The following is a 144,179-nucleotide window of genomic DNA, read 5'->3' as shown; positions in this document are numbered from 1 at the left end:
GGGAGAGAGGGTTGAGAGAGAGAAATGAGAGTGAGATGGGGTAAGAGAGAGAGGGATGAGAAAAGGAGGGAGTGAGAGGGGGTGGGAGTTAGAGGGGGTGAGAGAGAGAAGGGGTGAGAGAGATGGAGTGAGAAGGAGAGGGAGGAGATGAGAAGGAGACAGAGAGGGGGTGGGAGAAAGGGAGGGAGAGAGAGAGAAGGCTATAAGGGAGAGGCGGTGTGAGAAAGACCCGGTGAGGGGGTAAGAGAGAGAGGATGTTTGAGAATGAGAGGCGTTGAGAGAGAGGTGTTGAGAGAGAGAAGAGGGGTGAGAAAGAGAAGGGGTGAGAGAGAGGGATGAGAGAGAGACGGTTGAGAGACAGAGGGGTTGAGAGAGAGGGGTTAGAACAATACAGCACAGAACAGGCCCTTCGGCGCACGATGTTGTGCCGAAAATTTGCCCTAGCTTAAGCACCCATCCATGTACCGATCCAATTGCCGCTTAAAGGTCACCAATGATTCTGAGGGTTGATAGAGGGGGGTGAGAGTGAGGGGTGTGTGGGGGGTGAGAGGGAGAGGGTTCGAGAGAGATGGGGAGAGAGCGAGATGGGGATGGGAGAGAGAGGGGTGAGAGAGAGAAGGGTGAGAGAGAGACGGAGAGAATGAGCTGGGGTAAGAGGGAGTGAGAAGGAGAGAAGGGGATGAGAAAGAGACAGAGAGGGTGGGAGAGAAGGAGTGAGTGAGAGAAAGAGAAGGGTAAGAGAGAGAGGGGGTGTGAGAGAGAGCGGGTGAGAGGTTAAGAGAGAGAGGAGGTTTGAGAGAGAGAGGGGTGAGAGACAGAGCAGGGGAAGGGGCGAGAGGGGGTGAGATATGGAGTTGATAGAGAGAAGGGGGATGCGAGAGTGGGCCTGAGAAAGAGAGAGGGATGAGAGAGAGAGAGGGTGAGAGAGAGAGGGGAGTAAGGGGGTGAGAGAGAGGGTGAGAGAGAGGGGATGAGGGGGGTGGGTGAGAGAGAGGGTGAGAGAGAGGGGATGAGGGGGGGGTGAGAGAGAGGGTGAGAGAGAGAGGGTGAGAGAGAGGATGATAGAGAGAGGGGATGAGGGTGGTGAGATAGAGGGTGAGAGAGAGGGGTGAGAGAGAGGGTGAGAGAGAGAGTGAGAGAGAGAAGGGGGTGAGAGAGAGATTGAGAGGGAGTGTGGCGTGAGAGAGAGCGGGTGAGTGACAGAGAGGGGATGAGGGGGGTGAGAGAGAGGGCGAGAGAGGGAGGGTGAGAGGGAGAGAGAGAAGGGGTGAGAGAGAGGGGGATTGAGAGTGAGAGGAATTGAGAGAGAGGGGGTGAGAGAGAGGGATGTTGAGACAGAGGGTGTGAGAGAGAAAAGAGTTCGAGAGAGACGGGGAGGGGGAGAGATGGGGATGGGAGAGAGAGGGCTGAGAGAGAGAGAGGAGTTGAGAGAGAGGGGTTGAGAGAGGCGGGGTGAGAACGAAGGGTGAGAGAGGGAGAGTTCGAGAGAGAGGGAGAGAGGGGGTTGAGACGTTGAGGGGGTGGGAGAGAGATGGGCATGAGAGACAGAGGGGTGAGAGAGAGAGGGGTGAGAGAGAGAGGGTGAGAGGGAGAGAAAGTGAGAAAGAGAGGGGGTGGAAGAGAGAGGGTTGAGAGAGAGGGTTGAGAGAGAGAGTAGGGTGAGTGAGAGAGAGGGGTAAGAGAGAGAGCGAGGTGATTGGGGTGAGAGAGAAAGTGGAGAGACAAAGGCGGAGTGAGAATGGGCCAAAGAAAGAGTGGAGGTGAGACAGAGAAGGAATGGGAGAGAGGGCGTTGCAGAGAGAGCGGTTGAGAGAGAGATGGTGAGAGTGAGATGGGGTGAGAGAGAGAGGAAGTGAGAAGGAGAGAGAGAGAGGATGAGAAAAAGACAGAGGGAGGGTGGGAGAGAGGGAGGGAGTGAGAGAGATAAGGCTAAGAAAGACAGGGGGTGTGAGAGAGCGGGTGAGAGGGCAAGAGAGAGAGAGGAGGTTTGAGAGAGAGAGTTTGAGAGAGAGAGGTTGAGAGAAAGAAGCGGTTTGAGAAAGGGGTGAAAGAGAGGGGTGGGAGAGAGAGGGGTTGAGAGAGAGAGGGGTTGAAAGAGGGGGGTTGAGAGAGAGGGGGTTGAGAGAGAGGGTGAGAGAGAGAGGGTTCGAGAGAGAGGGGAGAGAGAGCGGTGGGTAGAGAGAGAGAGGTGGTGGGAGAGAGATGGGGATGGGAGAGAGACGGGTGAGAGAAAGAGAAGGGTGAGAGAGAGAGGGGGTGATAAGAGAAGGGTGAGAGAGAGACAGTGAGAGTAAGATGGGATAAGAGAGAGAAGGAGAGAGAGGGGATGAGAAAGAGACAGAGAGAGGGTGGGAGAGAGGGAGGGAGTGAGAGAAAGAGAAGGGTCAGAGAGAGAAGGGTGTGAGAGAGCGAGTGAGGGGGTAAGAGAGAGAGGAGGTTTGAGAGAGAGAGGGGGAGAGACAGAGAGGGTGAGGGGGTGAGGGGGGTGAGAGAGTGGTTTGAGAGAGAGAATGGGTTGAGAGGGAGGTGCTGAGAAAGAGAGAGATGGTGAGAGAAAGGGGGTTTAGAGAGCGAGAGAGAGCGGGCGAGAGAGAGAGAGGAGATGAGGGGGGTGAGAGAGAGAGAGGGCGAGATGAGAGGGAGAGAGAAAGAAGGGGGTGAGAGAGAGGGTGAGAGGGAGAGTGCGGTGAGAGAGCGCGGGTGAGTAAGAGAGAGGGGTGTGGGAGAGAGAGAGACGGGATTGCGGAGGGGTGCAAGACAAAGGTGAAGAGACAAAGGGGGAGGAGAGACAAAGGGGGAGAGACAAAGGGGGAGAGAGAGTGGGTCAGAGAAAGAGTGGAGGTGAGACAGAGGGGGGTGGGAGAGAAGGTGTGGGAGAGAGAGAGAAAGAGGTTGAGAGAGAGAGGGTGAGAGTGACATAGGGTGAGAGCGAGAGGGAGTGAGAAAGAGAGAGAGGGGATGAGAAAGAGACAGAGAGAGGGTGGGAGAGAGGGAGGGAGAGAGACAGAGAGAGGGTAAGAGAGAGGGGGTGTGAGATAGAGTGCGGGTGAGGGGGTAAGAGGGAGAGGAGGTTTCATAGCAAGAGAGGATGAGAGAGAGAGAACGTGTGAGGGGGAGAGTGGGTGAGGGGGTTGAGAGAGAAGTGGGTGAGACAGAGGGGCTGAGAAAGAGAGAGAGGGAGAGAGAGAAGGGTAAAGGGACAGCGGGGTTTGATAGAGCGAGAGAGAGGGGGTAAGAGAGAGGGAGGTTTGAGAGAGCAGGTGAGCGAGAGAAAGGGGATGAGGGGGTGTGAGAGAGAGAGGGTGAGATGAAAGTGTGTTAGAGAGGAGAGGGTGAGAGGGAGAGGGGTTGAGAGAGGGGTTGAGAGAGGGGGTTGAGAGAGATGGGTGAGAGAGTGGGTGAGAGAGAGTGGGGTAAGAAAGGGAGAGAGGGGTAAGAAAGAGAGTGCGGGAAAGAGAGGGCTGAGAAAGAGAGAGTGGGGGAGAAAGAGAGGGGGTCAAAGAAAAAGCGGATGAGAGGGGGGTGAGAGAGGGGGTGTGGGAGAGAGAGAGTGGGGGTGAGAGAGAGGTTGGTGAAAGAGCGGGGATGAGAGAGGGGAGGGTGAGGCAGAGGGGGGCTGAGAGCTAAGACTGTAGAGAGAGGGGTTGAGAGAGAGGGGGGTAGAGAGTGGGTGAGATAGAGGGGAGAGAAAGGGAGAGAGGGGTGAAAAAGGGTGTTGAGGGGTGAGAAAGAGAGAGGGGAGAAAGAGAGGGCGTCAAAGAAAGAGCGGATGAGAGGGGGTGAGAGAGGGGGTGTTGGAGAGGGGGGTGGGAGAGAGAGAGTGGGGGTGAGAGAGAGGTTGGTGAGATAGCGGGGATGAGAGAGCTGACGGTGAGAGAGAAGGGTGATGAGAGAGACAGATGGGAGTGAGATAGAGGGGTTGGGAGAGAGAGAGGGGTGAGAGAGAGGGAGTGAGAAAGAGTGAGGGGGATGAGGAAGAGAGAGGGTGGGGGAGAGGGAGGGTGTGAGGGAGCGAGGGTATGTGTGAGTGTGCGTGAGAGAGAGAGTGAGAGAGGGAAGTGAGAGAGAGGGGAATAAGAGGGGTTGAGAGAGGAGGGTGAGGGAGAGAGGTGGTGAGTTAGAGAGGGTGAGAATGAGAGGGGTGAAAGAAAGAGGGGGTGAGAGAGGGGTAGTGAGAGAGAGGTTTGGGAGAGAGGGGGTGAGAGAGAGAGGGGGGCAGTGAGAGAGGGGGGAGTGGGGGTTTGAGAGAGAGAGGGGGTGGAGAGAGAGGGAATGAGAGAGAAGGGGTGAGAGAGCAGGGTGAGAGAGAGGAGTGAGCGAGAGTGTGAGAGAGTGGGGGTGAGAGAGAGGGGTGTGGGAATGGGATAGAGTGAGAGAGAGGGGTTGAGAGAGAGGGGCGGTGAGAGAGACGTGAGAGAGAAAGGGAATGAAAAAGAGAGAGGGTGGGAGAGAGGGGGAGAAAGAGGGAGGGGGAGAGAGGGGGCATGAGAGAGAGGGGGTGAGAGAGAGGGGTGAGAGAGAGAGGGGGAGAGAGTGTCACGGGTTGAGAGAAAGTGACGGGTTGAGAGAGAGAACTGGGTGAGATTCAGATGGAGTGAGAGAGAGGGGTTGAGATGGAGCTGGGTTGAGAGAGAGGGGGGTGAGAGAGAGGGGGGTTTGAGAGAGAGGGTGTGAGAGAGAAAGATGTTCAAGAGAGACAGGGTGGGAGAGAGATGGGGATGGGAGAGAGGTGTGTGAGAGAGAGAAGGGTGAGAGAGAGTGTGGTGAGAGAAAGGGTGTGAGAGAGGAGGTGAGAGGGAGAGGGGGTGAGGGAGAGAGGGAGTGGGAGAGAGAGGGAGGTGTGGGAGAGAGAGTGGAGTGAGAGAGAAAGAGTGGGGTGAGAGAGACAGCGGGTGAGTGAGAAAGTGGGGTGAGAGAGAGAGGGCGATGTGAGGGGGTTAGAGAGAAAAGGGGAGAGAAAAGGGGAGAGACAAGGGGGAGAGAAAAAGGGGGGAGTGAGAGTGGGTCAGAGAAAGAGTGGAGGTGAGACAGAGAGCAGCTGGGAGAGAGAGAGGGCATGGGTGAGAGAGGGGTTGAGTGAGATACGGTGTGAGTGAGATGGGGTGAGAGAGAGAGAGACATTGAGTGGGAGAGAGGGAGTGAGTGAAAGAGAGAAGGGTAAGAGAAAGAGGAGGTGTGAGAGAAAGTGCGGGTGAGGGGTTGAGAGGGGGTGAGAGAGGGGTTGAGAGAGGGAAGAGGGTAAGAGAAAGAGGTGCTGGGAATGAGAGAGGTGTGAAAGAGAAAGAGAGAGGGGTGAGAGAGAGAGATGGTTTGGGACAGCGAGAGAGAGCAGGTGAGAGAGAGGATGAGGGGTGTGAGAGAGAGGGTGAGATGAGAGGGTGAGAGAGAGAAGGGAGTGAGAGGGAAAGGGTGAGAGAGAGAGTGGGGTGAGAGAGAGCGCGGGTGAATGTGAGAGAGGGGTGGGGGGATGATGTGAGGGGGGTGAGAGAAAGGGGAGAGACAAAGGGGAGAGAAAAAGAGGGACAGAGAGAGAGGGAGAGAGAGGGAGTGAGGTGGGAGAGAGAGGGAGTGAGGGTTTGAGAGATGGGGGTTGAGAGAGGGGGATGAGAGAGAGGAGGGTTGAGAGAGAGAGGGGTGAGAGAGGGGGATTGAAAGAGATGGGGTTTGGGAGAGAGGGGGTGAGAGAGAGATGGGTGAGAGATGGGGAGTGGGGTTTTGAGAGAGGGGGGTGGAGAGAGGGTTTGGAGAGAGGGAGTGAGAAAGAGAGGGGGTGAGAGAGAGGGGATGAGAGGGGGAGAGAGGGGTGTGTGAGAAAGGGGTAGTGAGAGAGGGGATGAGAGAGACGGGGTGAGAGAGAGGGGTGTGAGAAAGGGGTAGTGAGAGAGGGGGTGAGAGAGAGGGGCGGTGAGAGAGCGACGTGAAAGAGGGAGGGTGAGAGAGAGTGGGGGTGAGAGAGGGGGGGGTGAGAGAGAGGGGCGGTGAGAGAGCGGCGTGAGAGAGGGTGGGTGAGAGAGAGTGGGGGTGAGAGAGAGGGGTGTGAGAGAGGGGGCGGTGTGAGAGAGAGGGGTGAGAGAGAGACGGAATGAGAAAGGGAGAGAGGGGGAGAGAGAGGGGGAGAGAGGGGTGTGAGAGAGAGGGGAGAGAGAAAGGGGTGTGAGAGAGAGACGGAGTGAGAAAGAGAGAGGGTGAGACAGAGGGGGTGAGAGAGAGAGGGGGGGAGAGAGTGTCACGGGTTGAGAGAGAGTGACGGGTTAAGAGAGAGAAGAGGGTGAGAGAGAGAAGGAGTGAGAGAGAGAGGGGTTGAGATGGAGAGGGGTTGAGAGGGGCTGAGAGAGAGGGGGTTTGAGAGAGAGGGTGTGAGAGAGAAAGGGGTTCGTGAGAGACAGGGTGGGAGAGAGATGGGGATGGGAGAGAGAGGAGTGTGAGAGAGAGAGAAGGGTGAGAGAGAGAGAGTGGTGAGAGAGAGAGTGGTGAGAGACAGGGGATGAGAGGGTGAGGGGTGAGAGAGAGAGGGGTGGGAGAGACAGCGGGTGAGTGAGAAAGAGGGGTGCGAGAGAGCGGGACGAGAGAGAGAGTGAGAGAGAGAGGGTAGAAAGAGAGCAGGATGAGAGAGAGCAGGATGAGAGAGAGAGAGCGGGTGTGAGAGAGAGAGGGGTGAGAGTGAGAGGAGTGAGAGAGAAAGGGGGCTGAGTGAGAGAGTTGTGAGGGGGGTGAGAAGGAGCGGGGATGAGAGAGAGGTGTGGGGGTGGTGAGAGAGCGATGAGTTGAAAGAGAGGGCCTGAGAGAGAGGGAGTGAGAGAGGAGGGATGAGAGAGAGGGGGTGTTAGAGAGAGAGTGGTGAGAGTGGGAGGGGGTAAGAGAGTGAGACGGCTAAGAAAGAGAGTGTGTGAGAGACTGAGAGAGAGTGAGGGGGTGAGAGAGAGGGGAGAGAGAGAAGGGATCACAGGGAGCGGGTGAGAGAGAGGGGTGAGAGACAGAGAGGAGGGGTGAGAGAGAGGCCGTGAGAGAGAAGGTGTGTGAGAGAGAGAGAGGGGAGCGAGAGAGCGGTGTGAGAGTGAGGGGGATGAGAGAGAGGGGGTGTGAGAAAGACCGGCGAAAGAGAGGGGGGTGACAGAGAGGGGGTGAGAGAGAGAGGGGTGAGAGAAGGCTGGGGAGAGAGGGGACGGTGAGAGACGGGGTGAGAGAGAGGGGGCGAGCGAGACAGAGTGATGAGAGAGAGTTGAGAGAGCGGGTGAGAGAGAGCGGGAGTTGAGAGAGAGGGGTGAGACAGAGAGAGAGAGGGGGCCTGAGAGAGAGGGGGTGAGAGAGAATGGGTAGAGAGAGAGAGGTTGAGAGAGAGGTGTGAGAGAGAGGGGGTGAGAGAGTGAGAGGGGTTGAAAGAGAGTGCCTGAGAGAGAGAGCTGTGAGACAGAGAGGCAGTGAGAGAGAGGGGTGAGAGAGAGGTGTGTGAGACAGAGAGGGGTAATAGAGAGCGGTGAGAGAGAGAGAGGGTGAGAGAGAGAAGCGGTGTGAGAGAGTGGTAAGAGAGTGCGGGATGAGAGAGAGAGGGGTGAGAGGGAGAAGCGGTGTGAGAGAGACGGGTAAGAGAGAGGGTGAGAGAGAGAGGTGTGTGAGACAGAGGGGTAAGAGAGAGAGAGGTGAGAGGGAGGGGTGTGAGAGAGACAGGGGATTGAGAGAGAGAGAGGCGTGTGAGAGAGAGGGAGGTGTGGGGGCGGGTGAGAGAGCGAGGGGTTGAAAGAGAGGGCCTGAGAGAGAGGGGGTGAGAGAGAGGGTGAGAGAGAAGAGGTGAGAGAGTGGGGTGAGAGAGAGGTGAGAGAGAGGGGTAGGAGAGAGAGAAGGGTGTGAGAGAGAGGGGGTGAGAGAGAGGGGGTGAGAGAGAGGATGAGAGAGAGGTGTGTGAGAGAGAGAAGTAAGAGAGAACATAGAACATAGAAAATAGAAGAATACAGCGCAGTACAGGCCCTTCGGCCCTCGATGTTGCGCCGATCCAAGCCCACCTAACCTACTTTAGCCCACTATCCTCCATATGCCTATCCAATGCCTGCTTAAATGCCCTTAATGACGGAGAGTCCACCACTGCTACTGGCAGGGCATTCCATGAATTCACGACTCGCTGAGTAAAGATCCTACCCCTAACATCTGTCCTATACCTACCCCCCCCCCCCCTTAATTTAAAGCTATGCCCCCTTGTAATAGCTGACTCCATACGTGGAAAAAGATTCTCACTGTCGACCCTATCCACACCCGTAATCATCTTGTACACCTCTATCAAGTCACCCCTAAACCTTCTTTTCTCCAATGAAAACAACTCCAAGTGCCTCAGCCTTTCCTCATACGATCTTTCTACCATACCAGGCAACATCCTGGTAAACCTCCTCTGCACCCGTTCCAGTGCCTCCACATCCTTCCTATAGTATGGCGACCAAAAACTGCACACAATACTCCAGATGTGGCCGCACCAGAGTCTTATACAACTGCAACATGACCTCAGGACTCTGGAACTCAATTCCTCTACCAATAAAAGCCAGTACGCCATATGCCTTCCTCACCGCACTATTTACCTGGGTGGCAACTTTCAAAGATCTGTGTATATGGACACCAAGATCCCTCTGCTCATCCACACTACCAAGTATCCGTCCATTAGCCCAGTACCCCATCTTTTTATTACTCTTACCAAAATGAATCACCTCACACTTAGCTACATTGAACTCCATTTGCCACCTTTCTGCCCAGTTCTGCAGCTTATCTATATCCCGCTGTAACCTGCCACATCCTTCCTCACTGTCAACAACAACTCCGACTTTCGTATCATCCGCAAACTTGCTCACCCAACCTTCTAACCCCTCCTCCAGGTCATTTATAAAAATGACAAACAGCAATGGTCCCAAAACAGATCCTTGCGGAACACCGCTAGTGATGGCACTCCAAGATGAACCTTTGCCATCAGCTACTACCCTCTGTCTTCTTCCAGCCAGCCAACTCCTAATCCAAACCTCCAACTCACCCTCAATGCCATACCTCCGTATTTTTTGCAGTAGTCTACCATGGGGAACCTTAGCAAACGCCTTACTGAAATCCATATACACCACATCTACTGCTTTCCCCTCGTCCACCTCGTTAGTCACCTTCTCAAAGAATTCAGTAAGGTTTGTGAGGCACGACCTGCCCTTCACAAAACCATGCTGACTATCCTTGATCACATTATTCCTATCCAGATGTTCATAAATCCTATCCCTTACAATTCTCTCTAAGATTTTGCCCACAACAGAAGTGAGACTCACCGGCCTATAGTTACTAGGGTTATCCCTACTCCCCTCCTTGAACAAGGGAACCACATTTGCTAGCCTCCAATCTTCTGGCACTACTCCTGTAGACAACGAGGACATAAAAATCAAGGCCAATGGCTCTGCAATCTCCTCCCTTGCTTTCCAGAGAATCCTAGGATAAGGCCCAGGGGACTTATCTATTTTCACCCTTTCCAGAATTTCCAACACCTCTTCCCTACATACCTCAAAGCCATCCATTCTACTTAATTGTGACTCAGTACTCACATTGACAACAATGTCCTGTTCCTGATTGAATACTGACGAAAAGTATTCATTCAGTGTCTCCCCAATCTCTTCAGCCTCCACACGCAACTTCCCACGACTATCCTTGACTGGACCTATTCCTACCATAGTCATTCTTTTATTCCTGACATACCTATTGAAAGCCTTAGGGTTTTCCCTAATCTACCAACTAAGGACCTTTCATGTCCCCTCCTTGCTGCTCTTAGCTCTCTCTTCAGGTCCTTCCTGGCTACCTTATAACTCTAAATCGCCCCAATTGAACCTTCACGCCTCATCTTTACATAGACCGCCCTCTTCCATTTAACAAGGGATTCCAATTCCTTATTAAACCACGGCTCCCTCACTCGACCCTTTCCTCCCTGCCTGATGGGTACATACTTATCAAGGACACTCAATAGTTGCTCCTTGAACAAGCTCCAGATATCAATTACGCCCTTGCCTTGAAGCTTACTTTTCCAAGCCACACATCCAAAGTCATGCCTCACCACATCATAATTTCCCTGCCCCCAGCTATAACTCTTGCCCTGCAGTGCACACTTATCCCTCTCCATCACTAGAGTAAAAGTCACCGAATTGTGGTCACTGTCCCCAAAGTGCTCACCTCCCTCTAATTCTAACACCTGGCCTGGTTCATTACCCAGAACCAAATCCTGTATGGCCTCACCTCTTGTTGGCCTATCTACATATTGTGTCAGGAAACCCTCCTGCACACGTTGGACAAACACTGACCCATCTAACGAACTTGAGCTCTAGCTTTCCCAATCAATATCAGGAAAGTTAAAGTCCCCCATAACAACCACCCTATTACTTTCACTCTTCTCTTGAATCAGAGAGGGTTGAGAGAGAGAGGGTGAGAGAGAGGCGTGTGAGAGAGACAGGGGTTTGAGAGAGATGTGTGTGAGAGAGAGGGGGGAGTGAGAGCGCGAGGGGCTGAAAGATAGGGCCTGAGAGATGGGGGTGAGAGAGAAGGGGTGAGAGAGAGAGGGTGAGGGAGAGACAGGGGTGAGAGTGAGAGAGGGGTGTGAGAGAGAAGCGGTGTGAGAGAGAGGGGTAATAGAGAGAGAAGCGGTGTGTGAGAGAGAGAGAGGGCCTGAGAGAGAGAGGGTGAGTGAGAGGGTGTGAGAGAGAAGAGGTGAGAGAGAGAGGGTGAGAGAGAGGGCTGAGAGAGAGCGGGATGAGAGAGAGGGATGAGAGAGAGGGTGAAAGAGAGGGGCTGTGAGAGCGATCAGGGTGGGACAGACTGGGGAGAGAGAGGGCCTGAGAGAGAAAGAGGTTCCGAAGGAGATTGTGAGAGAGAAGGGGTGAGAGAGAGAGGTTGAGAGAGAGAAAGTTGTGTGAGAGAGAGGGAGACAGGTAAGAGAGAGAGGGTGAGAGAGACAGGGGGTCAGAGAGAGAGGGTCTGAGAGCGCGGGGGTGAGAGTGGGATTGACAGAGAAGGGGTGAGAGAGAGGGTGCGTGAGAGAGAGGTGTGAGAGAGAGGGGTAAGAGAGAGAAAGGGTGAGAGAGAGAGAGGGCGAGAGAGAGAGAGGGGTGAGGGAGAGAGAGGGGTGGAAGAGAGAGCGGGTGAGAAAGAGACAGGTGGTGACAGAGAGACAGGTAGAGAGAGAGAGGGGAAGGCAAGAGGGGTTGAGAGAGAGGGGGTGAGAGAGAGGTAAGAGAGGGGTGAAACAGAGAGAGGGGTTGAGAGAGAGGGCTTGAGAGGGGGGTGCGAGAGAAGGGGTAACAGAGAAGGGGTGAGAGAGAGAGGGTGAGAGAGTGAGAGGTGTGAGAGAGAGGGGTCAGAAAGACAGGGGTGAGAGAGAGAGAGGGGTGAGGGAGAGAGGTGAGAGGGAGAGAGAGGGGTGGAAGAGAGAGCAGATGAGAAAGAGACAGGAGGTGACAGAGAGACAGGCTGAGAGAGTGAAAGGATGTGAGAGACAGAGAGGGCCTGAGGGGAGGGGGTGAGAGAGAGGGGGTGACAGAGAAGGGGTGAGAGAGAGATGGTGAGAGAGAGAGAGGTGAGGCGCGGGTAAGAGAGAGGGGTGAGAGAGAGAGAGAGGGGTGAGAGCAAGGGCGTGTGAGTGAGATCAGGGTGAGAGCGAGGGCGTGTGAGTGAGATCAGGGTGGGAGAGACTGGGGAGTGAGTAGTGGGGTTGAGAGACAGAGAGGGCTGAGAGTGAGGGGGTGAGAGAGGGTTTGAGAGAGAAGGGGTGAGAGAGAGAGATGTGATGGAGAGAGGGATAAGAGAGAGAGGGATGAGAGAGTGAGAGAGAGAGTGAGGGGGGTGAGAGAGAGAGATGGTGAGAGAGGTGTGTGAAAGAGAAAGGGGTGTGAGAGAGAGAGGGATCAGAGAGAGAGGGATGAGAGAGAGAGGGGTGAGAGAGAGAGGGGTGTGAGAGACAGCAGGGTGGGAGAGATTGGGGACAGAGAGGGACTGAGAGAGAGGGGTTCGGCGAAAGAGAGGGTGAGAGAGAAGGGGTGAGAGAGTGAGGTTGAGAGAGAGAGTGTGTGAGAGAGACGGAGACGGGTAAGATAAAGAGGAGTGTGAGAGAGAGGGGTCAGAGAGAGAGGGGGGTGAATTAGAGAGGGGTGAGTTAGAGAGGGGGGTGAGAGAGATCGGGGTGAAAGAGAGCGCGGGTGTGAAAGAGACAGGGGTGAGAGAGAAACAGGCTGAGAGAGAGAGGGTGAGAGAGTGAGAGGTGTGAGAGAGAGGGGTCAGAAAGACAGGGGTGAGAGAGAGAGGGCGTGAGGGAGAGATGTGAGAGGGAGAGAGAGGGGTGGAAGAGAGAGCAGATGAGAAAGAGACAGGAGGTGACAGAGAGACAGGCTGAGAGAGTGAAAGGATGTGAGAAACAGAGAGAGCCTGAGGTGAGGGGGTGAGAGAGAGGGGGTGACAGAGAAGGGGTGAGAGAGAGAGATGGTGAGAGAGAGAGAGAGAGGTGGGGGGGGGTTAAGAGAGAAGGGTGAGAGAGAGAGAGAGGGGTGAGAGCGAGGGCGTGTGAGTGAGATCAGGGTGAGAGCGAGGGCGTGTGAGTGAGATCAGGGTGGGAGAGACTGGGGACTGAGTAGTGGGGTTGAGAGACAGAGAGGGCTGAGAGTGAGGGGGTGAGAGAGGGTTTGAGAGAGAAGGGGTGAGAGAGAGAGATGTGATGGAGAGAGGGATAAGAGAGAGAGGGGTGAGAGAGTGAGAGAGAGGGTGTGAGATAGAGTGAGGGGGGGTGAGAGAGAGATGGTGAGAGAGGTGTGTGAAAGAGAAAGGGGTGAGAGAGAGAGGGATCAGAGAGAGAGGGATGAGAGAGAGGCGGGTGAGAGAGAGAGAGGGTGTAAGAGACATCAGGGTGGGAGAGATTGGGGAGAGAGAGATTGGGGAGAGAGAGGGACTGAGAGAGAGGGGTTCTGCGAAAGAGAGGGTGAGAGAGAAGGGGTGAGAGAGTGAGGTTGAGAGAGAGAGTGTGTGAGAGACGGAGACGGGTAAGATAAAGAGGAGTGTGAGAGAGAGGGGTCAGAGAGAGAGAGGGTGAATTAGAGAGGGGTGAGTTAGAGAGGGGGGTGAGAGAGATCGGGGTGGAAGAGTGCGCGGGTGTGAAAGAGACGGGGTGAGAGAGAAACAGGCTGAGAGAGAGAGGGTGAGAGAGGGCTAAGAGAGAGGGGGTGAGAGAGAGTTAAGAGAGAGTGAGGGGTGAAATAGAGAGAGGGGGTGAGAGAGAGAAGGCCTGAGAGAGAGGGGGAGAGAGAGACGGGGTGACAGAGAAATGATGAGAGAGAGAGGGAGAGAGAGAGAGAGTTGTGTGAGAGAGGGGGTAAGAGAGAGAGGGGTGAGAGAGAGGGGTGAGGTAGAGAGAGGGGTGGAAGTGAAAGCGGGTGAGAAAGAGACGGGGGTGACAGAGAGACAGGCTGAGAGAGAGAGAGGAGGTGAGAGAGAGAGAGGGCCTGAGGGAGTGGGGGTGAGTGAGAGGGGGTGACAGAGAAGGGGTGAGAGAGAGAGGGTGAGAGAGAGAGGGGTGTGAGAGAGGGGTGAGAGAGAAGGGGTGAGAGAGAGGGGTGAGAGAGAGAGGAGTGTGAGAGAGATCAGAGTGGAAGAGAGCGGGTGAGAAAGGGGGGTGAGAGAGAGACAGACTGAGAGAGGGTGAGAGAGAAGGTGAAAGAGAGGCGTGAGAGAGAGGGAATGAAAGAGAGGGGTAAGAGAGACTGAGTGGAAAGAGAGTGAGGGGTGAGAGGGTGAGAGCGAGAGGGGCGATGAGAGATATCGGGTGGTCGAGAGCGCGGGTGAGAAAGAGAGCGGGGGTGACAGAGAGACAGGCTGAGAGAGAGAGAGTGTGTGTGAGGGAGATCAGGGTGGGAGAGGGAGAGGGGTGAGAGAGAGGGTGTGTGAGAGAGATCAGGGTGGGAGAGGGAGAGGAGTGAGAGAGAGGGTGTGTGAGAGGGGTGAGAGTGAAGGGGTGAGAGCGAGGGGTAAGAGAGAGAGGAGTGTGAGAGAGATCGGAGTGGAAGAGAGCGGGTGAGAAAGGGGGGTGAAAGTGAGACAGACTGAGAGAGGGTGAGAGAGAAGGTGAAAGAGAGGCGTGAGAGAGAGGGAATGAAAGAGAGGGGTAAGAGAGACTGAGTGGAAAGAGAGTGAGGGGTGAGAGGGTGAGAGCGAGAGGGGCGATGAGAGAGATCGGGTGGTCGAGAGCGCGGGTGAGAAAGAGAGCGGGGGTGAGAGAGAGTGGGTGAGTGAGAGTGGGTGAGAGAGGAATGTAGAGAGTGGGGGAGTGGTGGAGAGAGGGGGAGGGGTTGGAAAGGGGTGAGAGAGAGGGGTGTGAGAGAGGGGTGAGAGATGGGTGAGAGAGAGGGGGTACAGAGGGGGAGAGAAAGGGGGTGAGAGAGGCGGGAGAGAGAGGGGGAGAGATAGGGAGAGACAGAGGTGGGGAGGGGAATGAGAGAGGAGGAGAGAGGGATGTGAGAGAGGGGTGAGAGAGAGGGGGAGAGAGAGAGGGGAGAAGGGGGAGAGAGAAAGAGGGTGAGAGAGGGGGGAGAGAAAGGGGAGAGGGTGAGAGGGGGAATGTGAGCGAGGGGGTGAGAGAAAGGGGGTGAGAGGTGGGTAGAGAGAATGGGAGAGGGGAGAGAGGGGGTATGGGGAGAGAGAGAGAGAGGAGGGAGAGAAAGGGGAGAGGTTGAAAGTGGGAATGAGAGCGAGGAGGTGAGAGAAAAGGGGTGAGAGAGGGGGAAGAAAGAAGGGGAGAGGGGAGAGAGGGGGTGTGGGGAGAGAGAGGGAGAGGGGAGAGTGAGAGAGGTGGAGTGAGAGAGGAGGAAGAGAGCACGAGAGAGGCAGAAAGAGTAGGTAAGAGAGTGAGAGACAGGGTGAGAGAAAGATGGGTTGAGAGTGCGAGGGGGTGTGAGCGAGAGGGGTTGAGAGTGAAAGGGGGAGAGCGAGAGAGAGAGGGGGCAAGAAAGAGAGGGGGGCAAGAGAGAGAGAGGTGCAAATGAGCGGAAGGGAAGGGACGGAAATGAGACAGAGAGTCTGCGAGAGAGAGAGCCCATGAGATGGGGACAAGAGAGAGAGAGAGAGAAAAAGATAGATAGAGAGGGGGCAGAGCGTGATAGGGAGAGATAGTGGGCAATCCAGTGACAGAGGGATGAGAGAGAGAGGGACCCGAGGGAGAGAGAAGTCGGGTGAGAGAGAGTTTGGGTGGAGAGTGAGTGAGGGGGTGAGAGAGAAAGAGAGGGTGAGAAAGAGAGAATGAGCGTGAGGGGGTGAGAGAGAGGAGAGAGAGAGAGTCAGAGAGAGATGTCTCAGGGAGGACCAGTACAGCGGATATGAAAGCAGGACCCTCATAAGATGGTGGGAATGACGCCTAGAATGTAGCTGTTCCTTACCCAGCTCTGTATCTATGTTTTGTCTTCCAGGTCTGAATACAGATGGCCACTATCTCCATCCTGTGCTGTTTACTGTGAGTGATCTTACCGGCTTCAGGATTTACTGAAGGCTCCAGATCTCCCTCTCCATCTCTCTCTGGCTGACCAACCGTCTTTGATGCGGTTATGGACGAGACAGGAGTTAGGAATTCGGCTGAGACAGGAACATCCTGATGACCTACAGGAGACAGGGAAGCAGACAGAATGGGAAATTAGACTGATGCAGTCAGGGTTACACATGGAGGATGGCATTGAGTCCCACAGAGATCTGGAAAATCCCAGTCTCCATCCCTGGCCTGTGCTGCTGCGTCTCTCTGGAATGGAGAATTCCATTGGCTCGGGATCTGGAGTAGCTGCAAGAGCGAGAGAAGTTGACAGAGGCAGCAATTAGACCCACACAGTCAGGGATATCACATGGAGAGAGACTGAGTGATACCAAAAGAGTGCAGGAAGGTATCAGGATCACACAATGGTCATGGTGAAAGGGTTGTGATTCATGGTGCACGGGGATCAGTACTCACTGACAGTTGAGCTACGAGTGGGACAGGTGATGGCCTCGTGCTATTCTCACCCAGACTTTAATGCCAGAGTTCAAATTACCCATCTAACTGCCTAATATCCTTTCAGGAAGGAAATCTGTCATAGCAGCCCGTCTGGCCTACATATGAATCCAGACCCAGAGCAATGAGGTTGACTCTCAACTGCACCCTGAAATGATCCAGCAAGGCACTCAGCTCAAGGGCAGCTTGGGGTAGGAAATACACACTGGCCAGCCAGAGACAGCAACATCCCATTAGTGAATTAAACATAACATTACTGGGACCAGTGTCCTGGTCAATCATGACGGTAGACTTATGGACAGGACTTTACACTGACAGAGAGGATGCAGGGCCAGGATTCAGGTGAAAGGAGCTTTCCAACTCCAAAGAGAAAATGGCGATGTAGCTGAAGACAAGCAGAAAGGAACAGGGAGAGACAGAGTTTAACTGAAACTGTACATCAGTGAATTGGACTGTGACAAGAAATTGTGGAAAGAGTCAAACGTAATGTTCTTTTTTGAACTGGATAAAGTCTCTGCAATAAGGTGGATGGACTGTCGCACAGAAATAAATTAGATTTAGTGGTGAAACTGTGAACAAAAGGTGGAACATGAATATTCTATTGTACACCTTATTGAGGGGTCTCAGGGAGTGCAGGATGGGTAACCCTGACAGTAATGGGGAACAAAGGCAGTACAGAGAAAGCATTTGGCCTCAGATGATGCAGCTGAATCAGCCTGAATGCAGATTCTGGATAACATGTGTCAAAAACACAAGCAGGAGAACAGTGTTTAGGCTGCCTAACAGCATTTCATTGCTCAGCCCTGTTACACATTCGAATGAATTCCTGTGTAATGCAAAGGCAGTGTGATAGTTTTGGGAGACTTCAGTCTTTGTATAATCTGGGACGGTCACATTGGCAAAAGTGATGTTCTCCGAATTCTTCTTTGAATGTTTCTGTCAGTGTTTCTTTGAATAACACATTGTGCAAATGGCCAGGGACATGGCTATCTCAGATCGACCGTTGGGTGATGAAGCTGAGTGAAGGAGTAATGTCACACTGAGATATCCTCTGGGAAATTGTAGTGAAGTGGAATTCAGTGAGATGATGGATTTTTAAAATGAACATAAAGCACACCCTACAATCACAACCAAAGCCATTGACATGTGTTTGAGGGGAGAACTGACCAAGGTAAACAGGGGAAACAGTGAATTGTATAGTTGGTAATGGACAGTGGTAAACATTTACAGTCACAGAGTCGTACAACACAGAAACAGACCCATCGGTCCAACTCATCCACGCCACCCACATATCATAATATAATCTTGTCACATTTGCCAACACTTGGTCCAAATCCCTTTCAACCCTTCCTGTTTGTATACCCATCCAGATGCCTTTTAAATTGACAGGGGAGAGGCCATTCCAGACTTGGTGCTCAGAAACGAGCCGGGGCAGGTATGAGATCTTGTGGTGGGAGAGCATTTTGGTGATAGTGACCACAACTGCCTCACATTCTACATAGCTATGGAGAACGAGAGGATTATGCAAAATGGGAGGATATTTAATTGGGGAAGAGGAAACTGTGATGCGATTAGACATGAGTTAGGAAGCATAGATTGGGAGCAATTGTTCCATGGTAAAGGCACTATAGACATTTGGAGACTGCTTAAGGAACAGTTGTTGCCAGTGATGAATAAATATGTCCCTCTGAGACAGGCAAGAAGGGGTGAGATAAAGGGACCTTGGATGACGAGAGCAGAGGCGCTTCTCGTCAAAAGGAAGAAGGCAGCTTACATAAGGTGGAGGAAGGGTCAAGCTCAACTCTAGAGGATTACAGGCAGGCGAGGAAGGAGCTCAAAAATGGTCTGAGGAGAGGCAGGAGGGGGCAAGAAAAAGGCTTGGCAGAACGGACTAGGGAGAACACAAGCGCATTTTACACTTATGTGAGGAATAAGAGAATAGTCAAAGAAAGAGTGGGGCCGATCAGGGATAGCATAGGGAATTTGTGTGTGGAGTCTGAGGAGGTAGGGGAAGCAAGGGGAAGCACTAAATGATTTTTTTTTTGCTTCTGTTTTTACGAAAGCAACGAACTTTGTAGTGAATGAAACCTTTGAAGAGCAGGTGTGCATGCTGGAATGAATAGAGATAGAGGAAGCTGATGTGCTGAAAATTTTGTCAAACATTAAGATTGACAAGTCGCCAGGCCCGGACCAGATTTGTCCTCGGCTGCTTTGGGAAACGAGAAATGCAATTGCTTCGCCACTTGCGAAGATCTTTGCATCCTCCTCTCCACTGGAGTCGTACCTGAGGACTGGAAAGAGGCAAATGTAATTCCTCTCTTCAAGAAAGGAAATAGGGAAATCACCGGCAATGACAGACCAGTAAGTCTCATGTCTGTCGTCTGCAAGGTGTTAGAAAGGATTCTGAGGGATAGGATTTATGACCATCTGGAAGAGCATGGCTTGATTAACTGCATTCAACACTGCTTTGTGAGGGGCAGGTCATGCCTCACAAACCTTATCGAGCTCTTTGAGGATGTGACTAGAAAAGTTGAAGAGGGTCGAGCTCTTGATGTGGTGTATATGGACTTCAGCAAGGCATTTGATAAGGTTCCCCATGGTAGGCTCATTCAGAAGGTCAGGAGGAATGGGATACAGGGGAACTTAGCTGTCTGGATACAGAATTGGTTGGCCAACAGAAGACAGCGAGTGGTAGTAGAAGGAATTCTGCCTGGAAGTCTGTGGTGAGCGGTGTTTCACAGGGCTCTGTCCTTGGGCCGCTACTGTTTGTAATTTTTATTAATGACTTGGATGAGGGGATTGAAAGATGGGTCAGCAAGTTTGCAGAGGACACAAAGGTTGGAGGTGTCGTTGACAGTATGGAGGGCTGTTGTAGGCTGTAGCAGGACATTAACAGGATGCAGAGATGGGATGAGAGGTGGCAGATGGAGATCAACCTGGATAAACGCGAGGTGATGCATTTTGGAAGGTCGAATTTGAAAGCTGAGAACAGGATTAAGGATAGGAGTCTTGGCAGGTGGAGGAACAGAGGGATATTGGTGTACAGGTACATAGATCCCTTAAAATGGCCACCCATGTGGACAGGGTTGTTAAGAAAGCATATGGCATTTTGGCTTTCATTAACAGGGGTGTTGAGTTTAGGAGTCGTGAGATCTTGTTGCAGTTCTATAAAACTTTGGTTAGACTGCACTTGGAATACTGCGTCCATTTCTGGTCGCCCTATTATAGGAAAGATGTGCATGCTTTGGAGAGGGTTCAGAGGAGGTTTACCAGGATGCTGCCTGGACTGGAGACCTTATCTTATGAGGAGAGGTTGACTGAGCTCGGACTTTTTTCCTTGGAGAAAATGAGGAGTAAAAGGGGACCTAATTGAGGTATACAAGATAATGAGCGGCATAGATAGAGTTGATAGGCAGAGACTATTTCCCAGGGCAGAAATGACGAGCACGAGGGGTCATAGTTTTAAGCTGGTTGGAGGAAAGTAGAGAGGGTATGTCAGAGGCTGGTTCTTTACACAGAGAGTTGTGAGAGCATGGAATGCGTTGCCAGCAGCAGTTGTGGAAGCAAGATATTTGGGGAAATTTAATAGACTACTGGACATGCATATGGACACAGAAATTTGAGGGTGCATACATGAGGATCAGTGGTCGGCACAACATCGTGGGCTGAAAGGGCCTGTTCTGTGATGGACTGTTGTATGTTATATGTTCTAAATACCGTTATTGTGCCAGTCTCCACCACTTCATCTGGCAGTTCATTCTATACACGCAACACCCTCCACATCAAAACGTTGTCCCTTACGTTCCTTTTATATCTTTCCCCTCTCACCCTCAAACTAGGCCCTCCAGTTCTGGACTATCCCACCCCAGGGAAAAGGCCGTGTCTGTTAATCATATCCATGCCTCTCATGGTTTTATAGACCTCCATATGGCTTACCCCTCAGCCTCAGACATTCCAGGGAAAACAGGCCCAGCCCATTTAACCTCTCCCTGTAGCTCAGTCCTCCAATCCTGTCAGCATCTTTGTAAATCTTTTCTGAACCCTTTCAATTTACACAATATGCTTCCGATAGGGAGGAGACAAGAATTGCATGCAATATTCCAATAATGGCTTATCCAATGTCCTGTATAGCCAGAACATGACCTCTCAACTCCTCCATTCAATGCTCTGATCAGTAAACGCAAGCATACCAAACACCTTCTTCACTATCTTATCGACATACAATTCTCCTTTCAAGGAACAATAAACCTGCACTCCAAGGTCCATTTGTTCAGAAATACGCCCTGGACATTAACATTAAGTGTATCAGTCCTGCAAAGAGTTGCTTTTCCAAATTCAGCACCTCCTATTTATCTAAATTAAACTTCATCTGCCACCCCTCAGCCCTTTGGCCCATCAGTTCATGATCCCGTCGTAATGTGAAGTAACATTCTTCACTGTCCACTACACCTCCAATTTTCGTGTCATCTGCAAACGTACTAACTATACGGGTTATGTTCACATCCAAATCATTTATATAATTAATGGAAAGTAAGGGATGCAGCACAGATCCTTGCGGCACAAGACTGGTCACAGGCCTCCAGTCTGAGAAGCTACTCTCCACAACCACCATCTGTCTTCTACGTTCGAGCCAGTTCTGTATCCAAATGGCTGTATTCCATGAGATTTAACATTGCTTACCAATCTCCCATGTGGAAACATTGCGAACACCTTATTGAAGTCCATATCGCTCACATTGACCGCTCTGCACTCATCAATCCTTTTTGTTACTACTTCAAAAAAATCAATATCTTGAGACATGATTTCCCACACACAAAGCAATGCTGACTATCCCCAAATAGCCATTGCCTTTCTAAATCCTGTCCCTCATGTATCCATCCTTCTACATGCCCACGACTGACGTCAGGTGAACCAGTCTGTAGTTCCCTGGCTTTTCTTTACCACCTTTCCGAAATAGTGGCACCACGTTTAGCAACTTCCCTCTTCTGGCACCTCACCTGTGTCTATTAACACTGTAATCTCCCCCTCCCTGACTGATCATTACCCAACACTGCAATCTCACTCTCAATGACTGATCCCTGCCCAACACAGCACTCGCCCACTCTCTGACTGATCCCTACACAACACGGCAATCACCCCCTCCCTGACTGATCCCTGCCCAACACTGTACTCACCCCCTCCCTGATCGATCGCTACACAACACGGCACCCACCCCCTCCCTCATTGATCCCTATCCAACCCTGCAATCTCCCCCTTTTTGATTGATCCCCACGCAACACTGTATTCACCCCCTCCCTGATTAATACGGAACCAACTCAGTAATCGGCTCCTCCCTTACTGATATCTACCACACAATGAAATCTTCTTCTCCCTGACTGACCCCAAGCCAACAATGCAATCTGCACTTTACTGACTGATCCCTGCACAACACTGCAATCAACCCGTCCCTCAGAGATCCCTACCTAACACTGTCATCAGCAAATTCCCGACTGTTCTCGGCACGAAACTCCAATCAAATCCTCCCTTCCTGATCGCTACCAAAACCTGTAATCATCCCCTCTCTGACTGATCCCTATCCAACTGTGCCATCTAGCCCTCCCTGACTGATCCCTACCCAACCCTGCAATCTCCCCTCCCTGACAGATCACTACTCCACACTGCAATTGCCCTATCCCTATTCACTGTAATCTCCCTCACCCTTACTGAACCCGCCATCAACAGTTAAATCTCACCATCTCCAAATAATCCCTACCCAACATTGCAATCAACCCCTCCCTGACTGATCCCTACCCAACACTGCAATCTCCAGCTACTTACTGATCCCTGCACAACACTATGTTCACCCCGCTCCCTGACGGATCCCTACGCAACACTGTATTCACCCCCCTCCCTGATTGATCCCTATGCAACACTGTACTCACCCACCTCCCTGATTAATCCGGAACCAAAACAGTAATCGGCTCCTCCCTGACTGATATCTGCCACACAAAGACATATCCTTCTCCCTGACTGACCCTAAACCAACAATGTAATCTGCAACTTCCTGACTGATCCCTGCACAAGACTGCAATCAACCACTCCCTCACAGATTCCTATCCAACACTGTCATCACCAAATTCCCGACTGAACCAGACACATAACTTCTATCAAATGCACCCTTCCTGATCTTTACCAAAAACTGTAATCATCCGTTTCATGACTGATCCCTACCCAACACTGCAATCTCCCATTCCCTGACTTACAACTGCCCAACATTGCAATCTCCCCCTCCCGGACTGATCCCTACCCAACACTGCACTCACCCCCTCCCTGACTGATCCCTACCCAACACTGCACTCACCCCCTCCCTGACTGATCCCTACCCAACACTGCACTCAACCCCTCCCTGACTGATCCCTACCCAACACTGCACTCAACCCCTCCCTGACTAATCACTACCCCACACAGCAATCTCCAAATCCCTGACTGATCCCTACCCCACGCTGCACTCAACCCCTCCCTGACTGATCACTGCCCCACGCTGCACTCAACCCCTCCCTGACTGATCACAACCCCACACGGCAATCACTGTAAAAACCCTATTCACTGTAATCTCCCTCTCCCTTACTCATCCCCCATCAACACTTAAATCTCACCATCTCCAAATGATCCCTACACAACACTGCAATCTCCCTCTCCATGACTGATCGCTCCCCAAAACTGCAATCTTCCCCATCCCTGACTGATCCCCACGCAACACTGTACTCACCCCCCTCCCTGATTAGTCCGGAACCAACACAGTAATCGGCTCCTCCCTTACTGATATCTACCACACAATGAAATCTTCTTCTCCCTGACTGACCCCAAGCCAACAATGCAATCTGCACTTTACTGACTGATCCCTGCACAACACTGCAATCAACCCGTCCCTCAGAGATCCCTACCCAACACTGTCATCAGCAAATTCCCGACTGCTCTCGACACGAAACTCCAATCAAATCCTCCCTTCCTGATCGCTACCAAAAACTGTAATCATCCCCTCTCTGACTGATCCCTATCCAACTGTGCGATCTAGCCCTCCCTGACTGTTCCCTACCCAACACTGCAATCTCCCCTCCCTGACAGATCACTACCCCACACTGCAATCACTCTCTCCCTTTTCACTGTAATCTCCCTCTCCCTTACCGAACACCCATCAACAGTTAAATCTCACCATCTCCAAATAATCCCTACCCAACATTGCAATCAACCCCTCCCTGACTGATCCCAACCCAACACTGCAATCTCCAGCTCCCTGACTGATCCCTACGCAACACAGTACTCACCCACCTCCTGATTAATCCGGAACCAAAACAGTAATCGGCTCCTCCCTGACTGATATCTGCCACACAAAGACATATCCTTCTCCCTGACTGACCCCAAGCCAACAATATAATCTGCAACTTCCTGACTGATCCCTGCACAAGACTGCAATCAACCACTCCCTCACAGATCCCTATCCAACACTGTCATCACCAAATTCCCGCCTGAACCCGACACATAACTTCTATCAAATGCTCCCTACCTGATCCTTACCAAAAACTGTAATCATCCGCTTCATGACTGATCCCTACCCAACACAGCAATCTCCCATTCCCTGACTTATCACTACCCAACACTGCAATCTCTCCCTCCCGGAAAGATCTTTACCCAACACTGCACGCACTCCCTCCATGACTGATCCCTATACAAAATTGCAATCTCCCCGTCCTTAAACGATTCCTACCCAACACTTCAATCTTCCCCTCCCTGACTGATCCCTACCCAACACTGCACTCACCCCCTCCCTGACTGATCCCTACCCAGCACTGCACTCACCCCCCTCCCTGACTGATCCCGATTCAACACCGCACTCACCCACTCCCTGACTGATCCCTACCCAACACTGCACTCACCCCCTCCCTGTCTGATCCCTACCCAACACTGCACTCACCCCCTCCCTGACTGATCCCGATTCAACACTGTAATCACCCCCTCCCTGATTGATCCCTATCCAACACTGCAATCTCCATCTCCCTCAACTGATCACTACCCCACACCGCAATCTCCCCTCCCTGACTGATCACTACCCCACACCGCAATCTCCCCTCCCTGACTGATCACTACCCCACACTGCAATCTCCCCCTCCCTGACTGAACACTACCCCACAGTGCAATCTCCCCATCCCTCACTGATCCCTACCCAACACTGCAATCACCCCTACCTGACTGATCCCTACCCAACACCGCAATCACTACCGCCCTGACTGATCCGCTAACCAACCCTGCAATCCCCCCTTTCCTGATTCTTCCCTACACAACACTGCAATCTCCCCCATCCCTGACTGATCCCTACACAACACTGCAATCTGCCCCTCTCTGACTGATCCATGCCCAAACACTGCACTCACCCCCTCTCTGACCAATCCCTGACAGAACACGGTAATCAACCCCTTCCTGACAGATCACTACCCAACATTGCCATCACCCCCTCCCTGACTGATCACTACCCCACACTGCAATTACCCTGTCCCTATTCACTGTCCCTCTCCCTCTCCCTTACAGATCCCCATTAACACTTAAATCTCACCATCTCCAAATGATGTCTACACAACACTGCACTCAGTCCTTCCATGACTGATCCCTACCCAACACTGCAATCTCCCCCTTATTGACTGATCCCTATCCATCACTGCACTCACCCCGTCCCTGACTCATCCATATCCCATGCTGTAAACACCCCCTACCTGACTAATCCCTACACAACACTGAACTCACCCCCTCCTAGCTGATCCCTACGCAAAACTGTGCTCACTGCCCCTCCCTGATTAATCCAGAAACAAGACAGTAATCGGCTCCTCCCTGACTGATTTCTACCACACAAAGAAATCGCCTTCTCCCTGACTGACCCTAAGTCAATAATGTAATCCGCACCTTCCTGACTGATCCCTGCACAAGACTGCAATCAACCACTCCCTCACAGGTCCCTACCCAACACTGTCATCACCAAATTCCGGAATGATTCCGACACAAAACTGCAATCAAATTCTCCCTTCCTGATCCCTACCAAAAACTGTAGACATCCCCTCCATGTGCAGTGATATGTACTTCTTGTCAGATGTGGGAGTTTAAAGAGAGTTTAAGGGTTACTGCGGATTATATCTGCCACAAATGCTGTTGGATGCGAATCTTATCAGATCGAGTGGATCGGTTGGAGAGACAGATAGAAGCGATGAGAAATTTGAAACAGCAACAGTATGTGATGGATGGTAGTTATAGAAAGGGAGGAAGTCTCAGATACAGTCACATAGATGGGTTAACTCCAGGAAGGGTAAGAGAGGTTGGCAGCTAGAGCAGGAGTCTTTTTGTGTACATACACCTTTCAAACAGGTATGCTGTTTTGGAAAATGTAGGAGATGATGGATTCTCAGGGGAACGTAGCACAGCCAAGTTTCTGGTATTGAGACTGGATCTAATGCAACGAGGGGTACGTCGGCTTCCAAGAGATCAACTGTGTTAGGGGATTCTGTAGTCAGAAGTACAGACAGATGTTCCTGTGGCCAGCAGAGAAAAAGCAGAATGGTGTGTTGTTTCCCTGGTGCCAGGTTCAAGGATGTCTCAGAGATGGTGCAGAATGTTCTCACGGTGAAGAGGGACCAGCAGGATGTCATTGTTCACATTGGAACCAACGACATTGGAAGGGAAAAGGTTGAGACTCTGAAGGGAGATTACAGAGATGTGGATAGAAATTTAAACGGTGGTCCTCAAGGGTAGTAATATCTGGATTACTCCCAGTGCTTCAAGCTAGTGCGGGGAGTAATAGGAGGATAGAGCAGATGAATACATGGCGAAGGAGCTAGCTTATGGGAGAAAGATTCACATTTTTGGATCTTTGAAATCTCTTTTGGGGTAGAAGTGACCTGCACAAGAAGGACAGATTGCACCATATTGGAATGGGACTAATATACTGGCAGGGAAATTTTCTAGAACTGCTTGTGAGGATTTAAACTAGTAAAGTAGTGGTGGGGGGGTGGGGACCCAGGGAGATAGTGAGGAAAGAGATCGATCTGAGACGGGTACAGGTGAGAACAGAAGTGTGTCAAAAAGTCAGGGACAAAGTAGGACTAATAAATTAAACTGCATTTATTTCAATGCAAGGGGGCTAACAGGAAAGGCAGATAAACGCAGTGCATGGTTAGGAACATGGGACTGGGATATCATAGCAATTACAGAAACATTGCTCAGGGATGGGCAGGACTGGCAGCTTAATGTTCCAGGATACAAATGCTACAGGAAGGATAGAAAGGGAGGCAAAAGAGGAGGGGGAGTGGCATTTTTGATAAGGGATAGCATTACAGATGTGCTGAGGGAGGATATTCCCGGAAATACATCCAGGGAAGTTATTACTGTGGAACTGAGAAATAAGAAAGGGATGGTCACCTTATTGGGATTGTATTATAGGCCCCTCCCAATAGTCAGAGGGAAATTGAGAAACAAACTTGTAAGAAGATCTCAGCTATGTCTAAGAATAATAGGGTAGTTATTGTTGGGGATTTTAACTTTCCAAACATCAACTGGGACTGCCATTGTGTTAAAGATTTAGATGGAGAGGGATTCCTTAAGTGGGTACAAGACAATGTTCTGATTCAGAATGTGGATGTACCTTCTGGAGAAGGTGCAACACTTGACCTACTCTTGGGAAATAAGGTAGGGCAGGTAACTAAGGTGTCAGTGGAGAAGCACTTTGGGGCCAGCGACCATAATTCTATTGTTTTAAAATGTGATGGGAAACGATAGACCAGGTCTAAAAGTTGAAGTTCTAAATTCGAGAAAGACTAATTTTGATGGTGTCAGGCAAGAAGTTTCGAAAGCTGATTGGGGGCCGATGCTCGCAGGTAAAGGGATGGCTGGAAAATGGGGAGCCTTCAGAAATGAGATAATAAGAATCCAGAGAAAGTATATTCCTGTCAGGGTGTAAAGGAAGGCTGGGAGGTATAGGGAATGCTGGATGACTAAAGAAATTGAGGGTTTGGTTCAGACAAAGAAGGAAGCATATGTCATGTATAGACAGGATAGATCGAGTGAATCCTTAGATGAGTACAAAGAAAGTAAGAGTATACTTAAGAGGGAAATCAGGAGGGCAAAACGCGGACATGAGATAGCTTTGGCAAATAGAATTAAGGATAATCCAAAGGGTTTTTACAAATATATTAAGGACAAAAGGGTAACTAGGGAGAGAATACGGCCCCTCAAAGATCAGCAAGGCGGACTTTGTGTGCAGCCACAGAAAATGGAGGAGATACTAAATGAATATATTTTGTGAGTATTTACTGTGGAAAAGGATATGGAAGACATAGACTGTAGGGAAATAGAAGGTGACATCTTGCAAAATGTCCAGATTACATAGGAGGAAGTGCTGGATGTCTTGAAATGGTAAAAGGCGGATAAATCCTCAGGACCTGATCAGGTGTACCTGAGAACTCTGTGGGAATTTAGGGAAGTGATTGCTGCGCCTGTTGCGGAGATATTTGTATAATCGATAGTCACATGTGAGGTGCCGGAAGAGTGGAGGTTGGCACTATGTAAGAAGGGCGGTAAAGACAAGCAAGACAACTACAGACTAGTGAGCCTGACCTCGGTGGTGGGCAAGTTGTTGCAGCGAATCCTGAGGGAAAGGATGTACATGTATTTGGAAAGGCAAGGACTGAGTCGGGACAGTTATCGTGGCTTTGTGCGTGGGAAATCATGCCTCACAAACTTGATTGATTTTTTTAAAGAAGTAAAAAAGAAAATTGATGAGGGCAGAGCAGTAGATGTGATCTATATGGACCTCAGTAAGACGTTCGACCAGGTTCCCCATGGGAGACTGATTCGCAAGGTTAGATCTCATGAAATACAGGGAGAACTCGCCATTTGGATACAGAACTGGCTCAAATGTAGAAGACAGAGGGTGGTGGTGGAGGGTTGTTTTTCAGACTGAGGCCTGTGACAAGTGGTGTGCCACAAGGATCGGTGCTGGCTCATCTAGTTTTTGTCATTTACATAAGTGATTTGGTTGCGAGCATAAGAGGTACAGTTAGTAAGTTCGCAGATGACACCAAAATTGGAGGTGTAGTTGGGAGCAAAGACGGTTACCTCAGATTACAACATGATCTGGACCAGATGGGCCAGTGAGCTGAGAAGTGGCAGATGGAGTTTAGTTCAGATAAATGCGAGGTGCTGCATTTTGGGAAAGCAATTCTTCGCAGGACTTATACACTTAATGGTAAGGTCCTAGGAAGTGTTGCTGAACAAAGAGACATTAGAGTGCAGGTTCATAACTCCTTGAAAGTGGAGTCGCAGGTAGATGGGATAGTGAAGAAGGCATTTGGTATGTTTTCCTTTATTGGTCAGAGTATTGAGTACAGGAATTGGGAGGTCATGTTGTGGCTGTACAGGACATTGGTTAGGCTGCTGTTGGAATATTGCGTGCAATTCTGGTCGCCTTCCTATCAGAAAGATGTTGTGAAACTTGAAAGGGTTCAGGAAAAATTACAAGGATGTTGCCGGGGTTGGAGGTTCTGAGCTACAGGGAGAGGCTGAACATGCTGCGGCTGTTTACCCTGAAGCGTCGGAGGCTGAGGTGTGACTTTATAGAGGTTTCCAAAATTATTAGGGGCATGGAGATGATAAATAGACAAAGTCTTTTCCCTGGTGTCAGGGAGTCCAGAACTAGAGGGCAGAGGTTTAGGGTGAGAGGGGAAAGATATGAAAGAGATCTAAGGGGCAACTTTTTCACGCAGAGGATGGTACGTGTACGAAATGAATTGCCAGAGGATGTGGTGGAGGCTGGTACAATTGCATTCTTTTAAGAGGCATTTGGATGTGTATATGAATAGGAAGGGTTTAGAGGGATATGGGCCAGGTCCTGGCAGGTGGGACTAGATTGCGTTGGGATATCTGGTCAGCATGGACGGATTGGACTGAAGGGCCTTATTCCATGCTGAAAATCTCTATGACTCTATGGATCACAAAAGAAAATCTTAATTTTATTAACAGCCTCTTTGAAGATTTACATTAGCACACTTATTACAAAGTTCCAGTGGTATTTAATTCACCATGAGGGAGGGTGCTAGTTTCTATTAGTTTTCCAATATTGCAACATTCCCACAACAATCTAATTCATATTGAAAAATCATGCAGAATTTAAAGTAATTCCAGTAATTCTGGGTGAATTTTATTCGGAAATGTAGTACAGCCTGCCATTTAGTCAATGACATTATATCTAAAATTTCACATCACATTGTATAGACAAAGACATTTTCAATTAAACTGGATTATCATGAAATACCATGACATTGTTGCAAAATCACAAAGCTGTTCCCCCTCATGATAAATTAATGAATAAACGTTCAGTTAAATGTAGCATTCTAACAAAAATACTATTTAAAACAGGTAAAGTTCATAGTACAATGCCTGCAGATTGAGTAAACAGGTGCACTGTAACCACAGGTTATATTGGTGTTACTTGCTTTTACTGAAGATGGAATAGGACGGTTGCCAATGAAACCAGCATTTGTTGCTCATTCCCAATTGCTCTTAAGTGGTAGTATGCTGCCTTCTTGAAGGTACACCCACTGTGCAGTCAGGATGTGTTGCAGGTTTAGTGATATGATTCAAATTCAAAACATTATGCAGCTTGGAGGGGAACTGGGTGGTGGTAATTAGTAAGGGAGCAGTAGCTGCCATTGTCTTAAGATGGCACATGTCATGGGTTTGGAAGGGGCTGTCGAAACAGTCTTGGTAAGTTGCTATAGTGCATCTTATATATTGTACACTCTGCTGCAATTGTTGGCCATTGAGGAAGAACTCAATGGGTGGGGTGCCAACCAAGTGGGCTGTTTTGCTCAGGACAATGTGAAGCTTTTTCCTTGCTGTTGGAGCAGTACTCAACCAAGCACATAGAGACTGTTTCATCACACTCCCAAAAAGTGCCTCTCAGGCTTTAGACAGCTATTCATTGCAGAATAGCCAGCAGCTAAGCTGCTCATGCAGCCAGAGGATTTATGTGGCTCATCCAGTTACAATCTCAGTTAAGTTACCCTTCCATCAATGCCATGTCCTTTTCTCCGAACAGGAAGAAAATGGAAGATTAACAACCCAGTTACAGATAGAAATACCAAAGGTCAACTTGCAAAAATACTGATCCCAAAGCAAAAAGGGGGAGATATAATTGTCTTTTTTGTGGGAATCTACAAAGGAGCTGCAGAGAAGCATAAAAGTAAAAAAAAAACTTCATTTTGAATGCAGTTTAAAACAAAATATAAAAAAGGGGAAATGAAATAGCTCTGAAGCAAGATTAAATTCAAATGAGAAATCAACACAGAATTCCTGCCATTGCTAAAATTATCCAAAATGCTCGTGAGTTTGTTCAGCATGCCACTAAATGCAGCACTGAGCCCTGAATTATATTTGTTGTCGTACTTTCAATTTTAAACAAAGATCTTAAAATCTGAAAGCCCTCTTAAACTGATAGGGGCTTTAACAAATGTAGCTGCATGTAGTTGGAGGTTCTCATGTCCACTGTGACAGTTACATACCAATTAAGATTTCACATTGATCAGAATACCTCAAATGTTCACCAAACACACATTGCACTCGTAAAGGGGCATTGCTCTTGGAAAATTCAAGCTTGTAAATCAAATTTTAGATTTCTTGATGCTACATTTATCAAGATTAGTGGTTTGCTAACTCTGACAGACTATTTTTAAAAATCCAACTCAAGATTTAACAAGTCAACCTTTAATAGTATCCTGTAAGCACGTGCAGCTCACGATGGCTTGCGTAGCTTCAACTTCTTGCTTTCACAGTAATGCCCCTTTTAAAGTACGTTGCAGATTAATTATAAAGTGCCTACCAACAGCTTGCTGCACCTACGTGAAGCCTCAACTAAGACAAAGGAATGCACATTTCTCAACACAATTCCTTTCCCTTGATCCCTCCACCGACCCCCACATCATCCACATGCATGTGATGAAACACACCATGCTTGATCAGTGAGAAACAGAGGTTGCCCAGCTGGTTGTAGATGTAAAGCTGGAATTCGGGATGCTGGTTGGGAAAAATAGACACTTAGAAGCCCAGGGATGAGACGTAAAGACAGAAAAGAAGCAATGGACAGGAGACCAGACTCTACAAAAAAAGAGGAAAACGTAAAAAAGAAGCAGCTGAGTATTACCCCAAAATTGCTTTATCTTTTGATAAATGTGCGGCTCAAGAAAGCCTCATATTTTAAACAAAAATTCCAAGTATTCCATACAACAATTTATATCCAACCTCCCTACACCTTCTGGCTCAACACAACTCCTTTTGTCATGGTTCGTTAACTTCAAATAGCAACAGAGCTCAGTAAAGCGAACACCAGCTCCATTTCTCTTTCTGACTTGGATATTAGGAGAATCTCAAGCACTGCCTTCCTAATGGTCCAACCACAGCTTACACATCACTCTGAAAAAGAGTGAGCATGTCAGCAGCATTGGGATACAGAATGAAGAAATGTTCCTCGATGGTAAACTCACAAGCAAAGTAAAATTATGTTTGTCTTTTGACAAATCTTTTCTTGGAACGAGGTAAAGGAAATAGAAGAGGGCGAATTCAATCAATATTCCAAATTCACACCACTGTGATGTACTATCCCACTTCACACCCAACCTGAAAAACACACGAATCTGTCGTGAGAGTAAGGACAGAGTACTTCATCTCCAACCAACCAGCATGTTTGGCAAAGAGGGAAAAGTTTAGTCTTTCATCTGTATTACTGAACTTTCCTTATGAGATTATGCTCTTTGCTGATCTGCCTGCAGAGACTTGACAAGGCAGATGTAAGACTGCAGTTCACTGAGCAACAAGAGGATTGCCATCTTTCACACTTTCCATGTTGGAACTGTGGCATTTAGCTCACATAGTAAGGGTTGCATAAACATGACTCCCATTTTACAAAACTAAAACAGGGTCTGAATGAAGTGGGAGTTCATGGAAGAAAGGATACCACAACACTTCATTAAAAACAATGAAGAATTTGAAATAACCCCAACATAATTCAATGTCAATTATTTAAAAGATGCAGTCGATCAGAGTTTCTCAAACATGTTCCCACCGTGACACCATTTTAATGCTTGTAAATTGCTAAAATTTAGATGGCTAGATAGGGAAGGGTTTGACCATTGCTACTTTGGAGCTCATGACACCAAAATTTCAGGTTGTGACCTCAAGTAGCGACTCATCCCGCATTTTGTAAACACCTACAGAAAATCATAACTGAAACCTTCCGATCCACTTGACACAATGTATTTCCCCACCACTTCATGTCATAAATTAATCTCAAATTTACGGGCAAGTTTTACAGCAATTCGCCTCAAGTATATTTTCAGTTTAAGTTAACCAATCTGATTTAGGCCTTTTGGTTTTTTATGTTTCCAAGTGAAGTTCAGATCTTCAAATATCACTTGACTATCATAAATTACTAGTTTTTAGGTGAGGAATTATAGGTCTGGTTTCAACAGTCCATGGCACTCTTTCGCAGTGGGGCGTAAAGCAGTCTATTGAGAAACCATCACTGAATATTTAGGAAATTTATATTTAGGATTTCTAGCCTAGACGTTATAGTACCATTGCACATAAATCATCTGTTATCATTTAATGTGCAAGATACAAGATGAAAACAGATGATTTAGGGTTAAATAAGGCAGGTTCCAGTTATATGCATGTTATTTCAGCATGGGAACAGCACTGCAGAAATATCACAGTGGTCCACTCGTTATCAGAAGGTGCTTTATTTGAATAAGTAGCACTGAATTTTCCAAAGTATTAGTTAATTATAACCTGTCTTAAATGCAACTAATGCCTGTTATGGGATTACCAGATGAGAAATAACTACTATGGATCTGCAGGCCTTGTCCTTCAAGGTCTAAGTGGTTGTAGGTTTATAAGTTGCTGCCTAAGGACCTTTGGTGAATCTTTAGATCGTACATACTGCTGTGACTGAGCATTGACCGTGGAGGGAGGGAAAGCATGTGGATGTGGTGCCAATCAAACTGCTAGCATATTCCTGGATGGGGTGAAGCTTCTTGTATTGTTGAAACCCCACCATTGCAGCCAAGCGGGGAGCATACCATCGCGATTTTGGCTTGTGTCTTGGAGATGGGGAACAGACCTTAGGGAGTCAGGAGGTGAGTTGCTCGCCACAGTATTCCTCGCCTCTGACCTGCTCTTGTAGACACACTTTGTTTGTGTGGTATGTCCTGTTGAGTTTCTGGTCAACGGTACCCCTCAGGGTTTTAACAGAGGGAAATTCAGTGATGGAAATTTATGTCAAGGGATGGTTGTTAGATTGTCTCTTATTGCAGATGGTCTTGAATTGTGGTTGTCCAAATATGTCTTGTCACAAGCTTATATATTGATCATCCCTTGCTGCATTTAAACAGAGTTTGCTTCAGTATCTCAAGAGTTACAGATAGTGCTGAATTTCAGAGATGTTCAGCAATGAGTGCACATTCTGACCTTATAATGGAGGGAAGGTCGTGGATGAAATGGTTGAAGTTGAGTGGAACCAGGACAGTACCCTGAGGAACTCGTGCAGAGATGTTCTGGAGCTGAAATGACTGCCCTCCGACAACCATACTTCCATCTTCCTACTTCCCAGGTATGACACCAGAGGAGAATTCACCCCCAATACTCAATGATTCTAATTTTGCTCAGCCTCTTGGATGCCAGGAATGCGGCTCTGAAGTCAAGACCTGTCACCCCACCTCACCCCTGGAATTCAGCTCTTTTGTCCATGGTTGTACCAAGGTTGCAATGAGGTCAAGAGCTGAATGGCCCTGGCAGAGCGCAAACTCGGCATCGCTGAGAAGGTTATTGCTGAGCAGGTGCTGCTTGTTAGCATTGTAGATGACCCCTTCCATCACTTTACTGGTGGGCGACAGTAATAGGGCGATAAATGGCCAGGTAGGATTTGTTCTGCTTGTGTACAGGACATATCTGGGCAATTTTCTAATTTGTCGGTTGATGCCAGAATGTTGTCAGGCCCATCGTCTTTGCAGTAACCAGTGCTTCTAACCATTCCTTGGTCTCGTGTGGAATGAATCAAATTCATTAAAGACTGGTATTTACAATGTTGGGGACCGCTGGAGAATGCCAAGATAGATCATCAACGCCTGAGTGAAGATTTCTGCAATTGGTTCAGCCTGAACCTTTGCACTAATCTGTTGGGCTCTTCCATTATTGACGATAGGGATACTTGAGAGCCTTCTTCTCCAGCAAGCTTTCTTTTAGAAAAATATTTTCAACCATCATTCACGATTGGATGTGACAGGACTACAGAATATAGATCTAATTCACTGGTTGTGGGATCGCTTAGCTCTGCCTATCACTTACTGTTTATGTTGTTTAGTGCACAGGTAGTCCCGTTCGATAGCTTCACCAGGTTGGCCGTTAACTTTTAGAAACACCTGATGCTGCTTCAGGGATGCGCTCCTGCACTCCCCATTGAACCCGGGCTGATCTCCTGGTTTGATGCTAGTGGTTGAGTCTGTGATATGCCAAACCATGAAACTACAGTTTGAAGAGTACAATTCTGCTACTGCTGATGGACCACAGTGACTCATGGATGCCCAGTCTCAAGTTCCTAAATTGGCTCAAAAATTTATCCCATTTAGCATCGTGACTCTTAAGTGCTATTTTTCCTGTAAGAACTGTTCACCTTAAGGGCTGTTATCATTGATGGTGGAGTAGCCCAAATTTCTCAGTTAACATATTCAGTTCCACGATTATCTATGAAACTGAGAGTTAACTCGTAGCATTTTGCTGTGAAGGCAAGTGTTGACAGTGTAATACTGGAAAAGCACAGCAGGTCAGGCAGCATCCGAGGAGCAGGGGAATCGATGTTTTGGGCATAAGCCCTTCATCAGGAATGAGGCTTCTGGGTCGGGTGCTGAGAGATAAATTGGAGGGGGCGCGGGTAGGAGAAGGTAGCTGGGAAAGCGATAGGTGGATGAAAATTGGGGAGAAGATGATAGGTCAGAGGGTGAGTGATGGACCGTTCCGGAGGGCAGTGCCGAGTTGGAGGATTGGGACTGGGATGATGCGGGATAAAGGGAAATGAGGAAGCTGTTGAAATCCACATTTATTCCCTGTGGTAGCAGGGTCCCAAGGGAGAATATGAGCCTTCCTTCCTCCAGGCATCGGTTGGCAACGGTTTGGAGGTGGATAAGGCGCAGGATCTGCATGCCCTTGATGGATTAGATGGGGGTGCTGAAGTGTTCAGCCACGGGGCGGTGGGTTTGGTGGGTGCGTGTGTCCCAGAGACGTTCTGTGAAATGATTCGCAAGAAGGCGTCCCGTCTCTCCGATGTAGAGGAGACCACACCGGGAGCAACGGATGCAATAGATGACATTGATAGAGGTGCAGGTAAATTTTAGATGGATGTGGAAGGATCCCTTGGGGCCTTGGACGGAGTTGAGGGGAGAGGTTTGGATGCAGGTTTTGCCATTCCTGCCGTAGCAACTTGCAACTGCCCTCCAAACCAGTCAGTCACTTCCCACTCTGACTGATCACTTTCTCCCTTAATTTCATCGACCGATTGCTTTCCCAGTTACCTTCCCCCAAACCTCACCCCCTCCCATATATCTCTCAGCCCGGACCCACAGGCCTCATTCCTGATGAAAGGGTTATGCCCGAAACGTCAGTTCTCCTGCTCCTCGGATGCTGCCTGACCTGCTGTATTTTCCAGCACGACACAATTAACTCTGCTCTCCAGCATGTGCAGTCCTTACTTTCTCCTCCCTGCAAGCCTACTTTATCCCCACTTTTAATGATCGTACATTTTCCTTCTCTGCCCCTAGGTCTCATAAGAAAAGTCACTAAAAGGAAATACACCAAACAATAACGCATATAACATTTCTAATCACTTATCACTGAGTAAAAGTAAAGTCACCATAGCCCTGCAAGGCAGTAGAGCTGCTTTGTCATGACAGAAAGTGTCGTGGTTTAATCTGAGGGTCACCGCACCTCAGGTGAGGGACAAGTTTGAAAAGGTGGAGCCTTCATGGTCACCTCAGCCGATGCAGAAATTGAGCCTGCACTGTTGGCATCACAGCATTGCAAACCAGCAATCCAACCAACCGAGCTAAACAACCATTATTACAGCACGAGCAACAACATGGGAGAGGAAAAGGGTTTCACTATGCCAGGGTTTGGAGCATCCACCAACAAGCTGAAAGAAAATGATGGTTCTCAAAGCACAATTGGTCAGTTAGACTTAGATTCACAAATTGGACACAGGCCCTTTGGTCAAATTTATCCATGCTGGCCAGATATTCTACATTGATCTCGTCTCATTTGCCAGCATTTGGCCCATATCCCTTAAACCCCTCCTATTGATAGGATGCTTGTTTAATGTTGTAATTATAGCTGCCTCCACCACCACCTCTGGCAGCTCATTCCACACATGGGTGAAAAAGTTGCCTCATAGCTCTGTTTTAAATCTTTCCTTTCTCACCTATGCTGCCGAGTTTTTGACTCCCCTATCCTGGGGAAAAGAACTTGGCTATTCACCCTATTCCTGCCCCTTATGATTTTATAAACTTTGAAGATTATCCTTCAGCCTCTCTCGATATCTCAAAACATTCAACAGAGCAACAATCTTGTAAAGCTTTTCCAAACCCTTTTTTAGTTTCACAACACACCAGCACTGAATGCATTCTTCCAAAAATGGCCTCATCAATCTCCTGTACAGCCACTACATGACATCCTAATCCCTACACTCACTGCACTGACTAATAAAGGCAAGCATACCAAACGGCTTCCTCAACACCCTGTCAGACTGAAACTCCGCTTTCAAGAAACTAAGAACCTGAACCCCAAGGTCTCTTTCTTCGGCAACACTGACCTGGACATTACCATTGAGTCCTGCCTGATCTGCCTTACCAAAATGCAGTACGTCACATTTATCTAAATTAATTAGATCAGAAAAAAAAACGAAGTAGTTTGGCACATCACCTCCATTCTAATTATGCATTAAATATGCTGAACCTGAATCAAAACTTGCTTAAATCACACTTGGATACTGTGTACACGCTGATCACCATACAATAAATAGAAAAAGAGAAACCGAAGTGTGTACACAGAAAAGATTGACAAGGTGGATCACAGAAATGTGTGGGTTTACATGTCAGCAAAGGGATGACAGGCTACATCTCTCTTCTCTGAAAGGAGGCCAAAGGGGACGTGTTAGAGGTCTTTAAAACGACGAGAGGATTTAACAGACTGGATACAGACAGAATGTTTCTTTTCAAATGGAAGAGCTTACCTTGAGGTCACAAAGTCGTCACCAAGAAATCCAACAGGGAGATATGGAAGTGCTGCAGAACTGGATTACAAAAATGAAGCACAGGAAGTGGTTGAATCCACTCTCATACGTGTGTTTAAGGGGAAGATAGACAAGATAAGAGGGATAGATGAATATAGGGCTAGAGTAATAGATGAGCAAAAGTGACAGGAGACTCAAGTGGAGCAGTAACACTGATGCAAACTAATTGGAACAAATCATAGAATCCCTACAGTGTTGGAACAGGCCATTTAGCCCATTGAGTCTACAATGACCCTTCGAACAGCATCCCACCCAGACTGACTCACCTATCCTTTCCCTGTAACCCTCCATTTCCCATGGCTAATTCACAAAGCCTGCACATCTCTAGGCACGATGGGTAATTTAGCATGGTCAATCCACCTAACCTGCACATTTGTGGACTGCGGCAGGAACCCCATGCAGACACGAGGAGAATCTGCAAACTCCACACAGACAAGCGCCTGAAGATGGAATCGAACCTGAGTTCCTGGCGTAGTACCGTGTTTTTTGCACTTTGAGACCATTGAGCATGGTGCCGCCTCAATAAGGCCTGTCTGTTTCCTCTATCGTTTATATGATCTTCTCCATAGGATTAAAAAAAAATCTTACACAATGATGTAAAGCTGATAATCCCACCAGGAAGAGCAATGACTGCAACATTTGCATGGACCTCCAGTTTCCCACCATAACCACTGCAAGGCAAAGCAAGCTTGTCACTAGTGAACATTTTCACTTTGTAATTCAATTCTGAGACTGTTACACCAGGGCAATGTGGGTAAATTAAAAAAAGGGTAAGAAAAACACTGCACTACTTGGAGTGCAGTCGCAGTGAGGTTTTTCTGGTGTGGGAGACCAGAAGAAGGGGTCATCATTTTGAAACCAATGCGAAACCATTCAGGAAAGGTCTTTCACACAGAGTTGTCCAAATCCCAATACTTACCCTTTCTACCCCTCCCTACTTTGGCTCATTCAAAAAATAATATGCTAGGCTTTGAGTAAATTGAAAAGTTCAAAAGTGAGACTGATTTTTTTTTTGTATTTTGGGAATGATTGTGCAGGGAAATAGACTAAGGTAGGGAGATGTAGATCAATTATAAAATAATCATTATTATGATGAAAGAAAGCTTTATTGTTAAATGTAAACAGATGATTTGCTCAACAAGCTAGTCCAATTCCTATGCATATGATAAAGCGCAAAGATGTTTTGACCCCTTTGTAGGATATGCTGATAACACGTAGGAGCCAGATTCTAGAGAGAAAAAGAACAGAAGCAGAGATTCATTCGGTGGAAAGCTTAATGTCTTGTGCTGCCATTTCTACAGAATGCAGAATAAAATGCGATATCCATGAATACAAAGGATGGTATTCTCAGCAGCAGCAGGTATTTCTGCATATACAGTTTTAGGTTGCTGAGATTTGACCTCGACATAAATAAACATGTGTACATATTATCAACGTAATAACAGTACTGAGTCTCAGGTTGATGTTTCTCACTAGCAAATAAACCATTCTTTATATCTTTTCTGCAAAATATTTTAAAAATTGTAATTACAATGTAGACGAGAAGCTTTGCTGATAACAAGCATAGATTAACAGAACTTTAACAGAATACTTATGCAGTATAAATAAAATTAATATATACAATGAAAGCTCAATCTTCTTTGAACATTAACCCTACTTACATAGAACGTGGGCGGCACGGTGGCACAGTGGTTAGCACTGCTGCCTCGCAGCGCCAGAGACCTGGGTTCAATTCCCGACTCAGGCGACTGACTGTGTGGAGTTTGCACGTTCTCCCCGTGTCTGCGTGGGTTTCCTCCGGGGGCTCCGGTTTCCTCCCACAGTCCAAAGATGTGCAAGTCAGGAGAATTGGCCATGCTAAATTGCCCGTAGTGTTAGGTAAAGGGGTAAATGTAGGGGTATGGGTGGGTTACGCTTCGGCGGGTCGGTGTGGACTTGTTGGGCCGAAGGGCCTGTTTCCACACTGTAAGTAATCTAATCTAATCTAATCTAAAAACATTACAGCACAGTACAGGCTCTTTGGCCCTCGATGTTGCGCTGACCTGTGAAAACAGTCTAAAGCCCACCGAAACAACATTATTCCATTATCAACCATATGTTTATGCAATGTCCATTTCAATGCCCTTAAATTTGGTGAGCCCATTACTGTTACAGAAAGTGCATTCCATGCACCTTCAAGTCCGAGTAAAGAAACTACCTCTGACATTGTCCTATATCTCTCACCCCTCAATTTAAAGCTTTGTCTCCTTGTGCCAGCCATCTCCATTTGAGGAAAAGGTTTCTCTCTGTCCACCCAATCTAACCCTCCCACTGTCTTATATGTCTCAATTAAGTCACCTCTCAACCTCAAATCCCTCAGCCTTTCCTCATAAGACCTTCCCTCCATACCAGTTTACATCCAAATAAATCTCCTCTGTACCATTGCTAAAACTTCCTCGTCCTTTCTATAATGCAGTGACCAGAACTGTAACCAATACTCCAAGTGCGGCCGCATGAAGATTTTCTACAGCTGCAACATGACCCCATGGCTCCAAAACTCAATGTTTCGAACAATAAAAGATAGCACACCGTATGCCTTCTGAACAACTCTAGCAACCTAGTTGGCAATTTAAAAGATCCACGTACATCGACACCGAGATCTCTCTGCTCATCTACATTGCCAAGGATCTTACCATTAGACTCAGTACACTTTATTCCAGTTTCTCCTTCCTAAGTGACTTACCTCATACTTTTCTGCATTAAACTCTGTTTGCCACCTCTCAGCCCAGCTCTACAAATCACCACTCTCCACGACTCCATCAACCTTAATGTCATCTGAAAATTTACTCACTCTTCAAAGCCCTCATCTAGGTCATTTATAAAAATGACAAACAGCAGTGGACCCAAACCAGATCCTTGCAGTACATCACTCGCTACTGGACTCCAGCATGAACATTTCCCATCAGTCACCAGCCTCTGTCTTCTTTCAACGAGCCAATTTCCGATCCAAACCACTAAATCACCCACAATCTCATGCCTCCGTATTTTATGGAATAGCCTCCCGTGGGTATGCTTGTCAAATGTCTGACTGAAATCCACAGATACCACATAAACTGCTTTAACCTCATTAATCAGTTTGGTCACTTTCTCAAAATAACTCAATCAGGTTTGTGAGGCATGACGTAGTCTTCACAAAACAGTGTTGACTATTACTAATCAACTTCTTCCTTTCTGGATGATTACAAATCCTATCTCTTATAACCTTTTCAAACACTTTTCCCACAAGTGAAGAAAGACTCACTGGTCTATAATTTGCAGGGTTGTCTCTACTCCCCTTCTTGAACAAGGACTCAACATTCAATATCCTCAATTTTTATGGTACTCTACCTGTAGACAATGGCGACATAAAGATCAAAGCCAAAGGTTCGGCAATCTCCTCTTGGCTTCCCAGAGAATCCCAGGATTAATCCCATCCGGCTCAGACGACTTGTATCTTTTCACACTTTACAGAATTGCTAACACATCCTCATGAACCTCAATCCCGTCTTGTCTAGTAGCCTGCATCACAGTATTCTCCTCGACAACACTGCCTTTTTCAAGTCTGAATGCTGACAAAAAACATATTAATTTAGTGCTTCCCCATCTCCTCGGACTCCACGCTCAACTTCCCAAAACAATCCTTGATTGGCCCTAATCGTTATCTAGTCATTCTTTTATTCCTGATTTATCTATAGAAATATTTATGGTGTTCCTTGATCCTATCTGCCAAAGACTTCTCGAATCTTCTCCTGGCTCTTCTCAGCTCTCTCTTAAGGTCTTTCCTGGTTAACTTGTAACTTTCAAGAATCCTAACTGAGCTTTATGTCCCTTCTAACATAAGCCTTTTCTTCCTCTTGACAAGAGATTCAAATTCTTTATTAAACCGTGGTTCCTTAAACATGGTATAACGATGATCTAATTTCCCATCAAACTTGGGTAAATCTACCCAAGTAGATCACACATTTTCACCACTGATGAATTTGCAATTAAACTAAAAAGAGAATGATCAGTGTTTATGATTTTGTTAAACAGCAAATTCTGCTTGATATTTTATATCTTTAATGCCCCTACATGCTTGTCATACTCAATTTGGGGAAAACTTATTTCAACTATATATCGTTTATGTTCAAAAAATTTAAAAAATGTACTTTAAAAGAAAATCTGGAAATAAAGAGTTGGTGTCAGTAAAAGTGTCCACAAAGAGGTTAAGCAGCCATTAAAACTCAACTAATTCATGGATGGTCTTTGAAAAAGGAAATCTTCTACCCACTAGTCTGGCATATGTTACGACAGCATCATGGCAGCATGGTTGGCATGTACACACACATACCAAGCAATGACCATCTCTTGCAATCTTTTTGATACTAAGTGGTATTATCATTACTGATTCCCTCACAATTAACGCAATGGAGTTAACCTCGACCTGAAACAACTGGATCAGCTATGCAACATTATGTCAACAAAAACAGGTCAGAATGAAACATTTTCTCTAAGTAACTCACTTCCTGTCTCCCCAGTACACGCCCAAGAAACATACCACCAGACAAGATGTAGCAACCTGCTTGATCAGCACCCCATTCACCAACCTATACATTCACTCCCTTTACCAATAAACAGAGAGAGCTAAGTGTACTATATGATGCACTGCAGAAACTCACTAAACTCCTTTAACATCATCTTCAAAGCCTGCGATCTCTGCCACCTAAAATGACACAGCCAAGTGGATAACATGGTAACTTCATTACCTGTAACTTCCTCTCCAAACCACACACAGTCCTGACTTAGGAATGTATCGTTCCTTCACTGCTCTCAGATCACAATCCCAGGTACTTCTTTCCGATCAGCATTGTGATTGTAACAGGTGAACTGCAGATGTTTGAGGAAATGGCTCACTATCAACTTCCCAAGTGCAATGAAGAAGGGACAATAACACTGGCCTTGCCAGCAATGATGAAATCCATTGAAAAAAAAAAGATTAAAAGCCTAGCCCGTGGGTGCAGCAATCTGCTGCAGAAACCTGAGATCCAAATCTCACAACACGTGTGGGTTAATATGCTTATGTTTCCCCAGCAGAATGCAGTGGCTCAAGGCTGCTCACCGCCGTGACCATTTCGAGAACGAGGGAAAGGTAACAAATCCCAGCATTACCGCAAACATGCAAATTCAAAGAATGAACTTAAAAATCTGAAACAAAAAAAATCAAAATTGACTTCATTCTACTCAATCCACAACAGTGATAAGGGGAAAGATGATGTGAATACCTAGATTCTGGACAACAGGCCGACTGCAATGAGAAAAGTTAACTGTTTTCCTCCCTTCTCTGGGAAGGATTACTGGAAGGATCTGCACATTCTAACAATTCATTTTTGAAAGGCTATTCAGCTTACCATCACTGCATAGGTCAGGTCCTCCTTTTTTCTGGGGCTACAACCTGGCCGCTCTGTTTTTGGGCTTTTCCCTTCAAGGCTTGTCCTCACGACACCTGGTGCTGTGCACGCAGCTCCTCCTCCTCCATGTACTGTTGCACCATCTGCAGGGTGAATATAGAGGAACTGTCTTGTCTCCCCCGAGAAGGGCATGCTCAAATAATACTGGACAGTGAAAGACAGGAAGACAAGCTGTACAGAGTGAAGTGAGCTGCTTCCCTGACTCAAGGAAAAATTGCTCTGTGATCCACGAAAACAGCGGACTGAGTGCAGACAACAGCAACACTTAAAAGTAATTAGGAGTATCATCAGACATGTTAATCATGCTGCATCACAAGTGATCCCATCAAACTATCCCAATATTTATCAGGATTAGTAAATGCTGGCTGTGTCAATTCATCATCTGTGAAACACATTAAGACCAGCGAAGTCCCTCCTACTGATAATTTTCTGGCCAGGACTCCAGTCACTAATTTGTTGCCAGGTTCTGATAAATAACCAAAAAACACAACGGGAGTTGCCCTTGCAGAGAATAAGGGTGCCACGGTTACATCAACATCAGAACACGAGGAGGCTATTTAGCTTCTTGAGCCTATTCCACTATTCACCCAAATCATGGTAATTTTCATCATCATGACAAATTCCTGTCTTTGTTCCATACTCCTTCAGCATTTTCATTCCAAATCTACCAACCCCAGATTTAAAATTTGCAAATGATTTCCAATCAACCACTGTTTGTGGAACTTTATCATACTTTATCCATTTCTGTGTATAAAAGTGTTTCCCGATATCACACCTCAATGTTCTGACTCTAACATTTTATCTGTTTAATCTTTCTTCTTAAGTTAAGCCTTGGAATCCAAGTATCACTTTAGTAAATCTACACTGCATTTCCACTCAGAGTGATAATCTTCTTAAGCTATGGTGCCCAACCCTGACAGCTTGGTCTAACTAGGTTCTGATTTGCTGAAGCATGACTTCTAATGCTTTGGTTTCTAGTCTTCTGAAGAGATCAATATCAACATTCCACTAGCCTGCTGATCACTTTTCTGAACCTGTCTGTGACATTTTCATGAACTATACAGCTGGATCAATCCCACCAATTTCTTTGAAGTCCACTCTCTCTCAATTTTCACAATCAAGAAATATCCTATTTTGATCCAAGCTCTCACTTGCTTACAAAAACTCATCTGTCATTGTTTCTTCATTTATTGAATCTATCAAGATTGCTTTCTCATGCTATCTACACTTGGAATCGCAGTAATCTGTAGAGTGGCCCCAAATTGTGAATGTGGCTTTCCTTTCATGATGAATAGTGAATAATTAGGGGTCCAATCTCGATCCTTGCAGGATATCACTCACCATATCCTTCCAATTAGAATATATCTTATTATTTGCACAAATGTCTGTTGTTCAAAACAAATTCCTCTGAAAACGCCCCCTGTCTTTTGCATCTTATTACCACCTTTAATGGACAGTAGAAAGGTGTAAATTCAGAGACATTCTTAGCAGTCAAATTTAGCTTGGGGTTACCTGACTGGGTGAGCAAGGAATCCCAGTAAATATTAATCTTTGTCTTCACTACATGTGAACTCGATCACAAGGATTAACAATGTGAAATATTTATTCTCCTTCATGATTTATAAACTCTGGGCACAGTGTTACCGAGTGGTACTCGCTTTTCTTTCAAAAACACAGGCCCAGCCCAACTGTTGGCTCACACTCGTTACACCATATGGTTCTCGTCCTCTCCATCTGAATCTCATGGCAAGATACCTCGAACATGGAGAGGACCAACTATTCCATGCACTGAGATCCCACTAATTGGCACCACAACTCACCCTAATCCATAGGAGAAGCCGATTGGTCCCGCACTATGTCATCTGAATCACCCTGCTGGCTGCGTTTCTTCCCCATATTAAAGCGGTGATGGCTCTCTGATGGCAGAAGGGAATGTACTGATTTCTCTTCAATCTCATCTTTCGTCATTGACTCTTCAAACTCATGGGAGTACTCAGTGGCATCAGAAGCAGAGGCTGGAGAGACAATAAATGATTGACTTTGCTCATTGTTATTTTCCAATGCTCACTGAAAGGTTTAGAATTTGAACTTGAAGTTAAGGGCTGAGCTAGAATCCTTGGATTAATTATCTGCTCAAGGAGCAGAGTTGGGTTACAATTATTGATTCAACACAACTTTGATATTGAATCACACATTGTTTAAGTTGCGTTATGCACAACCACAGATCCAAGGGAAACACAAGGAGCTTGGATTGAATAGCTTAAGCACATATCTGAATAAAGGAATCTTGAACTAAATCAGTGCAAGAGATGTGCCTATTTGACCCATATATCCTTTGGGTAGGGAAGGAGTGCTAATGTAGCAAAAGATTTCATTGATTCGAATCAGCTAACTGAAGAGACACATTTCCCCATTTCAGTCATGAGATCAGTGGAAGGACAAAATATCATTTCTGGTTAAAGAATTCACCTTTCTCACCAGGTAATGAAGGCACACTGTCTTGCGGAGCGAGTCGTTGGCCATTGTTTGAACCACCTCCTCAATAGAGCTATTTCCCTTTTGTGTGACCAGAGGTTTTGCTTTTCTCCAAGAATGGTCAGGGTGAGCTGCCTTGTTTACTGCTGCCGCTGCTCCCAATATAGAAATGTCACATATCAACACAGATTTATAGTTTCAGGACAGAAAATCAGGTTCTCAGTATTTGTGATTTACACAGGCCTCCTTCTCAACCTAAACCCATCAACATAGTTTTCTTTGATTTCTTGTATTCCAAGCTCCTCCTTGAATTCATCTGATATCTGCTTCAATTATTCCAGATGAGGTAAGTTCTACATTTGAACCCTTTTCTGGGTAAAGACTTTGTCGCCCTCTGCAAATTCCTGGCTGGATTTAATAGTGACTACAATTATACCCCCAGATCCAGTGGATAGTGTCATTCACAAGTAGAAACATCTTTTCTATGTCTACCCTATCAAACCCCTATGTAACTGAACAATGTCATTCTTTTTCAACGAGACAAGACTGCCCAGTCTTACTTGATGAATTGAAATTGAGTTTTGACATAATTCCAGTAACTATTCTTTATCTTCCCTACTGCCTCTACATCCATATTAGAATATGAAGATCAGAACTGTTTGCAGTGCTCCAAGGGTGATCAGTCCATGGTTCTACACATATCTCACACATTTCCATTCTGTCGCCCCAGAATTAAACCCATGATCTACTTTTCTATCTAACTTCACAAACCGGTGCCATTTACTGTCTGTGACTCATTCCTATCTCCAGATCCCTCTGCCCTATTTAGGGACATATTTCCAAAGGGGAAGTGGTCTCTCTAATCTTTTGACCAAGTGTACTACCTCACACATGGGTTGAGGTTAATCTTCCATAGATTTGACTGCAATATTCCCAGAACCAAATCTTCCCAACAGTAAGTCTTCCTAAAAACAAAACTTCAATATATTAATGTACTTAATCTCGTAAACTATTTCTTATTTGAAAAGCACTAATTGTCCAGCTCAGTTTTGAACACACATCCTCTGCCACAATTATTAAAATGTCACAAGCTGAACTACAACTATTTGTATTCATATTCATTGGCGCCCAAAAATGAGAGGTGGTATCATTGAGGTCTTTAAAATGGTCAAGGGATTGACCAAGTGGATGCAGAGAAGATGATTCAATCTAAAATGAGGAGTCATAAGTTTACAATAAAGAGGGAGTTGGAGGAATTAATTCTCTCAGAGGATGGCGAATCAGGGGAATTCACTACCTCAGAACAAGGCGGATTCTGGGACATTAAGTAAATTTAAATAGGAGACACACAGGATTTTAATTAGTAATGGGTTGAAGAGTTAAGGAGAGCTGGCAGCAAAGCGGTGTCCTGGCCAAGATGACATTAACCATGACTGTATCAAATGGCAGAGCAGGTACAATGGGCTGGATCAATAATGCAGCTCCTAATTCTTATGCTCTTATGTTCTTATTTCAAAAGGAGCAAGTAAGAGGAATGGGCTAATACAAGGTGTTTAATGGGCATGGTATTGGAAAGACTATGGTGAGAGGCTGTTTGATTTGGTGAGGTGAGCCACAATATCTCTACAGTAGTGTCAGCAGACCAGCTGGGCCCAGCACAGAGAAAAGACTGTGATGGCTCCTTTGCAGCATCTTTCCCCACCTATCCATTTCCAGCATCTACCTTATTCCCTTCTCCCTAGTTTTCAACCTGAAGCTCTTTCACCAAATACCTTGTAGCCTCTTTCTCCAAACCCACCATCACTGAATCCCCCACCATCAACATTCTGGGGGTTTACTATTGACTAGAGATTGAAGTGGACTCGTCATATAACTAACGTAAGTAAACCACCCCCCGAATCTCTGAAGCCTGTCCACCAAGTACAAGACACAACTCAGGAGTGCAATAGAATATTCGATACTTGGCTAGGTTTGGGGGCAGCTCCAAGAACACTCAAGGAGCTTGACAGCATCAAGAAAAAGCAGACTGCTTGATTGGCTCTCACATTCACTCCGTCCTCCACTGATGCCCAGAGCAGCACCATGTACTATCTACAAGATACATTACATAAATTCATAACACTTAAATAGCATCTTCCAAACCTATGACAATACCAACTAAAAGGAAAAGGAAAGCAGATTCCTGGGAACACCACCTCCTGCAGATTCCCTTCCAAGCCACTACCATCTGGAGTTGAATATCTTTCAGCAGCCCAAGTCTCATTGAGCCAAAACTCTGGAATTCCATTCGAATAGCACTACCAATAGGCCTACAACCCACACGGACTGCAGTGAAGCAGAAAGGGAGTTTGCAACCACCTTCTCAAGGCATCAGAATGAGGCAATAAATGTTCACACAGCCGGTGACAACCACATTCCATAAATGAATTAATTCCTTAACGCCTGCTTCTTCCTTCCACAACACCCACTCACATAGACAGCTGCGTTGCGCAAACACAAGGCCTTGAGCAGCATATGGTAACCCACAAGGCCTTGAGCAGCATGTGGTAACCCGCAAGGAGGCCCAAGCTACATTCAGGAATCTTTTAAGGCCCTGAACCATGCTCAGAAAGGGATAGTCCTTAATGAACAATAATCCCCAGTGATTTGCACACCGTGGTCAACAATGAAACGACCAGTTGCCAACTGCTTCATAAAGAGATTGGTTGGGACACGGGATAAATGGCCAGAGGAAGTGATAGGTGCAAAACTTACAACATTTAAAAGACATTTGGAGAGGTTCTTGAATAGGAAAGATTGAGGAATGTGGGCCAAATGCAGGCAAACTGAATTCGCAAAATTTGGGAAATTTGGTTGGCCTGGACGGGTTGGACCGAAGGGTTCGTTTCCATGATATATGACGATGATTCTATTCTTTTCAGCCACACTGGCATTTTGCAATTGTCCTAAATTATGGTGTAACTGAACAAGTCAATGGAGGCTTTTGACACCAGGGCCACAGTACTCTGTAGGTAAGGTGTTGTGTAGTAGCTGCAATTTAATGGGTGTTCAATAAACAGTATAATGAAGAAATATACAAGGAAGTTACTTCAGATGGAGGAATCTGCACTGAAAACAACAAATGCTGGAGCTGACAGCAGGTCAGACAGCATCCATGGAGACCAAGCTAGCTAACGGTGAGTCTTGAGGACTTGGTCAGAACTCTGATGAAGAGTCATCTGGACTCAAAATGTGAGCTTGCTCTCTGCATCGTTTTTTAAAAGATGTTCATGGGATGAGGGTGTCATTGGCTGAGCGGCATTCATTGCCCATCTCTAATTGCCCAATGGGCAGCTAAGAGTCGAGTGAATTACTGTGTGTTTGGAGTCACATGTAGGACAAACTAGGTAAAGATGGTAACTTCTTACCTCAAGCATGTTTGTAATCCAGAAGGGTTTTCCGAAACTCGACAAAGGATTCATGGTCATGAGATTCTTAATTCCAGATATTCATTGAATTCAAATTCCAATATTTCCTATGGCATAATTCGACCCTGGTTCTCTAGAATGCTATCTGGATCGTTGTATAAACAGTCCAGCAATAATACCACTCGGCCATCGGTTCCCTGCTGTGATCTTCAGTACTTTTTGTTTTCAGTACTCAGGAAATATGTTATGCATTAATTTTGTACTCTGTAATAGCATCCATAGTGAACATATAAAGTCCATCTCCACTTATGATGTTTGAGTCTGGCAGTCTCTCTACAGGTCCGGCTGGCGTTGGGCTGCTCTCATTCCTTCTGCAATGAAACTGTGGGATATAAATGAATTAATGTTATTTCTGCAAGTATAAATTCTGATACAGAATAGGAATGAGAAAATACATATTCAGCAAAAACAAAGGATATGTGAGCATGAGACATGAATACAGAACAATGGTGGATATATGGGCAAACAGGAAAGCATCTGTTTCCCTTCCTGAAGACACAGGAACTAACCCTAATCAAAGAGGTCAAAGTGGCCTCTGGATGGAAATAGATGCTGATAGAAGAAAAGATATGCCTAATCAATAATCTATAATAGACTGACGTCAAACACCCTTATGGGAGTCAGAGATAAGAGTTTGTCACGGACAAAACAGGATAAACAGAAGTTGTGGGATAAGTCTTAAGGAAATGAGTGACGTAAGCGAAGCAGGGAACAGACAATGGAATAAGGAAAAAAAATGGTATAAATTGCGAGGGTTTTTTGGATATAGTGTGCATTCTGTAATTACCTTACCTGGTAATTAGACAAGGCACCCACCTATAGGTGTATAAATAAAAAAGAAGCTGTTATTCAGATATTTGTCTCGGACTGAAATTATTAAAGTGAGTGAGCTTTTGTTTCTCACAATTGGGGGCTCGTGTCCGGGATTTTCTTCCATCACCAGGGGGGAGTGGCTGGCCTTGGACACTGGGAAGACGCGTCCCGTTCCCCATTGAGGAGCGGTCTCGTGTCCTGGTTTGGTCTGCTCCCTTGGTGACTGATGTGAATCCCACAAGAGAGACATCTGAATCAGACAGTGATAGGAGCTCGATAGAAGATACGGTGACAAAAGGGGCCAGACAATTCTGTGCACAGACCAAGTTAAGAAAATTGACTTTTAAGTATTGCCTTGGTGGCCGGGAAAAGAGGAATTTACTCGCTGGGGGACTAGCGAGGGCCCCGGGAAAATGGGGGGTAGGCAGAGTAGCTGTCACGGAGTAAGGGATGAAAAAGACCCTGGTAACATTCCTCCTGAAAGTCCGTTGGGGAGGATGTTGCGGAATTGGACAAGTAATACTTGTACAAGGGCAAAAGATAAAAAGAAAATGATTAAATATTGTTGTTTAATATGGACCAAAGAACCAATCCTTCGTCCTGCTGTCTTCTGGCCAAAGTATGGTTCGGACGAGGATTGGGTCTGTCAGTATTTAGGGTTGTATGTGAATGGAAAACAACCTTTTAGTCAAGAGGAGGCGGATTATGCGTCCTGTTGGAAGGGCAATTTGGGAATGATGTTAGTAAAGACAAAGGATTCCCCCTCTGCCCCACCCAGTCCCTGGGATCCTCTTAACTGTTTGCCCCCCCCCCCCCCGTACCATAAAATCAGGTTAGGTGAACAAGGGGAAGGAGGACAGACAGACAGACAGGGAACAGATGATTCACAAGAGGAGGACGAAGGGACAGGGGCTGGGGATGTTGTTGTTCCTGACCTTCAATCCTCAGCAAAAGAAAGGGAAGCTACAGTAGATGTAGAGGAGGCCTCCGGAGAATCTAAATCAAAGTCTAAGGGGGGAAAACAAAAGAAAAAGGGGAAAAACGTAACGACTTATCCCCTTCGGGAGGTACCCATAGGGGACAAAGAGATTGGGTTTGTAAGTGCCCCCCTCACCAGTGGGGAGGTCAGAACATTTAAAAAGGAAATGAAGGTCCTGGTTGAGGATCCGGTGGGGTTGTCTGAACAAATTGATCAATTTTTGGGGCCCAGTCTGTATAGCTGGGCTGAATTAATGTCTATTTTGAATATACTATTTACTGGGGAGGAGAGGGGACTTATACGAGGAGCTGCCATTAAAATATGGGACAGGGAACACCCGATTGGAGATGGGGATGCTGGACAGGGAGAGGTGAAGTTTCCCCTCAGAGACCCCCAGTGGGAAAACCAAAACCCAGAGCAAAGAGAAGAAATGAGGGAATTGAAAGACCTGATTCTAAAAGGGATAAGGGAGGCAGTTCCGAAGTCACAGAATTTGATTAAAGCCTTTGAAATTAGACAGGAGAAAGATGAGACTCCCTCAGCTTTCTTGCAAAGATTAAGGGACTCAATGCGGAAATACTCTGGAATGAACCCTGAGGACCCAGTGGCACAGGGTCTTTTGAAAGTACATTTTGTGACAAAAGCATGGCCAGACATACAGAGAAAGATACAGAAGATAGAAGGATGGAGCGAAAAACCATTAGATGAATTGTTGAGAGAGGCACAGAAAGTGTTTGTAAAGAGGGAGGATGAGAGACAAAAACAGAAGGCGAAAATGATGGTAGCTACGGTTGATGAGGTAATTAAGAGGAGAATGGAACCAATAGTGAGCAACCGGAGTGGCAGGAGGCAGCATGTAGGACAGAGAGGGAGAGGGAGAGGGAGAGGACAAGGGGGAACATTTGATAGAGGGTTTGAGCGACAGGGGCAGAGATGGAAGTCGCTACAGGCAGGATGCTATTATTGTGGAAAGATAGGGAATTTTAAGCGGGAGTGTCCTGATCTACAAAGGGAAGAAAAGGCAATTCCGCTTATGAATTATGATGAAGAATAGGGGTGTCAGGGGTTCCTGCCCTCAGGGGCCCACCAGGAACCCTTGATAAACTTGAAGGTGGGACCCTGTAGGGAAGAGGTAGTCTTCCTAGTAGATACGGGGGCAGCACGGTCATCGCTAAATTTTAAACCAAAGAAAGTAGAAATGTTAACACGGTCAATTACTGTTTCGGGGGTGAAAGGGGAAGGATTTACTGTTCCACTATTTGAACCTATGATGATAGAAGGTCCTAAAGGTAGGGTTACAGGGGAACTGCTGTATATCCCTGATATAGGAAGTAACTTACTGGGGAGAGACCTAATTATCCTTTTAGGACTGGAGATTGGAATTCAGGAAAAAGAATTAGTTGTACAACTGGCAATATTGACAGAGGATGCAGAGAGAGAGATAGACCCTATAGTATGGGCTAGAGAAGGGAATCGTGGAAAACTACAGATCCCTCCCCTTTTAATAAATTTAAAACGGAAAGGGGACGTTGTCTGTGAACGACAATATCCTATTTCCATAGAAGGTAAACGGGGACTGCAGCCAGTAATTGAGGGACTGATTAGAGATGGACTGTTGGAACCATGTATGTCTCCTTATAATACCCCAATTCTACCAGTACGGAAATCTGATGGAACTTATCGATTGGTGCAGGATTTGAGAACATCAAATCGGATAGTGCAGGTCAGGCACTCAGTGGTGCCAAACCCCTATACGTTATTAAGTAAGATCCCTCATGACCACAAATGGTTTAGTGTGATAGATTTAAAGGATGCCTTTTGGGCTTGTCCCTTGGCGGAGGAAAGTAGGAATTTGTTTGCCTTTGAATGGGAAGATCCCAAGTCAGGGCGGAAACAGCAATACCGATGGACTGTGCTCCCCCAGGGGTTTACGGAATCCCCGAATTTATTTGGACAGAAGTTAGAACAAATATTGGAGAAATTTAGCAGCCCCAAGGGGACTACCCTGTTGCAGTATGTAGACGACCTCTTAGTATCAGGAATAAGAAGAGACAGAGTAGTAGAAGCTACTAACAAATTATTGAATTTTCTGGGCCAGCAGGGCCTGCGAGTATCTAAAAACAAATTACAATATGTGGAGCAAGAAGTAAAATACTTGGGACATTTAGTGAGTGAGGGTAAGCGAAAGATAAGCCCGGAGCGGATACAGGGAATAGTGGGGATGCCACTGCCCAGCATTAAACGAGAGTTACGCAAATTTTTGGGTCTAACGGGATATTGCAGATTGTGGATAGATTCCTATGCTCAGAAGACTAGGAAATTATATCTCAAACTAATAGAGGGGGAGCCAAAACATCTAAATTGGAATGATGAGGAAAAAGAACTAGTCGAGAAACTCAAAAGAGATTTGATTTATGCCCCCGTGTTAGCCTTACCCTCCCTAGATAAACCCTTCCACCTCTTTGTCACCGTAGATAAGGGAGCGGCTTTAGGAGTATTAACCCAGAGGTGGGGAGGGATGAAACAGCCAGTAGCATATCTTTCAAAGCTATTGGATCCAGTATCCCTAGGGTGGCCTGAGTGTGTGCAGGCTGTGGCTGCCACTGCACTGTTGGTGGAGGAAAGCAAAAAGCTTACATTTGGGGGAGCCCTAATAGTAAGCACTCCACATCAAGTGAGAACAATCCTAAACCAAAAAGCTGGGCGATGGTTGACAGACTCGCGGATTTTGAAATATGAGGCGATACTGATAGAAAAGGATGATTTAGTGTTGGTCACCGACAATTGTTTAAATCCAGCTGCTTTTCTTTGGAAAGGGGAAGGAGACTCTCCTCAGAATCCAGGGCACGACTGCCTTGACATTATTGAATACCAAACTAAGGTCCGTATGGACCTGAGAGATGTTCCACTTCATGCAGGTGCTAGACTTTTTATAGACGGGTCATCCCGGGTGATTGAAGGGAAAAGGCATAATGGGTATGCAGTCGTAGACGGGACAGAAAGTCGTGTGGTGGAGGCAGGAAAGTTGCCAAATGGGTGGTCAGCTCAGACCTGCGAACTCTATGCATTAGAGAGAGCCCTTAGGACATTAGAAAATAAAGAGGGAACAGTATACACTGATTCTAAATATGCATTTGGTGTTGTGCATACGTTCGGAAAGATATGGCAGGAAAGAGGATTGATCAATAGCCGGGGGAAGGAATTAGTTCATGAAGAATTGATTAAAAGGGTCTTGGAATCTTTATTACTCCCCCAAGAGATAGCCGTAGTGCACGTAAATGGTCATCAGAAAGGAAATGAACCAGAGGTTAGGGGAAATAGATTAGCTGATGAAGTGGCTAGGGAAGCCGCCCTGAACCCACAAGAAGTGGTGATTCATTCCCTAATACCTACTGTTCCAGGTCCTAGGGAAGCTCCTATATTTACTGAAAAAGAAGAAAGAGAATTGAGAGATTTAGGGGCTACAAAGACAGCTGACGGGCATTGGAAGTTATCTGATGGAAGGGAAATGTTAAACAAAATGATGATGCGAGAGATTATGGCTATCCTACACCAAGGCAGTCACTGGGGAGTACAAGCAATGTGTGATTTAGTTCTCAGGGAATATGGATGTAAAGGGATATATACCATTGCTAAACAAATATGTGAGGGATGCATAATATGCAGAAAGGTAAATAAAAAAGTTCTGAGAAAACAGGCCCAGGGAGGAAGAGACCCAGGATTGAGACCCTTTCAGAGTATACAAGTAGATTATACTGAACTACCTAGAGTAGGAAGATTAAAATATATGTTGGTCATAGTAGATCATTTATCTGGTTGGGTTGAAGCATACCCCCTGGCTACCGCCACTGCAAATGGGGTGTCTAAAACAATATTAGAGCACATAATTCCCCGATATGGGCTAGTGAACCATATAGATTCCGACCAAGGAACTCATTTACCTCTAAAGTGTTACAGGGGGTAATGAAGGGGTTGGGGATTTCCTGGGAATTCCATACTCCATGGCATCCACCATCATCAGGAAGAGTCGAGAGAATGAACCAAACACTCAACTTGCGAGTACGAACAGCCCCGAGGAAAGATTTGGGACTATCCCCCTATGAAATTTTATTTGGATTACCTTATTTGGGAACGCAGGGAGAATTGCCAATTCCTGAAACTAAAGATTTGTTTTTAAAGAAGTATATACTGGGCTTGTCCTCCTCTTTATCTTTCCTCAGAAAACAGGGTCTATTGGCACAGACTCCGCCCCTTGAATTTGCTGTTCATCCCATCCGGCCAGGAGATTGGGTCTTAATAAAATCATGGACAGAGACTAAGCTGCAGCCAGACTGGGAAGGGCCGTACCAGGCTCTTTTGACTACCGAAACGGCAATAAGGACGGCGGAAAAAGGCTGGACTCATTATACTCGGATCAAAGGGCCAGTGGACCCTCCAGTTGAGGAAGAAGTCTGGACAGCCGAATCAACGCAAGACCCGCTGAAACTCAGACTAAAGAGACTTTGAGTAATTGACTATTCAGTGGCGACGCGGGCGCGGGATTATTTCTGTAAGATTGTATATTAAGCCTTTTTGTGTTTTAGCATAGCGATTAGAATACTGGGAATGCTTAGAGTTATGATGCTAGCCCTCTTGGTATTAGGATTTTGTCAAATATCATTTTCATATGTATTATTAATGGTTCCTGAGTCTGATAATCCACAAGTAATAGACACTGATGTATGTAGCTTAGTAAATTGTGGGAATGTAGCTAATCAGAGACAATACCGCAGCTCAGAGATACATCTTAAGTCCTATGGGGATGGCCTCGGGGATGGTACCTGGTATAATGGTCTTGTCACAATACACCGGGCCCCCTTCCGACTAGCACGCGATTGTCCCAATAAAAAGTGTAACCCCATATATTTAACGATAAGGAAAACCACATGGCACGAAGCAGTTTTGGGAGGTGGCACTTATGAGATACAATTAAATGAAACATTTGGGATTGAAATGAAAGCAAATGGGAAGGAATTTGTGGGCTGTTGTTTTCGAATTAGCGTAGGACAGGGAAAACGGGTAGAATTACTGGGTAATGAGATACAACCTTTCACCCCTCCCGATGATCCTAAAGTAGTAAAAATTATAGAGGTAAAGGATTTGAAACAGACCATCGAGATAGAGACTGGGTACGGGGATACAAATGCCTGGGTTGAATGGGTAAAGTATACTGTAAAAAGTCTGAACAAAAGCAATTGCTATGCATGTGCCTCCGGTAGGCCAGTGGCCCAGGTGGTTCCCTTTCTGCTCGGGTGGAAGCGAGACAGGAAGGGCATGAAATGTATGATAGCCCTGTATCAGGATGAGACTGCATGGAATGATAGGAATTGTACCTCCCTATCTCTGATGTTCCCTCCCTTGGAGGAGAAAGATGCAAAAGTTCCCCCCACATTTTCCGCCGCAGTTGGAAATCACATGTCATGTGTGCACAGGCGAGGTACGTGTCGGTCGAGACATTTGGGGGAGCTGAAATTGTGTACAGAGATTAAGAATTTTACCGAAACGGAGAAGGGAGGGAACTACTCGGCATTAAAGGTTCCCCGAGCGTATCTGTGGTGGTACTGTGGAGGAAAAATATTGAGACCCACACTACCTCCGGATTGGAAAGGGATATGCGCAATTGTACAATTGGCAATTCCATTTACCTTGGCATTTGAGAAGGAGAAGATAGTAAGAAAAAGGGGAAGGGGTAAGAGATTACTGTTAGATACTTCTTTTGATGACAGGATTTATCTCGATTCGGTAGGAGTTCCTAGGGGAGTACCTGATGAATTCAAGGCTCGTAACCAGATTGCAGCAGGCTTTGAGTCAGCTCTCTTTTGGTGGGTAACAATTAATAAAATTGTAGATTGGATAAATTACATTTTCTATAATCAACAGCGATTTATAAATTATACAAGAGAGGCGGTTAAAGGAATATCAGAACAGCTTGATGCGACGAGTAGGATGGCATGGGAAAATAGAATAGCCCTTGATATGATTTTAGCAGAGAAAGGGGGTGTATGTGTGATGTTAGGAGGAAGCTGTTGTACCTTTATTCCTAATAACACTGCGCCTGATGGTTCAATTACTCGGGCCTTACGGGGATTGACTACCTTAGCAGAGGAACTGGCTGAGAATTCAGGAGTAGACACATCTCTCACAGGGTGGCTTGAATCCTGGTTTGGAAAATGGAAGGGGGTGGTGGTTTCTATCCTTACTTCCCTGATAGTAGTAGTCGGGGTATTGGTGGCCATTGGCTGTTGTATCATACCCTGTATACGAGGGCTCACCCAGAGGCTGATTGAAACAGCCTTGATGAAACGAATGCCCCTGAGGGGAAATTTGACAGAGGGACTTTATCAACTAAATAATAAGGAGATGAGTGAGACTAAGATGGATGAAATCTCTGAAATGATGCTTGCGAATTTTGGGAACAATGTTTAAAAAAATAAGAGGGAGACAAAAATGCAGAAGATAACAGATAGTAATGAAAAGAAAAAGGGGAAATTGTGGGATATAAATGAATTAATGTTATTTCTGCAAGTATAAATTCTGATACAGAATAGGAATGAGAAAATACATATTCAGCAAAAACAAAGGATATGTGAGCATGAGACATGAATACAGAACAATGGTGGATATATGGGCAAACAGGAAAGCATCTGTTTCCCTTCCTGAAGACACAGGAACTAACCCTAATCAAAGAGGTCAAAGTGGCCTCTGGATGGAAATAGATGCTGATAGAAGAAAAGATATGCCTAATCAATAATCTATAATAGACTGACGTCAAACACCCTTATGGGAGTCAGAGATAAGAGTTTGTCACGGACAAAACAGGATAAACAGAAGTTGTGGGATAAGTCTTAAGGAAATGAGTGACGTAAGCGAAGCAGGGAACAGACAATGGAATAAGGAAAAAAATATGGTATAAATTGCGAGGGTTTTTTGGATATAGTGTGCATTCTGTAATTACCTTACCTGGTAATTAGACAAGGCACCCACCTATAGGTGTATAAATAAAAAAGAAGCTGTTATTCAGATATTTGTCTCGGACTGAAATTATTAAAGTGAGTGAGCTTTTGTTTCTCACAAAACAAATAAAGAAAAGACAGTCGATACTCCCCACTAAGTCTCTAAGTTCAATTGCACTGCAGCCGTAGTGATTTATTTATATTAATAGAAAATGTTTCAGTGAAAGGCATTTCAGCAAGCTCACCACCTCTTGTCTCAGTTTAATGGCAAATGGGACCAAAAGGCCACTCGTTTATGGCCTTGAACAAGCTATCAGCTAAATCTGAGTTTTCAATCTTGTTCTTTGACAGATTGCAAAAGGTTTTGCACAAGGAGACATGCAGATTCTGAGGAGCTGGACAGGGGCGATGTTGACTAGATCTTCTAGCACCAAGTGAAGTCTCAAACCAGGGGACATTACAGAAGAGAACATTCATTTTAAACAAAAAGTAACCGTTTATTCCTCTCAGTGAATGGCTAGAATCTTCTAGCCCAAAGAATTGTTAAAGCTAAATGTGGTATGGGAATGGGTCTGGTTGGTTAATCTTCGGAGGATCAGTGTGGCTTGTTGGGCCGAAGGGCCTGTTTCACACAGTAGGGAATCTATGATTCAATCTCAAATTATTTTAAAAGTGGGCAGATAGATTTTTGAAATATTGAGCAGATGAGCGCTATGCGGATGATGCAAAAAAGAGGTGTTGAAGCCTGGGTTGGCCCAGCCATGATCTGATAAAATGGGGGAACATGCTGAAGGGAATAAATGCCCTTTTCCTGCTCCGATGTTTTGAGGCTCCATTTCATGCTTTTTTGTCTCCAAAGAAGAGCGTGATACAGTGTGCTGAAGATCTCAGATGTTGTGGAAATGGGTTTTTATGTACTGATTCAGATGGCTTTGATTCATCAATCACAGCTCTACAGTCATGTTCCTCCATGAATAAAGGAAATCTACTGCAGAGCTCACACAAAGGGAATTCTTACCCTCAGTAAACTCTCCCATCACATTACCCAACACGCCAGCTAAAGCAGGACGTACTGCGCATGCTCGAGTCAACAAACAACCCCTGGAGGACCTGGCTGGGCAGTTGGTCCACCAGGTAAAAACAATGACTGAAGATGCTGGAAACCAGATTCTGGATTCGTGATGCTGGAAGAGCACAGCAGTTCAGGCAGCATCCGAGGAGCAGTAAAATCGACGCTTCGGGCAAAAGCCCTCCATCAGGAATATCTGATTGGTGCTCCAAGCGGAACTAAACTAAACTAAACCACGTGATCACAGTCGCGCACGGCGCAGAGTCGCTGTAATGAAAGCTCAGGAAGTTAAGGAGCGAAAGGATACTGTAAGAAAAGAAATAAACGGAGAGAAACTGGAAAAAAACTGTGTTGCTATGAGGGGAGAGGGTTTACAAACATATTGTTAACGTCGGAAAACACAAATTTGAACGTCCCGGTCCCATGTTTGCAGTAATTGGGGAACTGCCTCAGTGCGACTGTATGCTCGAGTGAGCACTGCCATCTTTATTCGGGGCAATGATTCACTGGACACGTGCGGAGCCGCCATCTTTGTAGGGGGCAAGGTGCAGCCAGGCGCATGTGCAGCCTTTCTCTGGTAGAGAGTCATTGTGATAATAGCAGCCAATACAGCTCTGATTCACCTCTGGGCTCCCTCATCACCACTTTGTCAATATCTAGCTTCCTCAGTCTCGAACCATAGGTGTATTTTTGGCCTGTTTGCTACTGTACTATTACAGTTATAGACCTTTTATAAATGAGTTTTGCACTGCCGCCCAGCCCCTGACCATGAGCTACTCTAATATCAGATTATTTTTTCGAGAATATTTTTAACAGTCAAGAATTCTTTTTTCCAATAAGCGAGTGTATTTTCCTTTAATTTCTGACTATCAAATTATGCACCATTTTTATTCCCTGTAATCCATTTTGCATTCCCTGAAACATCAACTGTGTCTCTCCTTTCACAGATACCAGTGATTAATGCCAAAGCCCTGTTGACTGTGGAGAGGGTGATGTTTGTCTTTCTTGTACAGCTGCAGTTTGTGTGGTGAAGACGCTCCCATAATGTGGTTGGGCAAGTGACATTACAGATTGCAGTGATGATTTGAAGATAATGTCTAAATCAAGAACAGTTTGTAGTTTTATTATCATGCGTATAATTTCACAAAAGTATTATTGACAACTTTAAACATAAGGCCAGAGGTGGAGATGTTAGGTCAGGTGACAAAAAGCATTGCCAAAAAGCAGGTTTTGAGGGATGCCTTAAAAATGGAAAGCAGATCTGTTAAGTTTTTGTTGAAAGTTTCAGACCATGTTGCTTTAGCAACTGTTGAATCGTTCACACAGGTGAAGTAGTGAATTAACAAATCGTTGGGAGTTGTCACTTGATTTTTAGGTATGCCTCATGCTGCTTATGACATGTTCTCCTTTCCTGACCATTGTGATGCGTGAGTGTGGGATTTACGAACCCATGAGATTACAGATTGTGCTTGAGTATAGTTCTGCTGCTGTTGGTGGCCGACAGTGCATCAGAGATATCCAGTTTGAGTTCCTACATCTGTACGATGTCTGTCCCAATTAGCACCGTGATAGTACCACTCAACACAATGGAGGTTTTTCTCAACTTTAAGGCGAGGCTTTGTCTCCAAAAGGACTGTATGATGTTTGCTCTTACCGATACTGTCATGGACAGATGCATTTGCAGCTGGTAGATTCGTAATGATGAGATCTAGTATGTTTTTCCCTCTTGCTGGTTCTCTTACTGCCTGCTGCAAACCCAGTTGAACAGCTATGTCCTTGAGGACCCAACCAGCTCAGTCAGTAATCCTGCTGCTAAGCTCCTCTTGGTGGAGGACATTGAAATCCTGTACCCAGAGTAAACTTGACACCATTTTATTGCTTCAGTGCTTCCTCCAAGTATTGTTCAACATGGAGGAGCACTGATTAATCAGCCGAGGGAGCCCGGTACGTGGTAATCAGCAGGAGCCATGAGACTTCCTGGTGTCCAAAGTCAATGCTGAGTACTCCCAGGGCAAATGGTTCCTGTGTGTGCACCACTATGCTACCACCCCTGCCTGGTTTATCCTGATGGTGGGACAGGACATATCCAGAGATTTCAGGAGAAAGGGAAGACTCCAGATGTTGGAAGTCAGAGTCGAGAGTGTGGAGCTGGAATAGCACAGCAGGTCAGGCTGATGAAGGGCTTAGGCTCGAAACGTCAATTCTCCTGCTTCTCGGATGCTGCTTGACCTGTTGTGCTTTTCCGTCACCACACACTCGATATCTAGGGATGGTGATGGTAGTGTATGGTCATGGTCTGGAAGGGATGATTCCGTGAGTATGGCTATGTCAGGCTGTTCCTTAACTAGTCTATGAGCCAGCTCTCCACAAACCAGATGCTAGTCTGGAGGGTTTTGCAACATCGAGAGCGCCGATTCTGTGGTTGTATTTCCTAATGCCTTGTTAGATTCCAAGTGGTCCATCCAGTTTCATTAGTTTGTTGTGACGTTGCAGTGACTAATACCATGAGTAGCTTGCTTGACCACTGTCAGGTTGGCAGGATTTATTTCCGTCATTGTCAATGGTTTAATGGAGATCAGGAGATTCCTAATTCCAGGTATTTTTTCTTGAATTCAGATTCCAAATCTGCCGATCTGGGATTCGAACCAGGACTTCAGTTGCACGTTTTAATATTCTGGATAACAGTTAAATACATCAGGTGTGTTCACTCACTTTAATTATCACTAACTGTGGTTTTGTTTCTATGTAAAACCCTCCATCATCCTGTCTCCTCCATCCTCCCCTCCAACAACAAGAGTGAGGAACACATGGAGATTCTCCGTCACTGAGATTGAGATAATCCAATCAGCTGCCTCTGCTGCTTCCCTCCCTCCCACTAGCCCATGGAGCCAAACTGTCTCACGTGGTGTTCCTGGTTTTTGTCCCAAAGTTACATCTTTCTCCCTTCTCTTGTCTAGCCTTATCAGATCTTAACTTGATCCTTTACCCCAGTCTATTTAAATTACAGATGTTACAGCTCAGTTTCCTCATCATCATCATCACTCCCCCTCGCCAATTCATAGATATTGTTCCTTGTTCTGTCTGTCTTTTCTGGTTATGTCCTTCTCATCCATTCTGATAAATACTAATAATTGACCCCACCATCGTTGGAAAATCCTGCTCCATCTCCACTCTCCCTTCCCTTTATGAATTCTTTGTATTTTGTGTGCCTCTACCCTTGGCCCCTTCTGTTTTCATTTACACACTGTCAAGAGGTGACATCGTCCAAAAACACCGTGTTAGGTTTCACATGTACACTGACAGTGCCCAGCTCTACCTCGCCATCAACCCTCTCCATTGCTCCCCAATTCTCATTTACCAAACTGCTTATCACGCTTCCACGACTCGATTCGCTGCAATTTCCTCCAATGAAACTTTGCAATGGTTAAGCCCATTGCCTTCAGTTGCTATTACAAATTCCTTTCACTTACTGCTGAGCCCCTTTCTCCCATTGGGAACTATCTGAGCCAGAACAACTCTTCACAATACTGCTGTTATATCTGACCCCAAAGTGACCTTCTGATCAGACATCTACACAATCACAAACACCAGGAATTCCAGTCTCTAAAGTGTTGCTTGTTGCTGCTCCCCAGCTCCATTGCTACTGAAACCCTTTGTGTCGATGTTGCCTTTAACTTGACAAATCTGAAACAGAACCTTTGATTCCGCGACTGACACAGAATCTCCCCTCCCAGTATTAATTCTCGCAGTATTTATCCTGTCAAACCCCTTAGGAATCCCATATGTATCAATAAGATCACCTCTCATTCTCCAGAATCCAGATTGTAGATTCCCAACTTGTTCAGCCTTTGCTTAAAAGATCATTGCTTCAAACCAGGGATCATCCTAGTGAATTTTCCCTGAAATGCCTCTGATAAAGTGACACATTTCCCTATCAGGAAGGAACAAAACTGTTCCCATTACTCCAGATATGGTGGTCTCACCAGCAGTTCAGAAAGTTGCACTCAGGTGTATACTAAAAATTCTTATACTGAAAACGCTTGAAACAAAACATTCGATTTCCCTTCCTGATTCCCTGTTGTAATTGTGTGCTAGCTTTCAATGTTTCCTGCAGCTTTCTATAGTTTCCACCATTTAAATAATACTCTGTTCTTTTATTATCTCCTCCAAAATGACCAACTTCCCATTTTCCCAAATTAAACCCCATCTGGAAACTTGTTGTCCAATTCTCCTGTGCATCTCTCTCTCTCACCACAATCCTCTTAGAACTTTACAGTTATACATTTTCGAGGAGGTTCCCCCCACCCCCATTCTCTTAAACGTTTATTGAGAGCACTGGGCAGTGGGAAGCCTGCAAAGTTGCAATGTTCTGAGCAATACTCTATGCGATGGCTGGGAGAAGCTTGCTGCCCATTGGTCAGAATGGAGACAACTTGCCCATCAAGCTGCATGAACCTTTCACCCCCCCCCCCCCATGTCTTATTGATGAGGCACAGCGGCAGCATAGAAGGAAAGAAAAGGAAGCAGATCCTGCTCTCCGCATCTCACTAACTCTTGGAAATATGCTGTCCCATGTGTCAAAGATCTGCCCTGTTCAGTCACATGAAGTTCCAAGGTGGAAACTCAGAGAAACCCACATAGAGTTTCCCCTGAATTGGCTGCTGACCTCCACAATGGGAAATTTGTACAGTCATCCTGGGCCAGGAGGAGGAGATGGTGTGAATTTCTAATCTGAACTGACAGTGACGAATTTTATAAACTTGTATTACAGGATACTACAGGTGGGCATTTAGATGGTAATCTCAGTAATTGTAATGCCAAACTCTGACAGTATTACTGAATTCATCTGGACTTGGATTATCGCATTGTGTGTGAGTATAAACCTCCAGCTCATTCCCATTTGCTGCATAAAAGTTCACCTTTGCATCACCCCATTCTCTCAATATATCTCCCCCAAATCGTCAGTATGAGTCCTGTATTCCTTTTATAATGAGCTGTTGAGTGTAAGGTTTATCATCCTAATGTATATGTTTTGTAAACCCCTCTATCACAGCTCCACTCAATTTCCTTTGCTACAAGGAGAGCAATTCAGATTCCCCAAAGCCCTGATTCCCCAATGTCTGTTTGTCTCCATAAGGCACACATCAGGATTGTGTTAGAACATTCTCCACTTGCCCACATCAGTGCAACCTCAACAATATTAAAGAAAGTGAACATTCTCCAGGACAAAGCACTGTGCCTGATTGGTGTCCCATCCACCACTTTCAGCATTCCCTCTCTCCACCCCCGAGGCACAGTGGCATCACTGTGGAAAAGGTAAAGTCAGCATTGTCCTAACAGACCATAGGGCTGCTCTCTCATTAGGGAGAGATGACTGGTGGTGGTTTCCCCATCCCATGCAAGGGGAGAAGTTGAGAAGGAGCGTCCATCTATTGTAGATGGCTATTTTTGATGTGTATTAGCAACACACATGACACTTGAAAAAACTAATGTGCTAAAGCCCTAATCATGCAACTAAGATCCTCTATTCCTTGAGCCATCCTGGTAAATCCCCTGTACCTCCTCTCAGGGACACTGCCATCCTTCCCAATGTGAGGGGAATCACTGCTTTGCAGAGACTCAGCTGCTCTGTGTTCCTGTGGGTGTTGTCATCGTAGAACAACAGTTGCACTAAACCTCACTGTCTGTGAGGGTGGGAGACACAGAAATTCCGATAATATTAAGATGTATTTAGGGATACAATTGCAATGCCAAGGCTGACAACGCTATGAGCTAAGTGCTGGAAAATGGGATTAGAATAGTTAGCTGGTAGATTTCTTTACAGCACAGACCTGAAGGACCACAGAGCCTTTTTGTGACCTCGAGGCATCTGAGACACCTAATATCGGAAAACGACAAGCCATATTTGATACAAGGTCAGAAAGGGTGATATTAGATTAGATGATACATGATTGGTTAATGTTTATGGGAGGAAAATGAGCCAGAGAGATTTTGCAGGAAACTTTGCAACTCAGGGTGCAGGAACCTGAAATAAAAATGGCCTATCCTCAAGGCTGGAATGAGAGAAAGGTGCATACCAAAGCGATTTGTGAGGCTGGATGAGATTAGAGATAGAGATAGAGATATTTGTGATAGCAGAGATATTGAGGGTTCTGAGAATGGAGAGGAGTTGTAGAGATAAGGAAGAGTTGTGAGGCTGGATGAGGTGACAGGGATAGGGAGAGATGTGACGATGGAGGAATTTGAAGAGGTAGCGACAGTGAGAGTCACAAAATTATACAGCACAGAAACGGTCCTTGTGATTCAACCAGTCCATGGCAACCATAATTCCAAACAAAACTAATTGCACCTGCCTCTGCTTGGCACATATCCCTCCAAATATTTCCTATTTATGTGCTTATCCAAATATCTTTTAATTATTGTAATAGTATTCACAGCTACCACTTCCTATATACGTCCAATCCACAAGTGTAAACATTGAGAAAACACCTCATGTCTTTTTAAACCTTTTCTCATCTCTTCTCAAAATGTCTGCACCCGAGTCTTGAATCCCCCTGCCCCATAGCCATTCATCTTATCTACTCTCTTCATGGTTTTATAAATCTCTAATAAGGTCACCCCTCAACCTCGTACGCTCCAGTCAAAGAAATCCCAGCCTATCCGGCCTCTCTTATAACACAATCCATCCATTCATGACAACATTGTGATAAATCTCGTCTGAACCCGCTCCAATTTAATAATATCCTTCCGATAACTGGGCAACCAGAAATGGACACAGTATTCCAGAAGAGGCCACACCAACGTTATGTACAGCATCAACATAATGTCCCAGCTCCCATACTCAAAGGTCTGAGCAATGAACGCATGCATGCTAAACACCGTTGTTAAAGTACAGATTTGAGACTGCTCAGAGGATCCCGTGTGGACTCAGACCTGTAAGCCTCTCTCACTTATTTCGTCCCGGAGATCATACTCTTTGGAAGTCTGGAATAGAAACCTCTTACAGACAGATTAGTTTAATTTTAGTCATCTCTTTTATTTACCAACAGCATTACTATTACAACATAACACTGATACGTATAATCTAAACTAACTAGGTTCTAATAACCTACGAGAGTAAGGTACCAGCTCTTCAGGTGCCCCAGCAGGCTACTCTGCTGTACTATACAAAGTGGCTTCCTTCATACAAAAAGTTTACAAAAATATTGCATGTTCTTCATTGGACTGATAACTGTGGAAGGCAATAATTTGTAAGGAAGAGAAGTTAATTGACAGGTATTTCTACGCTCAACTAATCACTCCTACAGGCCCCAAGACACTCATTAGGTGATAAAAACAAACCCAGCCGAGTTAGGCGCCTGCTAGCAAGATAAACTACGATCATAAAGATTTACCAGTCTGAGCTGGGGATGTGAGAGGGGAAAGATATGAAAGAGACCTAAGGGGCAACATTTTCACACAGAGGGTGGTACGTGAATGGAATGAGCTGCCAGAGGATGTGATGGAGGCTGGTACAATTGCAACATTTGAGAGGCATGTGTATAGGAAGAGTTTGGAGGACCGAGTGATTGCAGGTGGGACTAGATTGGGTTGGGATATCTGGTCGAGCATGGACAAGTTGGAAAGCAGTGTCTGTTTCGATGCTGCACATCTCTATGACTCTATGCCATGGACCCTGAGGTTCGGGCGAGTCAAAAATTTGTTTTCTGAATGTCACTGTTTTTGTTTGCAAATAAAAGATTTACTCCTTGAAAAACTCTCCGCATCTCCTGGTGATTGTTGACATTTTCTCCACGACAACCGCAATTTTGGGTGCAGTAAAATTGTGGCGACTGCAGCTCTGTGGTGCAATGAAAAGCGTTTAGATTTCTACAAATTTGGTAACTTTGCTATTCAAAGTTTGTGAGTTTGAACCGCATCAGAATTGGAGTTTAGTTCAGTTTTCAGCTGAATCATTGAGTGTTCTGCTGATTCATCGCCAATTCCTGTCGTCTGGAGTTCTCGTCCGTGCTACTGACCAGAGGAAATTCCTTACCTTCTTGGTTGTGAGTTTTTACGGAATCATATCGTTTGAAACATGATCAAACCAGAATCAGATGCTCACCCGCAAAACCTGAAAATTTCATGCAGAAACCCACTGTGCAACGTGTTCTTGGATGTCGGAATGGTGAAGATTATTGATGAATGCAATATGTTTCATGTTACCTGTTTGAACTGAAATTTTCGATTGCTTAAATGTCTTTATCCCGTTGTACAGGTTGTTGTGGATGAGCTGGGCAAAGACATTGACGTGGTTGGTGGGCCATGATCATTTCAAACGGCGGGTAGACAGTGAGAGAATTAATCCCACGCTGTTAGTTTCATTTTTCTCACAAACCAGTTAGTCAGCGAACTGAGCTAACCGACTTCCATTCAAAGCAGAGCTAAACCAAACACATCAGTGCATTTGCATTATATAATATTTCATGTAGAATGAGCTGCTGCATCTTCCAACTCCACCAGCTCTTCTTACACTTAACATTTTCAATTGCAGGTGTTATGCCATTTCTTTCCTATGAATGTTTACCACTTCGAGTGTTTCCCTTTTGCACCCCCATCCAGGCAGCCCAGAATCACTGTCGCTGTTGAATTCACTCCTTGTGTGCCTGCACGCGCTTTTCGAATATTCTGGAATCAGCTCCTAAAATGTTTTTACTTCTGAAAATTCACCTCCGAATTCAATAACTCTCAGAATATAAAATGCCTAATCCAAACTTATTTATCGTGCCCCGCTGGGTTTGAAGTTCTAACGTCTAGTTTCCACTCACCTAAACGAGGAAATTTCCCTCATATTTACTCTTAAGATCTTCACATCAGCTGGATAACCTCTATTCGGACGCAACTAAGCTTTCCTGATTTCTCCTGCATTATTATTTATCTCTGCCGTCATCCCATTAACCGCTTCTTTTCGTTTCTCGTGGCTTTATCTCCAAGGAAACCTCATTTCCTTCGTTCCATGGTATCATGGGCGTGTCATTCCTAATGCCTTTATAGTCCAGTAAACACTGCCCGTGTCTTCCATCATGTCTTTATATCCCTGTAAATTTCAACCTGAGAAAGGATGCTGGTCTAATTCAATGAATGAAAACTCACCACTAAGCTATGCAATCTTATGACCGACACAGGAAATGTGGAAGCAATTTCAATTACAGCTGAGTGGATTGGTTGCAACAGAATCGGGTCAAATCCCATTCACAAAAATTGCCGTTGTTCTTATAGTTATTTCTTCTCTACGTGTGCTGAAGTAACACAGTGAGGGATCAATTACTATCGCCAGTCATACATAAAGGGGTGTATGAAATGCTGAAGTTTTGAGATCATAGACCATTCATTGTTCGAATATCAGACTTAGGAATTAGACAGAGACCGATTTTGAGCGAAATTTGAGCAGGGAGGTTTACCCCATGACGTTACACCAATTTGTGTGGTTACATTGTTGTATACCTCATTTGTGTGTTTTGCCTCATTGAGGATTTTGAAGTTGTCCCCTCAATACAAAAGTTCCGTGCTTTTGTACCATTATACAAAAGATGCAGTACAATAACACCCAATGCTTTTTCAGTCCACTTGCATAGATATTGACCCCTAGAAACAATTTGCTACATTCCTGCTCTTATGGCTCTTTTCATTACATCGGCTTCTGTTCTTCACGAAATCCGATTCAGCAGATCTTTTCACGGAGTCATTTCTTTGTATGTGTTCAGATCATGTGATCAGAATATCATAGTCCATAACCCAGAAGTCAGACCATACTCAGCGAACCGTACTCTGCTCTTGATCATTTCATGAACACCAGGAAGAAATATCTTCAAAATTTACTCACCTGTTTTTCAGAAACAAGATAAACAATTCCAGGTTTCTGCTTTTGTTGTCACACGGACCAAGGTTGTAAATGCTGGAACCAGATGAGACTGTCCGCTCTCCCACATCCATTTCCTCCCAAAGAATTGTTAAGACGATGGTCTAAATCGGATTCTTCTAAAAAGAGAATCTTTCTATCCATTGATTTCTGGTGTATGGGCCCAGCAGGCTCCTGCTGGGCCTCTGTGTTAGCGCAGTCTTCAGCTTTTTGTAGCATGCACCTTCGAGGATGACATCAAAAGATATTCACTGTTACTGTGTGATACTCTACGAATGGAGACAGCTGTACCAATGGAGGCAGCTCAGTCCGCGGGGATGTGACAAACAGCATCATCCTGCATGGGGAAATTCTGCAGTGTGTCCTGTGGATCAGATACAGTGAACTTTATCATACCAGAGTGAGAGCGCTCGAAAATTCTAATTGGTCACTGGTACCTGTGTCAGCTCGGGAGTTACAAAATATTGGTTAAAGCGGAAACACTGGATTTTGGATCAGGTTTCCAGTGTTTATGTGAGGCAGGAAGCAGAAAAAGATACACTGTGAAGAGATTGGGATCTGATTACAGGAGCAGCAAATAGGTTGTCCAGCACAGAGGAGAGCTTTGAAGTATTGAATTCTGGTTGATGGGCCGATCATGCTTTCACTTGGCCACGCTGCTACACAAGAAACTATGTCAGTGTCTCTCAACATTGTGATGTCGCAGGCAAATATCGCCGTTATACTGCAGGAAATTCTTTTTTTCCAATGTGAGGGCAGGCTGTATGCAAAATAGCTTCAATATTGAACCCTTTCTCATAAATAATTCCACTCCATCTCAGTGTATTGTATTGTTTCCTTTCCACTTTACCTGTCATTGTGCCTGCACTGAAATTGATTTGCTCCTTCTGCGTGTCTTTTACAGGTTGGGTGATGTTATGCAGTTGTACTGACCCACCTTCTGGCAGAATTTTCCACTTCACTTCAGCCGCCCTAACCTCGCTATCTGATACCATTCCCGTTGTCTGGGTGTTAAGCGCTCGTCTGAGATCCAGCCTGCCCTCACCCAAAAGAAACGCAAAACTCAGTCACACTGTGATCACTGCAATCCAGGGGCATCTTCACTCGAGGTCATTGATTATTCCTAGGAGAAAGTTAGGACTGCGGATGCTGGAGATCAGAGTCGGGAGTGTGGTGCTGGAAAAGCACAGCAGGTCAGTCAGCATCCGAGGAGCAGGAGAGTCCACGTTTCAGGCATAAGCCCTTCACCAGGAATAAGGCTTGTGAGTCGGGACTGAGAGATAAATGTTTGGGGTGTGGGGTTTGGGGGATGAAACTGGGAAAGCGATAGTTGGATGAAGGTGAGGGAGAAGATGATAGTTCAGAAGAAGCAGTGATGGAATGAGTCCAGAGGGCTGTGCCAAGTTTGAGGCTTGAGACATGGGGGAAGGGAAATGAGGAAACTGTTCAAATCCACACTTATCGCGTGAGGTGACAGAGTCCCAAGGCGGAATATACTGTGTTCCTCCTCCAGGTATTGGGTAGTTATGGTTTGGCGGTGAAGGAGGCCCAGGACCTGTATGTCTTTTACGGAGTGGGAGGGGGAGTTGAAGTGTTCAGTCATGGGATTGTGAAGTTGATGGGTGCGGATGTCCCAGAGATGTTTCTGAAATGATCTGCAAGAAGGCGTCCTGTCTCCCTGTTGGAGAGAAGATTACACTGTGTGCAATGGATGCAGTAGATGAAATTGGAAGTTGTACAGGTGAATTTCTTACGGATGTGGAAGGATCCCTTGGGACCTAGGCGGAATTGAGTGAAGTGGTATGGTCGCTGGTTTTACCCTTCCTGCGGTGGCAGGGAAAGATGCCAGTAGGGGGGTGTGGGCTTATTAGGGGTTGTAAACCTGACAAGGTGTTCGTAGAGGGAATGTTTTTTTCAGAATGCTGATAGGGGTGTGGAGGGAAATATATATCTGACTGGGGTCTGTTTGGAGATGGCAGAAGTGATGGAGTATAATGTGTTTTATGCGGCGGGGTGGGGTTTGTGGGTTGTAGTGAGTGAAATGGAGGAGATGCACTGGAAGGGGGGAGGGAATTTGCGATTATGGAAGAAGGAGACCAACTGGGACTTTCTGATGTGGAATTGGTCATCCTGCGAAAAGATGTGGTCGAGACGGAGGAATTAGGAAAAAGGTATGGTGTTTTTACACGAGGTGGGGTGGGAGGAGGTGTAGTATTGGTAGCTGTGGGAGTCGGTGGGCTTGTAGTATATGTCTGTCATGAGTCATTTGCTGGAGACGGTGATGGACAGGTCCAAGAACGGGAGGGAATTTGCCAAGACGATCCAGGTGAATTTGAGGTCAGCATGAAAGGTGCTGGTAACGTTGGTGAACTGTTCAACCTCCTCGTGGAAGCACAAAGTGGCACCAATGCATTCATCAATGTAGCGGAGGAACAAGTGGAGTGAGGTGCCAGAGTAACTGCAAAAGACAGATAATTCCAGACATCTGACAAACAGGCAGGCACAGCTAGTTCACATGCGGGTGCCCATGGTTTGGAGGAAGTGGGATTATTGGACAGAAACGTTGTTGAGGCTGAGGACCAGTTCAACCAGGTGGATGAGGGTGTCGGTGGAAGGATACTAGTTGGGATGGGGTGAGATAAAGAAAGAGAAGGCTTGGAGATTTTCATCATGGTAGATGGATGTGTACAGGGACTGGATGTCCAACGTGAAAATGATGCGTTGTGGGCCAGGAAAATAAATGTCTTCGAGGAGGTGATGTGCATAGGCGGTGTAACAAATGTAGGTGGGGATTTCCTGGGCTGGGGAGACAGGAAGGTGTTGAGGTAGGAAGAGATGAGTTGGATCGGACAGGCGCAGGATGAGACAACAGGTCTTATGAAGGAGGTAGAATCAGGTAGTGCACGGTTCATGGACAATGAGGTTGGCGACTGTGGACGGGAGATTCCCCAGAATGGACATAGTTCAATGATTGCTTGGATGGTGATCACAGCACCATTTAAGTGGATCTAGTGCAGGGATCAAGTATGATGATTGGGGGATCTAGTTCAATGATCACTGGGATCAAGACCAGCGAGGGTAGGGGTCCAGTTTGACTGGTGAAGTAATCAAGTGGATTTATTGCAGGGATCCAGTACAATGACTGGTGATCTAGTTAAATGATATCTGGGATCATGTCCAGCGAGTGAAGGGATCCAGTTTGATGAGTGCAGTGATCAAGTGGATCTTGCAAAGGGATCTAGTATGATGACTGGAGGGATCTAGTCCAATGATCACTGGGATCATGTCCAGCGAGGGAATGGATCCAGTTGGACTCGTGCAGTGATCAAGTGGATCCAGTGCAGGGAACCAGTACAATGACCGGGGATCTAGTTAAATGATCGCCGGGATCATATCCAGTGAGGGAGTGATCCAGTTGGACCGCTGAAGTGATCAAGTGGATCTTGCACAGGGATCCAGTACAATGACTGGAGGAATCTAGTCCAATGATCACTGGTATCATGGCCAGCGAGTGAAGGGGTCCAGTTTGAATGGTGCAGTGATCAAGTAGATCTAGTGCAGGCATCCAGTACAATGACGGGGGGTTCTAGTACAATTTTAGATGGGATCATGCCCAGTGAAGGAAGGGATCCAGTTTGATTGGTGCAGTGATCAAGTTGATCTTATGATGGTATCCAGTGCAATGTCTGGTGGTCTAGTTCAATGATCGTTGGGATCATGTCCAGTGAGGAAAGCGATCCAGTTGGACTGGTGCAGTGATCAAGTGGATCTCGTGCAGGGATACAGTATGATGACTGATGTGATCTAGTACAAAGACTGCTGGGATCAAGTCAAGTGAGGGAACGGATTCAGTTTGTCTGGTGTAGTGATCAAGTGGATCTAGCACACGGATCCAGTACAATGACTGGGGAATCTAGTTAAATGATCATTGGGATCATGTCCAGTGAGGGAAGTGATCCAGTTTGAATGGTGCAGTGATCGTGTGGATCTAGCGCAGGGATCCAATACAATGACTGGGCATCTAGTTCAATGATAGCTCTGATCAAGTCCAGCGAGGGATGGGATCCACTTTTATTGGTGCAGTGATCAAGTGGATCTTGCGCAGGGATCCAGTACAATGACTGGAATGATCTAGTTCTAAGATTGCTGGGAATAAGTCCAGGTGAGGGAAAAGATCCAGTTGGACTGGTGCAGAGATCAAGTGGATCTAGTGTAGGAATCCAGTACAACAACTGGGGATCTAGTTAAATGATCGCTTGGATCATGTCCAGTGAGTGAGGGATCCAGTTGGTCCAGTGCAGTGATCAAGTGGATCTAGTGCAGGGATCCAGTATGATGACTGGAGTGATCTAGTTCAAAGATTACTGGAATCGTGTCCAGTGAGGAAGTGAATCCAGTTGGACTGGTGCCGTGATCAAGTGGATATAGCGCAGGGATCCAGTACAATGACTGGGGGATGCAGTTAAATGATAGCTTGGATCATGTCCAGCGAGTGAAGGGATACAGTTTGATTGGTGCAGTTATCAAGTGGATATTGCACACGGATCCAGAATGATGACTGGAGGGATCTAGTCCAATGATTGCTGGGATCATGTCCTGCGATGGAAGGGTTCCAATTGGACTGGTGCAGTGATCAAGTGGGTTTAGTGCAGGGATCCAGTATAGTGACTGGTGGTCTAGTTCCATGATCGCTGGGATCATATCCAGTGAGGGAGGGATCCAGTTTGAATGGTGCAGTGATCAAGTGGATCCAGTGCAGGGATCCAGTACAATGACTGGTGATCTAGTTCACTGATCGCTGGAAACATGTCCAGTGAGGGAGGGATCCAGTTGTACCGGTGCAATGATCAAGTGGATCTTGAGCAGGGATACAGTATAATGACTGGAGCGATATAGTACAAAGATTGCTGGGATCAAGTCAAGTGAGGGAAGGGATCCAGCTGGACTGGTGCAGTGATCAAGTGGATATAGCGCAGGGATCCAGTACAATGACTGGGGAATCTAGTTAAATGATAGCTGGAATCATGTCTGGCAAGGGAAGAGATCCTGTTTGATTGAAGCAGTGATCAAGTGCATCTTGAGCAGGGATCCAGTACGATGACTGGAGGGATCTCGTCCAATGATCACTGGGAACATGTCCAGCGAGAGAAGGGATCCAGTTTGACTGGTGCAGTGATCAAGTGGATCTAGTGCAGATATCCAGTACAATGACTGGGGATCTAGTTCAATGATCGCTGGGATCATGCCCAGTGAGGGAGGGATCCGGTTGGACCGGTGCAGTGATCAAGTAAATCTAGTGCAGGGATCCAGTATAATGATTGGGTCATTGAGTTAAATGATAGCTCGGATCATGTCCAGTGAGGGAGGGATCCAGTTGGACTGGTACAGTGATCAAGTGGATCTCATGCTGGGATCCCATACAATGACTGGGTCATCTCGTTAAATGATCGTTGGGATCATGTCCAGCGAGGAAGGGTCCCAGTTTGATTGGTTCAGTGATCAAGTGGATCTAGTGCAGGGATCCAGAACGATGACTGGAGGGATCTAGTCCAATGATCTCTGGGATCATGTCCAGCGAGGGAAGCGATCCAGTTTGACCAGTGCAGTGATCAATTGACAGTCAACATGACCCCCTCACTCTCACTTCATCACCGTCGCCCTGAACCCCTCACACTCACTCAATCACTGTCAACCTGAGCCCCTCACACTCACTGCATCATCTTCACCCTTACCCTGTCACACTCTCTCCAACACAGTCACCCTGACCCGCACACTTGCAATCCATCACCGTCACACTGACCCCATCACACTCACTCCATCACCGTCATCCTGATCCCTGCACTCTCGCTCTATCACGGTCAACCTCACCCCCTCACACTCACTCAATCACAGTCACACTCACTACATCACAGTACCCTGACCCCCTCAAACTCACGCCATCTCCGTCACCCTGACCCCCTCACAGTCACTTTTTCACAGTCACTCTCACCCCCTCACACTCATTTGATCGTAGTCACCCTAACCACCTCACATTCACTCCATCACCTGATCCCCTCAAACTCACTCCATCACCATCACCCTGACGCTCTCACACTCACTCCATCACCATCACCTTGACCATCTCTCACTCGCTCAAAAACCGTCCCGCTGAACACCACACACTTACTCCATCACGGTCATCCTGACCCTCTCACACTCACTCCATCACCATCTCCCTGACCACCTCACTCTCACTCCATCACCATCTCCCTGAACCACTCACACTCACTCCATCAATGTCACCCTGACTGCCGCACTCTCACTCCATCACCGTCACACTGATCCCCTCACACTCACTCCATCACTGTCGCCCTGAACCCCTCACACTCACTCCATCACCGTCACCCTAACCACTTCGCTCTGACACCATCACCGTCTCACTGACCCCTCACACTCACTCCATCACCGTCACCCTGACCCCCTCATTCTCACTCCATCATCGTCTCCCTGAGCCCCTGACACTCACTGCATCAGCGTCACCCTGACATCACACACTCAGTCCATCACCGTCAGCATGACCCCCTCACACTCCCTGCATCTCCTTCACACTGATCCGCTCTCACTCACTCCATCACTGTCACCCTGACCCCTCACACTCACGCCATCTCGATCACACTTATCCCCTCACACTGACTCCATCACAGTCACACTAACTCTATCGCTCCCACCCTGACCATCTCACACTCACTCCATCACCGTCACGCTGACCCACTCACACTCACTCCAACACTGCACCGTGACCCCCTCATACTCTCTCCATCACAGTCACCCTGATCCCCTCACACTCACTCCATCACCGTCACCCTGACCCCCTTACACTCACTCCATCACCGTCATCCTGAACCACTCATAATCACTCCATCACCGTCATCCTCAACCTCTCACACTCTCTCTATCACTCTCAAACTGACCACCTCACACTCACTCCATCACCGTCACCCTGACCATTTCACACCCACTCCATCACCGTCAGCCTGAAACCCGCCCAGTCATTCTCACTCCATCACCGTCACCCTGACCCCCTCACACTCACTCCATCACCATTACCGTGACCCCCTCACTCTCACTCCATCACCTTCACCTTGACCCCCTCACTCTCACTCCATCAACGTCACCTTGACCCTCTCACTCTCACTCCATCACTGTCACTCTGACCCCCTCAATATCACTCCATCATTGTCTCCCTGGCGCCCTCCCACTCACTCTACCACAGTCACCCTGTCCCCCTCACACTCACTCCATCACGGTCACCCTGACCCCCTCACACTCTCTCCATCACTGTCACCCTGACCCTCTCACCCTCACTCTATCACAGTCCCCCTGACTCCCTCACACTCACTCTATCACCGTCACACTGATCCACTCACACTCACTACATCACAGACTCCATGAACCCCCCTCACACTTGCTCCATCACCGTCAACGTGACACCCTCACACTCAGTCCATCACTGCCACCCTGACACCCTCGCACTCACTCCACCACCATTGCACTGAACCCCTTACTCTCACTCCATCACTGTCAACCTTACCCCGTCACTCTCACTCAATCTCAGTCACACTGAGCCCCTCACACTCTCTCCATCACAGTCACACTGACCGCCTCACACTCACGCCAACACCGTCGTCCTGACTCCCTAACACTCACTCAATCACTGTCACCCTGACACCCTCACACAATCCATCACCGTCACCCAGACACACTCACACTCACTCAATCACTGTCACCATGATGCCCTCACACTCAGTCCATCGCTGTCTCACTGATCCCCTCACACTCACTCCGACACCATTACCCTGACGTCCTTGCACTCCCTCCATCACCGTCTCCCTAACAACCTCACACTCACTCTATCACAGTCACACTAACCTCCTCACACTCACTCCAACAATGTTACCCTGACCTCCTCGCACTCCATCCATCTCCGTCTCCCTGACAAACTCAAACGAACTCCATCACCGTCACCCTGACCCCCTCACACTCACTCCATCACTGTCACCCTGACTCCCTCACACTCACTCCATCGCTATCTCACCGATCCCCTCACATTCAATCCGTCACCGTCACCCTGAACCCCTCACACTCTCTCTATCACCATCAACCTGACCCACTAACATCATGGTCACCCTGACCCCCACCCACTCACTCCATCACCGTCACATTGACACACTAACACTCACTCCATCACCGTCATCCTGACCTCCTCATTCTCACTGCATCACCGTCACCATGATCCACTCACACTAACTCTATCACTCTCACCCTGACCAACTCACACTCACTCCATCACCGTCACCCTGACCCTCTCACACTTTCTCCATCACAGTCACCCTGATCCCTCACACTCTCTCCATCACAGACACACTGACCCCCTCATACTCACTCCATTACCGTCATCCTTACACTCTCTCTATCACTGTTAACCTGACCACCTCACACTCACTCCATCAACATCAACCTGACCATTTCACACTCACTCCATCACCTCACCCTGTACCCCTCACAGTCACTCCATCATCATCACCCTGACTCTCTCTCACTCACTCCGTCACTGTCATCCTGACCCCCTCACACTCACTCCATTACCGTCACCCTGACTCACTCACACTGTCTCCATCACATACACCCTGATCCCTCACAGTCACTCCATCACCGTCACCTTGTCCACCTCACTCTCACTCCATGATCTTCACCCTGAGCCCCTCACTCTCACTCCATCACCGTCTCCCTGACCCTCCCACACTCACACCATCACCGTCACCTTGACCCCCTCACTCTCACTCCACCACCTTCACCCTGACCCTCTCAATCTCATTCCATCACCGTAACACTGATCCCCTCACACTCAATCCGTGTCCATCACACTGATCCCCTCACACTCACTCAATCACTGTCACCCTGCCCCCCCTTACACTCACTCCTACACCATTACCCTGACCTCCTCGCACTCCCTCCATCACCATCTCCCTGACAAGCTCAAACTCACTCCATCACCGTCACCCTGACCCCCTCACACTCACTCCATCACCGTCACCCTGACCCGCTCACACTCACTCCATCACCGTCACCCTGAACCCCTAACTCTCAATCCATCACTGTCACCCTGACTCCGCTCAAACTCATTCCATCACAGTCACCCTGACCCCCTCACCCTCACTCCATCAATGTCACCCTGGCTCCCTCACACCCACTCCATCTCCTTCCCCTTAACACATCTAATTTACTCCATCACTGTCATACTACCCCCTCACACTCACTCCATCACCATCTTCCTGACAAGCTCAAATTCACTCCATCACCGTTACCCTCAACCCCTCACACTCATTCGATCGCAGTCACCCTAACCACCTCACATTCACTCCATCACCTGATCTCCTCACACTCACAACGTCACCATCACCCTGACCATCTCACACTCACTCCAACACCGTCACGCTGAACCCCACACACTCACCCCATCACTGTCACCCTGACCCTCACACACACCCTTCATCACTGTCACGCTGACCCACTCACACTCACTCCATCATGGTCACACTGAGCCTCTCGCACTCACTCCATCATGGTCACCCTGACCCACTCATACTTAATCCATCACCATCTCCCTGAACCACTCACACTCACTCCATCAAAGTCACCCTGACTGCCTCACTCTCACTCCATCACCGTCACCCTGACCCCCTCACACTCACTCCATCACTGTCGCCCTTACCCCCTCACGCTGATTTCATCACCGTCACCCTGACCTCCTAACACTCACTCCATCACCGTCAACCTGACCAACTCGCACTCACTCCATCATCCTCACCCGGACCCCCTCACACTCCCTGCATCTCCGTCACACTGATCCCCTCACACTCACTCCATTTCTATCACCCTGACCCCTCGCACTCACTCCATCACGTTCACACTGATCCGCTAACACTCACTCCATCTCCGTCATACTGATCCCCTCACACTCACTCCATCACTATCACCCTGACCCCTCACACTCACGCCATCTCAATCACATTTATCCCCTCACACTCACTCCATCACCGTCACACTAATCCACTCACACTAACTCTATCACTCCCACCCTGACCAACTCACACTCACTCCATCACCATCACGCTGACCATCTCACACTCACACCATCACCCGGTCACCCTGAACCACTCATACTCACTCCATCACCGTCATCCTCAACCTCTCACACTCTCTCTATCACTGTCAAACTGACCACCTCACACTCACTCCATCACCGTCACCCTGAGCATTTCACACCCACTCCATCACCATCAGCCTGAAAACTGCACAGTCACTCTCACTCCATCACCGTCACCCCAACCTCCTCACACACACTCCATCACCGTCACCCTGAACCTCTCACACTCTCTCCATAGCCATCGCTCTGACCCTCTCACACTAACCCCCTCAATATCACTCCATCATTGTCTCCCTGGCGCCCTTCCACTCACTCCATCACCGTCAACCTGCCCCCTCACATTCACTCCATCGCATTCACCCTGACACCCTCGCACTGTCTCCATCACCTCACACTCACTCCAGCACCGTCGTCCTGACTCCCTAACACTTACTCAATCACTGTCACCCTGACTCCCTCACACACTCCATCATCATCACCCAGACCCACTCACACTCACTCAATCACAGTCACCATGACGCACTCACACTCACTCCATCGCCGTCTCACTGATCTCCTCACACTCACTCCGACACCTTCACACTGATCTCCTTGCACTCCCTCCATCACCGTCTCCCTAACAACCTCAAACTCACTCTATCACAGTGACACTAACCTCCTCACATTCACTCCAACAACGTTACCCTGAACTCCTCGCACTCCAACCATCTCCGTCTCCCTGACAAGCTCAAAGTAACTCCGTCTCACTCCATCACCGTCACCCTGACCCGCTCACACTCACTCCATCACCGTCACCCTGACCCCCTCACACTCACTCCATCACTGTCTCCCTGACCCCTTCACACTCACTCCATCGCCATCTCACTGAACCCCTCACATTCACTCCGTCACCGTCACCTTGAACCCCTCACACCCACTCAATCACCGTCACCCTGACACACTCACACTCACTCCATCATGGTCACCCTGACCCCCTCACACTCACTCAATTACCATCACACTGACACACTAACACTCACTCCATCACCGTCATCCTGACCTCCTCATTCTCACTCCATCACAGTCACCCTGATCCACTCACAATAACTCTATCACTCTCACCCTGACCAACTCACGTTCACTCCATCACCATCACCCTGACCCCCTCACACTTTCTCCATTACAGTCACACTGATCCCTCACATTCACTCCATCACCGTCACCCTGACCCACTTACTCTCACTCCAGCACTGCACCCTGACCCCCTCACACTTTCTCCATCACAGTCACCCAGATCCCTCACACTCACTACATCACAGACACCCTGGCCCCCTCATACTCACTCCATCACCGTCATCCTCACACTCTCTCTATCATTGTTAACCTGACCACCTCACACTCACTCCATCACCTCACCCTGAACCCCTCACAGTCACTCCATCATCGTCACCCTGACTGTCTCACACTCACTCCGTCACTGTCATTCTGACCCTCTCAAACTCACTCCTTTACCGTCACCCTGACCTACTCACACTGTCTCCATCACATACACCCTGATCCCTCACACTAGCTCCATCACAGTCACCTTGACCACCTCACTCTCACTCCATCATCTTCACCCTGATCCCCTCAGTCTCACTCCATCACCGTCTCTCCGACCTCCTCACACACTCCATCACCGTCACCCTGACCCTCTCACATTCATTCCGTCACTGTCCACCCTGACCCCCTCACACTCTTTCCGTAGCCGTCACTCTGACCCTCTCACACTAACTCCATCACCGTCACATTGACCTCCTCACTCTCACTCCATCACAGTCACCCTGACCCCCTCACTCTCACTCCACCACCTTCACCTTAACCCCCTCATTCTCACTCCATCAACGTCACCCTGACCCCCTCACTCTCACTCCATCAGTGTCACCCTAACCCCCTCAATATCACTCCATCATTGTCTCCCTGGCGCCCTCCCACTCACTCCATCACCGTCAACCTGCCCCCTCACATTCACTCCATCACATTCACCCTGACACCCTCGCACTGTCTCCATCACCTCACACTCACTCCAGCACCGTCGTCCTGACTCCCTAACACTTACTCAATCACTGTCACCCTGACTCCCTCACACACTCCATCACCATCACCCAGACCCACTCACACTCACTCAATCACAGTCACCATGACGCACTCACACTCACTCCATCGCCGTCTCACTGATCTCCTCACACTCACTCCGACACCTTCACCCTGACGTCCTTGCACTCCCTCCATCACCGTCTCCCTAACAACCTCACACTCACTCTATCACAGTCACACTAACCTCCTCACACTCACTCCAACAATGTTACCCTGACCTCCTCGCACTCCATCCATCTCCGTCTCCCTGACAAGCTCAAACGTACTCCATCACCGTCACCCTGACCCCCTCACACTCACTCCATCACTGTCACCCTAACTCCCTCACACTCACTCCATCGCCATCACACCGATCCCCTCACATTCAATCCGTCACCGTCACCCTGAACCCCTCACACCCACTCAATCACCGTCACCCTGACACACTCACACTCACTCCATCATGGTCACCCTGACCCCCTCACACTCACTCAATTACCATCACACTGACACACTAACACTCACTCCATCACCGTCATCCTGACCTCCTCATTCTCACTCCATCACAGTCACCCTGATCCACTCACAATAACTCTATCACTCTCACCCTGACCAATTCACGTTCACTCCATCACCGTCACCCTGACCCCCTCACACTTTCTCCATTAGTCACACTGATCCCTCACATTCACTCCATCACCGTCACCCTGACCCACTTACTCTCACTCCAGCACTGCACCCTGACCCCCTCACACTTTCTCCATCACAGTCACCCCGATCCCTCACATTCACTACATCACAGACACCCTGGCCCCCTCATACTCACTCCATCACCGTCATCCTCACACTCTCTCTATCATTGTTAACCTGACCACCTCACTCACTCCATCACCTCACCCTGAACCCCTCACAGTCACTCCATCATCGTCACCCTGACTGTCTCACACTCACTCCGTCACTGTCATTCTGACCCTCTCAAACTCACTCCTTTACCGTCACCCTGACCTACTCACACTGTCTCCATCACATACACCCTGATCCCTCACACTAGCTCCATCACAGTCACCTTGACCACCTCACTCTCACTCGATCATCTTCACCCTGATCCCCTCAGTCTCACTCCATCACCGTCTCTCCGACCTCCTCACACACTCCATCACCGTCACCCTGACCCTCTCACATTCATTCCGTCACTGTCCACCCTGACCCCCTCACACTCTTTCCGTAGCCGTCACTCTGACCCTCTCACACTAACCCCATCACGTCACATTGACCTCCTCACTCTCACTCCATCACCGTCACCCTGACCCCCTCACTCTCACTCCACCACCTTCACCTTGACCCCCTCATTCTCACTCCATCAATGTCACCCTGACCCCCTCACTCTCACTCCATCACTGTCACCCTAACCCCCTCAATATCACTCCATCATTGTCTCCCTGGTGCCCTCCCACTCACTCCATCACCGTCAACCTGCCCCCTCACATTCACTCCATCACATTCACCCTGACACCCTCGCACTGTCTCCATCACCTCACACTCACTCCAGCACCGTCGTCCTGACTCCCTAACACTTACTCAATCACTGTCACCCTGACTCCCTCACACACTCCATCACCATCACCCAGACACACTCACACTCACTCAATCACAGTCACCATGACGCACTCACACTCACTCCATCGCCGTCTCACTGATCTCCTCACACTCACTCCGACACCTTCACACTGATCTCCTTGCACTCCCTCCATCACCGTCTCCCTAACAACCTCACACTCACTCTATCACAGTCACACTAACCTCCTCACACTCACTCCAACAACGTTACCCTGACCTCCTCGCACTCCATCCATCTCCGTCTCCCTGACAAGCTCAAAGTAACTCCATCACCGTCACCCTGACACCTTCACACTCACTCCATCACTGTCTCCCTCACCCCCTCACACTCACTCCGTCACCATCACCCTGAATCCCTCACACACACTCCATCATCGTCAACATGACCGACTCACACTCACTCCATCATGGTCACCCTGACCCCGTCACACTCACTCCATCACCGTCACACTGACACACTAACACTCACTCCATCACCGTCATCCTGACCTCCTCATTCTCACTCCATCACCGTCACCCTGATCCACTCACACTAACTCTGTCACTCTCACCCTGACCAACTCACATTCACTCCATCACCGTCACCCTGACCCACTTACTCTCACTTCAACACTGCACCCTGACCCCTCACACTCTCTCCATCACAGTCACCCCGATCCTTCACACTCACTACATCACAGACACCCTGACCCCCTCATACTCATTCCATCACCGTCATCCTCACACTCTCTCTATCATTGTTAACCTGACCACCTCACACTCACTCCATCACCTCACCCTGAACCCCTCACAGTAACTCCATCACCGTCACCCCAACCTCCTCACACACACTCCATCACCGTCACCCTGAACCTCTCACACTCTCTCCATAGCCATCGCTCTGACCCTCTCACACTAACCCCCTCAATATCACTCCATCATTGTCTCCCTGGCGCCCTTCCACTCACTCCATCACCGTCAACCTGCCCCCTCACATTCACTCCATCGCATTCACCCTGACACCCTCGCACTGTCTCCATCACCTCACACTCACTCCAGCACCGTCGTCCTGACTCCCTAACACTTACTCAATCACTGTCACCCTGACTCCCTCACACACTCCATCATCATCACCCAGACCCACTCACACTCACTCAATCACAGTCACCATGACGCACTCACACTCACTCCATCGCCGTCTCACTGATCTCCTCACACTCACTCCGACACCTTCACACTGATCTCCTTGCACTCCCTCCATCACCGTCTCCCTAACAACCTCAAACTCACTCTATCACAGTGACACTAACCTCCTCACATTCACTCCAACAACGTTACCCTGAACTCCTCGCACTCCAACCATCTCCGTCTCCCTGACAAGCTCAAAGTAACTCCGTCTCACTCCATCACCGTCACCCTGACCCGCTCACACTCACTCCATCACCGTCACCCTGACCCCCTCACACTCACTCCATCACTGTCTCCCTGACCCCTTCACACTCACTCCATCGCCATCTCACTGAACCCCTCACATTCACTCCGTCACCGTCACCTTGAACCCCTCACACCCACTCAATCACCGTCACCCTGACACACTCACACTCACTCCATCATGGTCACCCTGACCCCCTCACACTCACTCAATTACCATCACACTGACACACTAACACTCACTCCATCACCGTCATCCTGACCTCCTCATTCTCACTCCATCACAGTCACCCTGATCCACTCACAATAACTCTATCACTCTCACCCTGACCAACTCACGTTCACTCCATCACCATCACCCTGACCCCCTCACACTTTCTCCATTACAGTCACACTGATCCCTCACATTCACTCCATCACCGTCACCCTGACCCACTTACTCTCACTCCAGCACTGCACCCTGACCCCCTCACACTTTCTCCATCACAGTCACCCAGATCCCTCACACTCACTACATCACAGACACCCTGGCCCCCTCATACTCACTCCATCACCGTCATCCTCACACTCTCTCTATCATTGTTAACCTGACCACCTCACACTCACTCCATCACCTCACCCTGAACCCCTCACAGTCACTCCATCATCGTCACCCTGACTGTCTCACACTCACTCCGTCACTGTCATTCTGACCCTCTCAAACTCACTCCTTTACCGTCACCCTGACCTACTCACACTGTCTCCATCACATACACCCTGATCCCTCACACTAGCTCCATCACAGTCACCTTGACCACCTCACTCTCACTCCATCATCTTCACCCTGATCCCCTCAGTCTCACTCCATCACCGTCTCTCCGACCTCCTCACACACTCCATCACCGTCACCCTGACCCTCTCACATTCATTCCGTCACTGTCCACCCTGACCCCCTCACACTCTTTCCGTAGCCGTCACTCTGACCCTCTCACACTAACTCCATCACCGTCACATTGACCTCCTCACTCTCACTCCATCACAGTCACCCTGACCCCCTCACTCTCACTCCACCACCTTCACCTTAACCCCCTCATTCTCACTCCATCAACGTCACCCTGACCCCCTCACTCTCACTCCATCAGTGTCACCCTAACCCCCTCAATATCACTCCATCATTGTCTCCCTGGCGCCCTCCCACTCACTCCATCACCGTCAACCTGCCCCCTCACATTCACTCCATCACATTCACCCTGACACCCTCGCACTGTCTCCATCACCTCACACTCACTCCAGCACCGTCGTCCTGACTCCCTAACACTTACTCAATCACTGTCACCCTGACTCCCTCACACACTCCATCACCATCACCCAGACCCACTCACACTCACTCAATCACAGTCACCATGACGCACTCACACTCACTCCATCGCCGTCTCACTGATCTCCTCACACTCACTCCGACACCTTCACCCTGACGTCCTTGCACTCCCTCCATCACCGTCTCCCTAACAACCTCACACTCACTCTATCACAGTCACACTAACCTCCTCACACTCACTCCAACAATGTTACCCTGACCTCCTCGCACTCCATCCATCTCCGTCTCCCTGACAAGCTCAAACGTACTCCATCACCGTCACCCTGACCCCCTCACACTCACTCCATCACTGTCACCCTAACTCCCTCACACTCACTCCATCGCCATCACACCGATCCCCTCACATTCAATCCGTCACCGTCACCCTGAACCCCTCACACCCACTCAATCACCGTCACCCTGACACACTCACACTCACTCCATCATGGTCACCCTGACCCCCTCACACTCACTCAATTACCATCACACTGACACACTAACACTCACTCCATCACCGTCATCCTGACCTCCTCATTCTCACTCCATCACAGTCACCCTGATCCACTCACAATAACTCTATCACTCTCACCCTGACCAATTCACGTTCACTCCATCACCGTCACCCTGACCCCCTCACACTTTCTCCATTAGTCACACTGATCCCTCACATTCACTCCATCACCGTCACCCTGACCCACTTACTCTCACTCCAGCACTGCACCCTGACCCCCTCACACTTTCTCCATCACAGTCACCCCGATCCCTCACATTCACTACATCACAGACACCCTGGCCCCCTCATACTCACTCCATCACCGTCATCCTCACACTCTCTCTATCATTGTTAACCTGACCACCTCACTCACTCCATCACCTCACCCTGAACCCCTCACAGTCACTCCATCATCGTCACCCTGACTGTCTCACACTCACTCCGTCACTGTCATTCTGACCCTCTCAAACTCACTCCTTTACCGTCACCCTGACCTACTCACACTGTCTCCATCACATACACCCTGATCCCTCACACTAGCTCCATCACAGTCACCTTGACCACCTCACTCTCACTCGATCATCTTCACCCTGATCCCCTCAGTCTCACTCCATCACCGTCTCTCCGACCTCCTCACACACTCCATCACCGTCACCCTGACCCTCTCACATTCATTCCGTCACTGTCCACCCTGACCCCCTCACACTCTTTCCGTAGCCGTCACTCTGACCCTCTCACACTAACCCCATCACGTCACATTGACCTCCTCACTCTCACTCCATCACCGTCACCCTGACCCCCTCACTCTCACTCCACCACCTTCACCTTGACCCCCTCATTCTCACTCCATCAATGTCACCCTGACCCCCTCACTCTCACTCCATCACTGTCACCCTAACCCCCTCAATATCACTCCATCATTGTCTCCCTGGTGCCCTCCCACTCACTCCATCACCGTCAACCTGCCCCCTCACATTCACTCCATCACATTCACCCTGACACCCTCGCACTGTCTCCATCACCTCACACTCACTCCAGCACCGTCGTCCTGACTCCCTAACACTTACTCAATCACTGTCACCCTGACTCCCTCACACACTCCATCACCATCACCCAGACACACTCACACTCACTCAATCACAGTCACCATGACGCACTCACACTCACTCCATCGCCGTCTCACTGATCTCCTCACACTCACTCCGACACCTTCACACTGATCTCCTTGCACTCCCTCCATCACCGTCTCCCTAACAACCTCACACTCACTCTATCACAGTCACACTAACCTCCTCACACTCACTCCAACAACGTTACCCTGACCTCCTCGCACTCCATCCATCTCCGTCTCCCTGACAAGCTCAAAGTAACTCCATCACCGTCACCCTGACACCTTCACACTCACTCCATCACTGTCTCCCTCACCCCCTCACACTCACTCCGTCACCATCACCCTGAATCCCTCACACACACTCCATCATCGTCAACATGACCGACTCACACTCACTCCATCATGGTCACCCTGACCCCGTCACACTCACTCCATCACCGTCACACTGACACACTAACACTCACTCCATCACCGTCATCCTGACCTCCTCATTCTCACTCCATCACCGTCACCCTGATCCACTCACACTAACTCTGTCACTCTCACCCTGACCAACTCACATTCACTCCATCACCGTCACCCTGACCCACTTACTCTCACTTCAACACTGCACCCTGACCCCTCACACTCTCTCCATCACAGTCACCCCGATCCTTCACACTCACTACATCACAGACACCCTGACCCCCTCATACTCATTCCATCACCGTCATCCTCACACTCTCTCTATCATTGTTAACCTGACCACCTCACACTCACTCCATCACCTCACCCTGAACCCCTCACAGTCACTCCATCATCGTCACCCTGACTGTCTCACACTCACTCCGTCACTGTCATCCTGACCCTCTCACACTCACTCCATTACCGTCACCCTGACCCACTCACACTGTCTCCATCACATACACCCTGATCCCTCACACTAACACCATCACCGTCACCTTGACCACCTCACTCTCACTCCATCACCTCCACCCTGACCCCCTCATTCTCACTCCATCACTGTCTCACTGACCACATCACACTAACTCCATCACCTTCACCCTGACCCCCTCAAACTAACTCCATCACGGTCACACTGATCCACTCACACTCAATCCGTGTCTATCATACTGATCCCCTCACACTCACTCAATCACTATCATCATGGCCCCCTCACACTCACCCCTACACCCATACCCTGACCTCCTCGCACTCCTTCCATCACCGGCTCCCTAAAAACCTCACACTCAATCACCGTCACACTGACCTCCTCACCCTCACTCTAACAATGTTACCCTGACTTTCTCACACTCCCTCCATCACCGTCTCCCTGACGAGCTCTAACTCACTCCATCACCGTCACCCTGACGGTTAGGGAAGCTCGAAGAGACTGAAGGAGATACGGACTCAGTGAGAGTTACACAGATAAGGAAGGTCGATATTGAACGTAGAACATATAACATAGAAGAATACAGCGCAGTACAGGCCCTTTGGCCCTCGATGTTGCGCCGATCCCAGCCCACCTAACCTACACTAGCCCACTATCTTCCATATGCCTATCCAATGCCTGCTTAAATTCCCATAAAGAGGGAGAGTCCACCACTGCTACTGGCAGTGCATTCCATGAACTCACGACTCGCTGAGTAAAGAACCTACCCCTTACTATACCTACCACCCCTTAATTTAAAGCTATGCCCCCTCGTAATAGCTGACTGCATACATAGGAAAAGGTTCTCACGGCGAATCCTATCTAAACCCCTAATCATCTTGTAGACCTCTATCAAGTCACCCCTAAACCTTCTTTTCTCCAATGAAAACAGCCCCAAGTGCCTCAGCCTTTCCTCATACGATCTTCCTACCATACCAGGCAACATCCTGGTAAACCTCCTCTGCACCCGTTCCAGTGCCTCCACATCCTTCCTATAGTATGGCGACCAAAACTGCACACAATACTCCAGGTGCGGCCGCACCAGTGTCTTATACAACTGCAACATGATCTCAACACTCCGAAACTCAATTCCTCTACCAATAAAAGCCAGTACGTCATATGCCTTCTTCACCGCACTATTTACCTGGGTGGCAACTTTCAAAGATCTGTGTACATCGACACCAAGATCCCTCTGCTCATCCACACTACCAAGTATCCAACCATTAGCCCAGTACCCCATCTGGGCTAATGGTGTGATAGGGAGTGTTAGGGAGTGTTACACACATACGGAAGGTAGCAGGGAATGAAGGAGATAGGGAATGTTACACACATAGGGAGATATAGAGACAGGAAGAGTTACTCAGATAGTGAGTGTAGTAAGCACTGAAGGAGATATAGAGACAGGGAGTGTTACACAGATTGGGAAGGTCGAGACTGAAGAAGATTTCGAGACAGGGAGTGTTACATAGATAAGGGGGCAGCAAGGAACGAAGGAGATACAGAGACAGGGAGTGTTACACGGAAAGTGAGGGTAGTAGGGACAGAGGAAGATAGGGAGACAGGAAGTTTTACACAGATGGGGGTAGCATGGATTGAAGGAGATACGGGTACAGGAGTGTTACACAGATAGGGAGGCTAGGAGAGACTGATGAATATTCGGAGACAGTGAGTATTGCACAGATAGTGAGGGTGTTGGTGAATGAAGGAGATGTTCAGTCAGAAAGTTCTACACAGATAGGGAGGGTAGTAGGGGACTGAAGGAGATACCGAGACAGGGAGTGTTACCCAGACAGGGAGGCTATTTGGGACTGAAAGAGATACGGAGACAAGCAGGATAACATAGATTGGGAAGGTCTGGACTGAAGGAAATACGGAGACAGGAAGTTTTACACAGATAGGGAGGTTAGTAGGGACTGAAGGAGATACCGAGTCAGGGAGGTTTGCACAGATAAGGAGCGTAGTACGGCTTGAAGCAGGTAGAGAGACAGGGAGTGCTACACAGGTAGTGAGGGTAGTAGAGAATGAAGGAAATACGGAGACAGGCAGTCTTACATAGATGGGGAGGCTAGTAGGGCCTGAAGGAGGTAGAGAGAGACAGGGAGTGTTACACAGCTATTGAGAGTAGTAGTGACTGAAGAAGGTACTGAGACAAGAAATGTTACATCGTAACAAAGAAACAAGGGCAGATGTAAGCCATTCAGTCCTACCAGCTTGCCCCACGATTCAATATGATCACGGCTGACTATCTATCTCGGGCCCTGTTCCTGGTTTCACCCCCATACAAAGACTTTCAGAACTGGGGAAGATAACCTAAATGGGATGGCTGGATTATGTAGAGGTGATTACATTGTTAGGGAGGGTGGGATTGATTGGGGGAGTCCCGTGGATTCTGATCGAGATTATTGACCTGGGGAAGATCATTCAGTCTGGAGAAGATGGTGCAATTAGACAGAGATTTAGACGTTGAAATAAATGACTTAAAAGGGTGGTACAGATATACATGGGTTGGAGAAGGTTACTGTGAGAGGGAAAATTATAGGAGGTGTTGTTGGTTATCGAAATAAATCGTCTTTGTTTCTGGAGGAGATAATACACAAATGTTTCTAATGACTCTTTAGGTTTGCATGCACAGGGAGGGGAGTAGAAAGGGGAAGAGTTTACTGAGGGATGGACTGGGTTGTAGAGATAGTAAAAAGTTCATTGTAACCGTGTGGGTTGTCGAGAGACAATTATGCAATGTGAGTGTAGTAGGGACAGAATGGTATACCGGGATAGGGAGGAGCTAGAAGAGGTTACTGCAATAGTGAGGTTTGTTGTGATGATTATCGTGATTAGATGAAGGTTGTAATACAGAGGGATGTAGACTCTGGATTGTTCTTCGGACTGAAGGACGTTTCAGAAAGTGACAGCTGTAGTGAGTGGAGTTGGATACAGCAATAAAGAGGATGTTTGAGATACTTGGATGGTTTTCGTGGCTTCAGAAGGTTACAAACTTAGATAGGCTAGTAGTGATGTGAGTAGGTAGAGTTAAGGATCATTGTGGTGATTGGAGAAGATCACAGTGATAGACGAGATTGCAGAGACTGGAAGCAGTTGCAGACATGGAGAGGGTTAAAGTGGCTTCTGCGCGCTCTACACAGGAAGGCCTTTAAGGATTGGAGCAGGTTACAAAGGCAGGATTGGCTATAGTGACTGCAGGAGTTCATTCAGATAGGGATGTCTTTCGGGATATTAGATGGTTACAAAGGTGGTCTGGCGCTATAGAACGTAAGGCAGGAGAGTTTTGGGTCAGGAGAACGTTACAGTGATATCATGTGCGATAGGGAGTTTGGTAAGGGCTGGAAGATGTGACATAACAAGGTGGACACTCAGTATTGTGCATTTTGGCAGAAATGAGCATCATGACATTGACCGGACATGTATATGGCTGAGATTGGCCATGTCATCCACACTGGAGCAATATACAGAGTTTGGGATGGTAGTCAGAATTGGATGAGGTTTCAAATATATAGGGTGTTTGTAGGCATTGGAGGAGTTTACAGAGATAGGGACTGTTCTCAGAGTTTGAAGAGTTCAAGGCACTGACACAGATGAGCACAGGCCTGGACTGATAAGTGTGACACTCCCTTTGATATCTCATGCAGGCTCAGTACAGCAGAGTTGAAAATAATCCTCCCACAAGAGGGTGGGGATTGAGCCCGTGAATTTCATGCTCTATGTTTCCTCTTCAGCACTGTTTCTGTGTCATGTGTTGTGGGCCGAAATTTCAAGCCCTTTAAATACGCTCTATTCTGTTCGCTCTGTTCCGCTCGCGAGCTGGCCAGATCCCCTTGACTTATACAGGTAACTTCGAAAAACATAAACACTTTGGCCTAAAGTCTCATCTGTTCATGTAAAAACAAAAAGGCCTTTCATCTCTGTCCCATACTCAGCCCTCTTGGAGCCCAGCCTGTTCATGGCGCCTCTGAAAAAGGAAACAAGGGCATGGTTTTCTTGAGAAAAGGAACAGCTATTAGGTAAAAAGGACAATATGGATGCTTTGTGACAATATGGATGCTTTGGAGAGGGTCCAGAGCAGGTTCACTAGGATATTGTCTGGTATGGACGGGGTGCTAGCTACAAGGACAAGTTGGGTAAATTAGGATTATTGTCATTGGAAAGAAAGCAATTGGTGGGGACCTGATTGAGGCCCACAAAATCATGAGAGCTGTAGACAGGGGGAACACTCAATTACTCGTGGTCATGATTTCAAAGTGAGAGAAGAAATGTTTCATGGAGTTATACTTCAGAAGTTCATCACACAGAGGGTGGTGGTTGCCTGTCCCGCATTGCCAGCGGAGCTGGGGGGGGGGGTGTAATGGGAACGATAGCGTTGTTTAAAATGTATACAGACAGATTCGTGAATGGTTAGGGAGCACAGGGATACATATCCTTAGAATATAAGCGTCAGGTTTCGACAGAGGATCTTGATCAGTGCAGGCTTGGAGGACGAAAGGTCCTGTTCCTCTGCTGGAATATTCTTTGTTTTTTGTCCTCACCAGCCTCTTCATGAAATGATTGTGCCTCAGGTCCATTTTATGCCTTTGCCTTCTCACCCTGAACCTATGCCCTCTAGTTTCGGACTCACCGAAACCCAAAGAAAAGACGTTGTCTGTTCATCCTATCCATGACTATCATGAGTTTATAAACCTCTATTAGGTCACCCTCAGCCTCCAGCGCTCCAGGGAACACACTTCCAGTCTATTCAACCTCTCTCTAAACCTCAAATCCTCCAACCCTGGCAACATCTTTATACATCTTTTCTGAACCTTGTCAAGTTTCACAAAATCCTTCCGAAATGAAGGAGATCAGAATTTCATATTCCAAAGTGGCCTAACCAATGTCCTGTACAGCTGAAACATGACCTCCCAACTCATATACTCAAAAGATGTAGGTATGCTCGATGAGCTGGAAGGTTCTTATTCAGACGTTTCGTCGTCATACTAGGCAACATCAATGAGACTCCAGTGGAGCACTGGTTTTAGTGATCTGCTTTCCTTTTCTGTGTTTAGGTTTCCTTGGGTTGATGACGTTATTCCTCATGGAGAGCCATTTCCTTTTATTTTTGTCTGAGGGTAGTAATTGAGGTCGAAGTCAATGAATGTGTTGATAGAGTTTCGGTTGGAATACCATGCTTCCAGGAATTATCGTGCGTATCTCTGTTTGGCTTGTCCTTGGATGGATGTATTCTCCCGGTTAAAGTGGTGTACTTTTTTATCCCTACGTGAGGATACTCCTGAGATTGGTTCATGCATTTCTGTGGCGAGTTGACGTTTGTCAAATGTAGTGTTTTTTTTAACAGTTCTTGCAAGGTATTTATGTTCTGCAGGTTATTTAGATATGGAGGGTGTGGAATGGAACATCTTACCAGAGATAGGAACAGCAGATTTAGTTGAGACTGTTTTACAGATAAGGAAACATTTAACAAAATGGAGGATGTTCGTGTGGAAGGGACGATTGTGGGAGGAGGGGTGATGTTTACACAGATAGCGGTATAAGAGCTGGAGAAAATTATTGAGATGAGGAGATGGATGGAGAGACTGGAGAATCCTACGTTGACTGGGTTAGTGATAGCAATAGGCGGATGTTAAATCGATAGTGAGTCTTGTAAGAACTGGATCAAGAGAGTTACAGGCATTTGATTGGGTTTGACAGATCGGCAGTGCTGCAGGGACCTTACAGGATTACACAGATAGGGACAATTGTAGTGTCTACACAAACTGATAGTGCTTTAGAGACTGGAAGAGATCGTGTCCTAAGGGAGGGCAGTAAGTGCTGCCGAAGCTAATAGAGTGTTGAGGGGATGCAGTAGTTTACTGTCAGCGGGAGGTTTCTTGACAGGAGTAGGTTACAGATAGTGATGATGGTTTGGCTTGAGAAAATAAAAGATAATTGAGAGTTTTCGCGTCTGGAAGAGATTACGTTGATACGGCCGATTGAAGACATGAAGATTTTTTTCATGGAAAGGATAACACACATAGTGAGGGATGTGGGCATTGAGAGTGAATACACAGACATAGAGAGCGGTATTGGTAAATTGAACTTCAGGGATAGGGATTGCAGTAGGGTTTAATGAGAAAGGGAAAGTTGCATTTCATGGAGAAGGTTACACTGATACAGATAGTGTTTCTAGAGAGTTCAATGGAAGATAGAGGAGTTAAGACGTTTTAGTGACGGGAGGAAGTCACGGAGATAGGGTCGGGGTAGGTTACAGACATAGGCAAGTATCAAGTAACTTCACAACACTACCTAATCAGCACATCTTTGCATTCTGGCTGAAAACAGAGACACCCAGAGGAAACCCACGCAGATCCGGGGAGAACGTGCAAACTCCACACTGACAGCTGCCTGAGACTGGAATCGAAATGGGTCCCTGTGCTGTGAAGGAGCAGTGTTAGCTACTGAGCCACGTGCCACCTCCAAGAGATACGAATAGTGCAAAACTGAAGTGTCCAAATTTGAAGAAATACACGTACCATTAGATTATCATTATCACTGGACATTATCACTATTATTAAGTAGGATCTGACAAGCACAAACAGGGAGACACTGCTTGCACCTGAGTCAATATTCAGAAAGTGGGAGTATTTTAAAGTGATGCATTGAGAATTCAGGGCCAGCGTTCTCCCATAGGAGTGAACGGCAAATGCAACACTTGCAGCGAATATTGAGCAAGCAATACCATGAGTTTGACAAAACAAATGCAGCGCAATAAAACAGGCGAAACACAGAGAGGGCAATGGAATTGTGAAAACATGAGGGGAAAACAATGGTCAAGATATATATTTGGAAAATAATATTCAATGAATGCCATACGGCATTTTATCACTACAGTTAGAGTAATAGGAATCCCAACAAAACAGTGGGGCTTGTTAGAAACCAAATGGACAATCTGTACATTGAGCCAGGAGAAATAGACGAGGTCTTGAATGAATACTTAGCATCTATATTCACACACGAGAAAGACATGGTCGCCGGGGACTTCAGTTGGGATTGTGAGGTTCGAAATCATGCTGAAATCAATAAGGATGAGGTATTAAATGCTTTCATAGGCATAAAGGTGGATAATTCCATAGCGCCCAATGAAATGCATCCCATGCTGCTATGAGAGGTAAGGCAGGAGATTGCTGGGGATATATGTAATGCTTTTCTGGACACAGGTGAAGTGCCACATTACTTGAGGATGCAAATGTGGTTCATTCCTTCAAGAATGGCAGCAGGGAAAAGCCAAGTAATTACAGAGCAGATAGTCTGACATTAGCGGGAGGGAAATTGTTTGAAATAATTCTGAAAAATAAAACAGGATGAATCAATATTTTGGAAAGGCAGAAATCGATTAAGTATAGTCAGCACAGATTTGGTACAGGAAGATCCTGTCTGATGAATCCTACTGAGAGTTTTGAAATGTGTCTTAAAATACTGATGAGGGCAGTGCAGATGATGTGGGTTACATGGAGTTTAATTACGCCTTTGATAAGATCCCATATGGAAGGCTGTTCCAAAAGGGAAGAGCCAATGGGATTCATTCCAAGTTGACACGTTGGATCCACAATAGTTGAAGGGTTGTTTTTGTGATTGTGAGCCTTCCAACGTTGGGTGTACCGAAGGGATCTGAGCAGAGGAAATGGCAGAGGCTTATAGAAATACATTTAGCAGGCATCTGAATGGGTATATAAATAGGAAGGGTTGAGAAGAATATTGACAAAGTTCTAGCAAATGGGACAAGAATCATCATGCAAGAGTTGCAACGAAGGATCTATTTCCATGCTGTGCATACCTATGATTCTATATCTTAAAAGGACCCCGCTTTAGAAGAGGAGGTGCTGGAGGGCTTAAACCACAAAGTTCAATAAATCCCTCGTGCCTAATCAAATGTATTTCAGGGCATAGTGGAAAGCTAGGGAAGAAAATATGGGGATCCTATCAGATATATTTCTACCACAGGGAGCCGTGTGTGATGGGATGGAATATTGGATGATGGCATCGTGGACAGTGAAGGAGGTTTTTCTAAGATTAAAAGGGATCTCGATGATATGGCTGAATGGCTGAAAAACCGGAGATAGAATTCAATCTGAATGAATGCGACGTAATGCATTTGGGTCAACAAAGAAGGTAGGGCTTATACAATAAATGGTAGGACCTTCGACAGTGTTGTAGAACAGAGTGACCTCAGGGTTCAGGTGCATTAATCTTTGAAGTTTGCAACATGGATAGACAAAATGGTTTAAAAATGTGCGTGTCACACTTGCTTTCATTGTTCAGTCCTTTGGAGATACGAGTTGGAAGTCGTGTTGAGATAATGCAGGCCATTGGTGAGTCTTCTTCTGGAATACTGTGTCCAGTTCTGGTCGCCCAGTTGTAGGAAGAATATTATTAAGCTGGATAGGTTTCAGATGAGATTTACCAGGATGTTGCTAGGTACGGAATGTGTCCGTTATGAAGAAATGCGGGATTTGTTGTAAATTTTCATTGAAAGCTGAATTCTGAGAAGCGACTTGGTAGAAGTTAACAAAAAATGAGCGTGTAGATAGAGTTAGCAGTAGTTTTCCTTTCCTGTGCACATGGCAATTTCAAGACTCGGGGCTATATTTTTAAATTGAGATGATATTCTTTGGTGGTGGGGTCCGTTTGGACCATCTTTGACAACTCCCTCCCCTTCCCAATTCACCTGGACCATCTATGACACCGCCCTCTCCCTCCACTTCCTGGACCTCTCCATCTTCATTAAAGAACGACCGACTTGACACTGACATTTTTTACAAACCCACTGACTCCCACAACTACCTGGATTTCAACTCTGCCCACCCTACCGCCTGCAAAAATCCCATCACATTCCCATTTCCTCTGCCTTTATCGTATCTGCTCCCAGGAAGACCAGTTCCACCACAGAACACCTGATGGGCCTCATTCCTTAGAGACCACAATTTCCATTCTCAGTTGGTTAAAGATGCCCTCCAACGCATCTCGTGCACATCCTGCCCCTCCGCCCTCAAACCCCACCCCTCCAACTGGAACAAGGACAGAACCCCCCCCCCCCCCCCCCCCGTGCTCACCTTCCACCCTCCCAACCTTCGCATAAACCATATCATATGACGACATTTCCGCCACATCCAAACGGACCCCACCACCAGGGAATATATTTCCCTCCCAACCTATTTCCGCTTTCCTAAAAGACCGTTCCCTCCGTGACTACAAGGGAGATGCAGAGGGAATGGTCTGTGCAGAATGCAGATACGAGTGAGAAGGGAAATATATCCCTGGTGGTGGGGTTTGACAGCAGTTAGTAGAATTGTCAGAGGTTAATGCGCTGCATTTGGATATTAATGGGGCGGAAGACGAGGCCTGGGGTTAAATTCCTGTTGTGGTTGAAGTGGTGGGGTAAAGCTGGCCGTGTTAGAATTGAGGGATATGCGTTGGAGGACATTGTTGATCACGTTAGAGGAAAATTGCGATCCTTGAAATCGGAAAACTTTCTGAGATGTTCTGAAGGAGAATTGCTCCTCCTGGGTGCAATTATAGCAGAATCAGAGGGATTGTGAGTACAGGATCAGTTTCTTACGGGAGTATTCCCGAGTGTAATCAGGAGAGCAAAAAATGGAACATGAAATAGCTCGAGAAAATGGTTTAAACAGAATACGAAGAGATGCTGCAAATGAATCGCAGATAAAAGAATAACCAGGCAGAGAATTGAATCCCTTAAAGTTTTACAAGACCATCTGTGGAACCACAGAAGGTGGTAGAGATATTATGCGAGTATTTCACATATCCTTTTTTATTACTGGAGAGTGACATGGAAGCTGAAGAGTTTAGAAAACCAAATAGCGATAACTTGATAAATGTTCATATTACAGAGGAGTTAGTACTGGTTGTCTTAAATCGCATCAAAGTGGATAAATCAATGGGACCTGATCAGGTGTATCTCACAATTGTGTGGAAAGCTAGTGAGGTGATTGTTGGGCCCCTCAATGAGATATTTGTATCATCGATAATCACAGGTGAAGTACTGGAAACGGGTGCAATGATTTTAAAAAAAGGTGGTTAGGAAAGGCCACGGAACAAGGGAACTTGTTATGTGAGCCTGAAGCCAGTGGCAGGCAAGTTGTTGGAAGGGAATCTGAGGAATAGGATTTACATGAGTTTGCAAAGGTACGAAATGATTAGGGATAGTCAACATGTCTTTGTGCATGGGAGATTGTCTCACTAACTTGGTTGAGTCTTTTTAAGAAATCACCAAGAAGATTGAAGGCAGAATGTGGACATTGTCAATATGTACTTCGGAAGGATATTCAACGAAGGTCCACAAAGTAGACTGGTTAGCAAAGTTAGATAACATGTAATGCATTGAGAACTGGCCATTCGGAAAGAAAATTGGCTTGAATGTAGGCGACTGAGAGTGGTGATGGAGGGTTGCTTGATGGACTGGAGACCTGTGAGCAGCAGTGTGCTGCAGGGACCGATATTAGGTCTTTTTTTATGTAAATGACTTGAATATGAAGAAAAGCAAATTACTGCAGATACTGGAAGCTGAAACCAAAAGAGAAAATGAAGGAAAATCTCAGCAGGTCTGGAGGCATCTGGAAGGAGAGAAAAAAGTTGATGTTTCGAGTCTAACTGACCCTTTTTCAAAGCTATAAAAAGGAAGAAATAGGGAGGTATTTATACTAGGCTGAGAGAAAGTGAGTCATGGCTCCAGAAGCAAAGGTAGCAATAAAGAGGTGATAATGACAGTGCATAGAGAGATTATAGGGAGATTAGGAGCTGTGAATGACCAAGGCTGAAGCCAGTGTTATGTGAAAAACTATGTGGGGATGGGGGGAATGGGCGAAGCAGAGGCAAAATGGTAAACGGGGAGAAGTGTAGCAAAGGGATAAGAGGAGACGAAAGAGGTGCCGAGAGAGTATGGAGCGAGAGAAAGAGAGACAATCAAGAAATAAGAGGAACAGAACAGTGAAAAAATATTTCAAAGGCAAATGAAACAAATGAAATAAAATTATGGAGCAGAATGAAAACAGAGGGATCGATATAGGATAATCATCTAAAGGCAGAGGGGTTTTGCATGTGAATATATGAGGTATGGTCAGTAGATTTACAAAATAGACCGAAATTGGAGGTATAGTGGAATTCGAGGAGTTGCAGGTCGGCAGGGGAGTGAAGGCAGCGTTTGGTACACTTTCTGTTATTGTTCAATGCATTGAATTCAGAGGTTGTGACGTCATATCACGGCTCTATAGGATATTGATTAAGACTCATCTCGAATTCTGTTTTCAGTTCCAAACTCCCTGTGCTCGCAATGATGTTGTGAAACTTGAAAGGGGTCAGAAAATATTTTCAAGGACTTTGCTTGGGTTGGATGGTTTGAACTATTACGAAAGCATGAATAGTCTTGGTCTACTTTCCCTGGAGATTTAGAGCCTGAGAGGTGACCTTATAAAGGTTTATAATCATGCAGGGCATGAATTAGGTGAACAGTTTGTGTCTTTTTCCCATTTTAGGTGGTCCAAGCTGGAGGGTACATGCTTAAGTTGAGAGGGAAAAGATGAAAAGGGATCCAAAGGGCAACTTTTTCATGTCGAGTGTCGTGCATGCATGGAATGAACTGCTTGAGGAAGGGGTGGAGGCTAGTGCAATTCCAACATTTAAAAGCATCTGAATGTGTACATGAAGAGGAACATTTGGAGAGACATGTGCCAGCCCCTGGTAAATGGGCCTCCATTAATTTAGGATTTGTCGTTGGCATGTACGAGTTGGATTGTAGGGTCTGTTTCAGTGTTGTACATCTCTATGACATTAATACAATATAATTAAGATAGGTTTCTCTTTTTTGTACAAGTAGTACAACTTTAGATAATTCTCCTTGGAGCTGAGAGGATTAAGCAAAGATTTTGACTCGGAGCAGTTTTTCTTTTCAAAGAGATTTAATTGACAGAGAGGCAGAGTCAAATTATTAACGTTATCACAATTTTCAGTAACTACTTACAGGTAATTAGCAAATAATGCAGGAATAAAATATGAATACTATTTTACTCAGTAAGTTCTGAGCATCTGGAACAGTCTGAATGGCAGCTGGACACAGATTCAGCAGTTATTTTCAAACAGATATAGAATATTATTTTTAAAGGAAATATTTAGAGAGCTATGGACAAATAGGAGGTAAGTTGGGATAGAATGGCAGCATCTCCAGAGGGACAACTGCAAGTGGTTCAATCGCCTCCAGCCCCTGTGCTCTGTGATGATGCCCCATTCACTGTGATTGGGTATATGAATAGGAAAGGTTTAGAGGGTTATGGGCGAACAGCTGGCAAATGGGGCTCCATCGATTTCGTATCCCCAGTTGGCAGGGACGTTTTGGACAAAAGGGTTTGTTTCTGTGCTATACATCTCCATTATACGAATAAATTAAAATAGGTAGTTCTTTTATTGAGAGGTAGCAGAAGATGAGATAATTTCCTTAGAGCTGAAACGGTTAAGCAGTGATTTCAACCAGGGGCAGATTTGTTTCCTGGCTATTTAATTTACAAAGTCAGAGAGAGAAATCATAACATTGTCACAATTTTTAATAACTATTAAAGTAGGCAAATCATGCAAGGAGAAAACGAGAGCATTGGGAACGGTTTGAATGGCAGCTGCATGCAGATTCAGCAGTTATTTTCAAACGGATTTGGAATGCAATTTTTGAAGGATAGATTTGGACAGCTGTGAATAAATGGAAGGGGAGTTGGGACAGATTTGCAGCATTTCCAGAGGGAGAGATTACACCCCCAATGGGCTGAATAGCCGCCAGCCCTTTCATCTGTGATACTGCCCCATTCACTGTGAATACTGAAGCTCATCCCAGAGCAGAGAGAGGGAGGATCCCACCACTCACCTTACAATGGGGCCCGGCTGATTGACGGCAGCGCCAGACCAATAGGAGATGATTGCTGTGGATAACACGTGATCATGAGCTGTGCAGGCACAGGGTCACTGTGAAAGGGAATTAAGTGAGTGTGCAGGGAATTGGAGAGACAGCAGACACTGTGTCGAAATGGTGTTAGTGTTAACTGAGAGGGTTTATAAACACATGGTGCAGGTCACTGGAACTGAATTAGAAACTCCAGGTAAATTAGAACCAAATGAACTGTGGATGCTGTAAATCAGAAACAACAATCAGAAGATACTGGAAAAGGTCAGCAGGTCTGGCAGCATCTGTGAAGAGAAATCAGAGTTACCGTTTTAGATCCAGTGAAACTTCCTCAGAACTGATGGTATGAAAATGTTGGTTTCTATGCATGAAGGTATATTATACAGAGCGAGAAGAACATTTGGATCAAGGAGTAGATAACGATCTGGCTGGGAAGGTGAATTGCTCTCAAAGGAGACTGTTAGTGGCTAACCAGAGGTAGTGTGTAATGGCGAGTTGTGTAATAATAAGACCTGGTGTGTGATTTAGGGGGATAGGACATGAGGGAGTTCAGGCCAGATAACTATTGAACTCAGTGTTAAGTCTGGAGTGCTGCAGCGTTCCCAAGCACAAAACGAAGTGATCTTCCAGCTTAGGCTGATCTCCGCTGGAACATTGCAGTATGCCTGAATCAGGTGTTAGCGAGAGAACAGGGTAGGGTGTTAAAGAGACAGCAACTAGAAGCTCGGGGTTACTTGCAGACAGCGTACAAATCATCAGTCGTCATTTCTGACAACTCCCAGATGCCGGAATCAAACATTCCCCTCCCATCCCTTGTCCACCTTCTGCAGGGACACTCTTAGACACCTGGTCCACTCCTCATTCACTCCAAACAGGACCCACCGCCAACCTAGCATCTTCCCCTATAACCGCCCAAGGTATAACATGTGTCTATTGACTTTCTCCTTCCTCAGTATTCAAGGGCCACAACACACCTTCCAGTTGTTTGTCTTTTTAACACACCACTGTGTTCCCGAGCAAACATCTCTGTTTCAGGCTTGCTGCAGCATTCCAGTGAAGCTCAGCACAAGCTAGAAACGCAGCACCCAATATTCTGCTTGGGGAATCTGCAGCCTTACAGATTCAATATCATGTTGAATAATATTTGGACTTTCTCCTAGCCCCTTACCCAACACGCCAGGTCTTGATATCACATAGCCTGCAATTCCACACTACTTATTGAAGATTTGCAGGGTCTAAAGCCTTTACACCATTTGTCCGTTTGATATTAGATGGGTATTCTTGATGTGAATTAGCTACACCGATGTCACAGGAATGACTAATGTAAAAAAAAACTAATTATGCAACAAAAAACGTGATTCCTTGAACCGTCCCGGTAAATCAAATTAAACTCCATTTGCCTCTCTTCAGCCCATTCTCCCAATTGATCAAGATCCCTTTCTAATCATAGATAATCTTTGTTACGGTCCACTTTAACATTTTCTATGTCACGCAAACGAACCATACTTTGTGTTTTCTTATCCCCAAATCATCTATATACATGGCAAATAAAAATGGACACAGCACCGATTGCAGTGCAGCACTGCTGGTCACAGACGTCCAGTCTGAAAAGCATCCCTCCACTATTGCTCTGTCTCTTGCTTTTCAGCTAATTTTCTATCCAGTTGGCAAGCTGTCCCTGAATCCCATGTGATCGAACTTTGAAAATTAGTTTCCCATGCAGAACCGTTTCAAAGGCTTTACTAGAGTCAAACTAAACAATGTCTAATACCCTGCCGTCATTGTTTTTCTTGGTGACTAACTTAAAAAATCTCAATCAAGTTTGTGAGACACCCTCTTACATAACCATACTGAATAACCCTAATCATTCCTTAGCTCTACAAAAATATACCAATCCTAATCTTCAGAATCACCTCCAACAGCTTCACACCTCTGAAGTCAGGCTCAGAGGTCTACAGTTCCCAGGCTTCTCCTTATATCCCTTATTTAACAAAAGTGCAACATTAGCCATTCTCCAGTCATCAGGCAGCTCACCCGTTGTTGTCAGTTGTACAGATATTTCTCTATGGTACCCCCAATTTCCTCCCACCCAAACTGTTCCCATACTATCACTTTAGTTCCTTTTCCTATCTAACGTGCCAAGAAAATGTCAGGTGTTGCTCGATTTCTGACAGAAATATCGCACATTGTTAAAGAATATTGTCTTGAACTCATTTCATAAACTCTGAATCAGTCACACATTTCACACTATGGTAGTCTTAGTCAATGTTTGAATAAAATGAATCAACCACTATTACAACATTATTCTGACTTTATATCAGAGATCTCTCTGTCTATTTGTTACTTAAGTTCTGTCTAAATATTGCAACGTCTATAGTGCCATTCAACTAAGATGATTTTTTTATTACTTTGAAAACACAATTTCTTTTGAAAAAAAGCTCTAATCCGCAATTTAAAAATAGATCTTTTTTGTTTATTTGTTCCGAGAATGTAGGTATTTTCCCAGAAGGCAGGTGAGAGCCAGTCACATTGCTGTGTGTCTGGAGTCATATGTTGGCTAGACCAGGTGAGGTTGATAGTTTCCTTCCCTAAACGACAATAGTGAACCAAATGTTTTTTTTTTCTTGTAACAATCGACAATCGTTTCATGGTCATCATTAGACTTTTCAGTCTTAATTTTGTTGAATTCAGATGACACCATCAGCCATGTTGGGATTCTAACCCTAATCCTCGGTACATTACACATACTACTCGTCTGTCAAGAATGCCATTCGGCCATTGCCTCCCTTTTTACGAAGGTTCAAAACAAAAAGGTCAGTCATTCTACGTGTACAATTTGAGATTACGCACTGAAACGTCCATATATCGGCCTCTCCAAAAGGTCATCTCACAGAAGTCTGTATGAGGGGAGAAAATATTTCACGTTTTTGGATTTTTATTTTATATTTTTTAGATAAAAGACACAAAAAATGAATCGAAATAAAAATCTTATATCACATATCTGTAATCCCTCAAACTGGAGGGGGAGATTACAGAGATACTGAGGGATGTGAGACTGGAGAGGCATTACAGAGACAGGGAGAGCTGTGAGCCTAGAGGGGGATCATTGTCCAAACATCGCCGGTGTACATGGACTGCAGCATTTCGGGAAGGCAGTTTCCACCACCTTTCTCCAAGTCAAATAAAATGACCAATAAATACTGGTCTGTGCAGCAAAGCCAACCCTCAGCGAATAAAACGACAGCAGTGAACTCTCTCAGCTGACTGGCTATGAAGTTAGAAACCTCTCCGGAAATGGAGCTGGGAGAAAAGAGACACAAAGTGACGTTTCACAACTGTTCTCAGAAAGACCTCAATCTCAGAACTACTTACAGCCAGGGATCATCTCAGTGGGTATCAATCTCTTAAAACGTCAATCTTATTCTGTTTTATGTGATCCGTCTACAGTAGTGAGAAAAGTGATGGTTTCTTTTTAATATGTCTTACGGTTTCTTGATTACATTTTTTAAATTTAAAAAATAGGCATTAAGTTAGACTCGGGCAGTAGTTTGTAGATCAGTACGACTGTGTCTTTTTCTGGATTTGTAGATTGTTAACGCGGAGAGATGGCCTGTTTCGAGTGACATGCTGCTCCTGTCGGATGTGTGAGATTAAGGAAAGTTTCAATGATCCTGATGATTATATCTGAAGGAGGTGTGATTGCATGTCCTATCGGATTTCAAGGATTCGTTGGGGAGGGATTAAATGATTTGGAGACGCCGGTGTTAGACTGTGTTTGATAGAGTTAAAAATCAGACAACACCAGGATATAGTTCAACAGATTTATTTGGAAGTACTATCTTTCGTTGCGTTGTTCCTTCATCAGATGATTGTGGAGTGATTGCAAGCAGTTAGGAATTGACAAGAGCCAGAGGGTGTCATAGGTGGCAGTCTCAGGATGGTAGGATACTGCAGATACGGTCAGGTAGATGGGTTACCTCCACGAAAGGTACAAGGGCTAGGCAGGTGATGCAGGAGTCTCCTGTGGCTGTCTGCACCTCAAACAAGTATTCTGGTTTGGAAAATGTAGTGGTTAATAGAGGTTCAGGGAAATGTAGCACAAGCAGCCAAGTTACTGGTGCTGAGACTGGCTCTACTCTAATGTGAGGTATATCAGGTTCCAGATAATCAATTGTGATTGGGGACTCTCTTACAAGGGGCACAGACTGCCGTTTCTGAAGCTGACAGTGAGACATCAGAATGTGGTAGTGCCTCCCTCATGCCAGGATCAAGGATGTCTCAGATTGGGAGCAAAACAAATTCAAAGCGGAGAATCAAAAGTGGGAGGTCATTGCACAATGGTTCCAATGACAGAGGAAGGGGGTCCTGATGAGAGAATACAGGAAATTATGTAGGAGGTTAAAAAGCAGTTTCTTAAGGATAGTAATATCTAGATTACTCCCGGTGCAACATGCTAGTGAGAGTAGGAATAGCAGGATGGAGGAGATGAATGTGTGGCGAAGGAGCTGTTGCAGGGGAGAAGGAATGACATATTTGGATCATGGGAATTTCTTCTGGGGTATATCTGACCTACATAGCAAGGACAGACTGTACCTGCATTGGAAGGGGACTAAATTCCAGGCAGGGAGATTTGCTAGTGCTGCTCAGGAGGCATTAAACCAGTGATGGAGTAGGGGTAAACTCAAAGAGACAGAGAGAAAAGATTTAAATGTGAGGCTGGTACTGTTCAGAGGTCATACAAGCAAGAGCAAGCCACAGAATGAGGTGCGACTGACCAGTTACACAGCTTTTATTTCAGTGCAAGAGTCTTGACTAGTCAGGCAGATGAGCGCAGGTTATGGTTTTGAACATGGCACTGGGATATTATCGCAACTACAAAGACATGACTCAGGGGTGGATAGGACTAGCAGCTCAATGTTCCAAGATATAGGTGATATAGTAAGGATAGAAAGGGAGAAGAGAGCAGGGAGAGTGGCGTTTTTGCTTAGGTATAACATTACAGCTGGAATTCGGGAGGACATTCCTAGGAGCCCATCCAGGTACGTTATCTGATTGGAACGGAGAAATAAAAGAAGTGATGATCTCCTTATTGGGATTGTGCGATCGACACCCCCCCCCCCCCCCCCCCCCCACCCGAACAGTCAGCGGGGAATTGACAAACACATTTACCGGTAGATCTCAGTTATCTGAAAGAATAATGTGGTTGTAATGATAATGAGTTTTAACTTTCCAAACTAAGCCTCGGAATCCTGTTAAGGGCTTGGATGGAAAGGTGTTTGTTCAGTGTATACGAGAACAATTTTGGTACATTTTGTAGGATGTACCTACTAGAGAAGGGAGTAAACTTAACCTTGTTTTTTTTTCATTTATTCACAGGATGAGGACGTCACTGGCTGAGACAGCATTTATTGCCCCTCCCTAATTATCCAGAAGGCAGTTAAGAGACTACCACGTTGCTATTGGTCAGGAGTCACATGTAAGCCAGATCAGATAAGGACGGCAGATTCCTTCCCTGAGCGACATTAGAGAATGACCTATATACATGACTTGGATGTGAATATATGTGGTATGATCAGTAGGTTACAGATTATATGAAAATTGGAGGTGTAGTGGACAGTGATGAAAGTTAGTTCAGATACAACAGGATGTTGATCAGATGGGCCAATGGAGTGTGAAATGGAAGACAGAGCTCAATTTAGATAAATGTGAGCTGCTGCATGTTGGAACGGCAAATCAGGGTAGGATTTATGCAATCAATGGTAAGGTCCTGGCGAGTTCTGCTGAAAAAAACGACCATGGAGTGCAGGTTCATTTTTCCTTGGAAGTAGAATTGCAGTTAGGCAGGGGATTCAAGGCAGCATTTGGTACCCTTATATATATATATATGTATAGGTCAATACATTGAATACAGAAGCTGTAACGTCATATAGTGGCTGATTTGAACATTGATTCAGCCACTTCTGGAATTCTGTCTTAAGTTCGAATTTCCCAGTTCTCAGAAGGATGATGTGAAATATGAAAAGGATTAGACAAGACATTACCAGGGTTGGAGGATTTGGGTGACAGGGAAAGGCTGAATAACCTGGGTCTATTTTCTCTGGAGAGTCAAAGACTGAAAGGTGACCTAATGGAGATTTATAAATTCATGAGGGGCATGGATAAGGTGAACAGCCGGGGTATCTTCTCCCCAGGTTAGGTGGGTCCAAACAAGAGCAAATGGGTTAAGGTTGAGAGGGCAAAGATTTAAAAGGTTTTAAGGGGCATCGCTTTCAAGCTGAGTGTGGTCTATGTATGGAATAAGCTGTCAGATCAAGTATTGGGGGCTGATACAATTACAACATTTAAAAGGCATCTGATTGGGTTGATGAATATGAAGGGGTTCGAGGGATATGGACCAATAGCTGGCAAATGGTACTCCATTTGCTTAGGATTCCTAGTTGGCTTGGACGAAATGTGCTGTACTTCTGTATGACAGTAATAAACTAAAAGAATCTGCATTCCTTTTTACTGGAGAGCTAGCAGAAGCAAGATAATTGTCCTTGGAGCTGAGAAGGTTAAGCAGTGATTTCGACCAGGTGCAGATTTGTTCCAGGATATTTAAGTTACAGACAGAGAGGAGTTGTTAACACTGACACAATTTTTAGAAACTACTTTCAGATAATTGACAAATAATGCAGGGTTAAAATGTGAAGAATATTTTACTCAGTAAGGTCTGAGCATCTGGAACAGTCTGTGGCAGCTGGAGACAGATTCAGCAGTTACTCTCAAACAGATTTGGAATTCTCATTTTTAAGGAACGGTTTGGAGGGCTAGGGGCAAATGGCAGGGGAATTGCCAGATTTTCAGCATCTCCAGACGGAGAGACAACAGCCCTAATGGGTTGAATAGCCCCCCAACCCCTGTGCTCTGTCCTACTTGCCCATTTCAATAACGAAGCTCATCGCAGGGCAGAAAGAAGGACCACCCCACCACTCACCTCACAACGGTGCCTGACTGATTGACAGCAGCTCACCAACGAAGAGAAGGAGAGTTGGTGTGGCCCTGCAGCCAATGAGAGTGAACAGCAACATGACACGTGACCATGATCTGTCCAGGCGCAGTACCACTGTGAGGGGGCACTCAGTGAGTGTGAAGGGAGTGGGACGGACTGCAGAGTCTGTGACTGACACTGCTACACATGAATTACTAACTCCCTGTAAATTAAAACCAAAAGAACTGTGAATGCTGTAATCAGAAACAACAACCAGGAGGTTCTGGAAAAGGTCAGCAGTTCTAGCAACATATGTGAAGAGAAATCAGAGATAAAGTTTCTGATCTCTGTGACCCTGAGCTGATGTTACCGGAAAAATAAAATCGGTTTATATGCAGAAGGTAGGGTGGGGGGCGGGGGTGATATAAGTAGTAAAGGATAGGTGGGGATAGAGTGATAAGAATGGTAAATGAATGGATAATGATGTGGCAGGGAGGGTGAATAACTGTTAATGGAGATTGTTAGTGGCTAACCATAGGTAGTGCATAATGGCAGGCTGCGATAAGAAGGTGTGGTGTGTGTGTAGTGGGCTAGGACAAGGGGTTGTTAACCTACTGTCAGCCACTAACTGTCTCCATTGTAAACTGTTCCCCACCTACATCAGTCCAAGATTGGAGCCGCCGAGGACACAATCTTCTGGGATATCCTCCCTAACCTCTCTGACCTCCTTTAAGATGAATTTTAAATCGTTATCTTTAATCAACGTTTCCATCATTCATGAAGCACTTTAGGAGATTTGTCAATGTCGAAAGCTCCATACAGTGCAAGTAGTTTAGTTATTTGCTGACAGTTGGAGAAACAGGAATGAACCTTCTCTCTTCTACCTGATGAACAGGAGTAAAGCAGAAGCACTGTGCGTGCAACAGCCCATGAATGGGCCACGGGTGATTGATGTCAGCGCGGGACCAATAAGAGGACAGGGCGCTGGATCAGAGCGCCAAACAATCGGAGTGAATGAGGGGCAGGGCTATACTTGACCACATGATCAGCCTCGCGAGCAGCTCAATGTTGTTGTGAACAAGGCATTGCGAATGTGATTGTGCAGAACACGCGAAAGGTAAGAAATGAACTGCAGGAAGAGGAAGGGAAATGGTGTTGGTATGTGCTCAGAAGTTTTACAGCAACTTAGAGCACATCGGAAAACACAAATTTGAAAATCCAAGGCCTGTGTTTACCTCAGATGGCAATAGGCCCGAGTGAGCGCCGTAATCTTTGTTGGAGAATAGTTATCCTCGGCTCTCAAGTTTGTGAGGGGCAAGCTGCAGCAGGACGGATGCGTAGCCTTCCCTGACAGGGAGTGATAGTGCAGGATTTACACAATGTGCCAGAGTCAGGATGTTTTCAAAGTCCAAGAGCGTGATGTTGGAAAGCACCGCAGGTCAGGCAGCAGCCGATCGGTGGGAAGGAAAATGGACTGGAAAGACATGTCAAGAGGGCGGTGCCAAGTTGGAAGTTTGTGTCTAAGATGAAGTGGGGGGGAGGGGAAATGTGGAAACTGCTCAAATCCACTTTGATCCCATGTCATTGGAGTATACTAAGGCGGAAGATGAGGCATTCTTCCTCCAGGCATCATATGCTTTGGATTTGGGTGTGAAGGAGGCTCAGGAGCTAAATTTCCTTGGTGATGTGCGAGGGGATGTTAGAGTCTTCGGACGCAACGTGTTTGCTTGTTTAGTGCTTTACTGTTACTTTCACAGAAGTTTTATAAATGAGTCTTCCATTGCTGCTCAGCCTCTGAGCATTTGGTGCTATCTTAACGGATTGCATTTACAACAACATCTGTAACGATCAATAATTCGTTTTTCCAAAAAAGTGGATTTTCCTTCCATTTCTGACTGTAAATTCTGCACTATTTTCATTCACTGTAAATCATTTTGCATTCACTGAAACATCAGCTGTGTTTCTCCCTCCACAGATACCAATGATCAATGCTACGGTTGCCTGTGGAGAATGTGATGTTTGACTTCCTTGTACTGCTGCAGTTCGTGTGATGAAGGTATTCCCACAATGTCGTTCGCTCAGAGATTATTCACTCAGCAATAGTGAAGAAGTGACAACATATGTGCAAATCAAAACAGTTTGTACTTTTACTATTTTTATAACTTCTGACACAAGAGATATTAGGTCAGGTGATCAAAAACATTGCCAAATCAAGAGGAATTCAGGAATAGCTTCAAGGAGGAAAGCACACCTGAGAGCGTGAGGGTGGGAATTCCAGATCGTGTTGCCTTGGCAACAGTAGAAAGAGCCAGGCAGGTGAAGCAATGCATAAACATGGTTGGGAGTCTGAAAGAAAATAAGTTGTAGAGATCTCAACTGTTGTGTGGTGCAGGTAGATCGGAATGTTCACAGCCAAGAATTAAATCAAGGGTGAGAATTTTAAGATCTTGTGTCTTAAAAATTGGAATCTTTTGATGGATCAACAAGCTTTGGTACAAATGAGCACTTGGGCAGCAGAGTTTTAGATATCCTTGAGGTTACATGTAAGTTGAATGTGGGTGGCTGGCGAGGAGTGTGTATGGATAATAAAGTCTGGAGGTAGCATTGGGATGGATAAGAGATTCACCAAATGAGCTGAGACTGGGGTGGAGTTGGCCGAAGTCACTGATGTAGAAATAGCGGTTTTAGAGTGAGATTAGGCTGTCGCCCTCAGCTCATATCTGGGATTCAGCTGTTTGTCAGTTTGTGAATCAAGTCTGCAAAAAGCTCAGGAACTGAATGGCCCTGGCAGAACCTAAACTGGGCATCACTGAGCAGGTTATTGCTGAGCAGCTGCTGCTTGAGAGCACTGTTGGCGACATCTTCTATTACTTTACGACCGGTCGAGTATGGACTGATGAAGGAAAATTGGCTGAGTTGGCTGTTTCCTGTGTTTCTGCATTGAACATATCCAGGCAGAGTTCCACATTGTCAGTCGATGCCAGTGCTGGAGCAGTATTGGGGTTTGTGGTTGGAAAGTTCTGGAGCACAAGCCATGAGTACCGTAGCCCGAATGTTGGCAGGGATCATTCCCCTTACACTCTTTGTCCATTTCTTGATATTATTTGAACTGAAATGATTGGTTGAGCATCTATAATGTTGGGGACCACTGGAGAAGGCTGAGATGGAAAATTGCTGCAAACGCTGTCGTCTTAGCTTTTGCATGAATGTGAGGCCCCTCCATCAGTAAGGGTGGGGATATTCTGTGATGCTTCCTCCAATGAGGTGTTTAATTGTCCATCAACATTCATGACTGGGTGTTGTAGAATTGCAGAGCTCAGATTTAATCCATTGGTTGTGGGATCGCTTAGTTCTATTTCTTGTCGCTTGTGCTGTTTGGCATGCTGGTTTGGTAGCTCTTTTAGGTATTATACAAGATTACAGTGGTGCTGGAAAAGCACAGCGGGTTAGGCAGCACCTGGGAAGCAGGAAAATCGAAGTTTTTGGCAGGATCCGTTCATCCTAATGGAAGGATCCTGCCTACAACATCGATTTTCCTGCTTCTCAGATGCTGCCTGACCCGCTGTGCTTTTTCAGCACCACTCTAATTTTGTCTCTGATCTGCATCATCCGCAGTCCTCACTTTCACCTACCTCTTTTAGGTTATCCTGACGGTCCTCCGGGTATGCCATCCTGCACTTTGCACTGAACCAGGATTGATCCACTATCTTGATGGTAATGGTTAAGTGGGGGTATGCCAGGCTATGAGATTTCAGGTTGTGCTGGAGTGCAATTCTGCTGTTGTTGTAATACAGTGCCTCAGAGATGCCCAGTTTTGAGGTCCGCCATCTGCTCGAAGTATATCCCATTCAGCAAAGTGATTGTGTCTGTAAACACACTGGAGACTACTCTCCACTTGAATGCAAGGCATTCACTCCAAAGGACTGTGTGATGGTCGTTCTTACTGATGCTGATATGGACAGATGTATCTGTAGCTGGTCAATTCATAACAATGAGATTTAGTATGTTTTTCCCTCGTCTTGGTTCTCTCACCACCTGCTGCAGGCCCAGTTGAGCAGGTCCGTCCTTTAGGACCCAACCAGCTGAGTCACTAATCCTGTTGCTGAGTTACTCTTAGTGGTGCATATTGAAAACCCATACCCAGAGTACACCCATACCCACACCCTCAGTGCTTTCTAAAAGTGTTGCTCAACATGAAGGAGTACTGATTCATCAGCCGAGGGAGGACGGTATATGGTAATCAACAGGAGCCATGAGACATCCTGCCGTCTTCTGTTAATGCTGAGTACTCCCTGGGAAAGTCCTTCCTGTCTGTACACCACTGTGCCACCACTTCTGTCTGGTCTGTGATGCTGGTGGGATAGGACATATCTAGGAATGGTGATGGTGGGTTCCTGTTATTGTCAGTAATTTATGATTCGTGACACCGTGGACGGCACGGTGGCACAGTGGTTAGCACTGCTGCCTCACAGCGCCAGAGATCCGGGTTCCATTCCCGCCTCAGGCGACTCACTGTCTGGAGTTTGCACATTCTCCCCGTGTCTGCGTGGGTTTCCTCCGGGTGCTCCGGTTTCCTCCCACAGTCCAAAAATGTGCAGGTCAGGTGAATTGGCCATGCTAAATTGCCCGTCGTGTTAGGTGCAGGGGTAAATGTAGGGGAATGGGTCTGGGTGGGTTACTCTTCAGCGGGTCGGTGTGGACTTGTTGGGCCGAAGGACCTGTTTCCACACTGTAAAGTAATCTAATCTAATCTAATTCAGTGAGTAAGACTATGTCAAGCTGTTCCATGACTAGTCTGTGAGACAGCTGTCCACATATTCGTACTAGTGCCAGGTGTTAGTGAAGAGAAAGTTGCAGGGTCGAGAGGGTTGATTGTGTGGTTGTATTTTCTGGTACCTTGGTAGATGTCATGTGGTCCATCCAGTTTGTTTTCTTTGCTGAGAATTTACAGTTATGAAGACAATGGGTAGCTTGCTGGGCCACTGCTACATTGGCAGTTATCTTTCCCGAAAGGGCATTCGGGATTTTTTTCTGCCATTGACAGTTGTTCAATGGAGATCAGTCGATTCTTAATTCCAGTTGCATTTTTAATTGAATTGAGATTCCACCATCAACCGAGGTGGGATTTGAATCCGGACTTTAGTTCTACATTTTAATATTCTGGATAGAAGTTCAATACATCAGGTTTGTTCACTCATTTTAAATCTCACTAACCAGGATTGTTTCTTTGTTAAACACTGTCCATCATCGGGTCTTCTCCATTCTCCCCAACAAGTGAGGAGCACATGCAGTTTCTCTGTCACTAAGATTGAGACAATCTGATAAGCTGCCTCTGCTGCTTCCATCCCTTCCATTAGCCTACCGAGCCAAACTGCCTCACGTGTTGCTCATCGTTTTAGTCTTAAACTAACAGCTTTCTCCATTTTCTTGTCAAGCTTAATTAGAGTTCATCTTGACCCTTTCCCCTAGCCTCATTAAACTACAGCCACTACAACTTTGTCTTCTCCTCCTCATCATCAGCTTCCCTCACCACTTCGCAGGTACTGTTCTTTGTTCTGTCTGTCTGTTTTTTTCTAGTTATGTCCTTCTCACCCATTCTGCTAAATCTAATATTTGACCTCACTGTCGTTGTAAACTCTTGCTCCATCTCCACTCTCCGTTTCCTTTCTGAATACCTTGTATTTGGTGTCTCTTCAGGATGTATCCTTAGTCCCTCCTGTTTCTCACCTACATACTTCCAGGAGGTGACATCGTTCAAAATATCGTGTTGGGTTTCACACGTACTTTAACAATGCCCAGCTGTACCTCCTCATCACCCTCACGAGGTGGCATAATGGCACTGTGTTTAGCACTGCTGCCTCACAACACCAGGGTCCCAGTTTCGATTCCATCCTTGGGTGACTGTCGATGAGGAATTTGTACATTCTCCTCGTGTCTGCGTGGGCTTCCTCCGGGTGTTCCGGTTTCTTCCCACAGTCCAAAGATGTGCAGGTCAGGTGAATTGACCATGTTAAATTACCCGTAGTGTTAGGTACAATAGTCAGATGGAAACCGGTCTGGTTGGGTTAGTCTTCGGAAGGTCGGTGTACACTGGTTGGGACGAAGGGCCTGTTTTCACACTGTATGTAATCTAATCTATTCGAATCTCTCTCCATTGCTGCACTGTTACAGTTATCAAATTGCTTATCACGCTTTTTCTACCCGATTCAGTGTAAGTTCTTCCAATGAAACGTTGCAATGTTTGAACCCAATGCATTCAGTTGTTATTACAAATTAATTTCGCTTACAGCTGAGCCCCTCCCTCTCACTGGGATCTCTCTGAGGCAGAACTACACTCTGCACAGTATTGCTCGCAATTCTGACCCCAAGGTAAGCGTCTGATCAGACATCTACACAATCACAAACAGGAATTACAATCTCTTAAATGTTGCTTATCTCCTCCTCACCCCAGCTCCGTTGCTACGGAAACCCCCTACCCGTGTCTGTGTTGCCGTAAGCCTGATGAATCCGAAACAGAACCACTGATTCCGAGAATAATGTAGAATCTGGTTCTGGACACCCCCATGTTTGGAAACATCTTCTGAGTATTTACCCAGTCAAACCCCTTAAGAATCGCATATGTTTCAATCCGATCACCTCTCATTCGCCCAAAATCCAGGGAGAAGATTCCCAATTACAACAGCCATTGCTTAAATGATAATCCCTACAAAGCAGGGATTATACCAGTCAATGTTCTCTGAAATGCTTCAAATAAAGTGATACATTTCATTAAATAAATGGACCAAAACGCCTTACATTACTCCAGATGCGGTCTCATACGCACTTCGGACAGTTGCCCTAAGTATATACTCCAAACACTGATACTGCAAACTCCTTGAAATAAGGAACAACATTCTTATTCCCCTTTTTGATGACCTGTTGTAACTGCGTGCTAGCTTTCTGTGTTTTCTGCACAATTACCTGTAGCTTTCTACAATTTACACCATCTAAATAGTACGCTGTTCTTTTATTATCTCCTCCAAAATGAGCAACTTCACAATTTCGCAAGTTATATTCCATTTTCGAATTTGTTGCTCACTTCTCCTGTGAATATCTGTCTGTATTATAATCCTCTTGGAACATTAATACTATGCTTTTCTCTGAGGTTACCCACTTCATTCATTTAAACATTTCCTGGGAGCTCTGGGCAGTGAGCAGCCTTCCCAGTTGTTATCCTTTTCGGGATACTCTATGGAATGACTGTGAGGGCATTGCTGACCATTCTTCAGAATGGCGATAACCTGCCCATCAAGCTGCATTCGCCTTTCACACCCAATGTCTTATTCGTACGGTGCAGCAACAGCTCGGAAGGAAAGAAACGAAGCAAATCCAGATCACTGCATCTCACCAACTCTTGGAATATTCTGTCCCATGTGTCAAAGATCTGTTCTGTTCAGTCACATGAAGTCCCAAGGTGCAAATTCATAGAAATCCATATAGATTTTCCCCTGTATTGAATGCTGATGTCCACAAGGGGATAATGTCTCCAGTCATCCTGTGGCAGGAGGAGGGGATGGTTTGAGTTTCCAATCTTAACTGACAGTGACGGGCTTTATAAACTTGTATTACAGGATATTACAGGTGGACATTCAGATGGTAATCTCAGTAATTGCAACGCCAAACTCTAACAGAATTACTCACTTCATCAGGATATGGATATTTGCATCGTATGCGAGTATTGTTTTCCAGATCGTTCTCATTTGCTGCATAAAAGTTTTTCCTTTGAATCGAACCATTCTCGAAATAGATCTCCCCAAAATCTTCAATATCTGTCCTGTAATCCTTTTATGATGAGCTGATGCGTGTTAAGTTTATCAACTTGATGTGCATCTTTTGTAAACGCCTATCTCACAGCTCCCCTCAATTTCCTTTGCTACAAGGAGAACAATTCCAGTTTCTCCAAACCCCTGATTCCCTAATGTCTGTTTGCTCTCTATAAGGTCACAACAGGATTGTGTTGGACGATTCTCCATTTGTCTGCATCAGTGCAGCTCCCAACAATATGAAAGAAAGTGAACATCCTCCAGGGCAAAGCACTGTGCCTGAATAGTGTCCTATCCACCACTTTCAGCATTTTCCCTCTCCAATCCCGAGGCACTGTGGCATCATTGTGTAAAAGGAAAAAGAAAGCATTGCCTTAGCAGACCTAATTAGAGAGAGATGACTGGTGGTATTTTAACCTGAAGGTTATACCAGCCCAGGTAAGGGGAGAGGTTGAGAAGGAGAGTCCATCTCTTGCAGATGGATATACTTGATGTGTATCATCAACACCCATGCCTCTGCAACTAAATTTCCCCTTTCTTTGAACCATCCTGGTAAATCTCCTATGCACTCTCTTTGGGATCCTGCCAAATTTACCAATGTGTGAGTGATCTCTGGATGGACAGAACCAGCTGCTCCATATTCTTGTGGGTAATGCCAACACGGAACAACAATTGCACTAAACCTCACTGTCTGTAAGGGTGGGAGACACAGGAATCCCGAAAACATTTAGTATGTATTTAGGTGTAAACTGGCGATGCCATGACAGATAACAAAATGGAACAACTACTGGAAAATATATTTGGATAGGTTGGTAGTCGTTTTCTTTGTCACAGATACAATAGACCACACTGTCCTTTTTCTGTCTTGTAGACCACTGAGATGATTGATAGAGGAATATGACAAGCCACATTTGAAATCAGGTCAGAGAGGTGATATTAGATAAGATGACAAATGATTGGTTGACGATTTTGGGAATAAAGTGAGACGGAGGGGTTCAGGAGGAAGTTCTGGAGCCTGGGGCGAGGGTACAGGAATCTGATAATGCCATTGTCACATGCGAAGTAAATAGAGGGTATTCTCAAGGTTGGAATTGCACATATAGCAGCGCTTTGAGAGACTCGAAGAGATTAGATACCTGGAAGATAATGAGGCTGGAAGAGATTAGAGTTCGGGAGGATTGTGAGTTTCGAGAAAGTCACAGCGATAGGGATGGTTGTGACAGCAGAGCTAGTGTGGGTTTTGAGCCTGCAGAAGAATTAGAGATAAGGAGGAGTCCTGAGGCTGGATGAGGTGACAGTTATAGATTTGTGAAAATAGAGGAATTCACAGATAGTGAGAGTTAGTCGTAGAGATATACGGAACCAAAACAGATCCATTCATCCAACCAATCCACGTCAACAATCACTCCAAACTGAACTATTCCCACGTGCCTTCGCTTTGTCCAAACTCATTCAAACAACGTCGCTGCCCAAAGGTCGTTCTCAAAGAATCCCATTCCCTACTCTATATCCACCCAACCTACACATCCATGAACCTGGAAGAAACTCAAGCAGACACGGGAAGAATGTGGAAACCCCACAGAGACAGTCGCCCACGTCTGGAATCGAACTTGGGATCCTAGTGCTGTGGCAGCAATGCTAATCACTGAGCCATTGTGCAACCCTACAATTGTAATTGCATTCACAACTACCACTTCCTCTGGAAGCTAGTTTCACACATGAACCACTGTCTGTACAAAAAATAAAAAAATAAAATCCCGAACGTCTTCTTAAAGCCATTCTCCTCTCACCTTAAAAAGTATTTACCCAGTCTTGAATCATGCACCATCCTGGATGAGGTGACAGTGATAGAGTTGTGAAGATAAAGGAATTCACAGACAGCGAGAGTTAGTCATAAAGAATTACAGCACCAAAACAGACCCGGTAATCCAACTAATCCATGGAAAGGAAACCAGCTATTGACATTATCCGTCCCCCTATTGATTTTATAGACCTCTAATACGATCACCCTCTCAGACTACTTCGCTCCAATGAAAGTAGTTCCAATCTATGCAACCTCTGCTTATAATTCAAATCATCCATTCCCATCAACATCCTGATAAATCTCTTCTGAACCAGCTCCAATTTAAAAATATCCTCCCAATAACAGCGCAACCAGAATTGGACACAGAATTTCAGAAGAAGCCTCACCAACATTCTGTATAACCGCAGCAAAGCGATTTCCTAAACTCAAAGATCTCAAAAATGGAGGTATGTGTTTCAACACCTTTTTAACCACCCTGTCTACATGTGACGCAAACTTAAAAGACCTGAACTCCCTGGTGTCTTTGTTCTCTATCATTAATCAAGGCTCGACTGACCTCGTTTGCTTTATCAGGACGTAACAGTTTGCATTTATTCAAATCCAAAAATCCAAAAGATCCTGAGACTACAAAGACAGTCGAAGTAAATTAAGAGGGAAGTCAAGACGGCAAAAAGGGGACATGAGATAGCTTTGTCAAATAGGTAAGAATAATCCAAAGGAACTTCTTTTATATAAATGCCTTAAGAACAAAATGGTAACTAGAGACAGAACTGGATCCCTCAAAGAGCAACGAGGCAGCCTATATGTGGAGCCACAGGCGATGGGGGAGATACTAACCGAATATTTGGCATCAGTGTTTACTGTGAAGAAGGAGATGGAATATATGGATTTGGGGAATAGATGTTGACAATTTGAAAATATCCAACTTATAGAGGAGGAGATGTTGGGTGTGTTGTAATACATAAAGTTTGATAAATTCCCAGGACATGATCAGGTGTACCCTTGAATTCTGTGGAAAGCTGGGAATGTGATTGTTGGGCCCCTTGCTGAGATATTTGCCTCATTGATTGCCAAAGGTGAGATGCCGGAAGACTAGTAGTTGTTTAAGAAAGGTGGTAAAGTCAAGCCATGGAACTATCAAACGGTGAGCGAGATGTAGGTGCAGCACAAGTTGTTGGAGTGAATCCTGAGGGAGAGGATTTACAGTATTTGGAAAGTGAAGGACTGATTAGTGATAGTCAGCATGGCTTTGTGTGTGGGAAATCATGTCTCACAAACTTGAGGTTTTTTGGAGAAGTGACAAAGAGGATTGATGACGGCCGATTTGTGGACATGATCTTTATGGACTTCAGTAAGACGATCGACAAGATTCCCGATAGGAGACTGGTTAGCATAGTTAGATCTCATTGAATACAGGGAGATTTAGCGATTTGAATATAGAGCTGGCTCAAAGTTAGAAGACAGAGGATGGTATTGGAGGGTTGCTTTTCAGATTGGAGTTCTGAGACCAGTGAAGTGCCACAAGGATCGGTGCTGGGTCCACTACTTTGCTTCGTACTTAAAAATGATTTGGATATAAACATAGGAGGTATACTTCGTACGTTTGCAGAGGACACCAAAATTGGAGGTGCAGTGGACAGTGAAGAAGGTTACCTCGGATTACAATGGCATCTTAATTGGATGGACCAATGGGCTGAACAGTGACAGATGAAGTTCAATTCAGGTAAATGAGAGGTGCTGCATTTTGGAAAAGCAATCTTAGCTGGACTGATACATAGAACATAGAACAGCACAGCTCGGTGCAGGTCCTTCGGCCCTCGATGTTGCGCAGACCTGTCATACCAATCTGAAGCCCATCTAACGTACACTATTCCATGTACGTCCATATGCTTGTCCAATGATGACTTCAATGTACTTAAAGTTGGCGAATCTACTACCGTTGCAGGCAAAGAATTCCATACCCTTACTTCTCTCTGCGCGATGAAACTACCTCTGACATCTGTCCTATATCTATCAATCCTCGATTTAAAGATATGCTTTTTCATGCTTGTTGTCACCATATTTGAAAAAAAAGCTCTGTCCACCCTATCTCAGCCTCTGATTATCTTATATTTATTTTTAATGGAAAATTACTAGATGTTGTTGGGGAACAAATAGACTTTGCAGTGCTGGTTCATATTTCTTTTAAAGTGGAGTCGCAGGTAGATGGAATAGCGAAGAAGCTGTTTGGTCTGCTTCCCTTTATTGTTCAGAGCATTGAGTATAGTCGTTGGAAGTTCATGTTGCATTTGAACGTTACAATGGTTAGGATACGCTTGGAAAATTGTGTGCAATTCTGTACTCAGCCTATCCGAAGGATGTTGTGAAACTTGAAAGGGTCCAAAAAGAATTACAAGGATGTTGGCATGGTTAAAGTGTTTTAGCTGTCGGAAGAAGCCAAATAGGCTGGGCCTTTTTTACCCTGGAGCATCAGAGGCTGAGGGGTGACCTCATAGAGGTGTATAAAATCATGAGGGGCTTGCATAGCATTATCAGAAAAGTTATTTTTCCTGGGGTAGGAGAGTCCAGAAATAGAGGGTAGAGGTTTTGGTGAGAGGGGAAAGATATAAAAGGGAACTAAGGAACAACTTTTTCACACAGAGGGTGGTGGGTGTATGGAATGAGCTGCCAGAGGAAGTGGTGGACGCTCGTACAATTAGTGCATTTTAAAGGAACCTGGGTATTTAATTTAAACAGTTTGGAAGGATATGGCCCAGGTGCTGGCAAAAGGGACAAGATTATATGAGGATATCTGCTCGGCATGGACAAATTTGAAAGAAGGTTCCATTAATTCTGTGACTCATTGCGCAGTGGGTTTCAGTCTCTTAACAGATAAACCTTAGTCTGTTTTATTTTAGTAAAGCTATAACATTCAGAGCGGTGAGGGTTTATTTCTTTAAATACACATCTTATGATATTTTGGTTAAATCTCTAAAATATAAAATATTAGTTCTAATATATTCTTGAGTATTATTTTGTGAAGCAGCAAGACTGCCTTTTTCTGGGTCAGTAGAATGTTAGGGTGCAGAGACGGCCATTTATAGAGTGATGTGTCCTTTCTGTCGGACGTGGGAGATTAGGGAGAGTTCTAATGATCCTGATGATTGTCTGCAGGAAGTGAGCATGCAAATCATATGGGATTTCATGGATCAGAGGGAACGGTCGTTAAATGTTATGAAGAATTTACAGGAATCGGGGGTTTGATAGGTGGCAGTTTCAGAAAGGTAGGAAAACTTCACATCCAGTCAGTTAGATGGGTAAACTCTCTGAAGGGTAGGAGTAGAGGGCAGTTAGTGAGGATTCTCCTATGGCTATCTCCGTCTCAAACATGTATACTGTTTCAGAAAACGTCGGGATCACAGACTCTCAGGAGAATGTAGCACTGACAGCCAAGTTACTGGTACTGAAACTGACTAGAGTGCATGAGAGGTATACAAGTTTCCAGGTAATCAATGGTGATAGGGGACTGTCTAGTCAGGAGCGTTCACTGCCGTTTATGTAGCTGAGAGTGAAACATCAGAATGGGATGGTGCCTTAGAACCAGAGTCAAGTATGTCTCACAGAGGTGCAGAATATTCTGAAGAGGGAAGAATAACCCCTTTGAGATCATTGTACATTGATACCAACTACAAAGGAAGGAAAAAAGGATGACGTCCTGATGAGAAAATATAGAAAATTAGCCTGAAAGACAAAAAGTAGTCCCATGTGAGTAATAATATCTGAACTGCTCCCAGTGCCACATACTAGTGAGAATAGGAATATTAGGATAGAGAAGATGAACGTGTGGCGAAGGATCTTGTGCAAGGGAGAAGGTTCCCGAATTTGGATCATTTGAATCTCTGCAGTGGTAGAATTGACCTGCATAAGAAGGACGGATTGTATCTGAATTGGAATGGAAGACTTGCTGATGCTACTCGAGAGGCATTAAACCAGTGAGGGAGTGGTATATTTAGAAAAGAGAGAAGTCTGAGGCTGATACTGTTCAGAAATCAAACAGTCAAGGCAGGCAAGGGTAAGTCACAGAATGAGGTATGAATGACTAGTTACACTGCATTTAGTTCAATGCAAGAGGCCTGACAGGGAAGGCAAATGAGCTCATGGTATGGTTTTAAATATGGGACTGCGATATCATGGGCATAACAGAAACGTGGCTCAGGGATGGATAGGACTGGCAGCGTAATGTTCCAGGGTATAGATGTAAGAGGAAGGATAGAAAGGGGGAATCAGAGACGAAGTTGAGTGGCGTTTTTGATTAGGGATAGCATTATGGTTGTGCTTAGGGAGGATATTCATGACAGTACGTCCAATGAAGTCATTTGGATGGAACTGGGAAATAGGAAAGTGATGATCACTTTAGAACGTCGAACATAGAAAGGTCCAGCACAGAACAGACCCTTAGGTCCACGACGTTGTGCCGAGACTTAATCCTAATGTAAAATATGGTAACTTAACCTACGCATCCCTCAACTCACTGCTATTCATGTGAGCTTAAATGTCCCCAAAGACTTCGCTTCCAACACCTTAGGTGGTAGCGCATTGCATGCATTTACAACTCTCTGCGTAAAGAACTTACCTTTGATGTCTCCTTTACACTTTCCTCCTAATATAATCAAACTATGACTTCTCGTATCTGTTAATCATGCCCTGCATTAAAGTCTTTGGCTATTGACTCGATCTATTGTTCTCATTATTTTGTACACCTCGATTAGGTCTCCTCTCTTCGTCCGTCTCTCCAGAGAGAAAAGTCTGAGCTTATTAAATTTTCTTCATAAGGCAAGCCCTCTCCAAAGCCTCTGTATCTTTCCTCCAGTAGAACGACAAGAACTGGACACAATATTCCAAGTGTGGTCTCACTAGGGACTTGTAGAGCTGCAGCAAAACCTCGCGGCTCTTAAACTCGATACCCATGTTAATGAAAGTCAAAACACCATATGCTTTCTTAACAATCCCATTCACTTGGGTGGCAACTTTGAGGGATCTATGTACTTGCACGTCCAGATCCCTCTGTTCCTACACACTACCAAGAATTATGTCTTTAATCCTATATTCAGCATTCGAGCTAGACCTTCCAAAATGTATCACTTCGCATTTATCCAGGTTGAACTCCATCTGCCATGTCTCAGCCCAGCTCTGCATCCTGTCTATGTCGCGCTGCAGCCTGCAGTATCTCTTGATACTATTGGCGACACCTCCAACCTTTATGTTATCTGCAAATTTACTAATCGACTCCTCAACCTCTTCATTCAAGTCATTTATAAAAACTACAAAGATCTGAAGCACAAGAACAGAGCCCTGCGGGACCCCACTCAACACTTACCTCCAGGCCGAATACTTTCCATCTACAACCATGTTCTACCTTCTGTCCGCCATCCAATTCTGAATCCAAATACCGAAATCTTTCTGTATCCCATACTTGCTGACTTTTTTGAATGAGCCTACCATGGGAAACCCTGTCAAATGCCTTGCTGAAATGCATATACAGTGCATCCACTGCTCAACCTGCATCGACCTGTCTTGTCACTTCCTCTAAGAGCATAATAATATTTGTGAGGCATGACTTGCCCCTCACAAAGCCATGCCGGCTGCCTTTAATCTCACTATGCTTTGCCAAATAGTCATAAATCCTATCACTCAGAATTATTTGCACATCTTTGCTGACCACAGATGTGAGACTGACCGGTCTGTAATTGCCAAGGATTTCTCTATTACTCTTCTTGCAAAGTGGAACAGCATTTGCCTCCTTCCCATCGTCCGGCACGACTCCCATGGAGAGTGGGGAGGCACAAATATTTGCCAGCAGCTTAGCAACTGCCTTTCTCGCTTCCCGGAGCTGACTTGGCTAAATGTGGTCTGGCCCTGGGTGTTATTAATCTTAATGTTTTCAAAGTATTTCTAGTACATCATCTTCATCAACCCTGATCTGGTCAAGATTGTATCCCAGCTCCCCTTAGTTTTCATTTGCAACAAGTTATTGTTCATTGGTGAAAACCTAAGCAACAAAAAAACTCTTTTCGGGCTTTCCCTGTCTGCTCAGACTCCACGCATAAGTTTCCATCACTGTCCCTGATCGGCCCTACCTTCTCCCTAATCATTCTGTTATTCCTCACGTAGGAGTGAAACTCCTTTGGATCCTACCTAATACTTCTTGTCAAGCCTCCTTCGTGCCCCCTGCTGGTTCTCCTCAGTCCATTCTTTAGCTCCTTTCAAGCAAGCCTGTAATCTCTAAACTTGTGCTAGATCCTTGCATTCTCCACCTTACGTAAGCTGCCATCTTCCTTTTGACGATAAGTTCTTCTGCTCTCGTCAACCAAGGTTCCTTAATCTCACCATTCCTTACCTTCCTCAGAGGAACATATTTGTGCATCACTCGCAAAAACGACTCCTTAACTAGTCACCACATGTCTGCTGAGCCCTTCCAGTGGAAACATTGCTCCCAGTCTGTACTTCCCAACTCCTGCCTGATAGGGTCACAAATTCCTTTTCCCCAATTAAATACCTATCCTCGGTAACTGCACCTTTCACTCTCCCAGACTATGCTAAATATAAGGAGAAAGTGAGGCCTGCAGATGCTGGAGATCAGAGCAGAAAATGTGTTGCTGGAAAAGCGCAGCAGGTCAGGCAGCATCCAGGGAACAGGAGAATCGACGTTTCGGGCATAAGCCCTTCTTCAGGAATGAGGAAAGTTTGTCCAGCAGGCTAAGATAAAAGGTAGGGAGGAGGGACTTGGGGGAGGGGCGTCGGAAATGTGATAGGTGGAAAGAGGTCAAGGTGAGGGTGATAGGTCAGACTGGGGTGGGGGCGGAGAGGTCGGGAAGAAGATTGCAGGTTAGGAAGGCGGTGCTGAATTCGATGGATTTGACTGAGACAAGGTGGGGGGAGGGGAAATGAGGAAACTGGTGAAATCCAGGTTCATCCCTTGTGGTTGGAGGGTTCCTAGGCGGAAGATGAGGCGCTCTTCCTCCAACCGTCGTTTTGTTGTGGTCTGGCTATGGAGGTGTCCAAAGACCTGCATATCCTTGGTGGAGTGGGAGGGGGAATTGAAATGTTGAGCCACAGGGTGGTTGGGTTGGTTGGTCCGGGTGTCCCAGAGGTGTTCTCTGAAACGCTCCGCAAGTAGCCGGCCTGTCGCCCCAATATAGAGGAGGCCACATCGGGTGCAGAGGATGCAAAAGATGATGTGTGTGGAGGTGCAGGTGAATCTGTGGCGGATATGGAAGTTTCCTTTGGGGCCTTGGAGGGAGGTGAAGGGGGAGGTGTGGGCGCAAGTCTTGCACCTCCTGCGGTTGCAGGGGAAGGTGCCGGGAGTGGAGGTTGGGTTGGTGGAGGGTGTGGATCTGACGAGGGAGTCACGGAGGGAGTGGTCTTTACGGAATGCTGATAGGGGAGGGGAGGGAAATATATCGCCATGAAGGCAATCGCTGGCAGATTCGCGACCTGCGCAGCTATGGGGAATAACTCTGTCTCTGTGGTCGCCGCAGCCACTTCTGCCCCCAGTGACGTCACTAACCTACACGCCCACAACGCTGCATGTGTCTCCGCCCCGACGCCTAACCCCGCCCCCCGGCGAGTTCCGTCACCACGCCTAACCCCGCCCCTTCGCCGATCTCCGACTGCTTGCCTAACCCCGCCCCCACGCCTATTTCCGTCACCACGCCCAACTCCGCCCCCACGCCGATTCCAGTCCCCGCCCCTAGACCTAACCCCGCCCCCACACCCAGCTCCAGCCCCACACCAGGTCCTAGCTCCCAGCCCTGCCGTGTTTTCACTATCCCTCCAGACCTACCCCTCTCTGAGGATGAAAGATCAGTCCTCAGCAGAGGCCTCACCTTCATTCCCCTACGCTCTCGGATTAATGAGTTCAACATGCGGCGTGACATCGAACAATTCTTCCGCCGCCTTCGCCTCCGTGCCTACTTCTTTAACCAAGACTCTCGCCCACCCTTTGATGACCCCTTCTCCTGCCTCCAACACACCCCATCCACCTGGACACCCCGTGCTGGCCTCCTACCTGCCCTCGACCTCTTCATAGCCAACTGCCGCCGCGACATTAACCGCCACCTGAACTCCCCCACCCTTCTCACCCACTCCAACCTCTCACCCTTGGAACGCGCAGCCCTCCATTCCCTCCGTTGCAGCCCCTACCTCACTATCAAACCAGCAGACAAGGGAGGCGCGGTAGTAGTTTGGCGCACCGACCTCTACACCGCTGAGGCCAAACGCCAGCTCGCAGATACCTCCTCCTACTGCCCCCTTGACCATGACCCCACCCCCCACCACCAAACCATCATCTCCCAGACCGTCCATAACCTCATCACCTCGGGGAATCTCCCATCCACCGCCTCCAACCTCATAGTCCCACAACCCCGCACCGCCCGTTTCTACCTCCTGCCCAAAATCCACAAACCTGACTGCCCCGGCCGACCCATTGTCTCCGCCTGATCCTGCCCAACCGAACTCATCTCCGCATGCCTTGACACCGTCCTGTCCCCCTTAGTCCAAGAACTCCCCACCTACGTTCGGGACACCACCCATGCCGTCCACCTGCTCCATGATTTTCACTTCCCCAACGCCTTATTTTCACCATGGACATCCAGTCCCTGTACACCTCCATCCCCCATCACGAAGGACTCAAAGCCCTCCGCTTCTTTCTTTCCCGCCGTACCGACCAGTACCCTTCCACTGACACCCTCCTTCGACTGACTGTACTGGTCCTCACCCTGACCAACTTCTCTTTCCAATCCTCCCACTTCTTCCAAACGAAAGGAGTAGTCATGGGCACCCGCATGGGCCCCAACTATGCCTGCCTCTTCGTAGGATATGTGGAACAATCCATCTTCCGCAACTATACTGGCCCCACCCCCCACCTTTTCCTCCGCTACATCGATGACTGTATCGGCGCCGCCTCGTGCTCCCACGAGGAGGTTGAACAGTTCATCCACTTCACCTTCCACCCCGACCTCAAATTCACCTGGACAGTCTCAGATTCCTCCCTCCCCTTCCTCGACCTTTCTATTTCTATCTCAGGCGACGGAATCAACACGGACATCTACTACAAACCGACCGACTCCCATAGTTACCTGGACTACACCTCCTCCCATACTGCACCCGTAAAAACACCATCCCATTCTCCCAATTCCTTCGACTCCGCCGCATCTGCTCCCAGGAGGACCAGTTCCAAAAACGCACAACCCAGATGGCCTCCTTCTTCAAAGACCGCAATTTCCCCCCCAACGTGTTCGACGATGCACTCCACCGCATCTCTTCCACATCCCGCTCCTCCGCCCTTGAGCCCCTCCCCTCCAACCGCTACCAGGACAGAACCCCACTTCTCCTCACCTACCACCCCACCAATCTCCATGTACAGCGCATCATCCGACGTCATTTCCGCCACCTCCGAACGGACCCCACCACAAGGATATATTTCCCTCCCCTCCCCTATCAGCATTCCGTAAAGACCACTCCCTCCGTGACTCCATCGTCAGATCCACACCCCCCACCAACCCAACCTCCACTCCCGGCACCTTCCCCTGCAACCGCAGGAGGTGCAAGACTTGCGCCCACACCTCCCCCCTAACCTCCCTCCAAGGCCCCAACGGAAACTTCCATATCCGCCACAGATTCACCTGCACCTCCACACACATCATCTATTGCATCCTCTGCACCCGATGTGGCCTCCTCTATATTGGGGAGACAGGCCGGCTACTTGCGGAGCATTTCAGAGAACACCTCTGGGACACCCGGACCAACCAACCCAACCACCCTATGGCTCAACATTTCAATTCCCCCTCCCACTCCATCAAGGATATGCAGGTCTTTGGACTCCTCCATCGCCAGACCACAACAAAACGACGGTTGGAGAAAGAGCGCCTCATCTTCCGCCTAGGAACCCTCCAACCACAAGGGATGAACCTGGATTTCACCACTTTCCTCATTTCCCCTCCCCCACCTTGTCTCAGTCAAATCCATCGAATTCAGCACCGCCTTTCTAACCTGCAATCTTCTTCCCGACCTCTCCGCCCCCACTCCAGTCTGACCTGTCACCCTCACCTTGACCTCTTTCCACCTATCACATTTCCGACGCCCCTCCCCCAAGTCCCTCCTCCCTACCTTTTATCTTAGCCTGCTGGACAAACTTTCCTCATTCCTCAAGAAGGGCTTATGCCCGAAACATCGATTCTCCTGTTCCCTGGATGCTGCCTGACCTGCTGCGCTTTTCCAGCAACACATTTTCAGCTATGCTAAATGTTGTGATCACTTTCACCAAAGTGCTCTCCTACCGCGAGATCTGAAACCTGTCCTGGCTCATTGCCAAGCCCCAAATTCAAATTGGCCTTTTCCCTTGTCGGACTTTCCACACACTGAGTAAGGAAACCCTCCTGAATACACCTGACAAAAAGGCTGCATACGATCTTTCTGCACAGAGGAGGTTCCACTTGATATTGGGAAAGTTGAAATCACCCAAAACAACAATCCTGCTACTTTTGCATTTTTCCAGAATCTGCCTACCTATGAGATCTTCAGTCTCTGTTCTGCTATCAGGTGGTCTCTAGAAAAGTCAATGCGATGGCTGTTCCCTCTCTTTTCATTTTAAACGTTCTAAACCCTGAAACATCAAGCAAACATCCCTGCACCTGTGAAACCCACGTCTGCGTTATGTCCACAACATTGTAGCTCCAAGTCCAGATCCATGCTCTAAGTTCATTACTCTCATTGCCGGACACGCGTTGCAATAAAGCAGACACACTTTAACTGATCCCTTTTGTTTCATCGTGTAAGAAATCTTCCGATAGATTCAATATATCCTGTCACTGTCCTGTCTGCAACTGACCACCTCTCAGACATGTGGCGCCGATTCCCACGCCCCTGCCAAACTAATTTAAATCCTCGCGAATCGCACGAGCAAATCTCCCACCCAAGACATCTGTATCCATCCAGTTCAGATGCAACCCTTCCTTCATGTACAGATCCCACCTTCCCCAGATTTTATCCCAATGGTCTACGTATGTGTAGTCCTCCCTCCTGCACCAACCGTTCAGCCACGTTTTAAGCTGCATTCGCTGATTGTTCCTCATCTCACTATCTCGTGGCACCGGTAGCAAACCTGAGATCTCTACTCTACTCGTCCTGTTGTTCAGCTCCCAACCTCACTATCTGTAGTCACTTTTAAGATCCTCAGTCCCTTTCCTGGCTATATCGTTGGTGCCAAAATGTACCACGATTTCTGGCTGCTCACCCTCTCCCTTCAGAATCTTGTAAACTCGATCAGTGACCTTCCTGACCTTGGCACCACGAAGGCAACATACCTTCCGGGAGTCCCGTTCCTGACCACAAATTCTACTGTCAATCCGTTTAAGTATTGAGTCCCATAGCAGTAGCGTTTTCCTATTACCTACACCTCCCCCTTCTGTACACAGTGCCATGTTCAGTGCCAGAGATCTGACAACTATGGTTTTTTCCTGGTAGGCTGTCCCCACCAGCAGTATCCAAAATGATATACTTTAATGGCTGACTCGTGGTTCCTGCCTACCAGCGTGATGTACTGAGTAGTCTCCTTATCTTCCCGTGTATTAGCAGACGAACAGGAGGGTAGAAGAAAACCAGTAGCTTGGCGGCATCAGGAGGTGGAGAAGTCAACATTTTAGGTCTAACGGTTCTTCCCGACTGAGGGTGAGAGTTGGAGGATCTGCAGATAAAGAGAGAAGGAAATGTTTGTGATGGGAAGAACAGCAGGTTGCTGAAGTAGGGATAGGTGGACACAAGTGATAGATGCAATATGGTTGGTCGATGAGAGAGAATCCGGTTGGTAAATGAAAAGAAGAGTCGTTAGGCGGAATGGAAGGGAGGAGGTGGACTTGTAATGGTGTAGTTGCATGGCTGGGAATGTCATTTTAAATTGCAGAACTCATTGTTGTGTACTTCGACCTATAGGCTGCCCAGGCGGACAATGAAGTGTTGTTCCTCCAATTTGCGATCTGACTCACCGTGGCAACACAGGAACCCAAGGATGGTAATGTGAGAAAGGGATTGGAAAGGGGGATTGAAATGGGTCCTGAGAAGATCGTATCAGGAGCGCAGGATGCAGTAAAGTAGGATAGAAGAGAGACAGGTGAAACTCTATCTCACCTGGATAGACACGGAGAGCTCTGTAAGGAGATGAGGGGAGCGGTGTGCTGATAGGTGATGCATCTATTCCAGTTGCAGGGGATGTTTCGGGTGGGGGAAACTGGAGGAATGGGTGAGGAGTGTGGCATAGAGATTAGCGAAGCGGTTTGTAAATATGAAGACCATCCTATAATCATCAACTGGTTAACTTGACTTTGCTGACTAAGTTGCAACTTCTCAAGTTCGAGTTCTCTTTCTCGTTATTTCTCCCTTTCTTCCCTCTGTCTGTCCAACTAAGAGCCAATTCTCTCCCCTTCTTTTTCCTCTCTCTGTCTCTTTTTTCTCTATCTCTCTCTCTCTCTTTCTCTTTGTTTATCTTCTAACTCCATTTTCCTCAATTGTAATTTATGTTTTTTTTCCTGCTCTACTGCACGTGTCTCTTTCTCTGACACACATAATTGTTTGTCTAACTTACTTACAATTTCAACTTTACTTGGTCTTTAGTTGAACACAAATCTAACTTCTTAGTTAAATCTAAAAATATGTTCTTTTTCTTTATTTCTAAACTTTCTGGAATAATTTCAGAACCATCTTCAAATTCTTGAACTGCTTTCACAATTTTAAGAGCCATTTCTCTCACTTTTAATTGAAGCAACCACAAGTCAAAAAAATTAAACAATTGATCTCACTTAAATTTTATTGAAAGATCCAAGGCACTAACTTGCAAGTGTTCAAATCTGCTGGTATTATTGTCGTTCCTTCAAATCTGTCTCAACCAGTTTAAATCTCAGATGAAAGACCACAAGCTGATAAATCCCATCACCGAGACCCAAGTTAAGACATGGGGTTAGCGCCAAGCACTCCCGCCCCTATCCCCCTGATTTAAACCAGAAACACAGAAATGATTTAATCAGCGTCGTAATCTGTGAAAGCTCGAGAAGCCAAGACCATTCAAAATGTCACTGTTTCAAGTAAAATCTCGCAATACTTTTCAGGTCTAACAGAGAACAAATAATTACTCCATCTAATGTTCTTTTAGGGAAATTATGAACCCTATTGTCCCTGCACGTGTCCCCTCTCACCCTGCATATTTATTTAATTAATTCCAGGTGTCCATTGGGGGACCTACAGTACAAACCTGATAACGTCACCATCCCCTACTTATTTCTTAGCTCCACCCACAAAGCCTCACTGGATGAACCTTGGCTTATTTTATCCCTGATCACTGCTGTGATGATCACCTTAACCAAACATGCAACACCTCCTCCGCTCCTTCCTAGACTTCTGGCCCTCCTTAAGTACCTGTACGCTGGTTCATTAAGTTGTCAGTCCTATCTCTCCCTTAGCCATTTTCCTGTAATGGCCATGATATCCCTCTCTAATGTATCTGTCCACGCTCTGAGTTTACCGGCCTTACCTGTCAGCCTTTGAAACAGAACCAATTTAATCCAACAGGCATTCCTTGCTCACTGTTGTGTTCCAGCCTGACCTGTATGTCCAAATTACTATTTTTTGATTCCTATGTCTCCTTCTTGCCTCGGACTTGCTTCCCAGCTGTTCGGGATCCCACTTCTCCTACCAATTATAGTTTTAACCCTGCTTTGGCAGCACTGCCAAACCTCGGTGCGATGATATGGCCCCTCCCTCCAATCCAGGTACAAACCGTCCGTCTTGAATAGGTCAGCTCTGCCGCAGAAGAGATCCCAGTTATCTAAAAATCTGAATCCCTGCACATTGCACTGATTCTTCAGCTACGCATTGATCTGCCATATCCTCCTGTTCATGTCCTCACTAGCACGTGACACTGGAAATAATCTTGTACTATCATTGTCATGGTCCTGTATTTTTAACGATTTCCCTCGCTCTCTGCAGTAACTCCACAGGACCTCATCGATATTTCTATCTATGTCATTTATACCACATGTACAATGGGGTCTGGCTGCTAACGCCCAACACCCACACCCACACCCTCCGAGGACGTTGTGCAGCCACTTGTAGATAACGTGTACCCTGGCACCTGGGAGGCAACACACCATGGTGGATTCCCATTTGCGGCCACAACATTTCCTGTCTGCCCCCCTAACTATAGAGTCGCCTATCTCTGAGCAAACCCCCTTACTTTTACACTTTCCTGCCGTGCCCCAGAGCCAGTTGTAGTGCAAACCGACCTTGCTACCGCTGCTTTCTCCTGATTAGTCATCCTCCTAACATTATCTGAAACAAATTTACTTGTTTATGAGGGGAATGGTCACAAGGGATTCCTTCACTCTGCCTTCTCCCTTTGCCTTTCAGGGTGGTCACCCAGCTACTCTCTGCCTGGAACACGACAAGTAGCAAGGAACACCTGGTGGATTAAATTGCATCTATTTCAATGCAAGAGGGCTGACAGGAAAGGCTGATTAATGCAGGGCATTAATTGGTATGTGGGACTGGGGTGCCACAGTCATTACAAAAGGAGGGACGTGGCTGTGATCACCTCACTAAATCTCTTATCTATGAAGTGATCAGCATCTCGAATGATTCTGAATGCATCCAGCTCCACCTCCCGAAAACGTTCTCCCAGGAGCTACAGATGGGTGAACCTCAAATGCATGTAGTCATCAGGGATAGTGGCAGTCTCCCTGAGTTCCTACATTCAACAGGAAGAACACGCAACTGCTCTAATTGCCGTCTGAACTCCTGTAAGACGGAAGTTTAAAGGACTTTACGTGAGCTAACCTGTAATTTTGGCTGAGTTGCCGCTGTCTGAAATCTCTTGAACCAAACCCTTACTTCTGACAATGTTACAAAAAGTTTAGCAAAAGCATATCACTCCAACCCTCCACAACGCCACTCCTCCAATCGTCCATTTAGATTTGGTTTGGGAAGGAGGGAGACACTGGAGTGATGTAGTGTTTGGACATTCAGCACTCTTCAACAACAGGCCCAGGATGTTCTTCTGCACACTGCATGTCACTGGTTGGCCTTGGGGGGTGTTTGCCGGATGTCTTCCATACCAATCTGCATCATCACAGTCCTCTGCTTGTCTTTTCTGGCTATTAGTATTGCATTTATGAATTCCTTGAATCCGTTGATTGCATTCCAAACTATGCCTCACTCCAGATGGAGAGAGGTTGATGTTCCAGTGAACACAAGGCTATTCGAAAGAGAATATCAAAGACATAAGAGCAATAGCATTCCCACCCCTCACTGAGTCTGAATTTCCTTTCAATAACATTGTATTTATTCTGATAATCCCTTTTCCACTTCCCTGCAATTTTACCCGGAATCGTTGTTGAAAAAAACATGTCTCTCTCAGCCTTGATGATATTTAATGATTCCATAAGTCCATAAGAAATAGGAGTAGAAGTAAAGGTATTCGGCCAATCGAGTCCACTCTGTTATTTAATCATTGCTGATGGGCATTTCAAAGCCATCTACTCGCACTGTCCCCGTATCCCTTAAGCCCTTGTGAGATTAAACATTATATTAAACTCTACCTTGAAGACATTTACTGTCCCGGTCTCCGCTGCGCTCTGTGGCCATGAATTCTCCAGACACACCACTCTCTGGCTGAAGAAATGGCTCCTAATTTCCGTCCCCCTCTAATTCTAAGGCTGTGCCCACGAGTCCTGGTAACCTCACCTGACGGAATCAATTTCCAGTGTCCACCCTTTCTAAGACATGCATTATCATATAAGCTTCCATTAGATTTCCCCTCCAACGAATGCAACTCCCGGACCTTCAGCCGTTCATCATGTGTCAGGCCTAACATTCCAGGGACCATCCGTGTGAATCTCCGCTAGACACCCTCCAGTGCCAGTATGTCCTTCCTGAGGGGGTCCAAAACTGGTCACAACATTTTAAATGCTGCCTAACCAGAGCTTTATAAAGTATCAGTCGCAATTCACTGCTTTTACATTCCAACCCTCTCGAAATAAATGACACATTACATTTGCTTTCTTAACCACGGACTCAACCTGCAAGTCATCCTTTCGAGAATCCCATACAAGCACTGTTAAATACCTTTGTAGTTTGGATTTGGAGATGCCGGTGTTGGACTGAGGTGCACAAAGTTAAAAATCACACAGCACCAGGTTATAGTCGAACAGATTTAATGGGAAGCGCACGAGCTTTCGGAGCGATGCTCCTCCCTGCGTTAGGGCTCAATCCTAACACAGAATTGATAGCAAAAAAATACAGTGTGAAGTAACTGAAAGCACGCATTGAAAAATTGATTGTCTGTTAAGCCTTTTGTCTGTTAGAATGCAGTGATAGTTTCACTTCTTACATGTGTAAATCACAAAACCTTTTATAATAAAAGTTGCATTCTCAGGTTAGCTGTTAACAATGGTGATAGCTAGACAATATATTGAAGGTGTTGGCCCCCTGTGTTCTCTGTCTATGCCATGATGTTGAGATTGATCCTAATCTAAAAGGTGAGATAACGGAGTTTTACATAAATTCATGCAGTTTTTGAGCCCAGAGTTCTACATGAATGTATGCAGTTTTTGAGCAAAGTACAATGCAACCCTGCAAGTACAAATTCACCCCACAAAATACATGTGTGCATGTGAGTCTTTGTGTGTGTCTGTCTCGGTTGGGGTTTGTGAGTGTGAGAAAGTGTATGTGTGTGTGTAGTGATGCAGTGTCTTAAGTCTGTGAGGGGGCGCATGTGTGAGTGTGGGAGTGTGTGTGTGTAAGGGTGTCTGTGTGCGCGTCTGTGTGTATGCATGTGCGTGTGTATGTGTGTATAGGATTGCCTGTGTGTGTGTGACAGTGTGTGTGTAGGAGTATCCGTGTATGTGTATAGTGCAATGGTGGTCACCTGTAATGTGACATCAACCCAATGTCCCAGTTGAAGCCCTCCCTATGGGTAGCTCACGTCGAACACCATGGGCCCTCACCTTACTCAGCAGCCTCCAATCAGGCACCTTACCAAAGGCGTTTTGGAAGTGTAGTTAGGTAACATCCACAGGGTTTCTATGGTCAAAGTTACTTGTTATTTCTTCAAAGGTTTCTAGCAGATTTGTCAGGCTTGACTTCCCCTTACTAAATCCATGCTGACTTGTTCTAATTCGCCCCTATACTTCCAATAATTTTGAAATCTCATCCTTAACGATAGATTCTAGATTTTTTTATCGCCAACCGAAACTAGTCTAATCGGCCTATAATTTTCCATCTTTAGTCTTGATCCTTTCTTGAACAAGAGGGTAACAACAGCGATTTTCCAACCACCTGGGACTTTCCCTGAATCCAGTGATTTTTGAAAGATTAAAAACAACGCCTCCGCTATTTCTTCAGCCACATCTCTCAGAACTCTAGGACGTAGCCCATCCAGGCCAGCAGATTTTTCAGTTTTAGACCTTTCAGCTTATAAGTACTTTCTCCTTTGCAATGGCCACCATACTGAACACTGCCCCTTGACTCTCCTTGATTGTTGGGATATTACTCATGTCTTCCACTGCGAAGACTGACATAAAGTATTGATAAAGTTCTTCAGGTATTCCCTTTTCTCCCATCACTAGCCTTCCTGCATCAATTTGGAGAGGCCAATCTCAACTTTTCACTCTCGTTTGTTTCTTATGTAGTGAAAGAATATTTAAATTTAATTTCTAATATTACTGGCTAGCCTACCTTCATATTTGATCCTCTACGTCCTTATTTCTGCCTTTGTTATCCTCTATTTGCTTTTGTAGCCTTCATAATCTTCTGATTTCCCAGTGCTCTCGTCCACTTTATAGGCTCACTCTTTTTCTGTGGTACTTTTCCTGAGTACCTTCGTCAGCCATGATTGTCTCATCCCAACCCAGGTAGTCTTTCTTTTCTTTGGGATTCAAACTGAACAGCCTTCAGAATTTTCTCAATTGTTTCCTGACCACTAACGACAGAATTGATAGTCTTTATTCCGATGGCGTATTTCTCACATTCTGAAAATTGAACCTACATTAGATGTATCCTGTCCTATCAAACCCCCTCAGTGACCAGAGGCAAAACGAAAAGGAAAAAAAAAATTAAGAAACTGTAATCACCTCACTCATCTCCTACATCATCCGAAGATATAGCTCATCCAGATCTGTGGATTTGCCCACTCGTTATCCCGCATTAATTTACAATTCTTCCTCAGCTTTTGCATCAGTCTGTTCGAGGATCGCACTGTCATTCTCCTTTAATTCAGTCACGGCTTCTCCAAAGTGAAGACAGATATGAATTGCGTGTTTAACATATTTTCTAGCTCCGTGCACATGCTGCCTCCTTGGTCCTTAATACAACCAAATCTTTCACGTGTTATCCTCTTTGCTTTCACAAGCCGATGCAATATGTTGGATTGTTGCTAATTTTACCCGTTAATGTTGTATCACATCACCTTTTTGCTTTTCTACTCACTTCTTAAGTTCAGTCCCACACTTTCTGTACTCTTCTTGTACCTCCACTGATCTGCTCACATTATACGTGCTTTCAGCTTTCATTTATATCTTTTATTCCATTTTGAAAATTTGTCGACATTCTAGGGTCTCTGTGCTGTTTTTCCAAACTTTCAGCTTCAATGTAACATGTTGGGCCGGCACTGACATCATTTCCATTTAAATCATGTGATCCCATCTCACGCTGTTCTGCTGCAATGTTAAACTGATATAACTGCACTTTCGCTAGCCCCTGTCATTTTTTAAAAAATGAAATCTGCCTCCGCAATCCAAAAACATCCTCTTTCTCAGCCCTTTTGCTTTTACTTTTCCTGGACAAATTGAAAATATATGAGACATGGTTCCTGGTCCTAAAATGGTTTCCAAATCCTGCCGAGAATAACTGACTGGCTTCACTCCCCACAATGAGGTCCCAGTATTCCACCATCCCTTGTTGAGGCTTCTACATTTTAATATAAGAAACTCTCTGCAATAAATTTCAAACCATCTGGCTACTTTGAAAAAAATATACCACGGCCCCAATAAATTTTGGGATTTTAACTATCTTAGTGTAAACATCATATTACTGTTTTACACACCTCAATCATTTGTGTTTGTATATGCTCCTGTATTTTCATTCATCTGGTGAGTAATAATATATTCCCAGCAGTTGTCTGTCATTGTTTTAATCCTAAACTCCAACCACAAAGCCTCGCTTGAAGATTCATCCAAGATATCATCCCGCCTTCAATCAGCAACTCACTCCATGATTAATAAAAAAACCCACCTCCAGTTATACCCCCTCTTCTGTCCTGGCAATGGTTCCTGTACAATAGAATACTGAGTAACCAGTCCTGCTCTCCCTCAGCCACATTTCTGTGATGGCAAAAATGTCACAGCTCCACATCTCAAAGAACAAAGAAGAACAAAGAAAACTTACAGCACAGGGACAGGCCCTTCGGTTCTCCAAGCCTGAGCCGATCCAAATGTATTGTCCAAACCTGTCGGTCAATTCCTAAGCATCTGTATGCCTCTGCTCCCCACCTACTCATGCATTTGTCCAGACGCATCCGAAATGAATCTTCCGTGCCTGACTCTGCCATCTCTGCTGGCAACGCGTTCCAAACGCCCACCACACTCCGTGTGAATAACTTACTTGAAAGCGTGACCTCTAGTTATTGAATCCTTCACCCTAGGAAAAAGCTTGTCTCTATCCATTCTGTCTTTGTTCTTCATGATTTTGTAAACCTCAATCAGGTCCCCCCTCAATCCTTTTTTTTCTAATGAAAATAACCTAACCTACTCAACCTTTCTTCATAGCTATACCAGGAAACATCCTCGTAAACCTTCTCTGCTCCCTCTCCAAGTCGTCCACATTATTTTGGTAATATGGTGACCAGAACTGTACACAGTATTTAAATGCGGCCGAACCAATGTATTGTACAATATTAACATAACGTGCCAGCTCTTATACTCGATACCACGTCCGAAGAAGGCAAGCAGACCATATTACTTCCTGATCACTCCATCTGTTTGTGCAGCCACCTCCAGGGTAACAATGGACCAGAACTCCCAGATCTCTCTGTTCATCGACTTTTCCCAAGCTCTTCCATTTACAGTATAGTTCGCTCTAGAACTAGACCTCCCAAAATGCAGCACCTCACAATTGCCCGGATTTGAACTCCATCAGCCACTTCTCCGCTCAAATCTCCAGTTTATCTATATTTTCCTGAATTTTTTTAAAGTCCCCTGTGGTTTCTGCTATTCCACCAACCTTCGTGTCATCTGCAAAATTACCAATCAGACCAATAACGTCCTCTTCCAGATCATTTATTTATATTACAAACAACAATGGCCCCAGCACTGATCCACGCGGAACACCACTGGTCATGTTTCTCCATTTCGAGAAACTCCATTCAAGTACTAGTCTCTGTCTCCAGTTGCTCAACCAGGTCTTTATTCACCTCGGTTGAAGACAGTACGCACTATGTGACTTCACTTTCTTCATTAATTTACCATGGGGAAACTTATGAAACTCCTTATCAAAGTCCAAGTATATGACATAGACATCATATCCTTCACCTATGAACTTGGTTACTTCCTCAAAGAATTCTAATAAGTTGGTAAGGCACGCACTCCCCCGCACATGACCATGTTGCCTTCACTGTTAAGACCATTATCTACCAAATAGAAATGGATCTTACCCCTCCGTACCTTCTCCACCAACTTTCCCATCACTGACATCAGGCACACAGGTCTGTAGTGACCTGGAATATCCTGAGAACCCTCCCTGAACAGGGGAACAGCATTAATAATGCTCCAGTCCCCTGGAACTTCACCTGTGTTTAAAGAGGCGACAAAGATCTCTGTCACAGCCCCGCTATTTCCTCTCTCACCTCCATCAGCAACCTGGGATTGATCCCATCCAGTCCTGGGGATTTGTCCACGTTATTATCATTTAGCGATACCCAACACATCCTTTCTCCTTATGTCCCTCATGATATCAGTACTTTACAGGATTTGTAATGTTGCCGTCTTCAATAAGCCTCCCAGGCAATGCATTCTGGCTCCATACCATCCTTTGATGAAAGCAGATTCCACAAATACTTTCACAATGTCTTGTTTTTCACTTTGATCCTGTGTCCCCTAGTTTTCAACTCATTTACTAAATGGAGCTGCTACTGTCTGTTCACTCTATCTATACCTCTCACGATCTCTGTCAGGTTCATTCTTCAACCATGGTTGAGTACTCTCTTTCTTGCTTTTTCTTCCAAAGTGCACCATTCACATATTCCAGCGTTAAGTTATTTTTGGGTCATTGATCTGGCCATCTGAACAATCTGTTTGTACCATCCTGTAACCTAACACTGCCCTCCTCATTGTGAATGACCCGGCTAAGTATTGTGTCATCCACGGATTTGTTTATAATCCTACAACACCCCCTCTTTCGCGCACATTCTATCTATCAACATTTATGAATGTCAGAAACAAAACTTGATTTTCTTCCTGTTCTACACAAGCTGTTACAGAGGAAGAAGTCAGAATTCCATTCTCCTTTATTTTTCTCCCTTCCTGAATTTGTAGCGTGTTGCCCTTGAGGTCTTTTGTAAGATAGCCACAAATAGTATTTTGGACATGGAGCAGAATTCTGCTTTTATACTCTGCTCCGCGTTGGCACAGTAGTAAGTACTGCTGCTTCACAGCACCAGAGACCCGGGTTCAATTCACCATCTCAGGCTACTATATGTGTGGAGTTTGCACATTCTCTCTGTGTCTGCTTGGGTTTCCTCCGGGTGCTCCGGTTTCCCCCCACAGTCCAAAAACGTACAGGTTAGGTGAATTGGCCATGCTAAATTGCCCGTAGTGTTAGGTGAAGGGTTAAAATGTTGGGGAATGGGTCTGGGTGGGTTGCTCTTCGGATGGTCGTTATGCACTTGTTGAGATGAACGGCCTTTTTCCACACTGGAAGTAATCTAATCTAATGTATTGTGCATAAGACTAGTACATCATTACTTTTAGACAAGCATTTGGCACTGTGCATTGTAACATTTCCGTTTTATGCGCACCTGCAGCTTATTCTTTATGTCATTCACTGCAATAGTCAGATCTGAAGATCTTTTTTCATCTGCAGGATGGACACAGACTCTTTCGTTCAATTTGTTTGAAATATCTACAGCGATGAGAATAAAGGTTGCATTAAGTTCTACAGTTAAACACTGTAGAATATCAATTTTTTCGTTCTCATCCCTAGGTTGAGTTGGAAGCAAATTAATAGAAGAAACAATCACGGTTCTGAATATTGTTTTAAAAAGTGATGTCATGTTGAAATAATGCATTTAGAAGAAAATAAAATGTTGTATGCACTTGACAGACATACAGAAATGCAGAGTGAATGCATAATATGAACAAGAATCTAGTGTTAATTTTAAAAGTAGGAAAAATCTTTTCTTAGGTTTCAAAGGAATCAAGACCCCAGATTTCATGAACAGTGCTATTTGATTGTCCATCAATCTCACTTTTCCAAATCTAGGCTTTCCTTTGCCACTGATGTTTTTTTACAGCCACACTTCCTCTTCGCCTTCCTAATCTTTCCTTTAACACTAACTCTCCTTGCCTTTAGCTGCTACAGACGCTTCCACTGACCATTTCCCTTAACACTTCCTGCCCAGTATGTCATTCCACTTCCCCTATTACTCCCACTTTCCCTGACTATCACTTTCGCTTTGTGCTCTCAACTAGCTGCCGAAAGTTGCTGATTTCTGTGCTACTGCAGGTCATCAGTGAATGATGAGTTTGGAATGATCAATTTCCAACAGCTACAGACAATAATATGTTTCCAACTACTGCTGCACCGTGAACTGAAGATTTTGGTCAATATTGATACAAAGTGGAGCTTCTTTCCGCCCCTCTTTCACAAAGCTTAACCAAAGAGTCTTATTACCAACAGGACAGAAATCCTCGGACAGAATTAAAAGTCCGTGCCCAATTTACTTTTGAAAATTTTGAGGACAATATTAAATAAAACAGTATTCTCATCTTTTGCTCTTTATTCTTTCAATGGATCTTCCAATGTAATTTGAGGTGAGATAAGAGTAAACTCCCTTTCCATCGAAGCAGGACTTGAAGGAAGGTGGCATCAAGGACCCTGAGCAAATTGTGACAAATCCGAATTAGAGAATATTCTGCACTAGTAATGGGAATAGTGAAAAAAAAATCAACTTTAGCAAGTTATCTTCCAAATTACATGTCATTCTGGCTCGGGACTAATTTGTTGTTAATTCACTATCAGTTGTTAAAAACATCTTGAAATGTCCCTAAAAAACAACTGTGTGTGTATGTGCATCAATTGGAGAGAAGAGATTCATTCAGACAGATCTCTGTCACCTTCTGCAGAATGATTCGGTTTAACAAATACAATCTCCCCATGCTAGTGGGTTCAAAACTCATGGATGAATATGCCCTGTATAAATATGCCAAGATATGTTATGTTTCATAAAGTTTGAGAACTTGCCAGATGAATGCGATCCCAGTGACATCGGGAAACGCCATGACATTGAGGTAATGCGGATCGGGGTTTTTACTTCAATAGATTACTTTCAGAGGGTTGATTATGCGACATCATGCCACTGATTTCAACATTTTCATGGCGAATTATGACAGTTCATGACGTTATCGATTTTGAGAAATTTGTCAAACACATTTTTTTTTAATTTTACATTCAAATACTTAACCAAATGCTTGAGAGTCAACTGAAGAGGCAGCTGCACCATCTCCTTTCAGGTCAGATATATATCCAGTCCAAAAGAAAATAAGACAGTTGAAAGCACAGGAAAACTATAGCACATCTGTTAGCATCTGAGCAGCGAGAAACAGAATTTACGTTTTGAGACCAATATGAGTTTTTCAGAACAGAGTCACATCAGACACAATATGCCAATTCTGTTTCACTCTTCGATCCTGACTCATCTGATGCATTTCGCCACCATTTTCTGTTTGCATTACAGATTTCCATGTTCCCCAGTATTCCATGTCACAGTAACGCAGTTGGGAACATGGCACGGTGGCACGGTGGCTCAAGGGTTAGCGCTGCTGTCTTATAGCATTATGAGTTTTGGTAAAATTGTATCCTTAGTCCAGTACCTGTATTGAGCTTTCACATTCTTCCCTAGTTTGTAAGTGCTTCCTTTAGCTGCTCCTGATTCCTCCCACAGATCAAACATGTAAAGTTTAAGGGAATTGACCATTTTAAATTGCTCATCTGCAGTTACTTGAGTTGGCTATGGGAGTACAGGGATAGGGGAGGTGGCAGGATAGCCATAGGAGATACATGAATAGGGTAGCAGGTGGTTCTGGTGGCAGTGCTCTTCAGAGGTCAGTGTAGGTTTGATGGGCCGAATATCTCACTGTTACCATTTAGGATTCCACGTGAAAATTACAACAAAGGCGGCAGTTACTGAGACCATCATCTCTGCACCAGCTCGGAATGAGTTATTTCTTGACTGTTGTTGTTCTGTATTCTCACATGGCCCTGTGCATTGTGTTCTCTGTGTCTGTGATTTTAATTCCGAATATCCTATGCATATATTCTCAACTTTATCGATCTGTATATCCAGTGATTAAAGTTTAAACATAACATACTCTCCTCTCCTTTTAAACTTATCCTGTTTGGTTCACATTGCGTTACATTCTATCTAGCAGGAAGAGAGAAGATGACTGGGGCAATATCTTCACAGCCACTGTTCGCATTTCTTTCTGTCTCTTAGTTAATGGTATATCCACACTGTCCCTGACACATGAATCGATGGGTTTTAATGCCAAGTTTGAGTTTGGTCAGAAGTCAAGAAAAGTCAATTATAGTTTAACAACGAGTAATACAGCAATAAGGTGCTTACAATTTTTTTTAAAGTATCGTGACCAGCACTGTGTGTTGACATTACAACGTGGCGTTCTGAGGGCAGTGAGAGGAACGTCCAGACAAATTCAAGCTCCTTATGTAATGCAGGGCAACTCTGTCATTTGACAATCTTTTGGTTGGCATTTGTCGCAGCGGAGGAGAGAACAGCACAGTAACAATAACTTGAATGTGTGGTTTTTAGGGAAGCAAGCAGTTGCAGCATTGTAAATGGACAACATTCTGAATGATAGGACATTAACTCAATAGTTATTGATATTGACATCCAATCTAGTCGAGTTGTTAATGTGAGCTGGAATTCTGTAGTGAAGGGGTTAACTGAGACTGTTTGTTCAGAGACTGTGATTAATGCCCGCTTCCATGGATCCTAACTGTGTCACTGGAGGGTTTCTCTCTCCTATTAGTACGGGGTTTCATTCAATGTGTTATGCCATTGTTGCAAGAGATGCATCAACTTCGTCACGGACAGAGTTCAGCAGCTCCAGAGACAGGGCAAGGAGAGATCAGAATCTGAGAAGATTCGACTGGAATGTTCCAACAATAGATCAGAATCTGAGAACAATGGACTGGAATGTTGAATCAATGGATCCGAATCTGAGAACAATGGACTGGAATGTTGAATCAATGGATCCGAATCTGAGAACAATGGACTGGAATGTTACAATTACGCACAGGCGTGTATCCGAAGGTCTTTATTGGTTGCCCAGATCTAAGTCAGATTTACCAAGACTGATACTATATGTACTCGTGATTATTCAGGGAGGTTATTATCCAGTCCTCGCTATTATTGGTGTTCCTGGTAAGTCCCCCTAATTCTGCTCATTTATTAATTGCAGAAACCATGTTGATTTTTTTTCTGTTTTGTATATTTGATAAATACAGAAACTATTGTATTTAGTTTTATTATAACCTCCATTCATTACCTGTATATTTAAGAACCTTTCCTCACAAATATCTGAGAACAAGACAGCAAGCACCGTTTTTGTCTTGAACTAAGTTATATATTGAATTATCTTCCATCACCAAACCTGTCCACTACCTGTTTCATAATCCCCCAAATCTCCAACTCTGCGTCAGTGCAGTTGCTGAATAAACCATTATCTAAGCCAAGGTGAACATCAGACTTGACAGATCCAGTTCTCTTCTGGTCACTGATCCAGTTCCACATATTTCAATCATAAACTTGTGCATTTCTTTGCTTTATAATGGGGACAATGTATCAGAGTAGGAAAATCGCTGGATTGATTAATCAGAATCACAGCTCATTACACGAAAGACACATTTTAAAGTCCTACCACAGCTGGTAGCAGAACTTAAATTCAAATAATAAGAACCGAAGTTAAAATAAAAACAAATTGCAGGAACTGTGACCATAAAATCAGCAGTATTTTGTCCAACAACCTATCCGTTTTACTCATATCCTTTGGTAATGAAATATGACATTGTTACCGAGTTTGGATTAAGAATGACTTCATACCCATAACAATGTGCTTGGTTCTAGAACATAGAACATAGAAGAATACAGCGCAGTACAGGCCCTTCGGCCCTCGATGTTGCGCCGATCCAAGCCCACCTAACCTATACTAGCCCACTATCCTCCATATGCCTATCCAATGCCCGCTTAAATGCCCATAATGAGGGAGAGTCCACCACTGCTACTGGCAGGGCATTCCATGAACTCACGACTCGCTGAGTAAAGAACCTACCCCTAACATCTGTCCTATACCTACCCCCCCCCCCCCCCCTTAATTTAAAGCTATGCCCCCTTGTAATATACTGCCTTATGGAACGATCACAGTCAACGGATATCAGTGATGGTCATCAAATGCTGCCCTTGCTGAAATCCCGTAAAGTAACAAAATAAAGGGTGAACGAAACAAAGACAGATACTGGAGATCTGAAACAGAAAGAAACAGAGTGCTGGGGAAACGGGATAGGTTTGACAGACTCTGTTGACAGATAAACTGAGTTTTGAGTACACTGATCACGGGTCAGGTCTGAAATTA

The sequence above is a fragment of the Chiloscyllium plagiosum genome, unplaced genomic scaffold (assembly GCF_037043375.1).
Source record: "Chiloscyllium plagiosum isolate Xiang-an unplaced genomic scaffold, Cpla_swu_hap1 HiC_scaffold_13, whole genome shotgun sequence".
Lineage (NCBI taxonomy): Eukaryota > Metazoa > Chordata > Chondrichthyes > Orectolobiformes > Hemiscylliidae > Chiloscyllium > Chiloscyllium plagiosum.
Note: the sequence above shows the minus strand (reverse complement) of the source record.